The 144,179-nt window shown below is 40.3% G+C and overlaps 1 protein-coding gene across 1 annotated transcript; it reads right to left on the reverse strand.

Moving 5' to 3' along the window:
• Positions 1 to 17,245: 17,245 nt before the first annotated feature.
• tle3a (TLE family member 3, transcriptional corepressor a) lies at positions 17,246 to 57,995 on the reverse strand. Its single transcript, XM_052152238.1, has 21 exons — positions 57,598 to 57,995; positions 56,675 to 56,856; positions 55,886 to 55,986; positions 55,578 to 55,641; positions 54,370 to 54,414; positions 47,423 to 47,485; positions 47,111 to 47,215; positions 40,640 to 40,838; positions 40,164 to 40,171; positions 35,477 to 35,599; positions 35,334 to 35,384; positions 34,265 to 34,417; positions 33,506 to 33,635; positions 33,019 to 33,182; positions 30,921 to 30,994; positions 30,421 to 30,670; positions 28,671 to 28,918; positions 28,423 to 28,570; positions 28,179 to 28,329; positions 19,480 to 19,556; positions 17,246 to 18,785 (listed from the first exon to the last, which is right to left on the reverse strand). Exons 2-21 carry the CDS (start codon positions 56,696 to 56,698, stop codon positions 18,678 to 18,680), a joined length of 2,286 nt encoding a protein of 761 aa, XP_052008198.1. The 5' UTR covers positions 56,699 to 56,856; positions 57,598 to 57,995; the 3' UTR covers positions 17,246 to 18,677.
• Between the last annotated feature and the right edge of the window lie 86,184 nt (positions 57,996 to 144,179).

Raw genomic sequence — 144,179 nt, forward strand, 5'->3', positions numbered from 1 at the left:
AAGGAATTGTCTGTAAACCTCAGAGATAGGATTGTATCAAGGCACAGATCTGGGGAAGGGTACAGAAAAATTTCTGCAGCATTGAAGGTCCCAATGAGCACAGTGGCCTCCATCATCCATAAATGGAAGATTGGAACCACCAGGACTCTTACTAGAGCTGGCCGCCTGGCCAAACTGAGCAATCGGGGAGAAGGGCCTTAGTCAGGGAGGTGACCAAGAACCTGATGGTCACTCTGACAGACCTCCAGCGTTTCTCTGTGGAGGAATGAGAAACTTCCAGAAGAACAACCATCTCTGCAGCACTCCACCAATCAGTCCTCTATGGTAGAGTGGCCAGACGGAGGCCACTCCTCAGTAAAAGGCACATGACAGCCCACCTGCAGTTTGCCAAAAGGCACCTGAAGGACTCTCATGAGAAACAAAATTCTCTGGTCTGATGAAACAAAGATTGAACTCTGTCATGTCTGGAGAAAACCAGTCACCTCTCATCACCTGGCCATTACCATTCCTACAGTGAAGCATGGTGGTGGCAGCATCATGCTGTGGGGATGTTTTTCAGTGGCAGGAACTGGGAGACTAGTCAGGATCGAAGGAAAGATGAATGCAGCAATGTATAGAGACATCCTTGATGAAAACCTGCTCCAGAGCGCTCTGGACCTGAGACTGGGGTGAAGGTTCATCTTCCAACAGGACAATGACCACAGCTAAGATAACAAAGGAGTGGCTATGGGACAACTCTGTGAATGTCCATGAGTGGCCCAGCCAGAGCCCAGACTTGAACCCGATTGAACATCTCTGGAGAGATCTGAAAATGGCTGTGCACTGATGCTCCCCATCCAACCTGATGGATCTTGAGAGGTCCTGCAAAGAAGAATGGGAGAAACTGCCCAAAAATAGGTGTGACAAGCTTATAGCATCATACAAAAAAAAAAGACTTGAGGCTGTAATTGGTGCCAAAGGTGCTTCAACAAAGTATTGAGCAAAGGCTGTGAATACACATGTACATGCGATTTTACACATGGACATTCGTTTTTTTATTTTTAATAAATTTCCAAAGATTTCAAACAAACTTCTTTCACGTTGTCATTATGGGGTATTGTTTGTAGAATTTTGAGGAAAATAATGAATTTAATATATTTTGGAATAAGGCTGTAACAAAGTGTGGAAAAAGTGAAGCACTGCGAATACTTTCAGGATGCACTGTATGTAAATGTTGGGCAATTCCACTGAAATGTCACCACAATTAGGAAAAATACAAAGTATTAACAAAACCCGTTTAAATTCTGTATTATAGTGGTATAATAGATGACTGTTAGAGAGCACTGACTGAAGTGCTGAATGCAGACTATATTTTAAAATGCAGGCTTTGAGGGTTTAGTAATTGCGCTAGGCTATCTTGCGATTTCAATCTTTATTCAAATCAATCATGCATTATTAATAGGTATCATACTGATGTCTCAAAAGTCAAAGTTTTCTACATATTGTAGCCATTATATTATTTCTGGATTGTGCATGATTAAATCAAAATAAATCATCAGTTTTTCATATCTGCATTTTAATGCTTATTTTATGGTTTTAATTTCATCAATAATTGGGAGATAAATATCGGCAGCCCATCAGTGCATCCCTAATAATATGATAAATAATAAACGTTCAGAAACAAAACTATAATAAAGCAATAAGCCACAATAAGTTGTGCATTACAGTAATTTAACTAGTAATGATATAACCGTGGTGAAAATAATAATGAAAAAAATAATAAAATTAAATTTGTGGTTACGTTAAGGCACTGAACGAGGTCAGTCCATAAACATTAAAATGCACACTGCTTCTAAAGTTTATAGCCATAAAAATGATACAGTATGTATTAACATGAATTTACTAGATAAAATTTGAGATTTGCTGGCGTTATTGCATTTACCAGATCACAGGGTTTACTGACATAACATCCTCACTATAATGAAGTTGTAATATTTGATGTAACTGACACATACAGGATAAGCAATTTTGCCACACTAAAATCATGTTAACGCACATATTGTTTGTCTTTTGGTTATACTTTGAAACTGTGTATTTTAATGTTTATGGATGGGCCCTAGACAAGATTAGACAAAATTATATTTTGTGGTAATGAACATTATGCCACAAATGCTGTTGATTGAGGTTAACTTGTATTGAACCTGGATCATTCTTTTAAAAACATGTTTCTTGTGGTAAAATTACTGTAATACACAGACTCAAGTTGCTCAATGCTATAAACAGCAGCAACATCAATATGGTAAAAGGCTCCAATATTCAAAACGTTTAATTAATTATTAATAATAATCAGAATAAACAATTCATCCACCAAGTAATAAAGTACGTTAAACTACTGTAACTCTTAGATGTTCACAATTGTCATGCAACATAGCTACTTGGCGCATTAAAAAAAGAATGTGCGGTTACAGCACAGGAGTGTGTTTTTGACAACATCGAATTTTCATCCAATCGGAGTTGAAACAGTCTGTTTTATGATAAATAATAAACAAACAAGCACTTTCCTTGCACTTGCAAACTCTCCCAGTTTTCTGACAGTCTAAAACAATTTCATAACAGCTGAACACTATCATAAGTTGCCTAAGGCTGTGTCTAACCACAAATGTAACTTTAATGCATACTGAGCAGAGCAGATCAGCAGCATGTGGTGTTTTGGTTGGAGCCATGTTAATGGTCCACAGGGGTGCCTGTGGCCATAATCCACAGGTGCTCATTAACAGTGAGCCTGGATTGCAGAAACCCCAGATTACCACAGGCCTTGGTTACTGACACACTCTGCTGAATAACATCCTATGGAGCCTGCAGCTCTAATGCCAGCATGACCTTACACTGAGCCAATTGATGTGTGTAAACACTGACACTCAGTATGACAGGCCTCACATATCACATTCTCCTTCAACTAGATCACCCAAAATTACAGATGAAAACAACTATAAAACCATAATAAACTTGTTTCGTTACCTGAAAAAAAAGTAATTGCATTATAAAATAACTAGAAAAACTTAAATGATAGTTCATCTAAAAATGAAAATTCTCTCATAATTTACTTACACTCAATCCATACCAGATGTGTATAACTTTCTTCTGCTGAACACAAATGAAGATTTGTAGAAGAATATTTCAGCTCTGTTGGTCCATACAATGCAATTGAATAGTGGCCAGATCTTTGAAGGTCCAAAAAGCATATAATAGGCAGAATAAAAGTAATCCAGATTACTCCAGTGGTTAAATCTATATATTCAGTAGCAATATGATAGGTGTGGGTAACAAACGCAAGTAATTTTTTTACTATAAATTCTCCTCCCTGCCCAGTAGGTGGCAATATGGACAAATAATGTGAATAGCCAAAACCAAAAGAAGAATGTGAAAGTGAAAGTGGAGATTTGTAGTACAAAATGACTTAAATATGTATCTGTATCTCAACCACATCTATCATAGCGCTTCAGTGGATAGGGATTTAATCACTAGAGTCATTTGGATTACTTTTATGCTGCCTTTGTGCACTTTTTGGACCTTCAAATTTCTAGCCATCATTCACTTGCATTGTATGGACCTACAGTGCTGAGATATTCTTCTAAAAATGTTTGTGTTCTGCAGAACAAAGAAAATCATACACATCTGGGATGGCATGAGGGTGAGTAAATGATGAGAGCATTTTCATTTTTGGGTGAACTATAGCCACACTGACCAGTTTTTGTTTTAATTTTCTTAATATTGATTTCCTAAGTATTCTGTAGTGAAAATGTTTCAAAAACTCTGTTTACGGTGGAGGAAAACAGAGAAATTAATGCAATTTAAAATGAAAACATATTTAAATTATATCATATATAATTATATTTTTGGCAGCCCCAAAAACTACAACTAAAATTAAAATTAAAAACTTGTATACATAAAAATGAAAACTACACTGAAACTAGCAGTCATACAGTAAATACTAAGGAAAACTAAACCAAATTGAATGGATGAATTGAAATATATACATTTTAATAACACTGGTATGACCGATATCAACCTACGTTTGACTTTTCTACACCCTCAGACTTACGACTTGTAAAGTAATTGACTGGATGAAAAAGAGAGCATTCGAGAGAGAGAGAGAGAGAGAGAGTGTGAGTCAAAAGCCATCTAGCAACTATGCACTCACCATCAGTAGGGCTATGGAGCATGCAGAATGGGCTTCACAATGCAGTATAACGGCTCATAGAGCTGAAAATGGTGTTTCTGCTCCATTCAGTCCCAGGGCCAGATTCCAAGCTACTCTGCAGTGATGGAACTCAAGCCATTAGCAATCGATTAGGGAACCAGCAGGCAGGCACTGGCATCCTGGGAAGCTTTGGCATGTCTGTGAGAGTGAGGTTTTGGGAGGGCGGGACTGATGTTAAAGTCTTTGTTAAAATAATGGCAAGCACTTTAACTTGAGCTTGGAGTCTCTTTGAAACAGATTACATGAAATCAGTTGGTAGGAAAAGGAACTACAAGATTTCAAAATAGATACATTTCTTGAAAACTTGCTGCCTTGCTGTTGGAGTTATGTATACTGACCCTTGTTAAAAGACCCAACCCTAATGTCTCTATTTCATGCTGGCACTGAGATATAGTTGTGGTCTCGGGGACCCCAGTACATTACACAAAGTCAAAAGAGGCCAACCGCATATTTCTTCTATCATTTTAGATAAAAATATGGCTGTGGTAGTTTGTGGTTGTTAGGGCATTGCTTGGAGACTGCTAGGGTGTTCTTTGCGGTAGCTAGGGAATTCTTAGGCTGTTGAACCAAAATAAATGTATACGCCCCTGAGTGCAATATGAGTCAACGATACACTTGTTCCTTTCTCCTGGAAGAGAAATACTGCAAATTTTAAATGTGTCAACTTTTAGGAGTACACTAGCAAACAGATGGCCTCAAAGCGAACACATATTGACTAAAAAACTAAAAGTCAAATCTTTATTTCATGGAAGCTTTTAAGCACATGATCTAGTATGTCCTGAAGATGAAAACATGAGGCATCAATATGCCCAACATAATCTTAAACCCCATGCATTTCAAATCTTAGGCCAGCCCTTTGTGAACTGAATGCTAAATAACCTTTGACCTTTAAGAAACTGATTTTGAATTCAAATCAAGTGACAAGCTGTCAATTCATCAAACCAGCCAGAAAGAGAGAAAGGTTATGAAATTATAGAAAGGTTATGAAATGGAAAAAAGTTTCAATGAATATTTTTCCAATATAATTATATTACAATGAACACAAACTAAAAAAACATCTGAAATACATTATTTTTGGAACATTCACATGTGCTGCCTCATACCCTGTTCTAGAACAGATATATACACAGGCAGCAGGTAGTAGTACAGTTGGCCCACACTGCTGCTGTTGATCTTTATCTGTGCAGGTCTCATAACTGACATTTTCAATTACACTGCTAACAACTAATCGATATTCATGGATTTCCAGGTCAGCGCAGAGGCAAACAGAGTGGTTGGGTGTGTATGTGTGCTTGAGCGTGTTTGGGGGGAGACAGCACAGGCTGGCAGGGGAGAGAAATGGGGCAGACATGTCAAGGTCAGGATTCTGTTAATGAGGGACTGCCGTCTGCATAATTGAATGGGCTGCGCGGTATTGACTGCTCAAGCAGAAGCGTTTAAAGCGGTCTGGGATGATCGTTAAGGAAAATCTTCCCAGCACTTTATGTTCCATGGCAGTAATTTATGCACGGGCATCCAGGCGGGCACCCCATGGTCCACAGCACTGAATGCAAACGGCAATGAGTGGATTACCCTTTCCAAATGGCAGCCATGCGTGGCAGGCTCTCTGCAATTGAGGCTGATGTTCTCACTAGGCCCGCTCGTTTATGTGCGCAATTTTAAAAAAGTCATGTCACAGACGCACTTGCATTCTCTGCATGATTTGAAATAGCTATACTATATTCAAACACACACTCTCATTTGCATAGTGAAGGAGTGACATTTCTAGTATGTGTGTGTGTGTGTGTGTGTGTGTGTATCCGTCAGCAAATGCTCCTTGGGGGGAAGTTAACTCCCAGTTGACCCTGACTATAATGGGCTGACAGTTGGGAATTATGCAAAAGACACTTTGATGACTGTTTCTGTGCAGACAAAAGGTAAACCGAAGGGCAGGGCCTGTGCATATCTCTATATGCTAAAGCAGTCTGTTAAATAGTCCTGTGAGGATACGGACACAATAGTAAATCTGAAGGTGGAACCACAGTGTAATATACAATATAGTTAGATACACAATACATACATAGACATACATTAGCCATCTATGTCTGATTTTTTTGACTGACAAGTCCAAGTACATTTTGTATTATAAGACCAACATTTACTGACATGCAAGTGAACATTTTACCCGTTTATATAGCGCAAAAAAATTGTACATCACTGTTTTTATTGTCACATTGCACATGCAGCTTTAGACCAAAGCGAATTGATGCAATAATCAAATGCACTACCCGAAATCATCCTTTCCCGCATGTGTAGCATTGGAAAGTCCAATTTATTCAAGTGAATTGGTTCATGTAAACAAACAAATTCAGAATAAACTGTCATCGGTTATATATTTAAAAATAACTAATATTGTCCCCCCTAAGAAGCTTTCTAAGCAGAAACCGAAAAATACAATTGGAAATCCCTAAACTTGTTGTACAATTCAAGTTACTAAAAGAGACTGTCCCTTCTCTTAATTAGTTAATTCTTCCTAACCAGATAAATTAAAGGCTAATCAGCTATCAGTTTGCACTTAATTAAAACCTAATACTTGACCATCCAAAAAAAGCATCAGATGTTGTATTTTAGGCTAATCCTTGTTAGGCTATGGAGCAATCTCTTCCTAAGCAAGCAAAGGATTTACCTATTTTTATTATAGATCTGGATTCCCTAGACTTACACAGACTGCACTCTGACTGACAGAGAGACAGCATCATCTGACATGCTGAACTTCCCCTTGAGTGATGCCACCCCTACAGGGCATGAGGGTTTTTTAGAAGGGGGGGCAGCTGGACCCACTAATCCTACTATGTAATTACTACTCCCCTCTGAGGCTCAACCAATTCTCTGAGAATCAGATTAGATGACCTAAATCGTTCTCGTTCCTCCTTACCTCATCAAACATTTCCTTATCTAACAGAGGAAGAGCTAAACATGGCACAGACACCACAGCACTCATCCTGCGCTCCTCCCTCCCACCACACAGGCTGACTATTTATCACAACTCCCCTGTGACCTACAAACAAGCTGGCAAGGGAAAGCTGAGGCATGCTGGGAGGACAGTTTCAGGGATCGGGCCGCTGAGTCTGAGCTGTGCTGAAAGATAACACTCCAACAGAGTCAGAAATTAACTTTTTTATTAAGCGGCAATATTTGCATTTTTACAATGTTTCTAAACCATAAAAAACCACTACTGTCCATTTATGTCTAATATTTTGTTGAATTAATTCTCAATAATTATGGCTATTACCTATAAAATCAATCACAAAAAGTAGAGGTACCACAAGAAACACTCTCCTAGAAAACATTTTAATCAATTCACTAGACCCTATGCTAGCTCTGTCTACCTTTTCAGTAGATTTTGATGTAATTAATAAAATGTCAGAAAGCAGATAATGAAGAATCACTAAAGGGGCATTTTTGCCACCATATCCACTATTTCAGCACCTGCCACACACACACATGCATCACATGATAAAACACTCACTTCATTGCTGGTTTCATCTGTAGATACCTCATGTGTCACATTTGTACCCTTAAAGTGACAAAAATGTACACTTTGTTCCAAGAGGAATAAGATGTATAAATGTACCTTTAAAAGGTACTACAGGACCTTAGGGTACAAAAAAAAATGTAACACCCTTTTACAGTACACCCCCCCCCCCCCCGCACGAAATTGAATAATGATGTCTCAAATTATGCCTTCAAAGTTTTACAAAGTAACTAAAAAGTATGGAAGGCTGGAGCCCATGGTGGGGAAGGAGGCAGTTAGGGAATGGAGCTCCTCTGTGGATATAGAGACAGTGCAGAGTAAAGAGGGGGAACAAATGAGGCCTGTTATCCCAAACCCCCTTTCCCCATCCACAATCAGCCTGAGCTGGGGCTCTCAGCCCAACAGCCAAGCCTTTGATGCAGTCTGAATGGAGGTTAAATCTCCCTTGAAATCAGAGCTCTTTGTCTTTCTGGATGCATAGTCAGAGTCCCTGAACCTTTCACATGCAAATTTGAGTGCTTTTTATTTCCTTTGTCGAACTAGTTGGGCAGTGGTGTCATGCTGAAGGGCAATGAATAAAGCTGGTGAATTTGAGGCTTTTCTCTGCATATTTTTGGCCCCCCTCTCCAGCTTCCCTTTTCCCTATTTTTATCAGCATCTCTTCCAGCCAGGCCATAACCCTCCCCTCTCCTGCAGGGGTTTAAATAAGCACAGATGGTCTCCCCTGACCTGCTATTCATTGTCATGTCAAAAGCTCTGTCAGAGTAATGCTCCCTCAACAACAGCCCTGAAGGATATTGTTTGTTTCCATTGATGAGCCCTGTTAATTTCAAAGCTGTCTCATTACAGCTTAAACCACCAATTAATTTCTTTTGTTCTTGTCAAATGGCTAATTCTTAACATGAAGCAAATCAACAAAAAGGGCTGCTAGGAGCCAGACAACACGGTTGCTGCTGCTGCTGTCGGCAATGAGGCATGAAGCAGGTAGAGAGGGAGCAATCGAAAAACATGAGAGCACACGAGGGGAAGCGGGGAGTGGAAAAACGAGAGAGAGATATAAAGGGAGGGGGAATGTGCGTGAAAGAAAAATCACATCAAAAACCCATGTTAATTTGTAGCCACCCCCAATGCGATGCAGGCATGGCAACTCATTATCTGCTTGCAAGGATCAAGTGGTCCTTTGGGGAAAAGGTTGAAATCACCTGTTGGTGGCAGCTAGTTTTTGGACGACAGAGTGATAATGAATATTTAAAAAAGACAGACAGAAAATAGAGAGTCTCAGATACATGGGTAAATCAAAGCACAAATGGGAATACATACGAGAAAAAAAGTGTGCTCGCAGAAAAAAATAAAAATAAATTTTGCCTCCACTCCATTATGGTATTGCAAGCTGTAATTATGACTGGGATTGTACGGGTGCCTCATAATATCCAGAGATTGGTAGTTTGTTAGACAGGACTATACAATTTGCTGCAGCCTTGAAGGATCCTTGAGCCTCTCTTGACGACTTACCGCAGGGAATTGTCGAAGCGTTGGCTTTTGTCTGCTGGAGACACAGGGGCAATTATCCAGCCTCCTGTAACATTTCCCTGGCTTTAATCTCCCAACTGAGAGCAGAAAAGCAGAATGTCTAAGGTTTCAGAGTGCCTCTGGGTTCTATTAGCACACAACCACGTTTTTTCCCCCATCCCTCTCCCATTCGTTTTGTTCAGGGGAAGGTGAGTGAAGAGAAGGCCAGAGTCTGACAGACAGCCTTCCCTTGGGCTTGGAGAAGAAAACATGATTATGTCATAATATATTTTCGAAAAGAGATCCATTTAAATGATTGCTCCTCTGCCTTTTCAATCTAGTGTGGCTCTGCTTTTGTCTGGTTCAGCAGGAGAAGCAGGGAATGACAGATGTGTCAATAAATAAGACAGGGCACCTGGAGAGGTTTTACCACGGTCACAAATTCATCACTGTGGCGGTAGACACGTTTTCCACACAGCATGAACTACAGTCCCAGAGAGGTCAGTTAAAGTGACCTTAAAATGGTCTTACATAAGTCTTGAGGGAAATCAAAAAGAAAGTGGTAAGATTAGCTCACTTTTGACAAATGGATTCTTCATCTAAATACAGTATGTGACATTATACTGGTAATAACACTGTGAGGTTTGGAAGATCAGTGTGGTAATGTCATCTTCACTCTTATTTGACAGGCAAATTTTGGCCAACTGCACCAACTATAAAGATGAACAATAATTTAGTATCTGCCTAACACATTGTTCAACAGAACAATACTAATACATTTGGTCTGGCCAGACTCACTAAAAAGATCCACTTAAGAGAATATCCTTACAATTTTAAATGCTATTCTGAAAAAATTCAAAATACAATACTTTACACAGGCCTAAAATCAAGCAAAGATAAAGGATAATACCAATGTAACACCAATGTATCATGTTTAACTATATTTCATTTTTGCAAACATCTCAACTCGTTAATTCCAATCCCGCTTGTTGACCTGTAATACTGGAACATTTGTCTCTGTAAAATAAAATGTCCATTTAATTATATCCAGAGCAAACAGAGGACAATGCATCAACTAACTTAATGCGATGTTCCATCTTGTGGTGTACCTCCTGTAATACTAAACAGGGTACATATTCTTTTAAATATATAAGTTCTTTAGGAGCCCCAGTGGGCTTGTACAGGACAAAGTATTAAAGCATGCACTAGTACAAATTGTCAAATCCATTTCAAAGTTGCATTGCCATTTTATGAGTCAAATTTAGGTTGTGCAAGTGCGGAAAACGGAAAACGGAAAATGCTTAAGAGAACCTGTACACTATAAAAGTAATTTTCCGTACAGGGTTAGGTTAGGGTTAAGCTAGGCATCTGATCATCTATTAAACCAAAAAATACAAAAATGGGCCAGAAGTGAGGGGAGTAGTTATAAATCACAAACAGCAACCCATTTTACTGACCCATAAGCAAAGAAAATGCATGTTTATTACCAGAGACTATAACTGAAAAACTGGCAAGATACAAAACAAGCAATCGTATTGAGGTGTTGACTTTACAGTTTAAGTGCCAAGCTACTGAAATGTAATACTGAAAAGCACTAAGGCTCAATTAGATGAATAATGCATAGGTTACTCGGAAATATCCTCAGGACACAGCTACCATTAGTAAAGAAATGTTGCCAAGTACTGCAGAACTTAAAACAAATTCCAACATTTTGTCCAGTAAAATTCCAAAAAAATTTTCCTTGGCCAATTTTAACTCCACCCTTTTTTGAAATAGCTTTCATCATGAAAGTGTCTAATGCAGAAGAAATGTCTCCAGTTCTTGAGCAGGAGTGTCTATTTCATTAATGTGTTATATTAAGTGGCAATCCAGCATTGAATTTGTTATTTTGAGCACTCATTGTGGATGTTATCAGTGGAGTTGAATGACAGTTGGCGGCGATGTGCTTTCATGCAACCAGATGTGCAATCAACTTGATACACAGTGAAAATACAACACAAAGGCAACCAAAGTAAACACAAAATGCAGTTTTTAAATTATGCTATTATTGAAGCAAAAATGTTATAAAATTCCAACTGGGCCTGTGTGAAAAAGTATTTGCCCACTTAGTTACTAAATCCCCAAATCTATGAAACTACATTCATAATGGGGTTCAGCTGGACTAGACACACCCAGGCCTGATTACTGCCAGCTCTGTTCAATCAAATCAACACTTTAACAATCTAAATTTTTCAGCAGCATGAAGTTGGTTAAAAGGTCTCACCCTGTAGCACACTGTGCCAAGGTCGAAAGAAATTCCAGAAATAATTAAGAAAAAGTTGATAGAAGATGATCCTCAAAGCTTTTTGGAGGATGTTCTGTGGACTGATGAATCGAAAGTGGAACAGTTTGGAAGACAGGGATCCTGTTACATGTCTTGTAAAACAAACACAGAATTCTACAAAAAAAACATCCTACCTATGTTCAAGCATGGTGGCGGTAGTGTGATTGTGTGGGGATGCTTTGCTGCTTCAGGGCCAAGGATACTTGCAATAATTAAGGGGAATATTCTGCTATCTACTAAAAAAAAATCCTAAAAGGAAAATGTTCGTCATCAGTTTGTGAGTTGAAGCTCAAGTGCAACTGGATTATGTAGCAAGAAAATTATCCAAAGCATGACAAAGTCCTGACTTGAACCCATCTGAGATGCTGTGGCAGGACCTTAAACAGGCAGTTCATTGGAAAACCCTCCAATGTGGCTGAACTAAAGCAGTTCTGCAAAGAAGAGTTGGACAAAACTCCACCAAAACGTTGTGAAAGACTGATCTCCAGTTATCAGAAGTTTTTGGTTTGGTTGCATCACATGGGTGATATAGGTGTTGGATAACTTTTTTTAGCTTCAATAAAAAATATATATATATTTGAAAACTGTATTTTGTGTATACTCAGTTTGCCTTTGTTTTATGTTATATCCTGTTTGAAGATCTAAATTAATAAAAAAAACAGGAAGGAACAAATACTTTTTCACAACACTATTTGAAAAACCACATATGCTCTTTAATGTATTTGTGTGCATCTGGATGGTCCACTGACCATGGTTACCTTGGGGAAGGCAAATCAGGCTGTTTTGCCACTCTAAATTAGCATAACTCAGCATTTGAACCTCAAAGAATTTCCATGAATAATCAAATCTTCTTATGTAACAATGTTCAGGTGCAGAGGGTAATCAGAAAACACACACTGAAAGAATATTTGCCTGCCATAAAAGATGTACAGTGAATGGTGGCCGAAATTTGCCTGTTAAATCAGAGTGGTTATAGGACTGCCACCCTGATCTTTCAACTTCATTGCAACATGAAAAAGGTCTGATGTTCAACCACAAATAATGTAAATGGAGAAACACATGCACACACATTCATTATTATTTGAAATTAACCAGTGTCCTGCTTGGATCGAACCCTCTTTGAATCGAGATAATTATTACCTAAATTTAACATTCTGTGAACTACCCTAATCACTCAAATACCCTGATTTACATATTGACGGTAGTTCATGATCTATACAGTATGCTAAAAATGGAACAAGCTTAAACAATCTGGAATCTGGTTTAGAAGCATTTGCTTTAGATTAAATGACATAGTTGCTGGTGGCCCCTAGAATACACCATTGAAAGACAAGGGGAAACAAAACTCCTAAAGTGCAAACTAGGGAGAAAATGATGAGATTGAAAAGTCACTGAATAATTTTAAGGAGGGATCCTAAGACATACAAGATCCTAAGAAAAAATTAAATTTGTTAACATCATGTTAACTACAGTAATGTTGTTAAATAAACTAATGACCTTAATGTTCTAACATGAAATAACAATGAACAATTGTAATTTTATTAACTAACATAACAATTAATAAAAGGCTGTAAAAATATATTGTTTGTTCATGAAACCTAATGCATTAACTAAAATCCACGAGAGCATCACACACAGCAGAGATACGTATAAAATTAGAAACATATCCATTACAAGCTCCAAAACTGCTCCAGTGAGAAATCATTAAGATACTATTTGTTTACTGTCTTTGGCGTTGTGCTGTAACACAAATCACTAATTATTAAGCAAATGTGTGAAGATGTGGTGCCGTTATGGTTAAAATGTAATTGCTGTGATTAGTGGTAATGTGACCAACATTAATCTGATTTAAATTGGGGTCCTCACAGTATAGTGCTGAGATGAATGACTGATGACATATTGAGAGCACCAGGGTAGGGTTGCACCAGCTGTGTGCAAGGTCTCACTTAAGTTGAGGTGAAAAGTTCACACTAATGACTTAGTAACTACTAGTTAGTTTGTAACCAAGTCAGTGCTTAATTTGGTTGCACCTCCTGTTCTTAAGGCAAGACTTAACTTGTAGGTTGTAAGCTGTCCGTAAAGTAATACATAGTTAATACATAATACAAAATATGACGCGTACCTGTATTGATCCAATAAACATCCTTCAAATTTGTACACAGAAGTGTTGAAAAGCTGTGAATTTCAGTTTGATCTGGTTACGGTTGATGTTCAAACCTTGCTTGCTCACCTAACTGTCAGCTGTAATAAATTATATCCCAATCAAAATACAATACATGATAAAACAAGATTTCATTAATGATATAGGCTATTTAAGCTTATTTAAATAACAACATTCAATAACTGTATCTAAAATGAACAAGGGGTAATAAATAAATACTAATACAACAGGCTGGAAAAATAGACATTTATTAATTTTAATATTTTGTATGTTGAGCCTTGACCGGGCGGTGTACTCAGGAAAGTGCACCGTTAGAACGGTTGAATCATGCGGAACCATGTTTTTTTAAGATAATGTTTTCTCAGAAATGTAAACCAGTGTAAATGCCAACATCATATATGTTGAAAGGACTGAAGCCTGTCAACCAAAACATGTGCTCATTAAGGTCATTAAGTGAGTCTGCTTTTTTATTCCATCCATTACTTCTGGTCAGAGCCTTCCGTAAATATTTAGTTTATACGTAGGTTTACGTCTTACCCAAGTTTAATGGTGCAATGCTCACATATTAAGTAGTGCGTAAATTGTGACTTGGTGCCCATTTACGCCATAACTAGGCTAAGTTTTAACATAGGTATAGTCGATGCAACCAGCCCCTGGAGAGAGCCCGTTTGATTCACACCGCGAGTGAGTATATTGAAGGGAGTGAAGCTGAAAGTGCTCAAACAGTCTCTATCGCTAAACACGTCTTATTCTCACGACTCGAGTTACATCACGTGGGCAGCTTAATATTCTTACGTGAAATTCATACATTTATTTTTAAAACAAACCTGCAAATTCATCTGAATAACTGGAATTCGTGAATACTTAATTGGCAACAATTCACCCTCCAGAGGCCACGCTGTCATGCATTAAGGACTGAGAAAGAGCTCATTCATTAGAGTAGCAGTGTACATTCACTGCGTGCTGCAAAAAAGATTGGCCCCGATTCTAGCCATGATCGACCGATCACAGACTTAAGATGAAACTGTGGCCGATCTAAATAACCCCTAGATAAAGGTTAGCAATTATTTCACAAATCAAATCAGTCTATGTTTACATTAAAAAGCTTTAAACTAAAAACAGAGCATATGCTTCATATAGTAATCCGTTTCTCGCTTCAATAATTAAGCATGCTCATTTTTTAACCCCCAGCTGGGCCTAAAACCTCAACATTTGTGTGAGAATGTAATTACCATGTTGGCTTAATATGCACCATAAAAGTACCTTTGTGCATATCTTAATCTCAACATCAAAGTGAGTGCGTGCCGATATCTCAGACAAACGTATCACACAAATCTCATTACAGACAACCTCTAATTACTGCCTGGAATTCAATGCTTACTTGGAAGGAATACAAAGCCTAAGCCTGACAGCCCAGTTTAAAAATACCTAATCTTTTACAACCACGCTGTGTGACTCTGATCAAGGCATATTAGCCACATGTCAAGAGGACAGAAAAGGCTTATGACTGCGGTCACAGGCCAGCAGTTTAGGAGATAAACATTCAGGAATGTGGGCTATTCACACGAACATCAAGGTGGAATGTTGCCTTGCCAGACGACAGGATCAAGATCAGTAAAACAATGAAATTTTGTTCATCCTTCCAACCTAGAAAGTACCTAGACCAACAGCACTATGCTTTTGGAGATCAACATTCTGAACACAGGAGGAATAATCCAATCGAATCCACACTAATCCAAATGAACACAGCATGTGTAGCTGTGGTTATCCTGGTCAGAGTGAGAAAGAGGGGAAGGGAGATGACTGCAGCACAGCTTATCAACTGTCAGTGGTTTGCTGCTGTAACAGGCAGTGTTATCAGGGTCAGCCCTGCTCAGGGATTGGAGGGCCCTACTGTGTCAAGTAAACACAGAAACCTGTCCTCATGCTTATCAGTCCCAGGAGAGAGAGAGAGAGAGAGAGAGAGAGAGAGAAAGTGGTGGTGGAGGGGAGATTGGAAAGCAGAGAAATGGGATCCATCTCCATGGCAACCGCAGTCATCCCCCCTTTTCCCACTCCTCAGCAGAGAACTCTGGTGGTCTTTGTGCAACGCGATTCCACTAGAATGCACTGGGTGGATTAGTGCAGAGCAGTGCCCAATAGGGTTAGGCAGGGCCACAGTAAAGACATTATTACCCAGATCAAAAGCTGTAAATCACAGAGCACCAAGGTGGCTTTCGCATCCATGCCAGATAAAGCCACAGACTGGCAATGCTCAGGTGATTAGGCCATTATAACAGTCTTTCAGCCCCGTGCCAGGATCTTGCCATTGAAAACATCCTTCCCTATCCACTGGCTACAAAGGAAGGTACATTCATGCCAACAGAAGCCACTGATCCATAAACTCCAAATCTGTAAGCTCAGAAACATGGTATAAGTAACAATGGCTACAAAACCACAAATTGGACAGGGAAAATCCTGCTTAATACATCTGATGCCATGCACGTGGGATAATGTCTGCTTGTCACCAGTAAAGCTGAACCAGAAAAAAACTGGTCTCCTTACGTGCATGAATGATCAAGGAAAGAATGCCATGTGCAAGATGTTTTTCCAATTAGAAACCAATTGAAAGGGCATGACTAATGAAAATTGATTTTCTCTCCTACACCAATCTGATGAAAGGTGTTTGGATTAATTCTCTTCCAACAAATATCAAACCTTTCTTGAGATCTATGAAAACTGATCTAAAGGAATATTCTGGGTTTAATACAAGTTCAATTCATTTTTGACATTGCCTTATAGTTTGCAGCGTTACGTCTTCATGACAATGCTGTTGACAGCTTAGCTTGTGTTGAACTCAGAATATTCCTTTAACTGTCATTAAGAAATTCAAATTGTAAATGAAATGTTTTTCCATCTCCAACAGCTCTGTAGAAATCATGAAAAAAAAAAAAAAAAAAAAGAGATTTAAACGACTGACAGCCCCTCCACTTGTCCAGAGTTAGGCACTCATAGGGAGCAAACCCTTTAATTCCTGTATGGCCCCTAAACCCCTTGATTGAGAGGAATAGAGTTCCAGAAGCCCATGGGGGTGCTATATAGCTGAACTCAGGAAATGCACACTTTTGTCAATGTAGGGGGGCTTAAAGAGAGGGGACCGAGCAGAGAGACCATTTCAGAGCTGAAACCATCCGTCTATGCTTTTATAGTCTTACAAAAACATTACTAAACAGGCAAGGGGGAGGAGTTCACAAAGAGAGCCCCTCGCTATACAGAGGAACAGACATAAAAAAAAGGCTGGAGAGGACATTCATCTCAGCTGACCCCCTAATAAGAGTACTACACTTCCAACAGAACATTAAGAGAGGCCGAAGAGCAGGGTTTACGTCATGCTTCCCTCAAGTGGCTTGAAGTTTAGCTCTCCATTGATGCGCCATTACAATACTGTCACTGAAGTGGCCAATGTGAGACACTGTGAAACTAATTTACACAACAGACAGAGAGAGATAGAAGGCATTCTTAAATATTTCATATTTTATTTTTACAAAAACGGTTTATTGAATTATCAACAACTGTACACATCTTCAGTGACAACACAGTTTGCTACATACTTTGGTGTGTTTTGAGAAGTGTCCGTTTCTTCCAGCTCTTTGCTCTTACTTTGGAAGGGGGATGCTAACAGTGTGATGCAATGAACAAGCTAGGCATCAAGTAAATGTCTAGGCAAGAGTGTTATGGTCCGTTTGGCTTATATGCAGACATTTTACCTTTACTTTGTGCTTCCTGTATTTGAAACAATGCACACAAACCACAGTGTATGTCACTGGGACTCAGGAAGGGAAAACAACCACTTTTTCCAAATTCCAAATCTTCCACTACAAGACGTCATGTCCAGGTCATACAACAGCATAATTAAGTCACAGGTTTGAGAGTAGTCCTTTACTAATTGATCAATACAATCGCAATCAAAATCCAGATCATGTCCCCCAAAGAGAGTCTCTCCGTTTCCAGGAGGCAGGGTCTTGTTTCTTGTTGCGGCCAAGAGAGGGAAGGTGGAGCAGACAGTCATATACTGGTGCTCAGTGTTTGTTGGAGAAATGAACCTCCCCACCTGCAGAGGCTCATCTGCAGTCTCGGGTGCCTTGCGATGGGGTTTTTCAAGCAACTTAAAAAAAAAAAAAAGTTCTTCAATAGGATATTTTACAAAAACGCCTCTGTAATGTGATTTAGCTTAAAATTGTTTTTCAGGAGGGAGGGAAAAGAAGCAAATTAGATTTCCATAAAAGGTCAACCTAGAAAATGAACTTCTCAAAGGAGGGGGGAAAAACACGGAATAGAATATCTTGAGAAAAAACGTCCTAATCTAATTTCCAAACCTCGAAGGGGAAAACGAGACATCAATGAGAGAATGAGAAAGAGAGAGAGAAAGAGAATCATCACAAGTGTAACTGGACACCAAAATATAAATCTATAAAAGGCATTTTAATACTCCATTATGTACACTTTTCACAAAGCCTCCAAGCAGATGAAGTTTCAGAACGAAGCACTGCTTCACAATGCATTATAGAACATTCTCACCGCATAGCGAGAAAAGAATACAAACTCCATCAAAGAAAGATGATGAAAAAAAACACCAAGGAAAGAAACATTGAGACAATGTTCTCTAGTGCCATATAAACTGGGCCGAATGTGGTCACGGTGGAGGAGATGTTTTGGGGTCTGTAGGGCTGCACATTTATGTCCACGTCCAGGCAGCTCAAGTCCAGGTCAACTCAGCACCCAGACGTCCATGGCTGCGGTCAGGTCAGTCAGTAATATAGTCAGTGAGAATGAGACAGGCAGTCAGACAAAGGCTGTTCGTGTCTAATTGACTAGGAGTCACCGGAGTGAGAAGTCCTCTGTCCCTTCCTCCTCCAGATTCCAGAGCTGCTCCACCCTGTTACCTCTCAGTCTAGTAGATCACTTCATACACCGTGGCCTTCTTGTCTCCAGAGCCTGTAACAATGTACTTGTCATCGGCTGAGATGTCACAGCTCAGAACCGAGGATGATTCCTTTGACTGTGGAAAGATGAGAGAGAAGGGAAAAAAAGCCACATTATAAAACTGACAGTTCTGACTCTAAATTCTGATTGGATGAACTGCATTGAAATCAGCTTATTTAATTGTAAAATGAAAGTGAACACATTCTATATTAATGAGGCAAATTGGAATGCAAACACAGCCTACAGTAAGGATAATTAACAATTCAACATGGAAGAATTGAAATAATGCTGTTGCCTTGCCACCATTTAATAAAAGCAACAAGATACTCAAGTCTGTGTATTACAGCGATTCATACTGTTATGCTCAGAATGAAGTGCCTTTTTTGCTTCATCTGGTAAAATAAACCAGTTCAAATTTTAACTTTAATGTGCCACAAATGACTGCATAAATCTCTTCAGACATCCTCTATTACTCAGAGAAAATGCTGACAGGCATGTATGTAAGCCCCCCTCAAACAACGCATTAGTGTTTGAGCAAAGCTTCAGTCATAAACACTTGAAGGGTTATCATTATTTACTCTTAAGCTGGTAGATGCGAGCTACATGCATGGACCAACATCCGCACTAAGTGGTCAGGACCCAACGTTAATGATATACTCCAGCCCATTTCCGCTGACCAAGGCCCGGGCCTGTCAGCCAGCGGTCACTGTGCCCTTTCAATTGACTCAGCCTACAAACTTCCTGCAGACAGTCGGTATTGATCTCTGTACCTGGAATATGCTGGCGCCGTAGGGAGTCCTCCACGCATTCAACAGATTGTCCTTCCCAGTGCTCACGAACCATTTACCTTGTCAGGAGAAATCAAATGTAATTAGAGCTCTGTTCAGAGTACGGGCAAATTGGAGATATGTGCAGAAAGCCAAATAAAAGACAACCTAGTAGAAAATGTTAGCCAAGGTTCTGTTCAATCGAGGAATGAGCAGTAGGATGTTGTGCTGTATGAAAGTGCCACTGTATAACTGCTGTGGAACGCAAAGATCTCAAAGCAGCTGCAAGTGCAAAATCTGTAGTTGATGCACACTTCTCATTTGAGTGTCAACTTTAAAATATTTGCCTGTGCTCTATTAGACCTGTCGCGATTATTATATTAAACTGCCTGATCGTGGTTATTTGATATAACTGCAGTTATTTGAGACGACTGCGATTATTGTGCACTTCACATTCAAATCACATTTTAATGCCCAAATGAGGGAATTTTAAGCGAATATATAAATGCCATCAAAAGGCAGTTGAACTCGTAGCGTCACTGAGCCACACTGTGGACGTCAACCATAGCATCTCCTGTCCGGAAGAGCATGTGAAGCGATTCTCAAGCACTCTGATACATGTCGTCAGCAGAGGCTCGCACCTAACTCTCGCAAAAATATAAACTTTGATAGTGAAAGCAAAATGCTCCGGCTTCACTTTAAACGATAAAAAAAAAATAGCAAATGTTGCTGGTCATAGCGGGTTCATACAATGTTAATGACATGCAGTGAAACAGAAGAGATGCATGCTTTATTTCTGTGGAGTGATAAAATTATGAAACGAAATCTCAAAAAGGTTTTGCTTTGAGAAATAAGGGATTGTGGATTTAATTAAAGAGCATTAAAAAAAAAGTTAAGTGAAGAAATGAGGACAGAAATTGTACTATTGCATTATATAATATTATATAAATATAATACAGTTAAGAATGTATATTTTATAAAAAATAAATATAATATTAAATATTCTAAAAACAGGTGTACATTTTTAATTGACCAAAACTAAAGTTGACCAATAAGAGAGCCATATTTACAGTTGAAGCCAGAAGTTTACATACACCTTAGCCTAACACATTTAAACTGTTCATACTTTTTTCACAATTTCTGCCATTTAAATGAAGAAAACATTCCCTGTCTTAGGTCAGTTAGGATCACTACTTTATTTTAAGAATGTGAAACAGTACTTTCATCACATTCCCAGTGGCTAAGAAGTTTACATACACTTTTGGTAGCATAGCCTTTAAATTGTTTAACTTGGCTCAAGCATTTTGGGAAGCCTTCCAAAAGCTTCTCACAATAAGTTGCTGGAATTTTGTCCCATTCCTCCAGACATAACTGGTGTAACTGAGTCAGGTTTGTAGGCCTCCATGCTCACACAGGCTTTTTCAGTTCTGCCCAGAAATGTTCTATTGGATTGAGGTTAGAGCTTTGTGATGGCCACTCCAATGCCTTGACTTTGTTGACCTTACGCAATTTTGCTTCAACTTTCGAGGTACGATGGGGTCAATGTCCGTTTGGAAGACCCATTTGTGACCAAGCTTTAACTTCCAGACTGATGTCTTGAGATGTTGCTTCAATATATCCACATAATTTTCCTTCCTCGTGATGTCATCTATTTTGTGAATTGCACCAGTCCCTCCTGCAGCAAAGCACCCCCACAACATGATGCTGCCACCCCCATGCTTCACGGTTGGGATGGCGTTCTTCGGCTTGCAAGCCTCACCCTTTATCCTCCAAACACAACAATGGTCATTATGGCCAAAATTTTGTTTCATTAGACCAGACGACATTTCTCCAAAAAGTACAATCTTTGTCCCCATCTGCACTTTCAAACTGTAGTCTAGCTTTTTTTATGGCGGTTTTGGAGCATCTGCTTTTTCCTTGCTGAGCAGACTTTCAGTTTATGTTGATATAGGACTCTTTTATTGTGGATATCGATACTTGTCAACCGGTTTCCTCCAGCATCTTCACAAGGTCCTTTGCTGTTTTTCTGTGATTGATTTGCACCAAACTACATTCATCTCTAGGACACAGAATGTGTCTCCTTTCTGAGTGGTATGATGGCTGAGTGGTCCCAAGGTGTTTATACTTGCATACTATTGATTGTACAGATGAACGTGGTACCTTCAGGCTTTGGAAATTGCTCCCAAGGATAAACCAGACTTGTGGAGGTCAACAATTGTTTCTGAGGTCATGGCTGATTTTCCCATGCAAAGAGGCACTAAGTTTGTACAAGTACATGTACTTTCACAAGTACAGCTCTTATCAGAAGCTAATTGACTTATTGTCTTAAGTCTTAAGGCATTAGTATATGTAAACATCTGACCCACTGGAAAAGTAATACATAGTCGATTCAAAAGTAAAACAATCTTTCTGTAACCAATTGTTGGAAAAATTACTTGTGGTAGATGTCCTAAACGACTTGCGCTACTATTAAATCTGTGGAGTGGTTAAAAAATTTGTTTTAATGACTTCAACCTAACTGTATGTAAACTTCTGACTTCAACCAAGTATTTCGAAGTATTTTTCATCATTCATACTCTCCAAAAATGTTAATAATGTTAACACGGGTGATAATATATCCTTCAAATATATATATATATATATATATATATATATATATATATATATATATATATATATATATATATATATATATATATATATATATATATATATATATATATATATATATTTTTTTTTTTTATACTTTATTTTTTATAGTTTCGACACATATATACAAAAATTATAATTAACAAAACAAACAAACCAAAAAATAAATAAATAAATAAAAAAACAAATCTGGATTACCTTAACATTACAGTTTAGTGAAAGAGATACATCAACTTCAGACCTCTTCTTGTCGTTGAGATGTAAATACAGTCCATTTTCCCCAGTTATTTGCGCATTGATCCTCTTGAACTCTTATCTTATGAGTCAACCATTCCATTACACTTATTTCAGACACTAGTTTCAGCCATTCATCTCGTGTTGGTGGGTCCGGCTTATACCATCTTTTCAGTAATGGCCTTTTTACATGCAGCTAGCAAAATTTTAAACAGGTATCGGTCTTCTCTTGACACAATGTTTCCTTTCATATTACCAAAATACAGCACTGAACATGACTTAGGTATATCATAACCCAAGATTTCAACAATAACCAAGTGGACATCCTCCCAAAACTGTGTAATAACAGGGCAGAGCCAAAAGACATGCGAATGGTTTACATTTACCGCTCCACACTGTCTCCAACATGGTTGTGGTATTGACAAAAATGTGCTCTTAATTTTAGGAGTAATGAAAAATTGTATTACATTTTTCCAACAGAATTCCCTCCATATACATGACGAAGTGGTAGATTGTTGTGTATTCCATATATGTAACCAGTCTTCTTCAGATATATTCATACCTAGCTCTTTTTCCCACTTCTGCTTAACATATGACGTTGTATTTCCCTTCCTCTCCCTCAGTTGCTGGTATAATGTAGATATTATTCTGTACTTCCTTGAGTTGTATATTCCTATTATAGTTCTAATTATACCGTTTTCCCCCAGATTTATTTTTGGTTTTACTTCCTTCATATAAAAATCCCTTAATTGTAAGTACCTGAAATGATCCTGATTGTATAATGTAAAGTTTTGTTTCATCTCTTCAAAACTCATAAAATTCCCGTCCTTCGTTACTATACACAGTGCTGTTATTCCATTCAGTATCCATTGTTGAAATCTCTGGTCAAGAGTAGTCGGGGTGAAGTGTCTGTCATAAGCTATCCATCTAAGTAGAGGGAGATCTGCCTCTAATTTATATTTTCGTACTATGCTGAACCACAATTTTAATGAGAACTGGGTGATAGCATCTATCTGTTTAAATAAATCCTTAGCTTCCCCTTCATCCCCAATAAGACTTTGAATTTCCCTCCCTTGTACATACTGCTCTAGGTTTTTCCATTTAGCCTTGTAATCCTTAGCAAGGTCTAAAGGTCTAAGTTGTGCTGCATAAAAATATTCCTTAAGATTTGGGAGTGCCATACCTCCTTCATGTTTTCCAAGCTGTAAAGTTTCATATTGGATTCTTGGCCTTTGACCATTCCATATGAACCTAGAGATAACTTTATCCCACGTTCTAAATTGATTCTCCGGTATCTCAATAGGGAGTGGTTGGAAGAGGTAGAGGAGTCGAGGGAGGATGCTCATTTTTATAGTCTCTATCCGGGAACTAAAGTCCAGAGAAAGGACATTCCACCTCTCTACATCATTTGTAATGGATTTATCCACTTTAACATAGTTGGTCTCATATAGATCGTCCATTCCTCTAGTTAAGGTAACCCCAAGGTATTTCATTGTAGTTGCATTCCAATTGAGATTGTATTTTTGTTGTATATTTTTGGATGGTAGATAGTTCAATGTTAAGACCTGTGTTCTGGCAAAGTTTAACTTATAACCTGAATAGAAACCGAACGCCTCGAGTTGATTAATTAATATTGGAAGGCATGTGCCTGGGTCTCCTAAATAGCAGATCACATCATCAGCAAAAAGACCAATGATGTGGTCTTCATCCCCAACCCTTATCCCTCTCAGATCTGTATTCTGCCTAATTGCTTGTGCCAGGGGCTCTATAAAACATGCAAACAGTGTTGGTGATAGGCAGCAACCTTGTCTGGTAGATCTTTCTAACTGTATACTCTCAGTTAGACTCCCATTAATTTTTATCCTTGCAGTCGGCTTTTGATAAAGTGTCTCAATACATTGAACAGCCTTCTTATTTAATCCAATTTTTTTAAGTGTCTGATATAGAAATGCCCAATTAACACAGTCAAATGCCTTCTCTGCGTCAAGACTTATCAAGGCTGCACTGGTATTGTTTTGCTAAACGTGTTCAATAATATGTTGGGTTCTCCTTATATTGTCATGGGTTTGGCGCCCCATAATAAAACCTGTTTGATCCTTATCTATGATGTCGTTCATAAATTGCTCAAATCTTTTGTTCAAAATTGAGGTGTATAATTTATAATCTACATTAAGTATAGAAATCGGTCTGTAACCTGAGCAGGTATCCTTGTTAATCCCCTTAGGGATCACTGTTATTACTGCTTCCTTCCAGGATGGTGGTAGTTTGCCATGGTCAAGTGTATAATTAAATGATGACAAAAGTAATGGTATAAGTTGCTCCCTGAATGTTTTGTACCATTCACCTGGTAGGCCATCACTACCCGGAGATTTTTTCGCTTTTAATCTACTGACTGCTTGCTCTATTTCTGATACTGTAATGGGTGAGGTCAAAAGGTCATTTTGTTTCTTCCCAATTGCTGGTAAGTCAAGATTCTCTAGAAACGTTCTCATTTGGTCAGTGGTGGATGATGGAGGTTGGCTGTACAGATTTTTATAGTAGTTCCTAAAATTAGATTCACTCTCTTTGGGTTCATATGTCATCTGGTTTGTGTCTATATCTCGTATTTTGTGAATTGTTCTATCAGCCTGTTGCTTTTTTAATCTTTTTGCTAGCAATCTGGTAGCCCTTGGTCCCACTTCAGTAATATGATTGTTTTAAAAATCGAATCTTCTTTTCAGTTTCTATACTTAACATTTTATCAATATTATCCCTAGCTTTTTTAATTTGAGGTAATAATGAGGGATCACGTGTGTTCTTATGTAGCTGTTCAATTTCAGATAGTTTCTCCTTTTCTTTCTTAAATGCTTCTTCTCTAGCTTTTTTAATAGACACTGTCTTAGCTATAATTTTCCCTCTCAGGACTGCTTTAAGGGCATCCCATAGAATGACAGGGCTAACCTCTCCATTGTCATTTACAGATAGATATATTTTAATCTCCTCTTTAATCTCATCAGCTATATTTTTATAATTCAGAATTCCAACATTTAATCTCCACAATTTACTTTTCTCTTGTGATTTCAGCTGGAGTTTTAGGTAAACTGCACAGTGATCTGATATGTCTGCACCTTCAATTTCACACTCCTGTACTCGGTACAACTAATTTTTATTCATAAATAGATAGTCAATTCTGGAGTAGCTATCATTAGGGGCCGAGTAATGAGTGTAATCCTTTTTAAATGGGTGAAATTCCCTCCAAAGGTCCACTATACCAAATTCTTTAAATGTAGTTTTGATTATTTTAGTAATGTGGTTGCATTTTTTGTTTTTGTTTGTTGTATCTAGTTTATCATTCAACACAATATTAAAATCGCCCCCACATATCAATATGCCATCTGTTTCCAGAATAATGTTGTCGAGCAGAGTTTTGATTAAATGTTTTCCACTGTTGGGAGGGGCATAAACATTAACCAGTGTCACTTTTTCATTTCCTAGCTTTCCTTTTACAATAATAAATCTTCCTTCCTTATCGTTAATCACTTTAGAACATTCAAATTTTACTGAATCTGAAATTAGTATAGTCACCCCTCTTCTACACCCATGACGGAAATAACTATAAAACGTATTGTTATAACCAAACCTCTTAAGTTTCTCGCATTCCTGCCCAGACAAATGTGTTTCTTGTAGATATATAATTTGAGATGTGTAGTGTTTTAACCTGGTCATTACCTTCCGTCTTTTAAATGGGATTATTAAGACCATTAACATTCCACGACAGTATCTTTATGTTATTCTATATCATTCCCATGGCTGAAAAGTTGTAATCCAGAGTTCAACATAACAAAAGTAAAAAAAAAAACAAAAAAAAAAAAACATTGAACATCAATTGAACATAGAACTTCGCGCCTTCCGAAAACAAGGATGGATTCGTGGTCCCTGTTGGTGGGAGGAGGGAAAGGTGCCTCATTTTCGTAGGGGCCCTCACTAGTAATGAGGAAATACTCATTTTTACTAGAAATGTCCAACATAAAGCGCTTAAGATAGCTCCTCAGTCAGTTTCATAAACTATTTGGATTAAGTCATAAGACTTTTTTATTTTATTTTTTCCTTATTATTATTTATTTATTTATTTATTAATTTATTTTTTTTAATTATTATATATATATATTTTTTTTTATTATTATTATAGCGGACTGTCAAAATGGAAATAGAGTCGAAAATAAACAGAAGGGAGTATCCATAGGTAGGCCCATGCTAGCCTGCCTGAAAAACCTGTCGTGAATCAAAAAATTTAAATGCTTAGGCTATTTTGCTACTAATACTTGTAGCCTCATTTATTCTTGCTCTGGGCCATAGTTATCTCATTAACTATGTAGTGGCAGGTCTCTTCTAAACTCCGTAAGCCTCTCCCTTGCACGTTGAGCTGCTCTGTCCGAAGTGTTGATGCGTTTCCATGGCAACAGTTCATTCAGACGTTCCTCTACAGCTCTTGCAGCGTTCCTCTTCGACGTGGTAATCTTTATCTGAAATTCACGTTTAATCAAATTCTGAGCTGCTTCATCCGCACTTCCGTAGATCTGTAGCCCTGAGACCCCAGTGTACTCGCATCCTCGTGTAGGGTGTCTGGAATCGGATCCCCCTCTCCTTCAGGGCAGCTTTGATTGGCCCATATGCTTTGCGTTTTTCGACAATATCAGCTGCATAGTCGTTGTCAAAGTAAACTCGCTTGCCATCGATTTCAACCTTCTTCTGCCATGCTTTCTGAAGAACCATCTCTTTGACACAGAAGTGTAAAAAATTCACTATTATTGATCGCGGTGGTGCGGTTGTAGGCGGTTTCGAAACTAGCGCTCTATGTGCCCGTTGGACTTGGAGCTCCACTTCAGCTGGCAGTTCGAGGTGAGTTTTGAATAGTTCACTTACAAAGTCAGTGACCGATTTGCCTTCTTTTTCTTCCGGTACTCCATAAATTCGAATATTATTACTTCTAGAGCGACTCTCCAAATCCACTAGCTTGTCCTGCATCTCCGAGTTTCGTTTCACGACTGTTATCAGCGTATCTTTCATTTCTAAGCAGGCTAATTCCAGGTCCGCTATTCGTGTTTGAGCCTCTATGATATTGGCGTTTTGGCTCTGCAACTCTCGCAAAACTTCGGATTTGAATTCAACGAGGTCATCCTTCATAGTTTTCATGACATCATTTTTAAAATCACTCAGGTCCTGTCTCACAACTTGTTTGAAGTCCTTAAGCTCTTTAGATAGAAGCGCCAGACTTTCGAGCAGAGTGTTTTGGTTAACAGTAACTTTAGCTTCAGTAGCGTTACCTGAGGCTGTTCCTTCACCGCCATCTTCGTCAGGCCCGGTATCCACATCCACATCCGAGTTTACTTGATTTTTGCTCATCTTCTTGTCGATCTTATGAATTCTTTGCATTCTTCCTCCTCTCATACTCGAGTTTAGTTTATTTCACTGCTTTTTCTAGTGTTAGGGGGTATTTTCTAAAACGACTGTGGGGAGCAAACCACTACACATCCATCTCGCTCTCTTGCGCCACCGGAAGTTCTATATATATATATATATATATATATTTGAAGTTAATTATGTAAAAATGTCTTAAGGTGTGTGAAGGACACATGCACCTTAAAAATATGACAACTGATATGACATTTAATCATGAAAGCCTAAAAAAGTCAATTAATCATCTTGGCTCTAAAACAGGCAATTATTATTTCTTTTTTTACAATTAATCCTCATCCAAATTTCATAATCATGACAGCCCTATGCTTTATACATATGAAATCAATCAATGCAGCTTGTATCAGAAGACATCAGTGTCTTACCACAATAGGCAAATTTGAGAGAGAGAACACAACTCTCGTGAAGGTGCAGCTGGTACTTGTCAGGCTTGGTGTGGTGGAGAACTTCCACATTGCTGCTCTCCATACCAACTGCCAGCCATTCACCCGTGGGACAGTAGCCCAGGGAGAAGATCTGCATTTAGGGGAACAGACATGGCTGAGCAACATGGTTTTTAATTGCATAGCTTAAAGCAGCAAGACACAAGTCGGTGACTGGTGGCCTAACCTGAGAAGTGAAGTCATGCTGTTGGAGTTGTCGTCCCTCTCTGAGATCCCAGGATCGTACGGTGTTGTCAAGGCCGCCTGTCCACAATTTAGTGCCATCATGAGAGATGTCAATGCAACTGGCACCATCTGTGTGACCCTGGAACTGCCTGCAAATCATGCAAAGGAAAGGGTTTAGAGAAAACACTACTTTTAAAACCTAAAGTTACATAACAAAATGTTAATTCCCCCAAATTGAACCTTGCCCACCTGACGAGGGTTTGGTTATGAAGGTCCCAGACAGCAATGTTGCCATCACTGCAGCAGGAGAAGCACACTTTAGCATCAGGGCTGATGGCCAGTGCGTAGCAGGCCGGCGCGGAGGAGGTCAGCTCGGCTTTAATGCGGGGTGTTTGGGAAGCAAGATCCCAAATGGTAAGAGTGCTGGCCTCTCCTCCAACGATTAGAGTGCGGCCATCAGGTAACAGTTTACATGAGCGAATGTAGTTATCCCTGTTCTGTAGACAAAAGAAACATTGTGAGATAATACAGAAAACCCCAAATGTTTAGATCAAAGACATCTTGACTTGTGATAATAACTCTCAATACTATGTTTTCTAATGTTAAGAGAGAGATGAGCCAAATAATGTTTTTTTTTTACCAATTCAGGGCTCCAGACTGTGAATAATATGCACACTTGTAATATATTGATTGCCACAATAATTTAAAATCTAGTCGCCACTGGGGACAGTCGGGTTGTGTGCTTTCATATGTGGTTTTGTTAGATATCATCTTGTGTGTTTTCTAAAAATATATTCAATAACTCATAGCCAGGGTGTCTCGCGCCACTTTACACCCGTTCGGTTTCTGACGAGCTCGCTGCGCGAGAGAGTCATGAACAAATTACTGTTTTGAACCAGATCTTTCTCATGAATCACCCAAAAAGAACTGAGTGTTTAAACTCAGGATCTCAGGTTAGCAGTTTGAATCAGATTCACTTTCTCAGCAATCAGTGAGCTCACAACTAGGAGCGCAGACATTTCAAAATAAGAGTCTTGAGTGTATTTCGGGCTTCTTTATAATTAAAAGTCCCGTATTGTGTACCACTTTCTTTCTTCTGGTAATTATTGATTTGGATTGGAGTAGCACAATAAACTGCATCTGGGATTTCATAAAATTTGCACTCTTGTAGTCTCTGTGTCTGGGGCCATCCAGTAACAGTAAAGAATGACTAAGGCAATAAAAAAAACTGTAAATTCAGTATATATAATAATCAAGCTTTTGACACTTGTACACAACTTTTACACAATGTGCAAACATTTATTGACACTCAAGACGACAACACACTACTATATGCATACTACATGTAAATATCTGTCATGTAGATTCTGAAAAGCATTAATAATAATATTATATTTGTATAAATTATGAAATGGGTGTGAACACTTATGAGACAAAAGGGAATGCAAACTTATCTTCAACTATATGTACTGTCATTAAACCTATGATTAATGAGTTATCAGCTGACTTTCTTTGGCTTTCTATATTTCTAGCAATCTAAATCAGGAAAATCTGTGATTTGGCTACTAAAAACAGCCCTTTGGTTCCTTAATTTTTTGTAAAAATTTTTAAAGTAATTTTTTTAGTCTGGAGCCGTGCCATTTATTCAAATAAATGGAACTCAATACATGTATTTTGAAGTACAGCTAAGATGGAAAACTGTTGTCCAGGACAACGGTAAATTATACATTTAAACAATCATTATACAAAAATATTAGTCCGCAGAATGTAGTGATTAACCAATTAGAAACAAGTATTCCAGAGAGCCATGTAATAAGCTGTATTAACACACTAATAAAAGCTATAGAAGTAGTAGTAGTTGTTGATTTAAGAGTAGGAACAGTGGAGCAGTAGTAGATGCAAGTATTAGCTGTTGTAGCAAAAGAATTAGAAGTAACTTAAATGGTAATGGCAGTAGCCAGAGGTCAGCAATCATTCACAAGTTTAGATTGAACCTTACCAGGCAGTCTAGTTGAGAAACTGGGCTCTTGCTTCCAGGCTGACTAATGTCCCAGATCTTAACACAGCCTTTGCCACCGGTATAGACGTGGCGAGTGGGATTACTGATTGTAACGGCACACACAACCTCACCATGACTGAGGGTGTTAATCTGACGGGCGTGGCGTGGGATCCCTGGACCAATCAGTGCATCAGGTGGGAAGGGTACAGGCTGCATCTGTCCGTCAGCACTAACGTGGAAAGAGTACGCTCTGAGAGAGACAGACAGGGTGAAGGAGACCTCTTTAGTAGTTGTGTTTTCAACAGCACACTGATTGAAGTGGGTTAAATAAATCAATTTCTGCAATATGAGTAAGCAGTCTGAAATGAGTAATTATGATGTGGAGAAAGTTGTGCTCTTAAGCACACTAGTGGAACCATTAAATAAACAGTGTGGGAAAGAGAGAGGTCTAGTATAGCCACGTGTTCATCAAGATCATTTAATGTTTGTTGGACACTTACGGTTTTCCTCCAGAGATTGAGGTAAGGCTGGCAGGGAGTCCAGGAGCTCTCATATGAGGATGCTCGAAACCAGCCTGCAGAAGCAAAACAGCACATGAATTAGAATAGCAACCCACATCAAAATTAGAGATGTGCAGATATTCGATATCGGTTAAACATTCGATGTGCCACTATTCGAATACCAAAATCACTATTTGGTTATTCTACACATGCAATAGAGTTCTTCAACCCAATCCAAACTCAGCGAGTTCCGTCAGGTTTTCCGGCCGGGTATTTCAAGTATAGGGCGAGTTAGGGACTGTTCAAACATGCTTTTGTTTACATATGCGGTATTTTTCTATATACTTTTAACATGTGCTGGACGGATGTCTTTGACTGTTACGCTGAATCTCACTGTTTTTTCTTAGATCTTCTCTCACAGGATTGCCGCATTTTTAGACAATAAGTAAAATTAAAACTAACTTGAATTATTATAAATGCATCTTGAAACACCTGCATTGCGTTTCATTCATAGTTCTGTGTTCTGCAGACTTTGTGACTGTTTCACCATTAAATATGATTCCAGGTTGTTTTTCACAAAGCAAAGTTTCAGCGCTTGATAAACAGAGACTGTTTTTTCTCTTTTGCTCTAGTGTGCAGATTTACATACAATAAATAGATAAGTTTAATGCCATTAGATTTGAAACCATTTAAAAATCAAAAGCACCCTGAAGAGGCTATTTAATCACAGCAGTGTACCTCCATGCACATGACAATACTTGCATTCGCTGCCCCATGAAAATGTGAACATATCTGGGCAGAGCGTGTATTCAGACAGTGACAGTTTGATTATTTTTGTTTGACTTTAATGTGAGATTTTATCATTTGAAGATCTATGTATTGTGCCATTTAGGCTCATAGCTCACTATGCACTTTATTTGCTGCTATTTTGAGTAGTGAGGAAATTCCATTGCAGTAAATGTTGTTTATTCCTGCAAAACCAAGAAACAATGTGTGAAAATATGAGGTAAACAGATTTTAAAAAATGGTAACCGTGCACATACCTAATCAAAATGCATATTACAAACACCACAAGCAAAGCACAACTTTTGCATTCTGCACAGAGTCTACAACTCACACTTGCCAAGTGTCAAATGAGAGCAAAAAATGGATTTAAAAAGTAAATAAATGGAGTTTCTCGCCAGTTGGTTGGTCACTTTATTAGGACCTGAAACATAAGACCTAATTTAGGTCAAACAGCAAGAGGTCTGACCCTCACTTATGTTAGCGACATGCGATTTATTTTAAACATCATTAAAAACATCCATCATGTTATGGTCTTTGTCAATAATATGCAAGGATAAAGAGCTAAACATTAATACTGCCATATGAATTTTATTTTTAATTAATAATAATAATAATAATAATAATACAAACTGACGAGGGAGTCCAAAACTCCCTCGTCAGTTTTGGACCCTGATTTTTTCACCTGTGCAATCAATCAGTGCATATAACATTCATTGAACTTGACTAGATCATTGCGTAAAAACTAAAATCCAACCAATGAACAATTCTCACGCAACTTCTTCATTTAACCAAAAGGATGAAGCAATCAGAGTGCAGGCAGTCAGGCAGCCTGAGAGCCCAGTCAATGTAACGCTCATTTCACACCCAGTCACACACACTACATCACCCCCCAGATCTCCCCTCCACTCTCAAGGTGGGAGCTTTGGGGAAGAATGAGATAATTTATTTGAAAGAATATGAAAAGAAATGAGTGGAAGAAATGGTGGAGAAAGGTATGGTTGGAGCCAGAAAAACCTTTGGTGTAGGGGTGAGAATCTTTAGACTATTCATTAAGGTAGATAAAATTATGTGTAAAAATTCCACACACAAAAAAAACACAACGTTTGTAACAACCATGCATCTGAGCCACTCTGTATTTTTATTACATTTATTAAAATTAAACATTTAGATAATGAATTTATTTTGGCTTGATCCACAATCGTTTGAAAAAGAGTCACATTGCATCTGAAAAATAATTTTCAACCATCTATACTTTGAAGGTTCATACTCTAACCTTTACCAAAAGCATGTGCACACATACTCACTCACTTACCATGGGAGAGCGTCCGTAGGCAGCAGCTGCTGCTGCACTCATCTGTGGGGAGATGTGCAGGCCAGCGTAGACTCCAGGGCTGGTCAGAGAGCCATTCATCTCATGGTGGCCCATCATGGCAAAGGGAGACGGGTAGGAGAGGGGGGTGCGCAGAGCAGGGGCGGCTGCAGACAGAGAGAGATTCACAGTCAATCATAAATCAGCATCTCAGTCTACCGCAGGGAAAGGAGCAGAATTCGGGAGCAGGGAGATAAATCTCAATCAAAGACCTGCCTACGCTGAGCTGCATCAAAAGATGAAAGCTGCTTTAAGCTCTGGTAAAAAGGCAAGCCTTAAAATTTTCTGAAGCTTTGGATTATTTCCATTTGCAAAGAACTGCCATGTGCTTGTAGTATAGGCTGTGTTTGTATGATTCACTACGGGAGGTGACGTATAGTGTGAAACTACATCTTCTCTCAAAGGGTATAGGCGTTCATTATGAACTCACCCAGAGCTTCCATCGGAGGCTTGCCCAGAATGGGCCGCAGGCCAGGGGTGGTGCTGGTGCCCGGGGTGGGGGCATCATTACGAGGTGTGGGGGTGTTGGACTTGAGACCAGGCGTTGAGGATTTGTCATTCTGCAGATGTGAGACAGAAAAAAAAGCAAGAGATAGAGAAAACATAGTTAAAATCAGCATCCAGGCAGAAGATTCAAGTGCAGGCTGAACTTAATCCAATCCAATTCTGACAAACTCACTACTCCTATGAATCTATAAACCTCCTATTTATCCCCAAACCCACTACTGCTACAATGGAGATGACGCTAATTTTATCCTTTCCCTCGCTTCTGCCTCTAATCTTTATTTTTTTTTTTTATGCAGAAGCCCAGAATGGTTAAACGCATCGAGTTATTAGCAGGGAAGACGCGACTGATCCAGCTATGGAAATGCATTATCCCTGACATTTACAGATGTATTTAAAGCCAAGGCTGGGAAACAGACATTCACTCCTAAGCCATTAAAGAGAAACTGGAAGATCAGAGGGCAATCATGCTTTCCTAGCTGAGCTCCCTTCTCTCTCCCATCAAACCCTTTTCTCAAACATATCCTATAATTGTCCTTCAGTGGCACAGACCAAGCTTCTATAAAATCTTACAGTATATAGCGCACAACTGATTATTACATTTGCAAAATCCGGATAGAGCTAAAAGTCGTTAAAACAACATAGCCATTTGTGCAATTTGCATCCAAGCTTGAGAGATTCTTACATGACCATGCTCCTTGTTTTTGGAGGAGGGGGTGCTGCCAGATGAGGCCACAGAGGCTGGGCTGTTGGGCGTATCCTTTTTTGCAGGGCGAGGCTTATCTATACCATTCTCAGGAGGGGAGTGGGCTGGGCTGCCTCTGGGGGTGGCAGGGTCCTATTGCATAAACATATAAGAGGAAGAAGTTGAATTATTTAAAAAAATAATGCAAACACAAAGTGGTAAGGTGGCAGTTATACCTTGGGTGTGCATTCATTTTTGATTCAAAAGCCTGGAGTCAATTATTCCTTTTATTCCACAGATGCAACATTTCTCCATAATGGGTCTCTCTCAAGACATTTCTTAGGTTTTCATTTCCACAACACTTGTATGTAGAACTACTTTCTTACACCACTGACTCACTGTATTGCCTAAAAGCCCAGATCACCACTATGAGATCCGAAAGTACATGGCAAAGTGATATGGAACTGCTATGAGGACAACATCCGTGAAACTACTTAAAGGAATAGTTCACCAAAAAATGAAAATCCTCTCAGCATCTACTCGCCCTCTTGCCATCCCAGATGTGACATTCTTCTGTAGAACACAAAGATTTTTTGGAGAATGTCTCAGCTCTGTAGGTTCATATAATGCAAATCTATTGTGACTGCTGATGTCAAGATTTAAAGTGGAAAAAGGAGTTATACTTTGGTCTGTTCTCACCCAAAACCGATTGGATTGCTTCACAAGACATGGATTAAACCACCAGTTTTATGGATTACTTTTATGCTGACTGTGTGCTTTTTGGAGTTAAATTTTTTGTCACTATTCACTTACATTGTTTGGAGCCACAGAGCTGAGATATTCTTCTAAAAATCGTTGCGTTCTGCAGAAGTCATACACATTTGGGATGGTATGAGGGCGAGTAATGAGGGGGAGAATTTTAATTTTTGGGTAAAAAAAAACAAAAACAAAAAACTAACAGTTGAAAATAAATCATAACCATGCAAAGTCAGTGAACTAATCAGGATCAAGAACAACAATGCCATGGTATAAATATATACATCCTTCTCTACTTATACAATTTTCGTACCTCATTGGACACGTCAACCACAAGATCATCACTTTTGTCTCCATCACTGTCCTGAAAACACAATGATAATGCACTAGTTAGTCCTCAGCATTGAGTTACAGAGCAAAGGACACTCTTATACAAGTTCACATCAGAGCACTCACATATCGGCTCATGCTGTCTTTGTCCTCCACTTTGCGTTTCTTGGAGTCCAGACTGTAATCAGAGGAGCCGCGGTGCTTCTCGCTGGTTGTGCGAAGGCTGTCTGATGGTGAGATGGAGATGTTCTGAGGAAAGAAAAAGTGCCATCAGATTTCATCACAACCCAATTTATTTATTTTTATTCAGTGAATTTATTTACTTATTAAAGCATGAAAACCTTCCTCAGATCTAGAAGACTACAACCCTTTTCAGCTTAAGAAAGAATAATTTTTATCTAAACCAGATGAATTTATTTTTTTATTGCAATGTGACCAACGAATTGAGTTCAGATTAGGGATGGGCATGATTACTCAGGTAATTGGATGTGGCAGTAATGATTCATCATGAAAACGATGATCGATGGTTATCATGCATGATGTGACTTTTCACTTAATTCAAAATTTAGTTACAATTACCTGACAACTAAACACAAACGTGTCAGAGTGAGCTTATTTTAAATTTTGAGATGGATTACGTTGTGGTTTTGAGGGGTACATTGATTATTATGTCTCATAGCATCCAAACTGATACGATGCTGCAATGCTATTATTACGATAATCAAGACAGTGTAATTAACAGTGTTTTAAACACCTGTCTCTGCAAAATGTTTGCTAAACACGTTTTATTATCATTTCATAAAAGAACTTAGACTCCTTAATGGATATTATTTTATAAGAGTGAATGGTTGTCATTAACTGTAAACCTCCCTGCCCTGCGTGACATAACACACCTGCATCCCGACAAAATTAATGAAGATTTCCACACGAGTCAAGTTAGATGTCCGCTAAAGTGTCATTCAGTTGCACTTTCTCCTGTTGAAAGGGGGAAATTCAGACACTCCGAGTAGAATGTAATGCTTCATGAATCACATCAATACAGAGTATCACGGCTTTCCTCACAAGAGCGAACATTTCAGGACATACACACACACACACACACCAGGTGCGTGTGGCAGTGGACTCAGCACGCTGAAGTAGCTCATATACAGCAGGCGAGTGTTTCAAACAGCTAGACAGAACGCAGCTAAATGGATCAGAATGCAGCGTCTTCAAACAGAACTTCAACTTAACATCCATATTAAAAATGCTATGGTTATGGTGTCTCCTGTTATTTGAAAATAGACGGTTCAGACAGTCACTAAAAAAAACTGGTGCACACTTCCTTAGAATACTATGGTAACCTGAAGGAAGAACAGACAGACATGCATTAAGCACATTCTTTCAGATTTGGGCAGCAAATCTTCACATAATGACAAAATATGATGCATTATATTTTGATTATGCAATCTTTTGTACATTTAGTAACATATTTTTATAAGACATGTTATTATATATACACACACCGTTATGAACATGTAATTGCCCCTCAAGTAGTAAATGAGTGCTTGAGTAGACAAAATGACCAAAATGCCCTTCCCTAGTTCAGATTTCAAAACAATTGTTATTAGAATGACAGGCACTTTACAGCTGTTGGATTTGAAGATCCAAAATGGGAAAACCACAGCAAAAAAGAGACTATGCAGAGTAGCTCTTATCACTCCAAAATCACACACTTAAAAAGCCAAAAGTGTCCAATCCATTCGACTTCATCTGACCCAAAACAGGCTTCACAAAATACAGTGACTCGCCAAGCCATATCTAACAAACCGCAGTAGACTAAACACTCAAAAATGTGCTGGCCATACTTCAGAGTAGACAGTTAACCAGACCAAAGAGGGACTTGTTTTCACTGCCCCACCACTCTCCCTTACTTCCCGCTCTCACTCCCTCCATCTTCTAAAAGACAAAAAAACAGCTTCAGGAAGACATGAGCAGCAAGTTGGTGTTGAACAGTGGCCCTTTATCTGTATGAAGCCCGAATTAGGCTGTTTGTGTGGGAGCATGTAATAGCCTCAGATTGCTGTAGCGTGTTTTGACATTTCCCAGTGCCCTTCCCTCAGCATACTCTTAGCCTGCGGTCCTGATAGACAATGACTACAAGGCAGACAAATAGAAAAAAGGCCTGCCTCCACAGGGAATGGTGGGGGACTTTGCCTCTGACCACTGTCTAGTGCAATTTCACTCACACTGATGGTCTGTTTTGATAAGGTCTTAGATAGCAGTTAAAAAAAAAATACAAAATGTAAATAATTACATGCAACTACTCATGCACAATTAGGAATGCAAAATAAATAGGCTTAACTTTTAAAAGGGATAATAAATATCCAATATCTTATATTGTTGACATCAATGGACATACATTCAATCAAACTCAAAGGTATCTTGACGCAATTTTATATCACTTGGTATACGCTAGCCAAATTAGTCTAGCCAACATGAACATTTTGTGAGACATGCCCTCATACATACAAAACCAGAATCAAAAATAAAAGAAAATGTGACCCAAGCTACATTTAGGTGTGGGTAAAAATATTGATTTTCACAATATTGCATCACAATCTTCATTTGAACAATCTTGATACTGATTCCTAAATTCCGAGACCGATATTTAACTATGCACAGCCCTCTACTACTACGAGAGGAAATCACTCACTTGCAACCAAATTTCGCACTATACAACAACAAAAATTATATATATGGCAACTGGCTGTTAAATGTACAGATTTCACTTCCAGTGAATGAATTGTGTAGTATAGTGAAGGAGTATTCAGCAGCGAGATCCTTTCACTGCCTATTGAGACAAAGTAACAGGTGTCCAAAGACAAGATACACGCGACCCATTTGTCACTGAATAATGTCAGTTTTAATACCCTTTCTGTTCTTTACAGTCATTTGTTGATCATAAACAACAAAAAAGAAACACTTAATTCCAATCAGACATAGCACAGATGAGATTAAGCCATTCGAGTCTCTTAACGTGCGCTCATTTAAAGTCGCTGTTCACAGAAAAGCAGGATTCCCTTAAAGAGACAGTACCAGTTTCTAGCATGTGTTCAACAAATTAATGTAACTACCTGTAAATGGTACAAATTATGCAATTAAACAAAAAACATGTAACAAAATATAATATATGCAATATAAATGTTATATTTATTGATTAAATACAATGATTTGTTCATTTTTAAAAAGCTAAAATGTAACCAAATTGATGAAAATCTAATAAAATATCTTTAGTAAAATTAATATTTTCATATTGTACCTAGTTAGAAGGTATCTGTATAATTCACAGAATTAGCTGAGAGAATTTGTTTTTCATATTCAAGCAAAAGGGGCATTATAACTGAAATATACCCATATGAATCAATACTGAAATCTAATAGAAAGCTTGTGAATCAGAATCGAATTGGGAAATCTGTATCGATACCCAGCCCAGCTTCATTCAATATGGATTGTGTTCGGTATTGTGTTGGGTCGCCACTTGATGTCCAATGCAAAATCTGGGTTTTGAAGCAAAACCAGTTTAAAACCACTGATTTAGCATACACACTCCAGGTGGCAAGGAGTTTATAGTAAAGTAGACAAGACTTTGACTTTCTCAGTACAATCCAACTCGTAGAGCTTTATTCATTTCTTCCCAAGAGCCTTCACTCAACGTGAAGCAACAGCGGAGAAAGGCAGCCAGATCGCTGGAAGTGTAAGAGAAAACTAAGCCTAGAAGATGAAGTAGCAGACTGGGCCGAGCGCCCAATACTGTCTTTCTCAGTCTCTTTGCATGATGTCTGACCTTTTAAAGAGATGCTTAGCATGACTCATTAAAGAGAGTCAGTAGCGTGCTATCAGATGACCTTAGACAACGGCAGCAGCAAACACACAACAGTGCCTGGGACTGCTAACCGCTAGTGGAGCTCTCTTTCCTTCAGACATGACTGCGCCCATTCAGCCCTAGCTGGGCAGGAAGAAACCCAATCTCACGGCCACAATCAGCCATCAGAGAGATTTAAGCCCCGTCAAATAAATGCCTATTACAAGGGCACGGAGATGAGGAGGAGGAAAACAGTTCCCGCGCCTCAGTTCATACATATTTATCGCACTAGCAAAGAGAGCGGCAAGGGCCGGTAAACAACCAGAGATAGTGGTGGGGAGGAGAGAGAGGGATAAAATAAATCCCACAAAGGAGGGTGGGAGTCAACGTTGTCTTTAATTGTGATCAAATTATAGAGCAGTGCTAATCTGCGCACTGTAATACGAGTCATTTCTCATCGGTGGTGAGATGCGAGTGCTTATTTCATTAAAAGCTTGTTTCACTATTAGTCATTTTAATGAACACTGATTACCCCTTTGCACACACGCTGCGTGTGCTTCAGGATGAAGGATCTTACTTGACATTTATATTAATCGAAAAGTTCCATGTGCCTCCTAAAATACCTAATTTTAATCAAATAAATCCAAGATGGTGGATGTGGTGAGAGAAATGCAGATTATAAAAATAAAACAAAGGTTTTCACTAATGAAAAGCATTCATAAAAAATAGCAACATGATAACATCAGATGACTGAAATAATTTGCAAGTTGAGTTTCCCATGTAAAGTGCTTTTTGCGTTAATGCCTCTATATAGCTTTCCAAATCGGTCGCTATGAAGTTCAACGGTGATTAGAATTCTGCCTTACAAGACAGCTGCCTATGTAGGCAACTCATGAGGTTTTGGAACAGAGTTACTACAACAGAGAAGAGAAGGGAAAAAACAGGGGCAACAGGAAACTCAATACTCACCGTGCTCTCTATAGTCAGCAGACCCGGTCGGTGTTGAAAGACACGCAGAACGGCAAGACAAAACAGAGATAAACAAAAGTCAGTTACCCTGACTGACAATCAGAGTTAAGTGCGGATTTCATCAGAAGACAGAATATGTTTGTTATGTACACAATGCAACCTGCAAAATATTAGCATGTGTCCTTGACAAACTGAGTTACAAATACTTTTGTGTGTAAGTTCACTCGTTTTATACACACTCAGTTCTCCTCTGAAAATAGTCTACATCCTTAAATGGCAAGCTATGAAAGAGTAGCGTACTCTTCTAGAGCAAACCTAAGAAGGTCAATAATGTCAGCAGCCTATAAGAGCTGTAATAATAATGAGAGTGGGTAGAGTGTGAAGAAACAAGAGTTTGATTCACATAAGAGGTCTGTATGGCTGAACGACTAATGTTCCACTCTCTTGGCTTTAAATGAGAGCATTTTTCTCCTTACCTCGGTGCTCTAAATCGTGGTGATTTTTTTCGTCCTTCACAGGCAAGTGTGGCTGACTTCCCAGGGCTCCCAGAGCCAGCAGGCCTGAGCCAGAGCCGGTGACCGGTGGGATTCCTGGGGGCTGCAGGCCAGAAGGGTGGGGGGGTAAAGCCACAGGGCCGTGGGCAGCGTGAGAGAGGTGCTGGGCCTGGAGCTGCTGCTGCTGTTGAGAGACAGACGACGAGTGGGCCAGAGGGAAAAAAATAGAGAAATACATGCCACAAACTAAACACACTTCTGAGCTGCCTCATTCAGAAGCACAAACAGGGGTCGGGGAATATTTACATCCACACACACTTGCATATTTGAGGGCCCTACAAACAAAACGTTTTAATGTGGTTCAGAGCTTAGAAAAATCATACACTTTACTTTTAAAAGCTTGCATTGAGTGGCAAGTTTACATTTCTGGTGTGTTGCTCAACATAACGAAACCTCTGGACTCATATGTCAAAAGCATGCAATTTAGTATAATCACGCTAATAATTAGAGGTGGGCTATGTGACCAAAATCTTATAAATCAAATTTAAATCATGGAAAAAATTCTCACAATATAGCAATTTTGGAAGAAATTCCACCTCAAAATATTTGATGTATTACATAACCTAGTAATGTCTATTTTCCCAATAATCTAAGGACTTTAATACCAACAAATGTAAAGTACCTTCTCATTAGATTTTTTTTTTTTACTTGCATGCAATGCAAAAAGATTCAATACAACTTTATAAAAATTGCATAATTTCAAAAGCTTAATTTTATGTAACACTATAAAAACAATCCTTGAAACAATAATAGACTATTAAAATGACTGGATGAGCCATGCTTGAAGCTGTTGTAAAATAATTTACACTGGAAGCACTTCTGCTTGGTGTTGAATTCCGGTATGCAAGAATATCTAACGGTTTACATTTTTACTGTTGTACAGTGTATACACAGTTATACCACCAGGCCCTACTATTAAAGAAAAAAGAACATAAAAACACCCTCTTGCAGTCACACTCGCTCTGACACACTCTTCAAAAGAGAGCTGTCAAGCCCTATTTAATACACAGTTTAAAGACAGCAGGCGTTGGAATGCAGTCAGCTCATTGGCTTAACACCACCTGCTCCTTAGCCCCATCAAAACCCTGGATGGCTATATTTACTCCCCTCACATTTGGGTTTGGTTGTTACACAAAGTATGAGTCACTCGAGAAAACCAAACTTTAAACACCACTCCAAAAGCAGCTGAGCTGAGCCTTTATGTGTTTGCGCGTGTGTCGAATGACTGTGGCAGTGACGGCCAATAGCGAGGGGTCCTGTGCTGGCATGCGTTCAAGCCTCCAATACCTCCATCAATATTTGAAAAGCTCGGAGGAAACTGATGAGAGTTAAAAAACACTCAGCATGGGAAGTGAGCACTTTAAAGCAAGGTTAAACAATACTCCGTACCATCAGTAAAAAAAGGAGGAGAAAAACCCTCTGCAATTTATTAGCATCCTCAGGAAGAATAAATTATTCAAGTGGCTGTTATGGAATATACCTCACCACTTTTTACAGACCTCAAGTCAATCAATGACCATTTACATTCATTCTCAGAGAATCCTGCCATGTTTTTCAGCTCAACGCGAAAAGGGTAGATGTTGATTGGTGATGTACAGCAACCACAGAGGTACAACCTTTACGAATTATCAGCAGGTCATTAATGACTTGCCATAAGAAAATATCAATTCTAAAGGCTTATTTGTAAGTCTGGAGTTCTCCAAAAGCTTTCCCTTTCCAGTGGGTAAATCATTATTAAGATGTCCATCACACGCCCTTATTCAGGGTGAGTATAATTGCTAACAGATCTGCAGATTATTTGCACAGCTGGCTGTATATTGAGGGTCGGGCCTTTGAGATTGGCAGGAGAGCAAATGGTATATAGAAGAGCTCCGCTTGGGATTTGAACCTGCAACCTTACCCTCCCCGACACAACAGAGCCGTCAAGCCAATTATGAGCTGTGCCTGAGAGTGTGGATCTGTGAGGAGATGTGATAAGGGAGTGTGTGAGGTGGCTGTGTCAGAGAGCAGCACGGAGCGTAGGTGGTAGGCGCTTGTGCTTGAAGAGAGAGTGAAAAGAAGAGTGAGATAGTGAGACAAGAGTGGAAGTGAGTGATTGCAAGAGAGACATTGAGTTGTTGGTGGTAGGGTGTTCATATGGATGTGTCAGGAAGTGAAGAACAGCAAGTAAAAAAAATGTTTTGTAGTGAGTGAGTGTGTGGCTTTAGAGATGACGACTGACCACATGGGAAATTAAAGAAGCTGTTGATTCACAGGGGAGAATCCTTCCTGCTCATTCCAGCTAATGAGCCACTCATGTGTAATATGCATGGACAATAAGAGAACCCTCATTAGGGCCATGAAGACAAGAAAATAAAGATATAAAATGCCTGCATTAATTTAATATTTCTACATAAAGACCTTCTCGATGGGTGTTAAATCTCTCTCACTGAGAAACACCACATGTCAGCCTACTGTGAAAAATTAACATTGGACAATTAAAAAGATTAGTGGTGAAATCAGATAACCATTTACTTTTATTCTCAGGTGTGTAAGCTAAACAACTCCCTTCTGAGTTTGTCCTGTCACCATGCAGCGTGCAGGCCTGATGGTACTCAAAAATATGAAGCCCTATGATTTGCACTCTTGGACACATAGTTAATTGGGCCCACATCTAAATATAGATGCATCTATACATCAAGATCAGACAAATGAAATATGAAGCTACAAGATCACCATAAGCAGCCCATATGTACACCTACTGCAATCCGTAAACTTAACCACAACACACCATAGCACATAAACCCCTAATTACCAGACCTAAGGAAGTGAACTATTTGTGACCTTGAGGAGGACGTGGCCGGGTCGTGATTATGCATGTCCAGCACTGAATCAGCAGATCAGCGGGAGAGTGAGATAAAGGGGAGCCGGAGGTGCCAGTTAGAGAGAGATGCACGCGGTGTGTATGTTTGTTTACGTATGCTTTATGTTGAGTTTCTTATTAAACATTGTTTATTGTTCAGCCAGTTCCCGCCTCGTCTTTACCCGTCCTTTATCTGTTACAGTGGTGCCGAAACCTGGGAGAGTCCTCGCCACTGCCATCTGCCTGGGGACGGAGGGGTCTCTGCCGGCCACCGAGAGCCGGAGGAACCGCTGCTGTCCGGCAAAGGGGAGTAGTAGTTCCATCCGCCAGGGGCCGGAGGACACGCTGCCATCCGCCAGAGGGCAGAAGAGCAGTTGAGGACTGGGCGACAGTGTGTCCAGAAGACCAGGCGACAGCGTGTCTCTCCTCTCTTTCTGTGTGTCTCTGCTCACCCTTTCCCTCTCCCCATGCCTCCCCTCGTCTCTCCCCCAGGTTCACAGGAGGTGGGGTGGACCACCAGCAGACAGAATGGCCAGAAGGGCAGCGTCTTCCCTTCAGAGATTTGGTTGGTCAGACTGGTGGCACCCCGGCCTGAATCAGGTGGGGAAGGAGTGTGACGAGGAGGGGGGCTGTGATAATGCATGGCCGGCGCTGAATCAGCTGATCAGCAGGAGAGCGAGATAAAGGGGAGCCGGAGGCGCCAGCTCAAGAGAGAGAGGTAGAGACGCACATGGCCGCGTTGCATGCGTGTCTGTTTGTTTGTTTTATGTTGAGTTTCTAATTAAACTTTAGGTTTACTTTTCAGCCAGTTCCAGCCTCCTCCTTGCCCATCCTTTATCTGTTACACTTTTTAAGATTAGGGGAGACCAAATGTAAAACTTTAAGATTTGGTAATTGGAAAAAGCCCATATTGATGATTGGCAACACTTTACAAAAAAGTTGTTAACATTAGAAAATTCATTTGGTATCATAAACTAACAATGAACAATGTTTTTAAAGCATTAATTAATCTTGGCTAATGTAAATGTATAAAAATACTTTGATAGTTCATAATGCATTGAAAAATAACATAATGTTAACATATACAACTTTACATTTTAAGAACATAAGTAGGCCTATATGTTGAAATTAATATTAGCCAAGATGAATAAATATTGAAAATATTGTCAGTTCATGTTAACTAATGTAGTGAATGAATACAACCTTATTTTAAAGTGTTACCACAATTATTATACATATATTGACCATTAAATAAACAATAATGTAGTATTTGGTTAAGAGGTAAATGCACACAATGTAATCCAAGTGCAATCTAACATTCTTGTACTCACTCTATAGATTTTAGTCAACACACAGGATGCATGAATTGCATTTATTTAAAGTACATCTTAAAAGGGATTCATTGGAGTGGCAGACATTCACATGATTGCGAGGGATCAAAATATTTAAGAATTGGGGGAGGGGGGGGTGTCCTCCTCAATGCCTATGGTGGTTACAGCCCAGACCAGTCCTGTCCTAACAAAAAAGGGAGGAAATTGTGTTTAAGGGGAGAAACGGAGGCTAAAATAAATTGTGGATTGGAATGCTTATTCTTTTCTAAATCAAATAGGGCTAGTGTAGATAAACACACTTAAGGCTGGTGAGGGCAGAAATGGTGAGCTGCCAGGAGGCCATCTTTAGACCTCTGATCAAAGTCTTTGCACAGCAGAAAAGAAAAAAAAAAAAAATCAGCTGTCCTAGATGCATCCTATTACCAGCTATGGGGTTCATCAATAAGAGATGCTGGTGGTTTCTGCTCTGAAAGAGATTGTGCAGCTCTTGTCTCACCTCTGCTTTATACTATTTATGAGGACACTGGAACATGCACGAGCACACATGGCCTGCTATGCAAATTACAAATGCCCATCAACCAAAAATAACAAACATTAACGACTCTCTCAAGCAAGCATCTGCCAAGGTCTGAAAGCAATCACTCCAAAATACAGTGGTCCCAAAAAGTATTTGCACACCTAATTCATCCACAATGTATGGATTTCATTGCGTTACAAACAAAATATCAAATTAAGTGACCTTTTATTAAAACTAACTTCCTTTTTCTGAGTCCTTAATGCATTTATTTATTTACTCAACTGGTGACAAGGTGACTGTTAATAGATTTATAAAGATAGTTCCCCTCAGCACAGTTCCCCTCTGTCCAATAAGTTAAGCTCAGTAACTACAGACATGTTCCACTAATGTTTGACAACCAAAAGGTGTCCATTTACTTTGTCTTAATTTGGAACAATAGGCCTCTCTCTCTATTGTTTTACAACATGAAACATAACCTACTTCGTTGTGTAAAATATTTAGCTTGAGAAGTGAGCGTGCTGTATTTATTAATAAACAAAAATATATACGTTATGATATTTTGTTATTTAATGCAAATGCATTATGACATTAAGTGTGGCTTAAGTGTCCAAATAAAGATTGGGGCCACTGTATGAGATAAAGTTCATATTCAGGATTGTGAGTCGAATGGCCTGACATGAAGCAAAGTTAAACAAAATGTTATGGCTCCTAATAGAATTGCACTCCAAATTCAAACCATAGAGTCATTAACCAATAAAGTTGGCTCGCTGTAATACAAAATCAAAGCTATGAAAAAGTGATCCGTCCAGGAGATGACATGGGCAGCCACATGCCTGTCCCTGCCAGACCGGATTCCAGGAATAATTTCAAAATACATGTCAATGACAAGGATCTAATTGAATTCTGATATCAGACAACACAAACCCACCCTCAAACCCTCCCCTTTATCCGATTCTTCTGTAGAGCAATTCCTAAGGAAGCGAATCAAAGCAGGGACAACTCCTGTAATCAGATCAGTACTTGTACTGCTTTGGATGCACAAGAGTTAATATTTGTTTGTTCTCATTATTTTTTTCTGATAGGGATCCGGGTCACTTGCTGCTGATCAATAAGCAACTGTTAGAAGGCGGTTGTGGGTGCTTCTAGGAAAGTAAAATATGTAGTAGATTAGGGATGTGTGTGCATGATCCTATTTGTCTTTAATTCCCAGCGCAATCGAGGTCAGCAAAGAGGAATGAGCCACTCCTCTAAAACCTGATCTAATTAAAGGTATCCAGCCTCTAAACAGCTCCTGGATGCAGACTCAGGGGACAAAAGATGCTAAGGACACTGGAGCCACATATAGAGGGGACTAAATAAAGCTTGGTCAAAGCCAACAACACAAAGTGTCAAAGCTTATATAAAATAAAATACAGTGCAGTAATTGGCCAATATGTAACCATGCACAACACAAGTGATACCTAATACTTTCTCACTCAAGTCACAAATATACATTTTAGTAAACACACAGGATGAACGCACTTTATATCTTAACAATTTTTTTAAAAAGGCATATATAGGAGGGGCAAACCTGGACATGATTCAAATAAGATACTTTTTCAAATTAATCATTAAAATTGTTAACAGGGTTATTTTGCATCTATAACTGTGCAGGTTTGCCCCTTTCTTAGGGTCAAATTAAGTAATTAAAGGGGTATACACACGGTTAGAGGCAGATTGGGAAGTCCACGTACCCCGATGATAGCATTCAGTTCTGTCATTGTCACTTGCTTTGCACGTTCAACAGCTTGCGCAACTTGCTGTTGGTGCTGCAAAAGGGAGTGAAAATAATATTCAGTTCAAAGTAAAGCAAATTAAAAAAACCTGGAACTTCTTAATAGAAGTACACTGTCTGATATAATGAATGGATTAAACATCTGACTAATCTCAAAGCATCCAAAACGTAAATAGATATTGTGGGAATTTTACAAGCATTCATATATATATAACACAATGAAAACAGTCATAAAGCTCACCTCTTGTGACAGAAAAGGCATAATCTGGGCTAGAATCGCATTGAGCCTTTTTGCAATCTCGGTCTGGAAAAGGAAAAGAAGGGAGGAAAGTAAAAATTAAAGGGTTAATTTACTTCTGTTAAAGTGCACCACCAAGCCATTTTAGTGTTTCCCAACGATTAAGCCAATTACCACGGCAATCAGAACCTCTTGACTCGGCACACTCCAAACTGTGTGATATTGACATGTGAAATATTTAAAACATTATGAGAGCCCTGGGGAGAGAGAGAGCACAGCTGCGATGAGTGTACACTCCAAACTACACAGAGAACGAGCCAGACACAATGAGGTTGTGTTAAGAGTAGCAGTGCACATCATCTCCTATTAGCCTGTAGGTAAAGTCTACTACCACCCAAAACTTTCCACTCTCTACTTTACATTTACACCTCCATCATCATCTGATATATAATTTCATTAAAAGGAAACCCAGCAGAAGGCTGATCTGTTTAAGATGTCTCCACAACAAAATTGCCAACTCCTGTCATTTAGCAGATGTAGACAGTTAATGTAGACAGTTCCTCGAGGCCATGTTTGAAACTGACAAATTGTGATAAAAGTACTGACCACAAAAAAACCTGTTTTTTTAAATTACAGAACAATTATGAATTTCAAATATCCAAAAATTGTCCACAACTAGTTTAAATAGCAATCAGAGAAAAAATATTTACAGTATTTTTGCTGCTTCAGTGTTTAATCAAAACATGTATAAAATAGATCAAATAGCAACTGGTTTAAATGGCAAATGCCCATTTAATGACACAATACTGACTATTATTAATATATTCTAGAGGAGATACCAAACCTGCATGTTTGATGCTTAATCAACATATTTTTAAAACCTGGGTCAAAATATTAGACAAGTTGATGATGTTTGAGTTCTAAAACAAAATGAGCCTTTGCAATAGATCAGAAAATGGCCTCATCACAATAATGGGTTGGCTGTCACTTCTGTCTAATGAACAAAGGTGGACCTGTCAGGAGCTGAGGCCTATTACGGCTTCTCCAGACCCCACCTTTATAATTTTCTCAGCATCCCACCCCCCAGTCCCCCCTTCATCTAGCCCACTGCAGGGACCTGGCCTCCATTCTCTCTCCGCCGGCCGGAACGTTGCCATGGCAACTGTAGCCAAGCAGGCCCGTGTCCTATCGCGCTCTGATCATTATGCAAATGGTACCTCAGCTTGACCGTAACAGTCTGTAAAATCATATTACGTGCACACAGGCAGGTCTTTAAATTGAATTTTCGGCCTGTCGATTGGATGAGCAGACGAATGGTGGATAAAAAGGCAAGCAATAGCAGAGGATGATGTGGGGTCATTGTGAGAACACACGACAGTATTGAAGGGGTAGGAGGGGGCAAAGCAAGGGCTCTCCACCCAAAGGCTACATTCAACCTCAGTAGCAATGTACACCATCCCTCTTCCTTTCCATCATCAGAAGCCAGCAGGAACACAGCACCGCTGACATCACAGCCTCTTCCAGTGATGAAAAGGGCTCTCACATCACAGGTCTGGCACTGGCTTTGACTGAGACCAAAGGAGAGGGGGAGGAAAGCCTCTGAAAAATAACTCCGCTACAGATGCATCATCTATAGAATTTATGAGGCCAGATCAACCCAGGGCCAGAACGGAGCACAAACACATCACAGGGATTTCGGCTCTATTTTTCATTTCAATGGCAAACACACAGCGCTGGGCCGACCAGGACATTATTTACAACATATTGCTGAAAATGCCAAGCGGTTGCAGGACCCAGACACAATATTTCTTTACTAGATCATCAGTAACACCCAAGAAATTTTGCTCACTCCCATCAAAGGAATATAGACGTGCGTCAGGCCAAGTTATAGGCAATATATTGTTGTGCAAAGCATAGCAGGCCACTGAAAAAAGGAGAAAATATTTAACCTAATCTGATATGGATATTAGTCCATTTCAAAGGCATAGAGTTCAATCAATTTGACAAATCTATAAACAAGATAAAAACAATAAGCATATATTGATTCTGACCATATCGTATCGGCCAATATTGGCGTTTTTCTTTTTTGTATCTGCATCATTCCTATGAGACCAATATTATCAGAGCTTATGTTTGCTTTACTCTTTTTATACACCAATAATTTTTTTAAAATTTTTTTATGTTTAACTGCCTGATATATCAGTAGCTCCCTAAATTTCAAAAACATTTTCAAAGCTATACCCAAAAAACAGTTCTAAGATTTTGGTGAGAAAATGTAAAGAATTTATTGTATGACAGTGTGTTTGCTTTTCACCAATGCAATAGAATCGGGGAATACTCAAAGGTTTAGCTTTCAGACATCAAACTAGACTACCGAATACATACTAGAAGATTGCATCAACAAAAATGGTTGAAAAGCCAGTTCAGCATATAATCCTTATTTGCTGAGATAAACTGCATCAATAGCAGCCAAACATTTGACAGCATTTGCTGAGAGGCCTGGAGAGCATCGAACACATTCCTTAAGGGCTTAATTAGATGTTGACAGTTGGCCAAGGGAGGTCAAGAGTTGCCTTATCTGACGCTCACTGTAAAGCTTCATGTTTTATCTTGGAAAATATGTCAGACAGTGGCAGAGTATGTGAAAAACTAGCATGTGCTAGGCATAATGCATGCATCTATGAAGAAAACAGTGCTGTGCATTGAGCCGGACAAGCAGAGCTTTTAGCTACAACTGTAGATAAAAATAGGATGTCACTTTAAGCAGATGAAAGCATGTCTCTTAAGTGGCAAGCTTCACGCTCTGGTACACAATTACAGGTACTCGGACCTGTCTAGCACCATTTCAAGAGCACTCCAGGGCCAGGCTGTCAATGGCATGCTGAAAGCTATTTGTCTGTTGCCATCAGCGCCAGCGGAATGGAGTGAGATGCTGATGAGCATTGAATATAGAGGAAAACAACTGGCCCTTCTTGGCATGTGTCTCCATCACAAACAATACTTGACCTACCCAGGTTAATGGGCCCCTGTATTCTGCGGGGGTGAGAGGGTGGTAATGCTCTCTGACAGTCTGACACTCAATAGTAAAAGGTATAACAAGGTCTATATATGTGTATGGTGAGCGCACTGCTTAATAAGGCTGTTAACTAGAGGTGTAAAAAAAAAATATTGTATCATACGTTACGATGCTCACTATAAAATAGCATTAGTATTGTACGACATATAGTGAAATACATTATAGTGTAATTATAACCAAGCAGCGCAACAATAAGTGCTGTAATACAATTTCCTCTGCGGTTTCCTCCTGGGGGGGCGGGGGTGTAGGTTGCTGAGCGCTCACAGGAAAACAGAGCAACATGTCTACAGTCGAGAAGTTCGATGGAAAACACCAAGTAGATTGTAGCGTTACAGCTTGTTGAATTTGCCAAACAACGATGTCATGTCCAGGCCCTACAGTACACCAGACATGTCGTTTTATTTACACCGTCAACATCACCGTGCAAATCGGTGGATTTGTGATGCAGAAAGACAGCAGCAAAGTTACTTTTAACAGCCATTCTCTCTAGAGAACACGGAGCATGACAGTGATCAAGACGCTCGTAAGTAACAAAAATAAGCTTATTAAAAAATATGACAACCTAAGATGTAAATGGATATGAGCTCAACATTTGGGCACATGTTATAAGCCAGTAATAAGGCCCGTAAAATTTACACTTTACATGTGAAAGTGGGAATAGTCCAAATAAATTATGTGTACTGACCGATTTTTGCTCAAGCCGCTAAATAATATTGGATTATGTACATATATCGTAAAACCAGAGGTCAGGTTCACCAGTAAATAAAGTTTTTTCCTTGCTATAGTCACTTTAGCTTGATCACTGGGTGCTTTAAGACATTAAAGCATGATTTTCTAAAAAGCTGCTTTGAAACTATGTTTATTGTGAAAACATTATATGCAAATATAAATTACTTGTGTAGACAAACATTTTTCTCAAGAAAAGGATGAAAATTGTAAGTTCAAATTAGATTTCTCATTTAAATCAAACTGAATAAATGCAGTTTTACTATTGTTTAATTTACTTTATTATAGAGTGCTACATCTAGTTTCCATGTCAGACCCTGTTGTGTCATTTATGATTTGAGAGACATTTATGTTTAATCCCTGAATAAGTTTGAGTTAAACATTTGTGGGTGCATTTCTTATTTTATTGTATTGTATCATGAGGATTTTTATCATATCGTGAAATTTGTGTATTGTTACATGGCTACTGTTAACGTGCAGCTAAATTTAGAACTAGAATTTGCCTGCATTGATCGGCACAAGTAGACCTGTGCTGTGCATGGATGGCTAGCTCTAGTTTCCTTTTTTTGTTTTCTTAAAACTGAAATGCGCAATTTCATTGCAGCTTACGTCACAAAACAGAAATGCAAAAATAAATATTGTGTTCAAACAGATTTCCCAACTACTCCCTTTTGTCTGCCATTGACTGAACAAATAGATTGTCATGCCCCAAACTCAAGCCATTGATTGAGTCAATGCTGCTGTGTCTGGTAGGTCAGGATACTCAAACAAATGCAATGATCTGTTCACACCACTGAAAAAAAATTTCTATAAAGAGTATACTTATATTTGTTTCTGCATACTAAGCTGGGATAGTAAAAACTATTTAAACATTAAAAAAATGACACATTTAAACAACATATTCTCTGTATTACAGGCCTGCACCATTATGCGTGCGTTTATAGTGCGGGTACATTCCTCTTCACCTGGTTTTGTGACCTGCCCGCAGTAAACAGTGATGTAGCGCCTGTGTTTCCCCATCATCACTCAGCACCACGCTCTCTTTAACCGAGGCTCTGTGTACTCACCTCACTGAGCCAGTCAGTTTGCTTTGGCTCACATGGAGAAAGACAATCCAGCAGTTAGCAAACACTTCCTAGGGCACCCCTTTTAAATCATTTATCAGCGTCCCCATGTCAAGCTAGGGCTGACTGGCTCAATCTGGGTTTGACAGAGAGGGGGGTGGGGGGAGCTTCTCTCAGAATCTCACAACAGGTGAGAAAATCTCAGCTGATTAACCCAAATAAGCCACACTGTGAGCGTGCCTCTGTCATCACAGCAGTTCCTTGACATGGAGCAGCTGCCATTACAGCTGCATTTCTTTCCCTCTCTATGGCTGTCTGCAGGTATCAGCAGGTATCACATTACACTGCGACAATTTTAAATACAAAGAACCCAGATCCAGTGGAACGGAAGAGGTACGGATTGCCTGACGGTTTAAATAAATCCTCAGTGCTGAGAATAATATGTTACGGCTCCGGCAATCTAACCCAGTTGGCTAACCACTCCCTGCCTGGCATCTGCTCCTAGGTTCAGTTTAACCTGGATCAACAGAGTTAGATAAAGAGGTGGGATGGATGGATCTGCGTGTTTGCTTATGAACACCCTTTTACTCCCTCCTATTTGTCTGGATAGAGCGGCATGGGATGAATTATTCAATAGTGCATCTATGGGCTCTGTGGCAGTTCCTGATAAAAGTCAAGGCGCTAAAATGGATCAGTTGATTAACCCGTTTACACAAGGATAGCCCTCCCACCTTCTATCCTCCACGGCCAAACTTCCTCTTTTTCTCCCTTGTCCCTCTGCCTGGGAGATAAGTGGCTAACAGGTACCAACACATGGCCAAGAGGCCTGACAGATAGAAGAGTACAGAGAATCACACTGTAGACACTGATGGATAGCCATCAGCCTGTTCCTCCCTGATGCCATTAACCTTCATAAGATGGAGAAGGGGAGCAGGGTTGTCTCTGAGGTGGCCTAATCTGGAGCACAGCACAATTTCATTATCAAAAGAATGAGAATTGTGTGATGCATCAAAATGTATGTAAGACTACAGTACTGTGTAAAAGTTTTAGGCACTTGTGGAAAATGTTGCATTGTGAGGATGTCTTCAAAAATAATGACATAAATAGTTTTCATTTATCACTTAATGTCATACAAAGTCCAGTAAACATAAAAACATTCAGTGTAACCACCTTTGCATTTAAAAAAGGCACCAATTATCCTAGGTACACCTGTACACAGTTTTTCTTGGTTGTTGGCAGATAGGATGTTCAGAGCTTCTTGGAGAATTCACTACATCTTTCTATTTAGGCTATCTCAATTGCTTCTGTCTCTTCATGTAATCTCAGACTGACTCGATGTTCAGTGGGGGGCTTTGTGGGGGCAATGACATCTGTTGCATGGCTCCCTGTTCTTCTATTCTAATCTTTTCTATTTGCAAAAGTAATGTTTGCAAGTCTAATGTTTTTATTTCCTTTTGACACACTTAAGCTGAAGATATAAATAACCATCTTAAGACAAATGCTTTTGTGAAACATGTTATGTGCTCAAGACATTTGCAAAGTACTGTATATCAGATTAGTTCTGTAAATGCAATGGAAGAGAACACTAAATTTGAAAGACAATTTCAAAGCAGTTCTTTTAAGGTGTAGAAAATGAGCATTGAGGGTAAGAACTGATCGGAGGGCATGAATTTATAGCAGTCTATTTTTCCTTAGTTTTAATTTATAAGGCATGTCTTAAATGTGCTGACATAATAGGGACTCCACAGACTGTGCTCCCATTAGTCATGAAGTCACAAGGCCCCTCCTGCCAAAGTCCTGACTTTAATCTTATCAAAGCTGTCTGACCACACTCTGCTCAGCACAATCAGGAAAAGAGTATTGACTATGTGTGTTTTTGTAACGGTTTGACTTCTAGCCTGTTTCTAACTCCTGCTCACAACACAGTCCACAGTCTCTCTCTCATCATCTCTATAGAGAACACTTCACTTGTCTACAAACACACCAGTGTGACTGCACTGACTGACATCTATGTACACAGTGTGTTCTGAGGGATATGTTTGCAACTCAGAGATTGTGTGAACAGGGATCAAATGGCTACATACCTGTTTGTGCATTTCAATGTTCAGCCCATAGGACATCTCATAATACTGAAAAAAAAAAAAAGATAAAAAGTACTCAATTTTGTTATTTTTTTTACAATCTGAGCCACATCAAATATTTTTCTCACATCAGATGAAGGAGAAATAAAAAGTCAGATTCAAGTGAAACATGAGGGGGGTAAGAGGAGAACTGGCTTTTGATGCACACTTCAAAACCATGTTCCATAACAGTGTCTCATAACTGCACAGCTTCTCTTTCTCTGTATGATACCGATAATGGAATACAAAGAACCCTTGGTTTTTAGTGCAATCAAAATGTAAAACATTAAATCAGTGTTTCAAAGCTTGCAAAAGGAATATTCTGTTCTAGTACAACCTAAAGGCCATTTCTGATCTGAAATATAAAAAAACAGGGTTCCCTCTCCAAGTCTAAATGCTGACACTATCAGCTCAAACAGTCAGCGTGGGGATTCTAAACGTTGTTTACCTAACCTCTCCTCTCTTACTGACATGCTTTTTCCTGTAAAAGGAATGTTTAACTAGCGTCCCTGGGTATTGGTTAAAGTCATCGCTTGCTTGTTTACACAAGATAAGAGAATACACTTGTTTAGTTACAGCACATAAAGCTTTGTTTTTTTTCTCCACTGATCATAATTCTACCATGAGGTTGTTTTGATCTCTTAAACGTTTATGATTTAATTTAGGGCTTTAGTGTTGTGTAAATGATTAAGCCCATGATTAAGAGAAACAATGAATTTATGCAGCTGTTTGTTTGTGTGTAAAATTTGGTTTTCAAATCCAGAATGGTGTAGAGACTTTGGATTTCTGCTGCGATTTGAGTATTTTCCCACAGACGCCTCTGGCACTCCTCCATCACCCCTCACCCAATTTACAGCCATGCATTTGTCTGAAAGCAGCGTCTCCTTGGAGAATAATCAGATCCACACACAGAGGGAGGTAGAGAGAAGGGGGAGAAGAGGGACGGGGGGAGTAGAGGGGACAATGCTTTGGTCATTGACCCCTATGGCAAAGGGGTGGTGTTTGAAAGGGCCTGAGGCTAAGAGCAGTCAGTCAGGGCCCTTTAATAAAGCAGTAGGCAGAACTAAAGGCACCAGAGGGGGTTTCACAAACATATTCTAAAACACACACACACAGACTCACAACCTAACCTTAACCGCATTTAGAGCAGCTTACATATTGGCTAATCTTACCATGACATAATGACGTTGCATCTCCGTCTTCTCATTGGCCAGTTTGTCGTACTCCACTTTAAGACTAGGGTGCAAACAAAACAGTCACTTAAAAAAAATAATCCTCAATGGCAACAATAAACTCATGTATTACAGCAGTTCATTTCACAGCTAAATATTTTTTTTAACTTAAAATGGTACAAATATATTATTTCCTAAAGAATGGATTACATTTTTTCCCCCCTTCCTTCTGTGTTCAAATGTAACACAATTAGGCTGAGTGGTAATTGTACAAGCTACTTTACAGGCATATAACTCTAAATGATTACCTGTGATACTGGGCTTGCAGGAACTGAAATTCGTCTTTGATCCTGTCACAGGACTCCGCCACTGTGAATTTGAAGCCTGGCTGACCAGGCTGGTGGGGCGCCTGAAAGACAGGCATCACATCAATCAAACTCAATTACATCCTCTGAGAACCAAATTGGTTTTCCACCGACAGCAGAGCAAGACTCTAATGCATTCCGGGCCCTGGGAGAGCAGCTCTAATATTTCAGCCTGAATCAGGGTTGGGGTGACATCTATGCTACAGTGACATCTGGGAGATAGCTGGAGTACCAGTAGCATTCTGACAAAGGAAGTGAGGGAATCTGTACAGTTCTGAGTCTGCCTGAAGTGCCAGCTGTTTTAGTGCTTCACATAAACACCAGTGGTAGAAATGGGGTCGCCTCGCTTGGATGAGTCTGGGCGTGCCATACTGTGCCTGTAAAAATGCTGTTGTGTTCGCCCTCTCCCTAATGTAAAGTTTTAACCAGGTGCTTGCAGTAAACATAAAATACACTAGAAAAACAAAAACACCGATTTTTTTTTTCAACATTTGATACAATGGGCATTAGTGTGTTTTTTTTAACCCTTGATAAATTGTGCTTACAATTGCCCTGCTCTATCACTTCAAAGCATTATCACAGGCATGTAGGCTAAGCAAATCAAATGAAGGTGCACACTATGCACATCAGGATGTCATTTGTCATGGATGGGCGGATCTGCCCTTGCTCTCCAGCTAAACTGATGCAGATGTAGCAATTATGTTCCATATCACTTCAAGAGGCGCAACTTACCGGATGCCGGCCCTGTGGATACATCTTGAAATGTATCCTTTATTTATTGGAGGTCTCTTTGGTGGGGGTGTCCACTGGCACGCCACTGTACCAGACAAAAATCAGTCGGACACGAAGCCCACTGGAGGCTGGGGGGCAAAATCCTGTGCTTTCAGATTTCGGTTGCTTCAGCCCTTTTCCCTCTTCATGCAAACAATGAAAAATAAACAAACAGACGAGGAGGGAGAACGTTACATTCAAACACAGGGTTAAAAAGACGGTTTGAAATTCAGTAACTTGCGGTTATTCTAGATGGGCGTTTGTATTCTCACCTGCACATAAAACCAACAACACAATTCACACAAACCTACAGCACGCTCCTTAACGCTGTAATAGTGTTTACCAACGCTGGCTGGGGATTTCTACAAGCTCTTAAGCTAATGATCAGACTCGAACAATCAGCATTGCTAGACCGCGTGCTCGATAAACATGAGAAAAAAACATATATGTTGACCGCTCGACTAAAACGACACAATACTAGGAATATTTTTCCTTTGTTTGACGACTGATTTTCTGACAATAACTAATTTAGCTCTTCATACTAACTGTAACTAGTTACCAAATTAGGGGTCATCTCGAACGCGTTTTCCCATCCGTCTGCGCTGTTTTTCAATGTAAACATTCGCTTGACGGACGACTTTGACCGTTGCCCTGCGAACTTAAAACTTTTGAAAACGCATCTCGAGACGCCAGCGTTCTATTCGATGCGTCCAGATTTTTAGAACATGAACACGTTCGTTTCAAACGGCCCATTAGAAGGCTGTGTAAAAGTCGAAAAAAGTGATTAGGCTCAAGAGATGAGTTCGGTCGCAGTGTGAGTATCGTTTCAACACTCGGTTGGATAACAAGCTGTTGTCGCTAGCTAACCTGCTAGCCCATCGTACCTGCCTTTGTGTGTCCGAATAGCCGAACCACTTCCACCGTATCAGCAACTGCAATCAACTTCTGCAAATGTTAACCACCAATTCAATGTCTTACTCTTCGGCGCTGAGAGGAAGAAATGGTTCCTGGTGGACACAAACGGCGACAAACATCTCCCGACTCGAGGAGAGTGTGAATCTCCGCGCGCAGGTCCGAGGAAAAGCAATACAGAGACGCCAAACTCCAAGGCGCAGAATATTTTTTTTCGCGTAATCCACCAGAAAACACAGCCAAAAATGTACTTCCGATTTTGAAGAGATTTGGAACGTTTAAAAGTGTAACGTTGTACTTCTTCTCATTTCGCTCATTTCCCCCTTCTTCCAGCAATGCAACCCAGTGCCACACACAGACAGTCTACTGACACGAGGGCTGAGCCGCTGCGAGAGCACCTCTTTTTGGCCAATCAGTTCAGAGAACCGAGAATTTTGCCTTGGCGTCCAATCGCAAAGCCGTGTCCCCACGTGGGGACTGTGCCCCGACTCATGACATCATCCTCGCCATTTTAGATCAGAACAGGTAGCAAGCAATGCAGTCGCTGAAAATTTCTTGGTATTTCTGAACAAAGTGGACCGATGTCACAGTGAATGTATTTGATTGGAGATGCAATATAACAAGCGAACACAGAAAAATCTACGTTTTTTTTTAACCAAAAACCAAGTGTAGCCAATTACAGTAGCCTATAAAACGTCGGATCTTTACATAAAGATAGCAATCATTTTGTCTTCTATATTTTTTTTTAAGAGGACAACAGAATATGAAGTGACGATTATAAAAAAATTATATACTTTAATATCTTTGATCTATTATAATATAAAATTCAGGTAAGATGTTTTTTCTTGCGATGTAATTATTTCTATATCGTATGTAGCCTACAATTGGCTCAGGTAAATCACAGTTTTTAATTTGCCTACAGAATACGATTTAACACATACTTTAGTCTAGTTTGGATATAGTCTAGTCGTACATATTTGTATTTCTTATTCTTAAAAGGTAGCATCTCGGTGTTTAGAAATCAGGCTTTTTTTTTCTTTTCTTCAGATGTATCTTTCCAGTGTACAAATTGAGGTGTTAATAACGCCTCAATATGTGCATGTATATGAATATGACCTATCATTAAGATGGACAGATAGCTAGCGTTGGGAATAAGATGATTGTTCAGGTTTGATCCCCGTGAACAACGGCCATGTCTGAGCTCAGGCGAAGCACCCAATCCTGTGGAGTTTCTTCTGCTGCACCCACGTGGGTTCCCTTTGCGGCTTTACAGCTTCTCGCCCAATCACAAAGCAGCATTCATATTCTCTCGACTGCAATTGGACGGTAAAGGTTAAGGCTGTCATTCAAGAAGGTTCGTTGTCAATCAATACCACGCGGGGTCAAGCGCTGACAAATGCCTGTGCTTCTAGCTCTTCTGCCCGTGAATAGTGCCTGGAATGGCTGCTTAATTAGCTTCGAATGGCTTTTCTTTCCAGTTCAAACAATCTGTTACTACCACGTGGTAATAAGAGTCTTGCATAAAACAAAAGAGCAAAGGAGCATGCAAACAATTAATAACATATAAAAATCCTATCACTCATAATCACATGTTACCCACGTACCAATAAAGTCATATTAATGGAAACGTAAAAGAAGGGACCTTAATTGCTATTAAACGCTTATCTACTTACTGATGTTTTTAATACAGCAAAACATCAAGACAACAAAATGTAATTATAGCTGCATGATCTATAATTTTGTTTCTTAAAAAATAAATAAAAAGTTGTTAGATCATGTTTGTTTACAAATGCATTGTAACTCTGTATTTAGACAGCAATTACCACTTTGTGATTAGCGAGGTTAATATTGTGTTTTTGTAATTTGTATATTTATTTTATTTTGATTTATTTTTTCATTTGTGGTCAGGTACTTGTTCCAGGATAACCATATGACATGCTTTCTATATTATAATACACATACATAGATAATCTACAACCTATAAATACCAGGGTGGTCTAGTAGATTTTAAAAAATTTCAATGCACCATGAATTTGCATAATGGGGGGGGAGCATAGACACATGTCAGGTTCTGTGGTTGGACTGTGACTGATACCCTTGATTCTGGTCATCCTTTTGATAGAAAAAAAATCAGGAGGTGCTTATCAGGGTTGTTTCTTTGGCTTATAGAAAGAAGCAGAATGTACGTGTGTGTGTGTGGGTGTCAGAGCTGGCAGACTAATCTCTCCCAGGCAACCCCCATCCTCCTCAATAGAAAGTGCCTGGATTTAGAGCAACAAAAGACTAGGCCTAACCCCAGGGAGAAGGCCAAGGCCCCTCCACCCACACAGACCTCCTCACTGTTTATTTACACGGAAACCCCAGCCATTGTGAAACTCCCACCCCCAGAATTTACACATGCCACTATTTGCAGGGGTGCTTTTAATTCTTCACAGAACAAGTATAACCCACCCCGCTCTCAACCTGAGCTGCAGCCCCATTCCCACACACCCACCAGGCCCTGCACATACAACCAAAAACACATGACCACAAACAGGCTGTCTGTGCTTAGACATTTTAATAACAATGTGTGCACAGATTCCAGTTATTCAGGTAGTGTGTGTGTGTGTGTGTGTGTGTTTTGATGTTTCTCCCTCTCATGCATGTTGCCGTTTGAAAGACGCCATTATAAATGGCTCTACTCTGGTTTTGGCTCAGCCGTTGTTAAACATAGAGTATAATGGCAGTTCATAAGAAAGCCATACATCATGGGAACTCCATTAAAATTGGTACTCTGAAAACAAGGCACAGATAAATTGTAGAAACTGCAGCAGCATCCATCACTACCGGTCGGTGCCGTATGCAGATTGCTCAGTATGTGGTCATTAATGTGACACACATAAAAAGCCAGAGTGAAATGTAAACTCTCAGCCCATAAATGAGTAATGTGCCACACTCTCCACCATATTCAATCGGAGGTTCATGAGAGCAGAAAATGGGAGGGGGCTTATTTCCATGATGAGTGAGTATTGTTCTACAGCTCTGTTTCTAGGGCACTGACATGCTTGCACTTTGATACCTAAAAGCCAGGAGAACAGAGAGCGCAATCACACAATCGCACACACACACACATTCCAACTCCACAATGTGCCCAATGTGTGGTGAAGGGAACTGAATGGCCCACAGTGTATCAGGGTGACTCGTCAGGCTATAATCAATGCAAACAGGATGAAAGGCCTTATCAAAAGGGACAAATGCAGACATGAACAGTGTCGCCAAACAAAAAGGGACGGAGCCACTGGCAGAGGCTCCGGTCCAGGCTGAATGCAGCCAGCAGCAGGGAAACAGAGCCAATTACTACTCTGAAATTCTAATTCTCTGACATCAACAGCCACTCACTGATATCTTAAATCATCAAGTAGAGGCAATAGCACTGCATGCTGTAAACCAAATGGAAATGCATTACCGGCCTGTACTGCATAAGAGATAGATCATTCAAATGAGAATGATACAATTTTAGGGTGAGATGTATTTGTCACTTTAGTTGAGAATTACTTTTTTTCCCCTCTTTAACAGATTCTTATTATTATGATATTTTTTTCTGTGGATGTCACTAATAACATGCTTTTCAATAAACAGTCTTCCTTAGAATTTTGACGACTTTGAGAAGATCTTGCAATGTGTGAGTCTTTCAAAAGTACAGCTGCCTCTCCAATTTGCTGGAACTGCTGAGGATAAAGAGCTGGCAGAATGAACATTAAAGATCCCCCCAAAAGCCCACGACAATGACCTCACTGTGATAGCCCTGTCTACACTGGCTTTAGAAGGGGCCTAACGGCTACATAAATGCCTCACACGCTCCCTCTGGCCCGGTAAAATTTCACTATTAGTCAGATGGTCATTTTTTCCTCATTTGGAGGATCTGTTGAGAGTATATTCATATCCTCAGAGCAAGGGTTAATGCTATTCAGCCAGTGACAATAAAATGCTACAATGAATCCCATTTTGAGAACACAGCCGCATTAATGACTATTGTGTGCAGCGACTGACTCATCTGTCAAGAGGCTTGTATGCTCCCATTTACAAAGCCTCTCCTCCTCCATAATGGTAACGGCCATCATTTATTCCGCTCAGGCTGGCAGACTGTGTGATATCAAACCCTTGAAGTTTGACCTCCTGTCAGGCATTCTTAGCTACAAAAAGCTACTGAAAGCATCGCTTGTGCCATTGTTGATTAGCAAGCCATTGATACCGAGCACCAAAAATCATGTAGCTTTAGGTTAACCTGGAAAGAGGGAGAGGATGGCACTTGAGAATGTTCCCCCTCCTGCTGGGGGATTTTTGTTTTGTTGTAAACATCTCACTGTCTCCTCTGCTCTCTTGTTAGCATCAAACTGTGGCTGTACTAGAAAAAAGGGCCTCTGTTATCTACACTTGTCTTTTCTCTCCAAGTCACATCTCACTCAGTGTACGCCAGAGCAATGTCGTTAGATAATTGCTAGTGACACTTCTGCATTAACATCAATTTCACAATGAGCTGCTAAAGTTCCCAGAGCCTTTCCTTTGAACTCCTGGAGCACAAACCACTCTCTGTCTCTGCTTCATTCGTTCCCTCTCATTAAAGCAGAGAGGGATTAGTCACTGGGAGGGAGAATTTAATGGGGTATTGTGTCATTATTATTCCACACCGATCAACAAGTCCTTCTCACTTGCCAAACACCACTGTCCCCCTACTGAAGTCATGTGCACACACATAAACTACAAATTGTTCTTGTTTTTCTTTAGGGTCCTAGGAAAAGTCCAGCTCAAATTGTCCCCAAGGGATGAAGAACACAATGGGTCACAATAAAGGTGTAAAGTCACAACACCTTGAAAAAATAGTGTAATGGAGGAGGGGACTAGTAATGTCATTAGATCTTATTGTGGAGGCTGTATTATTTACCCCCAATGTTATTATAGTTTTGTATTTCTTATATAGTTTTAATTATATTTTCAATTTGTCCTTTCAGTTTAGTTTAGATTTTGTTCATTTTTACTCTATTACAGGGGTCTCCAACAGGGGCAGTAATGCAGGGGGGTCCACTAAAATGAATGCGAATAGCCAAAAGCAAAAGCAGAATGTGAAAGTGGAAATTTATAACAAAAAGTAACTTAAATATTGATCTGCGTTACACCCACACCTATTATATCACTTCAGAAGATATGGATTCAAACACTGGAGTTTTATGGATTACTTTTATGGTGCCTTTATGGGCTTTTGGAGCTTCAACAATTTGGTACCCATTCACTTGCATTGTGAGGACCTACAGAGCTGAAATATTCTTCAAAAAATCTTTGTTTGTTCAGCTGAAGAAAAATAGTCATACAGATCTGTGATGGCATGAAGGTGAGTAAATTATGAAATAATTTTTGTTTTTAGCTGAACTATCGGCTATAATGTCTTTGTCATGTAAGCATCATAATAAAGTATGGAAATACATTAATATGATACTCCATACATGTAATTAAAGAACAGGCTTAAATGCAACACAATTTTGTATGCATTATGTAACATGGGATCCTGCTGCATCAATCTATATTAGATTCAGCTTAGTTGTAGTTTTTCAATGTACTTAGTTTTATTTTTAACATTTTAGGGCTTAAGTTAGTGTTAACTAATGTAATTTAAATGTATCACAATGTTTATACTTAATAAGGGCGGCTTGTAAATGTTTAATATTTTATAACATGTTGTGTATCTTAACAGAATTCATGTATTTTAATTTCATTTCAGTTTTTTCCAATTATGTTAGTTTTGAGTTTTTCAGGTAAATCAAATTTTTTCATTTCTAATGACAAAAATACTGCCCTCCCCCATTCAATTTGAGACATCATTGTTAGTTTACACCCATGAAAGGGGGAAAAGATAAAAAAAAACACCCTCAAAGATTAATCGATTCTAATTAGATTCTCTCTCTCTCTTCTCTTGCACAAATCAACACTATTCGTTGTACATCTGTGAAGGTCTAATTTCTTGTGGTAGCAGTTAGATAAAATCAATGGAGTGTGATTGATGTAAGCTTTGTGCCTGACAGTTCCGTGATGAATCTAAGCAAAACTAATTGTCTGACAGATTTTCAGTGTGTGTGAGAGAGAGAGAGATCATGTATGTCTGCTGTGTGTCTGTGAGTTTCAAGCTGCTCAGAAGAGAGACAGGGAGACAGCAGAGCATATTAATGGAACGTTGATGTACATTATTTTGTAGATCACTTCAAGACTGCATGGAGATATGTTGCCATGGGAACTGAAAGCCCAGTGGATTATGGGTCATTCACAGGGAAACTTGTCTGAGCAGACAAGAGGGGGAGTCGTCTGTCTGCTACTGAGACGGCCACCCTCTGGGCAATCTGCAGGTGATTGACTTGGTCATCATGTCATTAATGTGCCAGAAGCCATTCCAGGGCTCCTTAATATGTAAGCACAAGTCTCACATGCCAGACAAAGGAGATACTCAGCAGGGTGGAACATACACTTAGAGGGCAGCGTGAGCTCTAGACCCCATGCCCATCCAGAAACTCTCTCTAATGTAGAATGAAAGATCCACCTCTCCCATAATGCAAAAACAGCTTTAACGTGCTGTCTACTCTCATAACTGCTCCGTCTGTGGATCCTTTTCCATGGAGCCCTGTCTACATGACAAGTTGTTATCTCCTACGTGCTTGTTACTCACTTACCAAAAGTCATATGTACTAAATCCCACTTTGCTTGTTTGCCAAACACGCACGCTAGCATGCTACTGTTCAATCTATTAAAATCTATTATAATTTTGTGTGACATCTGTCCACACAGACTTAATAAAAACAAATTATATTCATTTTCAAAGCGGGAATTAAGAATGCTTTAGTCAAAGCGTGATCCTTTTGGTAAAGGTGCAGTACATAGTTGCCATGGGAACAAGTATGAAAAGTGCAATCCACAGCAAAAGAAAATACAGATGTTCGCTCGTATGTTAAACGATGACTCAAATTGTATAGAATGCATATGCTCTTTCCAGATAAGCAGACTGGCAGTTCATTCTTCTAATTGAATAATAATGAAATGAAAGAATGGCTGACCGCTCAACCTGACCCTGAACTGTAGAAGTTGCCAACTACAGACAGAAAACCACAAATCAAACAGATTAATTTAAGTAATGCATTAAAGTGATGTTTAGGAATTCAGTCACTAGATGGAAAAAAGAAGGATTTCAGCGCAAGTGAATGCTTTGAGAAGGATAAGAAAGCAGATTTAGTTATCAGTTGTCTGGCTAAACATTGTGTTGTGTGATTTTAAAGATGTATTACAAGCACATTTATGACAATAATAGATAATGCACCACATGCTCCAAGAGCCAGACGACCTCTGACAACAGGATATGTCAAACCACATATGTGGAATGCTTTGACAGACTGTATTCATATTTGTAACATTTAATATTTGGGCCATTTTTTTTTCCTTTTTTAGATATTGTCAATGTTTGTGAGGAAAAAGTGAATTTGTATAAAATGGCCCTGACATTTCTACCTGTTCCACACATGATCTCCATCAGTGTGGCCATGCACTCAGTTTGATAGGAAGGAAAACGACGGTGCTTGGACAGGCTCAGCAACCAATGCGTGCTACTTTCACAGAACAAAGGCTGGTGCTTACTTCACATGGCCCCTATTCATTTTCTTCCAAGATACTGTAATTTCATGACTTCCACACCATGGAGAGTCTCTTTTCTTATTTCCTGCCACAAAAGCAATAAAGCCCTGCTCCTCCAGGCAAAATTGCCTGTGCACAAGCACTCCTATAGCTGCTGAGTGACACATGCTCCCTAAAAAAATTACTCCTCCATCTGCGGTGCCGCACCACCTCCAAGGGGGAGTCCATTCCATTATTAAGTTGAAACAGAGAGAGAAAGATATGAGGGAATGTAATAGAGTGATACGGTTAGAGAGGAGGAGAAAAATGAGAAGGACAAGTTAAAGAATAATAGAGAAGCGAGAGAGGTAGAAAATAGGGAGAGAGAGATGTCTTTTAGGTGGGACAACAGATCGATGGATAGAGTGGAATTTAGACAGGAGATGAGGCCTGGTGTTAAGAAACAGAGCCTGCAGCTGGAACTCTGGCCTTCAGCAAAGAGACCACTCACTGGGACGTGGAGATCCATGAAGCGGAGCCCTTCTGATCTCCCCGGTAGGTCTGCTAACTATCAACTGGAAAGGACATTGATCACTGATCTGAAACATCTATGTTCTCTGATCTGCCCCAGTTTTTAGGTTAACAAAGCCAATCAATAATTTAACTACTGAAAATAGCAATGCGATAAATACTGAATTCTCATTGCCCTGCATTGATATCGACGGAATGAGGTTATTATATTTGCTTATTTAAGATTTTTTGATAACGTACAGCACTACAAATCTTATATGAGCATAGAGAGAAACCATGGAAATTAATGTGGCGCTACAGTGTGAAACTAAGCCTCTTATTTTTCCTTCAAATGAGGATTTAAATTGACTTCATTTTTTAAATCTAATTATAAGCCTGTGCCCTCCAAAAGTCTCCCTGAATGCGCCTGCAGCATGCCACTTATTAACATACACACAACCGACAGAAAGCTTAAAACAAATTGTATATTTAGCGAGCACTAATGGGATAAAATTTAGCTGAATTCAGGAGTGTGTCTTGCGTTTCAACAGCCCCAATATCACAGCTTCATTATGGCAGCTCCTCCACTTCTCTCGGCTCTGTTTACACTCAATTTTACTCCTTCGCCTTCCCCGTTCACTTGCACCTCTCAGCTATTCAACAGATTGTGCTCAAATACTAATCCAGAAATCTAAGACAATCATAAATAATAAAAGATTACACCAATCTCAAAGCATACTGGTAGATTGCCAGCAGCAACGAGCACACAGAGAAATAATTGTTAGCCATCTGTGCACCAGATTGGTAAGAAAAGAGGGTAAACAAAGAGCACAGTGTACCTGCTACAGTGCGCTCGCCTAAGCCAGCCAATTTTAAAGGCTTTGATGACGTGTGGCCAGCAGGATTCAGAGCAGCGGTCCAAAACATTTTCACAAAGCTACAAAAACGTGGGCCGGCATTCCAGGCCTGTGATATTACCACCACTTTTGGCTAATGATTGCGCCACCATGCGGAAATTGGTGCAATGTATCACACTGCCAGAAGGAGATTGGTTAGAGAGTAATTAGAATGGCAAATGATTACATTTACATCTGACACGTTTCATGTTCCAGAGGGGAAAATGATGTCATAAACGGTCCCTCTTTGTAGCTGCATTAATCATTCATCCCAAAGCCATAACTGGTTTAACTAGAGCACTGCTATCACGCCTGACCACATACTGTATCCCATACGGCTTGTCATTGATATTTCTTTGCTAACCACATATCAGTTTACCTGCAAAATAGACCATGAAAAAAGTCTAGCTAATCAATGCAAACTTTTTTAAGCATTTCTCCTCTGCTACACATTTCAAAATTTGACAAAAAAAAAAATGTCTTTACTGTTTGAGAATAGAAAGTAAAATGTGAGGCTTAACAGCATGGGGTGTATGTCAGACTGATAAAGTGTTAAACATTGTGTGTGAGTGTGTTGAATGAGTAACAGAAATGGAAAGAGTACCCGCAAAAAACACAGTTGTTGTCTGCCCAAGCACTCTCTCTCACTCTCTAAATCTCTCTCTCTCTGTATGGCTGAGATGCGAAAATACATTTTCAGGTCCACTGAACAGTCCAGAGTGAGGAGAAAGGGGTGCAGGGCCAAGGCCTACTCATGCTGTTGCTGTATCTGGAGTGTGAAAGGCAGATTAATCCATATTATCTGACGTGCCACACGGTGACTCGCTGGGTGCTCTGCGCTCACTGGGTTCTCAAACTGCTCTGTGACATATTATAAGATAATTCAGCAAGAACAGCCAAGTTTCAATATCAAAGTGAATCTTGTCCCGGTCTCCAGTGGTGATTATACAGTCACGTGACCTCTATGGGGACAAATATTGACCTAGCCCAAAAGCTCCCTAAAATACTCCTTGCACAAACAAGAACATCACTTTCTCAGTGCTCTGCATCTTAATCTAAGCGAGGACTGACCTGGACTGTAACCTTTCATCCCACAGGAATGCCACTAAGGAGAATGAAAGAAGAGAGAGAGAGGGAGGGAAAATGTGTGAGAGAGAGAAAAATGAGGCGGGTTGAGCGGGAGGATAGGCAGCAGTAATGAGCTGTGTTTGTGTTCAGCACTCTCCTGTTGATGGCGGTTAATGACGCTGAGTACAGTTAGCGAAGGGATGGGGACATGCTATCAGTAATTAAAATCCCCCTCATTAGCAGAGCTTAGGAGGGGAGAGGAGACAAACACAGGCAGGTGCACCAGCTGCACTTCTTTCTCTGTTTCAGAGGCCGCTGAGGGAATGGTGTGTATAAGTGTGTGTGTGTGTGTGTGTGTGTGTGTGTGTAAAGTGTGTATATGTGTAAATGTAATCTCCTTTATTCAATATGTCTTGCTTTGTAATTTTTGTCTAGAATAAATTAAGATCTATCTATCTATCTATCTATCTATCTATCTATCTATCTATCTATCTATCTATCTATCTATCTATCTATCTATCTATCTATCTATCTATCTATCTATCTATCTATCTGCAGAAACCTCACAGACTCTTTAAAAAATTACACTTTAATGAAATCTGTACAAAGTACTTAAAACCCATCTGACTGTCATTAGTTTCAGCTTGTCAAGGGCTGCTAATTAAGTTTACGAGCTTCAAGAAAAACTATGAGAAAGAGAAACAGCAAGTGACACTTACAGTAATTGTACATTTTGTTTTTAAATCCCTCACCCCAAGTACGAGCAATAGTATTACTAATGCTTCCCCTAGCATGCAGAGCAAATAAACGAAAATTGAGAAAGTGAGGGAAAGAAGTAGGATGGGAGCGAAAAGTGAGAGACTGAGGGTCAGGGAGTAATGGAGAGGGAGAAAGAGCACTTTACAATGTGACAGACTGAACTGTATACCATCTCCACCACAGCCCAGGCTGCATCCTGTAATCACCCATACCGCTATAACCACTGCCGCTGCTGCTGGCAGCCAGTACAGATGCGGCCGAGCCCAGGCTTGCCTGTTTGTTTACGCAGCATGCCGACCTAGCCATTAACAACAGGAGCCCTGTCAGGGAATAAAAAGAGACACTTTTCATGTCTGAGGGCTGTAATTGTGGCTCTTGTGTGATGTTTTTCCCGCTTCTGACCCCTAGTGCTGAGGTCGGGAAGCCGCTTAACATGGGGTTTAGTGTGGAGCCGACTGCCCTGTATTTGGAACTGTGGTGGTGATGAGTGGTGCCTTGGCCCCTGTGGTTGTGTGCAATGTCTATGTCTAAGCAATTGATTCAGCTACAGTATATAACACACAGACTATATAATTGTTCCTAGGCACCAAGATAACAGGATCTATTTAGACGCACACACTGCTACTACTTAGACCATGATGTCTTATTTTCATTCTTGTTCAGAGTCTATTTTGATGTCACATTTCATATGGTAGCAAGCTGTAAAAAGTAGCACTGAAGCATTTCCTCTGAAACCCAAAGGCAGACTGCACAGACAATCCTACATGTGGTAAAGTGCAGTACAGTAATCATGTAGCAGCTGTTAATATTTACATTTCTTACTTACTTTCTTTCTTTCTTTCTTATAACTGATGTCAAACAGCATGCAACCACACTTCCAGGTTCTTTAGAGCACATATTTAATGATAGATATGAGCAATGCTGTGGTTTTAATTATCTGTTAAGCATAATTTAATAAAAATAAAGTAATTATAAAGAAATATATATGGTTAATAGTAAAGTAATTTATGTAGGTTATTTTTGATCTATTGACAAATCCAGTTGTAACTTGATTTAGAAGGCCTGTTTGATTTCGTCCAACATGTAACACTTCTAAAGCCTGAAAAATATTACATATATAAAAAAAAAAATGCTACCATCAGACATGCAATACACATATTTCCTGCTAAAAGTATTGGTCCATATACAGTAAAAAATAATTTATGACTTCAATATTCAAATGTAATTATAAATAGTTTTGAATGAACAATTTACTGCATTCAAAATAAATTCAAAGACTTACTTACTTAGAAGTAGTATGTTGTTGTTTTTTTGCATATCTTTTTACAAATATATCCTCTTTCATTCTCTTTCTCTTTAACTATAAATCTTTCTCTCTGACAAATTTATAGCTTTCTTTTTCTTTCTTTCTTTCGCTCATTGTTGTTACAATAAATATGCATACTTTCTTCTCCCTATTGTTGTGTCATACATATCTGCATTTACAGTCAGACAAAACAGCAGGCCTACAGGACACTGCGGGGACGGGTGGGGGAGTTGGCTCAACTCCTGCTTTTTCCCCTTTATAACTCTAGATAAATCTGACCCTCGGGGTATCTTATCACATCCTTAGATCCTGTGCAAATGTACAGTTTAGTCTGAGAGATTCTATCAACAGAATATGACAGGGAAAAAGGGCAGGACCCATGGGGAGAGGAAGGAATGAGTAGTGACTCGGGACTGGGTGGCACAGTTTGCTGCCCCCAGCGCCTTGAGATGGCTCAATGAGAGATCTGGAGAAGTGCTTTTCCACTCCATCACCCCCCAGCCAATGAGTTGTCGAGAGTGGGGTGTCCACTCCCATTATGCACAGAGCCTTCATCCCACAGCACTGTGCTGCTGTTACAGAGAGCACGGAGGCCTCGAAGGTGATGTAAATTAAAGTGGACAGAAAGCACCACATTTGGTGGAGCTCATTACCTTTGATGCACAGCCATGGACCAAGCCACTGCAGTGGTATTTGCCAGGTGCTGGGCAGATAATTAGGTTACTGGTGTTCAGGAGCTCTTGGGTGGGCAACGCCGGTATGTGGCATTGGTATAACAGGGTCACTGGTGAAACAACCACATCCCCTTTCGCTATGGACACACTTATACGCACATTGTGGTGTCTGAGCTCTCATCCCATTTTGGTAAAACTGTGGCCTGGCAGTGTCTGCCATCCCACCCAGCCTGGGAAAAACTGAGGTCAGGGCCGTTAGCCAATGCTGGATCACTCTGTTACCACAGATCTGTATGTGTGTGAGTTTGTGTGAAGGAGGGTGAGCCACAAGCTTTATTACAGACTGAGAATCACAGAGAACTGGACAAAATTGAGGTATCCATAAAAACAAACACACCAACTTTAAAGACAAGAAAGTTATTCCTTATGAATATATTGTACTAGTTTAACAAACCTCAAGTAAATTGTTGGCTTGTTAAAGAACACACAGGTTAAAAGAGAATACTAACATCACCAATGTAGTTTGTCCATTTATAGTATGCATTTGTATGTGTAGAATGTATTTAACAAACTTGTATACCAACAGAACATCCTTAATCAAGGGTGGAGAAGTTATTCATTTAATTCAGTAAATGCTAAGAAAAATTGATAATTTGGAAGCAGTCTATCTATACTCCAAATGCCTCCTCTATAGCTAAAGGTTTTCATCAAGTACCGTATGAACACACATACACATTTTTTCTTATTGGGTGTTTTTGTCTTTATTTCCAGTAAAATATCGAATAATTCTTAAAACAAGAAAAACAAAATTACCTGAGAATTAAAATAACATAAAATATGAATGGTTTATGCTTAAAACAAAAATAATACTATTTGCCAATTAGGAAATAAGGTAAGTTTGTTTCTTACCCTTTTGGCAAATAGTTAAAACAATTTATTTTTTCTATAGCCCATTGTCAAAAAGTTTTTTTTTTCTTGTTTTAACCTCCTGAGACCCGAGCGTGACTGCTGTGTGCATTTTCCATTTCCCTTTTTGATTTACAGCTAGCAGCACCTAATAAAAAAGCAATATATATATATATGTGTATATATACACTGTACATAGAGGGTTGAGAGAGTTACTTTTGAAATGTATTCCACTACAGATTACAGAATACATGCTGTAAAATGTCATTTTTAATGTATTCCATTAGATTACTCAAGGTCCGTAACATATTCTAAATACTTTGGATTACTTCTTCAGCACTGGTAGACTTTTTCACTTGTTTTGACTTTGCCAGTACAGTAAGACAAAATACACATGTTAAAAATACATTCTCTGAAAAACCTGAATATCTTATGCAGTGTTGTTTCTAAAACAAGATAATCTAATTGATATTGTTTTAAGGATTTTTTTGATATTTTTACAGGAAAACAATACAAAATTATTATCAAGAATACCATTTCTGCGCTAATATCAAAGGTCTTACTAGAAAAAAAGAAATTATTATCCATCGTGAATTTTCTTGATAAAAAACATTATCATGCCTGGTAACGTGCATGTAAAATGGCTAGAAATAGCATTTTAACTTAACGTAAAGCTGACAATTTACACAAGGTTTATTTCTATTTCTTCTGCTCCAAACTAACTTCAACTTCTCTGTCTGCTTGTATGAATGTAACACATCATAAGAAAGTGTTTCACCGCTGTTCAAATGCACTTTGGATCTCATTATTTATATGGATAAATGTTTACCATCTGAAAGGACTAAATATTAAATGAAACAAATGTAAATAAAATGAAAAGTAATCTCTTCAGGAATCAAAATACATTTTGAATGTAACTTTATTCTAATTACCAATTATTTAAATTGTAACTGTAGTGGAATACAGTTACTTATATTTTGTATTTTAAATACGTAATCCAGTTACATGTATTTCATTACTCCCCAACCTTGTATATATATATATATATATATATATATATATTAAACCGATGTCCACATATGTGGACAGTGGGACTAAATTGTGAAATTTTAAACAATACCAAGCTATAGGAAGATTTTGTTCATCAGATTGTTTATTATGTTTCCAGGAGTGTTGGTTATTCATGTTTTTGAGACGTTACAGACGTTACAGCGGATTTTCTGAAAAGCTGAATAAATAATTCTGATTCAAAGTAATGGCCAGCATCATCCAATCACTGCCAACACTGTTAAAATAAAATTTAGTATTATAAATTCTATGTACTGATTAGCATTGTCCCATTTCTGCCAACCATATTGAGTGGTCCAAACATTATCTGCAGCCTGAATCTGAACTTTAGATCGGATTTTAGGAGTGACTGCACTTACAGAATGCTGCATAGAAAGCTATAGGATTCTCCCTTGATCCCTTTTTGGTGAATGACTTAACCTCCAGCATGCTGTCTGTCTGCACTGTTATAAGAACAGTTTGAAATGCACCATATTTTCATCTTAACTCCATATAAAGACTCTGAAAGCAACATTTTTCAGCTTTTGGATGAACCCATTTATTCTCAGTGTGATAATGTACAGTAAATATAAGAATGCATTTACTAATGTTAATGAGTTGAACCATATTGTACAGTGATAACAAAATCAAATATAGCAAAATGTATATTAAAATCAATCAAAATGACCCACAGATGTGTTAATGTTGAAAGTCATTCAAAGTTTGAGGAAATAATTTCCCAAAAAACATTATCAGTATGCTGACGCACAAAAAAAATATATTACATCTTTTAAAGCAGCATATCAAATGAAACTAGTGATGTTACTCTTTACACCCAAACAGGTTGCAGTGAAAAAATGTAGCACTTTTGTTGGCTCTGCGCCCGTGGAACTCTTCACGGAAATCAATGTCATATTGTGTCACATGACTTGATGCGCCAGAAGTGTAACCCTTAAATGACAGTCTAGATTCTTGTGAACAGAGTAAAGTTGTTGAAATTATGCATTACATCCAGGGCTGGAATGGTAATCTGGCATACCGGGCATTTTCCCGGAGGGCCGATGCACTTTGGGGCCGATGAGGGGCAGACTAACCATCGGGAGAACCAAGCGGACAGGTGGGTTGGCCGTGAAACGGGCCGAATGGGCCGTGATATGCTAATTGAGCTGCTGCGTAATGCATCCTGGGCCGATTTCTCTTCCCAGTCCAGTCCTGAGTGAAGCTATAATACATTGTCGATTATGATTCAGTAATACCTGTTATCTTATTGTTATGCTTGAGTAACGAGGCAGACGAGGAAATGCGGATCCAAACGCAGCTTGAACTTTATTAGACGAACCAAAACAGGAAAACACAAAAGGAACAACCCACGATGGGGAAATTAAACATAAAATAGTAAACTACACACGACGTGAGCAAAACAGGGGACTCGAGGAGGAAACACACACCGGGTTGACATCAAACAACGATCGACAAAGACTGAACAAAGACACGGGGTATAAATACACAAACAAGGTAAAAAGGGAACGAACAGAACTCAAACAAGATAATAAGGTGATTAACAGAAGCAAACGGCAAACTAATGAGGGCAGGTGAAAACAATGACAGGGAACACGAACGCTAACAGAGGACTATGGAGTTACATAAGGGACTAAAGTGAAAACTAAGAAGTGCAAACGTGACAAGATGGAAAACAAGAGGGCAACAGTGAAACAAGACAGGGTAACCGTTACATAGCCCCCCCTCAAGGATCGGATACCAGACGATCCTTGACAACAAACGACAAAAAACCACAAGAACAACATGAGGGCACCAGGGGCAAACAGACAGTACAAGTGGGCACATGGGCAGACAGGCAGACCAGGGGGGCACACTGGGCAGGCAGGAAGTCCGGGGGGCACAGAGGGCAAGACAGGCAGGTCCGGGAGGTGCCAGGGGCAGATATGAAGTCCGGGGGGGAAATGAGACAGTCCACGAGGGCACGAATGAAGGTGAGACAGTCCACGGGGGCACAAGTGGAGATGAGGGTTAGGGGGCCAGGGAGGTATCGACCGGGCAGGGACAGGTTTTGATGGTCTGGGAGCTGGCCACCGGGCAAGGACAGGTTTGGGGAACCTGGGAGGAGGCCACTGGACAGGGACTGAGTCAGGAGGCCAGGAGGGAGGACTCAGGACGGGAACAGGGTCAGGAGGCCTGGGTGGAGGCCACAGGACAGGGACTGGATCAGGGGGCCTGGGGAGAGGCCACGGGACTGGGGCTGGGTCAGGAGGTCTGTGGAGAAGCCACAGGACAGGGACTGGGTCAGGGGGCCTGGGAAGAGGCCACAGGACGGGAACAGGGTCAGAAGCCCCGGGAGGAGGCCACAAGACAGGGACCGGGTCAGGAGGCCTGGGAGGAGGCCACAGGATAGAGGCCGGCTTTGGTGGCCTGGGAGGTGGTCGTGGGCCAAGGGCCGGTTCAGGGGACCTGGGAGATGACCACAGGACAGAGGCCGGTTTTGGTGGCCTAGGAGATGGAGTGGCCACAGGGGAGGCCGGTGGAGCCACGTGAGGCGGAGCCAAGGAGGACCTCTGAGGCGGAGCCGAGGGGGGTGATGGCTCAGAAGGCCCAGAAGGCGGAGCTGAGGGAGGCTCAGGAGGTGGAACCGAAGGAGGCTCAGGAGGCGGAGCCGGGGTAGGCGGCGCCGTGGGTGGCTCTAGGAGCGGAGACCAGGAAGACTCTGGAGTCTCTGGGGGCAGAGACGTAGGAGGCTCTGAGGGTGGAGCCGTCGAAGGCTTGAGTGGCTTGAGAGGCGGTGCCGGAGGAGGCTCAGGAGGCGGAGCCCTGGAAGGCTCGAGAGGTTCGAGAGGCGGAGCCCTGGAAGGCTCGAGAGGCGGAGCCCTGGCAGGCTCGAGAGGCTTGAGGGGCGGAGCCCTGGCAGGCTCGAGAGGCGGAGCCCTGGCAGGCTCGAGAGACTTGAGAGGCGGAGCCCTGGAAGGCTCGAGGGGCTTGAGGGGCGGAGCCCTGGTAGGCTCGAGGGGCTTGAGGGGCGGAGCCCTGGTAGGCTCGAGAGGCTTGAGAGGTGGAGCTCTGGGAAGCTCGGAGGCCGGAGCTCTGGAAAGCTCGGGAAATTCGGACGGCGGAGCTCTGGAAGGCTCGGGAAACTCGGATGGCGGAGCTCTGGAAAGCTCGGGAAACTCGGATGGCGGGGCTCTGGAAAGCTCGGGAAACTCGGATGGCGGAGCTCTGGAAAGCTCGGGAAACTCGGATGGCGGAGCTCTGGAAAGCTCGGGAAACTCGGATGGCGGAGCTCTGGAAAGCACGGGAGGAGGAGCCCTGGAAGACTCGAGAGACTTGGGAGGCGGAGCCCTGGTAGGCTCGAGAGGAGGAGCCCTGGAAGGCTCGGGAGGTGCTGGCTCTAGGATGGGCACGACCACTGGCGCTGGCTCTTGGACGGTCACGGTTACTGGCACTGGCTCTTTGACGGTCATGGCTACTGGCACTGGCTCTTGGACGGTCATGGCTTCAGGCTCTGGCTCAGGGACGGTCGAGGCCGCAGGCGCTGGCTCAGGGACGGTCGAGGCCGCAGGCGCTGGCTCAGGGACGGTCGAGGCCGCAGGCGCTGGCTCAGGGACGGTCGAGGCCGCAGGCGCTGGCTCACTGACGTCTGAGGCTACAGGCTCTGGCTGGGTTACCGTGGTATGTGCCGGCTTAGGTTCGCCGGGCGCTGAGGGCAGAGTCAAGGGGGGTTTAGGGCATGGGGCTGCGGCAGGCGGAGGCTGGTGCACAGAGACCACTCCCTTTCTCCTCTTCCTCCGGGCTGATGCGACTGGCGTGGCTGGGATGCTGTTCCTGGTCAGCGTGGGTTCAGGCTCGCTGGCCGTGGTTGACGACGACTCAGGCTTGCTGATGGTAGAGGCCGTAGGCGCTGGTTCGCTCACTGTGACATACGTGGCCGCTGGCTCGCTCACCGTGACATGCGCGGCCGCTGGCTCGCTCACCGTGACATGCGCGACCGCTGGCTCGCTCACCGTGACATGCGCGGCCGCTGGCTCGCTCACCGTGACATGCGCGGCCGCTGGCTCGCTCACTGTGACAGGCGTGGGCCCTGGCTTGCAGACCGGGGCAGGCGTGGGTTCTGGCTCGCAGACCGGGGCAGGCGTGGGCTCTGGCTTGCTGACCGGGGTAGGTGTGACAGGGGGGGCCCCGGACAGCTGAAGGGTCTCCACAGTGGGTGGAGGGGTAGGGTCCTCCTCCACGACGCCCACGGTGAGCTGTGAGCCGCAAACTAGTAGGGTCGCCTCCAGGAAGTCGCAGAGCGTCCAGCCGTGCGTTGCCTGTGGCAACCGCTCCCTCAGCGCCAGCGTTCAGATTGCCCCTAAAGAAGGCCACCAAGGCTGAGTCCGGGAAGTCTGAGACACTCGCCAGGTTCAGGAAATCGTGGATGTGGTCTTCAATGGGGCGGTCCTCTTGCTTTAAGCAGAGCAGATGGTAGTTCGCACGTTGGACTGCTGGATCCATGGGTGGGTCGATCGTTCTGTTATGCTTGAGTAACGAGGCAGACGAGGAAATGCGGATCCAAACGCAGCTTGAACTTTATTAGACGAACCAAAACAGGAAAACACAAAGGAACAACCCACGATGGGGAAATTAAACATAAAATAGTAAACTACACACGACGTGAGCAAAACAGGGGACTCAAGGAGGAAACACACACCGGGTTGACATCAAACAACGATCGACAAAGACTGAACAAAGACACGGGGTATAAATACACAAACAAGGGAAAAAGGGGCCAATGAACGAACAGAACTCAAACAAGATAATAAGGTGATTAACAGAAGCAAACGGCAAACTAATGAGGGCAGGTGAAAACAATGACAGGGAACACGAACGCTAACAGAGGACTATGGATTTACATAAGGGACTAAAGTGAAAACTAAGAAGTGCAAAAGTGACAAGATGGAAAACAAGAGGGCAACAGTGAAACAAGACAGGGTAACCGTTACACTTATATAATTTTACTTCTCAAGTAAACTTTTCTTGCATCTATTTTGTATTGTAAAACAAGACAAAACAACCAAAATAATATTTATTTGTTTGTTTTTTTGCAGTGTACAGTTTTGTTTTGGAGCAAATAGCATGCTAGCCTACATCATCTAAAACAGACAATACAAGGGCTGTGCAGTCAGCCAGGTTGTGTGGAGCAGTCGCCCGTCTCTAAATGATGATGTCATAGCCTCTTGTAGGTCCCCTGGGCTGTGATTTATGAGCTAATCCAGGTTTGTCTCATTGCCCTCCAGGTCTGTCCCTCTCCAGGGGTGTGATAATGGGACAGCACACTGCAGCTACAACACCAGAGCTATCCTCTCCACTCTCACAGGCTGCTATCCATCTTCTGTGCTAATAGAACAAAAATAAGATGCTGTCCTGCATGCTAGAGTGGCAACATACTCCCAAATAACCACACAAACATGCAAACAAACAGACTATGTATAAGCGTCTATGATTAGAGAGGATCTACACAGAAAAAACATTCAAAGTTTCCAGCCTGGCATAGCTTATTTTATAAGAGAAATTGCCTTTGGAATGATCATGAAGACACCTATTGACCTATTTTCTCTAATATGTACTCAGTAAAGCAATTTGTCCTCGCAAAACTCAAAATGATAGGTGGCAAGATGAATGGACTAAGGCAGGCAAGAGAGGGTGCACTATGCCACAAGGCACTAAATCACCAGATTATTAGTTTCACGGGCGAAGCCCGTGAGAAAATAATTGCTAATGTTCCCGGAGTAACCAAGGGAAATGAAGGTAATGGAGCAATTTATAAACTCCGATTGGTATACATGGAAAGCTCATCTCCTTGTTATTTTACTGCTCTCAATAAAAAGCACCCTGGGGCAGCTGCAAGTCTGCGGCTGGCCATTAAAATCAATACCATTGCTGTGTCACTGTTGTTGTTTTCCTTCTCTGTTATTTTTAGTGGCTGGGGCAATGAGCTTGCCCGGCTGCTGTAAATCAATGAAATACAAAAAGGATAAAAACAGCATAGACATCGAGCTCCCATAATTCATCTCTGTGCTGTATTCAGCCCACTTTGGCTTGAACTTTGCCCATTCAACCAATACAGTGAACACTGTGGTGTAACCACTCAAGAATAAGAATAGAAGAGGTCTCAACATGTCAACAAAGGATCTCTTAACCACTACAATCATGGCTGTGTATATTGATTGCCAGAAAAAAGCTAGCTGCTAGTGCCGACAGTGTTTGTCCTCATGAAAATGAGAAGCAAAAAGGAAAGTACTTTGGGAATAATCCTGCTTGAAACAGTTAAGCTAGTTGAAGTTAAAAGTGAAATGTGTAATTTTTTTCATGTGTAAATAAATTTTCCTTCCCAGATTAATGTTCAGGGACAACAATAAGGACACAGTGTCACTTTCATAATCTGTTACGTTTGCTAGAGCAACAAACCAGTCCAACTAGGTCTGATTTTGGGGTGGAACTATTTGTTTGTACAACCAATGGAAGACAGGGGAGTGTTCATTATTTTTGCTATTTTGTTTAGTGATGTAAGGGATGCAGCAATTGCATGCTTCACATTTAAATGCAAATGTTTCTTTTTCATACAATGGCACATACATAGGATTTTGATTAAGATTACTCTCTAAATTAAAAAATGCTGATCTGAATCTTGAACACACCCTGAAACACCATCCGTGTTTATCTGGGCATTAAAATAAATGGGCCCATTTTCCCTATTATTATCAATAAAATCATTAATTTCCAGCCCTGTGATGTCTAAATGGAGAGTTTTGTTGAGTTGTATGAAGGCGGAAATGTTCTGCAGATGTAGGTTCTTTTAATGTGGTCGATGAAAGCACAGACTTATCTGGTTAGAGGCTTCATTTCACCCAGACCACACTCTGCCCGATTTATACTTTCGTCTCAAAGTGGGTGGTCCGAGCTGCTTCTGCTGCCTTTTTCCAGCCACTACCTACTTTTTCATCCTTAGAAAAGCATATAAATAGAGACGTTTGGACTTCAGTGTAATGTTTTTGACCTACAGTAACATGCAAGTTCTCAAGTTTGAATATGCTACAGAGATACTTGGTGAAATCTCAAGCTTATGAATGTCACATTGTGCTTTCTGCAATTGAACTGCAAAATAAACAAAAATTTAAAAGCTGCAGAAAAGGACATATTTACTATCTCCTAACAACTGAAGTGTTCTTGAAAGTCTAAATCTTAACCTTACATTCAATGAGAGGTTAAGGTGAGGGTACACTCTTCTAAGTAATGGCTTCTACCTTTTATTGTGAAGTGGAAAAATGTATGTCTGAATCATATTACTGCAGGCCTGAAAGCACACTCATATTTTGACCTTATTTTGTAACACAACAAAGAGCACAAACACCTTAACCGAAATACCCCAAAAATACTTTGCATGCTACTTTAGTGTGGTGCGGTTAAACTACTGTTCTCGCTTTCTTTTTTCACACTCATTTCATACTGTGTGTCACAGGCATCTCAGATGGTGCGTATGAGTCGTTGTCCCACCAGCAAAGCCGCAACCCTGTTCAGACATGTGCGAGTAGTTATCGCATTAGGCCGTGCCGTCTGTTTAGTTGCTTTGAGCCTGGGTTTGGTTTTGTGTGAGTGCATTTGATAGCAAATGAGTGCAAGCCCTTACGTGCAATGGCATGATCGCAATTTCAATGTGTGTGTTTATGCTGTTTGTGTGCTCTTTACACTTGCATAGAGATGTTTGGATCCTGTTGGCTCTCTTCCTCTGACTTCCTGTTATCAGACTGGATAGAAACCTTGTGAGTGGAAGAGGTGTGGAGAGAGAAAGAAGAGAAATGAGAGTAAGCTTAAGGAACACACAGTCACAGATAAACGGAGATAAAGAGAGTGAGGTGTGGTAAACGGTACACTTTGGCAAGAAATGCTGGGAGGTCAGTTGTGAAAATTTGGGCTGTTTCCATGACAACAGACAGCTCTGCCAGTTAGCGTAAGTGGAATTTATTGTGGAGCCTATAGCACTCTGCCAAATGCTGTCACACAGAGTTCGCTGCACCCCATCCGAAGAGGGCTGACACATCCAGTCCCCCCTTTGGTATAATTTACTTTCTTGTCAGCATATTCAGAGAGAATTAGACACATCTGGAACCCTTTTATCTCGTCAGATCCCATGGTAAAGCATGTTATTTGTTTGTTTTTGTTATTTGCTTTTTTGCATTCAGAACTGCTCAAAATGAAACATTCGCCATTTCCAAGAGGATCAGCCTGCTGACTGCTAATATAGAGCAAACATAGTGATGCTGAAAAATTGAAGAGAAAAATTGAGAATCTGCATCAAGCTTCTGCAATCAGAACTCCACCAACAACACTCCCTCATCCCCCACTGTTTGTGCAATGTGGTCTGGAAGCCTTGTAATAAATCTGGCTTCTTTCAAATCAGCTTGCCACCACCGGCGAGGCCTACAGCAGAAGTCTCCCCAAGCAAAATGTTATTCCAACTTGTTAGTGTTTGAAGTCGAGGCACACTGCAGTACAGAGGCTGCTCGCATGTGGTTTATGGTCTGTGGGCTGTTTTCTCTCTCTCTCTCTCTCTCTCTCTCTCTCTCTCTCTCTCTCAAGATATGGTGTCTGACTTTCCCAGTCAGGATATATCGCCACCATTTAAGCCACAACTGTCACTCTGAGATAACAGTGGCACATTACAATAGAAGGGGAAAAAAGGGCCCTTTAAAACAGTTCTGCGGTTGCGACTCATTCAGCGACAACATGAGCTTGTGTATTGGCGGTGCATGTGCGAGCTAGCACTTTTTCCACCTCCTGTTCTGAGTTATAGTGCAAGGCTGCAAACGTTCGCTCTAGAGATTTAACTTCCTCCCACACTCTGCCCTCAAGAAAGGGAACTTGTTCTTTTAACCTTGTTATTTCTGCTAAACTCATGACTTTGAGACACCACAATGCAACCTGATACAAGTGCTGGCCTCTTTGACTCACATTTTTCCATCCGGCTCATGTAAACCAAGCTGTTGGGGAGAAGGCAGCTGTGCCACATATGACATCCTCTTTGAATAAGCATGCTAAAACATCATTAACTCTATTAAACAAGGCAGATAATTTTCCACAGTCACAACAAGGCAGCAAGTGCACTGTTCTGGCATATACCAGATACAAAAAATTAAAAGGATTTTTCACCCACAAATGGAAATTCTCTCATCATTTACTCCTATGCTATCCCAAATGTGCATGACTTTCTTCCTTCTGCTGAACCCAAATTAATATTCTTAGAAGAATATTTCAGCTCTGTAGGTCCATACAATAGAGGTAAAAGGGTCCCAAAATTTTCCCAAAAGGACATAAAGGCAGCCTAAAAGTAATCCATATTGACTAGTTTTATTCATGTCTTCAGAGGCTATATGATTAATGTGGGTGAGAAACAAATCAATATTTAAGTCCCTTTTTTTTATCAGTCTTCACTTTCACATTCTTATTTTGTTTTTGGTGATTTGCTTTCTTTGTGCATATTGCCACCTACAGGGCAGAGAGGAGAAAATATAGTGAAAAACAACTTAAATATTCATCCGTTTATCAACCACACTTATCATATCCCCTCTAAAGATATATATTTTACCACTGGAGTTATGGGTGGCTCAGTGGTTAAGGCTCTGGATTACTGACCAAAAGGTTGGGGGTTCAAGCCCCAGCACTGCCAAGATACCACTGTTGGGTCCTTGAGCAATGCCCTTGACCCTATCTGCTCCAGGGGTGCTATTTCATGGCTGACCCTGTGCTCTTACCCCAGCTTAGTTGGGATATGTGGAAACAACTGCATTTCATTGGCTCTGCACAATGACAATAAAGTTTAATCTTATGGATTACTTTTATGCTGCCTTTATATGCTTTTTGGAGCTTAAACATTTTGCATTGTGAGGACCTACAGAGCTGAAATATTCTTCCAAAAATCTTTGTTTGTGTTCAGCTGAAGAAAGAAAGTCATTGACATCTGGGATGGCATGTGGGTGAGTAAACAATGAGAGAATTTACATTTTTGGGTGAACTATCCCTTTAAGCGGTTAGGGACTAACAGCCTCAGTAATCTCTCACTATTATTTTAGGCAGCATTAATATAATTAAACATTTCAACTGAAGTTCCACATATAAAAAAATCATATAGGTTTAAAACGACATGAGGTTGAGTAAATGATGACAGAAATTTCATTTGTGGATGAATTAACACGTTTAATCTTGCCATGCACCAAATGTTGGTAAAAATGGGATTTGGCAAGTAAATAATATTCCCAGTTGGCCAATAATATTTTTAAGAAGTGCAGCATTAGATAGGTCAAATTTTAGCCATTTTAATAATCCCTTGCTAATGTGTTACAAAAGCAGTTCAAAAGTATCCACCTACTAAAGAATATACCTGTCGCAAATCAGTGGAAAATTCACCATACATTGTTTTATCTTGGATGCCTCAAGTTTTATTTCTGTATAACTTCACACGGCGACACATATGTGGAATATTCATCACATTCATTGTAATGTTTAATGTGTTTGTTCATGTGTTTCATGTCATGTAGTCCCCTGGTCATGTGATTTCATGTTTCACTCCATGTTCATGTGTCTTGCTTTAATTGGTTTATTGTCTTGTTACTTTGTTATCAGTTCTGTCTTGTCATTGGTTATCATTGTCAAGTTTCTACCTTGTCGATGTATTTAAGCCTCATGTATGACATTGTCCATTGTCAGGTATTGTAAGTGTAACATTGTTGGATTATTTATGTCAAGTCAAGTTATAGTCAAGCTCATGTTTTGTATTTTGTTCACGTTGTGAGTTATGGCTTTGGAATTTCATGTTTGATAATAAAACTGCACTTGGTTTCATCACACGTCATCGTCTTTGTCATTGCCACCAAAAGCGTTACAGAATACCTGACCATTGCAAGATTAACTCAGCAGTTAAACTCCTGTGTCTTTACCAGGGGAATCAATCCCTGGAAAATTATGTGGAGGAGTTCTGCGCCTGCCTGGACTTTAATAAAGTCACCCTCAAGGATATTTTCCAGGTGGGATTGAGTGAACCAGTTTCCTCCTTTATGCCTGGCGGTCGCAGTCCCCACTATCTGGCTCAGTATATCAACATTGCCCTGCAGATAAGTGGTTCTACATTCATGAGTCCCATGTCATGGCCGGCAAGCCCTAATCCCACGTCATAGCCGACAAGCCCACATCATGGCCGCCAAGCCCGAGTTTCTCGTCATGGTTGCTGAGCTAGCGCCCCTTTTGCCTCAGATCCTGAGTCTGCTCCATGCCATGTCACAGGCACACCTGACCCTGCGCCATGCCATGTCACAGCCACGCCTGAGCCTGGGCCATGCCATGTCACAGCCAATCAGTTTCTCTGGGGTCCATCCGGCTCCGCCTTGGTCAGTCGGTCACCTGGCTCTGCCTGGCTTCTCATATCCTCCAGCTTTGCTTCGTCAATCTCAGAGCCTGCGGCTTCACTAAGGACCTCTTCCCTATGGCTTCACCTTGGTCCTCAGTCTCACCAGCTCCGCCTTCCAATCCCCCAGATCCACTTCGGTCCTCCGAGCCTACGGCGCTACCTTGGTCCTCTGCACCTCCAGCTCCACCATATCCCTTCGAGCCGTCGGCTACTCTCTGTGGTGTCTCCCCTCAAGTCTCCACTGGCATTGTCCTTATCCCATGCTCCATGCCTCAAGACCCCCCCCCCGTTTCCTACAGAACTGTTTGACTATGTAATTTTTCATGTGTTTGTTCATGTTTTGGGGTGTCATGAGCCACCCCTAGTGTGGGGGGGATTTTGTCATTGCCAGCAAAATGAAAATATGAGGTACAAATTACAATGTGTATTTATGTTTTTGTAACAGGAGCAGTTTCATAGAGATGGAGACTGGCTAATCTTGAATGACCTTCACTTTTTGTCAAAATATTCAAGGAAAATACATCTAAATGAACCCATTGCCACAGGTATGAAAACATATTTTTTGAATAACAATAATGAAAAATACACTTCCATAACCAGTGAGAAATTTTCTCAATTCACCCAACATTGGCAGGTGTGGCAAATACCTAATTGTGGACACGATACATTAGTACATGATACATTTTTCTCTCCTTTACATCATACACCCACTGTCATGGACAAGTTATTTCAAAATGAGCATAAAATTGCAAATAAATAACCGGTTATGATGGATGTGCTACATGATGCACTGACATGGTCTGATTGTTTGTTTATATTGGCTGCAGTGACATTTGGCTGGGTGGGGTAGAGTACAACGGGCCAAAAGCTGCAGTGGAAATAAACTAAATGGATAGAGTGTCTAAGTGGCTGAGGATAACCATCAATAACTTGCACCATAGACCACAGCAACAACATGATTTGTTTTTATCTGTGCAGCCATGGCGACTCACTAATCACTAATCACTAATATTAATTATTAATTTAGTATTAGTTTGATTTACTGACATCCCTTTACCAATACATTTAAATATGAAAATAAGTCAAATGGTAACAATTGTCACAACTGTTAATTATACAGGGGACATTCTAACTTAGTACATTCATTTGTCACATTTTTTTTTAAATGACAAATTCCATGTATTCCATCATTATATATGTCACGTAAATATGATGATGTTGAAATTGCATATATTGCTTACATGTGATTTATTAAATGTTTGTTTACATCTATAATTTGTCCTGTTTACAAGTATTGACATGTAGAACCAGAGTTAAAATGGTACTGTCTCTTTAAGATTACTGGCAATCCAGCCAGTGCCCAATATTATGCATATAAGCTTTCTATAGTGCATGCATGCCATGTGTGATTAGAATTAAGGTTTCTTTTGTTCTGATTAACACTTTTTATTGATTCCAAAAAATGAAACAGAAAAGAAAAACATATATGCACAGAATCAACTTTTTTCCCTCCCAATTTGGAATGCCCAATCCCCACTACTTAGTAGGTCCTCATGATGGCACGGTTACTCACCTCAATCCGGGTGGTGGAGGACAATTCTCAGTTGTCCCTGCTTCTGAGACAGTCAATCTGCGTATCTTATCATGTGGCTCCTTGTGCATGACACCGCAGAGTCTCCACACGTGGAGGCTCTTGCTACTCTCCGCGATCCACACACAACTTACCACATGCCCCATTGAGAGCGAAAATCACTAACTGCGACCACGAGGTGGTTACCCTATGTGACTATCCTCCCTAGCAACCGGGACAAATTGGTTGCTCAGGAGACCTGGCTGGAGTCACTCAGCACTCTGGATTCGAACTCGCGACTCCAGGGGTGGTAGTCAGCATCAATACTCGCTGAGCTAACCAGGTCCCAGAATCAACTTTTAACCCCCATTATTCCCTTTCCCCCTCCCAAGCCCACACTCCCTCCTCCAATACCAAGTTTTAATCTTTCTCCCATAATCTCCTGAGAGAAGTTGAAGCACCATCCCCCAGACTCTGAATTAGTAGGGAGTAATACACTGATGCCTCATGGCCTTTTCCAAAAACAGTAATCACCACTCCCAGAGTATCTGCCACTTTAGGGCGGTGTATGCTACTCACAAAAATAATACAGTGCAGGAGGCGCAGTTGTAAATATCTAAAGAATTGAGACCTGGGAATCCCAAAATGTTGAACCATATTTTCAAAGGATCTCAACACTCCAGTCTCATGTCACCGAGAGTATTAAACTCTAACTTATCAACTTATTAATACATAATTTTGGGTTCAGACATATGCTCGAAGCAACATTAAAATAAATGTCTGAATTAAACACTCTGATGTTTATGCAAATGCAAGACAACAGGGTGTAGCCGGTTAGTTTGATAGAAAGGCTTTGCGATGGCGAAATAGGCACATGAAATTCCTGTTCAAAACAAAACCAGGGAGGGGCTCTCTCAGTTGTAAGTGACCAATGAGCCAAATGTCTGAGACCAAATGCATAATGATAAAACAGAATCTTGGGTAGGCCTAGCCCACTTTTGTCAATCACCCTATGTAATTTTCTGAAGTGTAACCTGGGATGTTTACCATTCCAAATGAAAGGCTTCGCTATGCTATCAAATAGCTTGAAATAAGAGAGGGGACATCTATAAGGAGAAATTGTAGCAGGTAGTTGAATTTTGGAATACAACTCATTTTATTAACATTAACCTTCCCATTCATAGATAAATGTTATGAAGCCCACCTGCCCACATCGCTCGAGAAACTTTTTATTAATGGGTCAAAATTAACTAAAATTTGTCATTAGAAGGCACCCAGCTGAAAAGCCATTACCAGGCAGTACGCTGTCAGAGACAAAGCTTTGGATTTAGACCAATTCACTCTGTATCCTGAGAATATAAAAAAGGAATAATTCTGTGGAGGCAAGGCATAGATATAATAGGGTTGGAGACATATAATAAAATATAATCTGCAAAAAGCAAAAGCCTATGCGCCACACCTCCCGCCACCACCCCTGGAAAATCATCCTCCTTTCTTATCACAGCTGCTAATGGACACCTGGAAAGGCGTGATTGGGAGGAACGGCCTCCCCGATCTGAACTCAAGTGGATGTTTGTTATTAGACTTCTGTGCTAGTCATGGATTATCTATAACAAACACCATGTTCGAACATAAGGATGCTCATAAGTGTACGTGGTACCAGAGCACCCTAGGCCGAAGGTCGATGATCAATTTTGTAATCGTGTCGTCGGATCTGAGGACATATGTTTTGGACACTCGGGTGAAGAGAGGGGCAGAGCTGTCAACCGATCACCATCTGGTGGTGAGTTGGGTCAGGGGGTGGGGAAAGACTCTGGACAGACCTGGGAAGCCCAAGCGAGTAGTGCGGGTGAACTGGGAACGTGGGCAATGTTCAAAGCTTCCATTGCCAAAGCCACGGTGGAGAGCTGCGGCCTCAAGGTTTTAGGTGCCACAAGGTGTGGTAACCCTCGAACACCGTGGTGGACACTGGTGGTCAGGGAAGCCGTCCGACTGAAGAAAGAGGCCTTCCGGGATTTGTTGTCCCGGAGGTCTCCGGAGGCAGTTGCAAGGTACCGACAGACCCGAAGGGCTGCGGCCTCGGCCGTGAGGGAGGTAAAGCAGTGGGTGTGGGAAAAGTTCGGAGAAGCCATGGAGAAGGACTTTTGGTCCGCACCAAATTGCTTCTGGAAAACCGTCCGCCACCTTAGGAGGGGGAAACGGGGAACCATCCAAGCTGTATACAGCAAAGATGGGACGCTGTTGACCTCAACCGAGGAGGTTATTGGGCGGTGGAAGGAACAATTTGAAGAACTCCTAAATCCCAACACGCCCTCTATGCTAGAGGCAGAGCTAGAGGCTGATGGGGGATCAGATTCTATTTCCCTGGGGGAGGTCACTGTGGTAGTCAAACAACTCTGCAGTGGCAAAGCCCCGGGAATTGATGAGATCCGACCAGAAATGCTGAAAGCTTTGGATGTGGAGGGGGTGTCATGGATGACACGCCTCTTCAACATTGCTTGGAAATCTGGGACAGTGCCTAAGGAGTGGCAGAACGGGGTGGTGGTTCCCCTCTTCAAAAAGGGGGATCAGAGAGTGTGTGCCAACTACAGGGGTATCACACTTCTCAGCCTCCCTGGTAAAGTTTACTCCAAGGTGCTGGAGAGGAGAGTTCGCCCGATTGTCGAACCTCGGATTGAAGAGGAACAATGCAGTTTTCGTCCTGGCCGTGGAACGAAGGACCAGATCTTTACTCTCGCAAGGATCCTGGAGGGGGCCTGGGAGTATGCCCATCTGGTCTACATGTGTTTTGTGGATCTGGAGAAGGCGTATGACCGGGTCCCCTGGAAGAGACTGTGGTAGGTGCTGCGGGAGTACGGGGTGGGGGGGGGTCCCTTCTTAGGGCGATCCAATCCCTCTATGTCCAAAGCGAGAGCTGTGTCCGGGTCCTCGGCACAAAGTCGAGTTCATTCCATGTGGGGGTTGGTCTCCGCCAAGGCTGCGCTTTGTCACCAATCCTGGTTGTGATATTCATGGACAGGATATCGAGGCGTAGTCGGGGTGGGGAAGGTGTGCGGTTCGGTGGGCTGGGGATCTCATCGCTGCTTTTTGCAGATGATGTTGTCTTCATGTCATCATCGGTCCGTGACCTTCAGCTCTCACTGGATCGCTTGGCAGTCGAGTGTGAAGCAGCTGGGATGAGGATTAGTACCTCTAAATCTGAGGCCATGGTTCTCAGCAGGAAACCAATGGAGTGCGTACTCCAGGTAGGGAAGGAGGTATTGCCTCAAGTGAAGGAGTTCAAGTACCTCGGGGTCTTGTTCACGAGTGAGGGGACAATGGAGTGGGAGGTTGGCCGGAGAATCGGGGCAGAGGGGGCGGTATTGCACTCGCTCTATCGCACCGTTGTCACAAAAAGAGAGCTGAGCCGAAAGGCAAAGCTCTCGATCTACCGGTCAATTTTTGTTCCTACCCTCACCTATGGTCATGAAGGCTGGGTCATGACCGAAAGAACTAGGTTACGAGTACAAGCGGCCGAAATGGGCTTCCTCAGAAAGGTGGCGGGCTTCTCCCTTAGAGATAGGGTGAGGAGCTCAGTCATCCGTGAGGAGCTCGGAGTAGAGCCGCTGCTCCTTTGCGTCAAAAGGAGTCAATTGAGGTGATTTTGGGCATCTGGTAAGGATGCCCCCTGGCCGCCTCCCTAGGGAGTTGTTTCAGGCACGTTCAACTGGGAGGAGGCCTCGGGGAAGACCCAGGATTATGTGGAGAGATTACATCTCCACACTGGCCTGGGAACGTCTCAGGGTCCCCCAGTCAGAGCTGGTTAATGTGGCTCGGGATAGGGAAGTTTGGGGCCCCCTGCTGGAGCAGCTGCCCCTGCGACCCAACTTCGGATAAGCGGTTGAAGATGGATGGATGGATGGTGATCAAGGACTGAGTCCATCAAAAGATTAAAGTCTCCACCCAATATTATATCATGAGGGATGCAAGCGGCTTCCAGCATCCCTTCAAGATCTATAAAAAGCCCTGATCATCAACGTTAGGTGAATAAATATTAGCCAAAATAAGACTTTGCCCCTGAATTTCATCTAAAACAATAATGACTCTTCCTAATTTATCTTTGATCTGCTTGAGACATTTGAACAGTAGATGTTTAATTATCAGTGTAATGACTCCCCTGCTCTTACTCGAACCAGCACGAAACACGCCTACCCCATATCCTCCCAAATTTTTCAGCTTCCTGCAGAGAAAGATTTCTTTCTTGAAGAAACATTATATCATATTTCTTAGGCTTAAGAAGAGAAATAACGTTCCATCTTTTTATGGGGTGCCCCAACCAATTCACATTCCATGTGGAGAGAGACAATCCACTCATATTAACATTTGACATTTTGACATACAAAAAAAATTATTGTTTGTCATAAAGAAGATTATAAAGACCTCATTCCAACATTAGTGGAACAATCAGAACCTGAACATCCCCCAGAACCAAACAAACAGAAAAAAAAATAAAAAATGTGCATCAACCCCACACACGACGACGCCAAATGGCGTCCATCCCTCCAAACTCAAACAGTCCATGCACACCTACGAGAACCCCCGCAACAACTCTGACATCAGATTGCTCAGGTCCGGTATTTCTATACAAATTTTGTGAGACAGAATTACACTGCAAAAGATATAAAACAAACTCCAGCCAATAGGCAGAATAAGCACAAAGAGTGTACAGATTCATCCTTAAAACTGTCCTGAAAGTGTGACACTCTACAAAATAAACTCCAGCCACTAGGCGGAACAAGCAAAAAAAAAAGCATGCAGATTCCTCAAACAGTCAAGCAAATGTTCAGTAAGCTGGTCCACTCAGCTGCAATGTGAGTACAACAAGATAACTTACTCCATTGACTTTGCAAGAAATACTCCACAAAACAAACTCCAGCTAACAGGAGGAATAAGCACAAAGAGCGTGTATATTCATCCATAAAACTGTCCTGAAGGTGTGTTACTCTACAAAATAAACTCCAGCTGACAAGCGGAACAGCACAAAAAAAAAGCACACAGAATCCTCGAACAATCAATCAAATGTTCAGTGAGCTGCAATGTTCACTCGGCTGCACTGTGAGTACAATAAGATGACTTACTCCATTGACTTTATCGCTTAGCATCTATTCTCAATTTGGCCAGGAACATCAGTGCAAAAGCGACCTTCCGTTGATGTAAAAGTTTCTTCAATTCCTTGAATCGATCACAGTTCACTCTTGTCAAATTCGCAAAGCATTGAAACAAGAAAATGCCGTGGTTCTTCCAAGAAAGCCTTCCTTCACTACTTGCCTCGAGTAACACAAGATCTTTATCTGATTATCTCAGAAATTTGGTCAGAATTGATCAGGGCCTGTCTCCTTCCATGGAATGGCGAGCAGGAACCCGATCTCTCTCTGATTTCCAGCCTATGGCCTGCTATGTCGAGTAGATTCGTAAAGAACACTTCCAGGAATTTCACTGTATCCTGTCCCTTTGCTCCCTCAGGGACTCCGACGATGCAAACGTTATTTCGCTGACTACGGTTCTCCATGTCCTCAAACTTCTCCCAGACGCGCTCCAAATCCACCTTGGTCGCTAGTCGATTAGCAGATAATTTCCTCTCTGATGACTCCAGGTAATCAATCCGTTTCTCAACATCCCCCACTCTTGTAAGTCACTTGTAAATCACTTATCAGTGATCTTCGCCTCCATTGCAGTGATCGATCGACACATCACAGCGAGATCCTCCAAGTCAGCAACGACCTTCGTCACTCGCCGCATTTCCCGCACCTCCCAGACTAAGTCAACTTTCAGGCTTATGGCCTGCTCGGGGGCATCAGATTGAGCACGTAAGTGTCTTTTAATGTCTCCAGAGCCTGAGGATTTTGAATTCTTTTACATATTGTCTTCCTAGAACAGTTATGGAACAGTGTATCAAATATTAAAACTAGCAAAGTGCGCAGAGCTCGCCATTCATATGTCCGATCCTTGATGGCATCATGTGACTCCCAGGTTTCTTTTGTTGTTATATTTAATCAACAAATGATTGTGAAGAACAGAAAAAAATATTAAAAGAGATTGCGTGAATCTCATCTTTGGACACACAGTGAAATGATCTCAGTGACTAACTTTGCACAGAGTAAAAGATCGATAATGGCTTTGTTCAAGTATAGATTATGATTGATAAGAAATTGCATCAGGAATAAGTGCAAAAAAAATTATATTTATTAAATAAGCAATACAAACAGAGAGAACAAAACACTTTCAAGAGAGAAAACAACTAAAGAGATAAAACAAAAGAACTTATAATTGAAAAACAAATTGCAAACCAGACTGAAGCAACAAAACACAGACTGAACATAAGAACAAAATGATCCGACCAACACAAGAGGAAAAGGAGCATAATATTTACAGGTAGAGCACATGAGGAACAGGTGAAGACAATTAATATAACAAGGACTAAACGATTTCGCTCTTGGTGGGGCGCAGGGTGAGTTGTGCATGATTGCCACGGAGAATAGCTAATTGAGACACTACACCACCACAAGGACTTAGAGCGCATTGAGCATTTCAAACTGGGGAGAAAAGTGGATAAAATAATTATAAAAAAAAAACAAGGACTAAACAAGGGAGAGTGATGAGGTTAATGAGGAGGCAGAGCCATGCGCTCACAAAAGACGAGACATGGAGCTTGAGTGAATGGATCCCGAACCAGAACAGAAACCGAACTAGGCTGAGTAAGGACCCCGACACCACGCTCTGAACATGAAAACACAAACATAGAACATTAGTGTTAGTGAATCTGTCACCACTAAAAACATGACTGACAAAGTGACAGGACCCTGACACTAAATCTATATTTTTACCCATCTTTAATTCTTAATTTTTAATTTAATTTAATTTTTAAGTCCTACATTTTGTTAGGTTCAACATATCAAAATCCAAATCTTTTCACGTACTCCCTAGAACCTGCTTACATAAGGTAGAGATTCACTGGTCTAGAAGAATCTCTATGATGTGATCAATAAGCTGAAAGGGGCAAAGCAATAATAACAATGATAGATGATATCATAGAGAGAGAACGGGATGAGATGTAAAGAGTCACTCAAATATTAAGATATTATTAAGAAGGGATAGTTCATCCAAAAAATTTAAATTCTGTCAACATTTACTCACCCTTATGTTTTTCCAAACCTGTATGACTTTATTTATTCTTCTGTGGAACATAAAGGGAGTGGTTTGGCAGAATTTTCACCCTTCACAAAGTGAATTTTGTCTAACATTCTGCTAGAAGAAAGAAAATCATATGGGATTGGAACAACATGAGCAGGACTAAATAATAACAACAATTGTCATACATAATAGGTAAACTGTCCCTTTAAGAAAATTTCACGAGGAAGCTCCTAATTGCCAGAGCTGATCTGTGATCAGTGCTGGGAAATGCTCTGATGAGAAACAGACCTGGAGCAATGTTTATGACTGGCTACACCCTCTCACCTCCACTCCTGAATCACCCAAGACCTCTGACCCTAGGGTCATCAGCCAGCCCTGCCCCTCTCCCATGGCTCCCCCAGGGAACAGAGAGGGAGGACAGGCTATTGATCAGACTATTATCAGGCCATCTGCTAGTGAGCTGTGAGAGTCTCCAGTCTCTAATAGAGCATGGCATTAGAACAACCCCCCCACCTCCCCCTATCCAACCTTGCCCCTGGTCCCATCCCTTAAGATGTGATAGAGGGTACAAACTCTCTTGTCCCACTAAGAATTGCCCCACTGATAACTTGCCTCTTTATGCTCTCCATAGAGAAAGATGTGGGCCTCCTGCTCATCAGGTGCTAGGCCCCCAAGGTAAACAGCCAGCAGAGTGCATGCGAGCAAAACCTCTATTAACAGTCATAGAAACCATCGCACAGAGGTTGTTAGCAACAGGAGACAATCTCACAATGTCTCACACATGACTTCACTTTGATCATTCCCTGCATGCATTATGCAATAGAAATGTGCCTCTCTAAAACTACTACCTCTTCTACTACTCGCAATATTCTACATTTGAATTACTCATTATTCAGATTAAACTCTCTAGACCTATAAATTGTAATGAAAATTTTAGCTATTATGCTGCAAGCAAGATTCATGTCATATGTCATGTTGTAAATGTAATTAGAAACTAGATTTTGCCTTTTCTGAAGAAAACGTAAGCTGCGCTTGCCAGAAAAAACAAAGATGATTGACGAATGACTACTTTCATACACAGCGAGATCCAAAACTCTGAGACCATATTAAAAATATGTGATTCAAATTCCAATTTTAACCAATTAAACCTATTAAATCCTATTTTAAAAAAAAATAAAATAATAAAATGCAAAATTGTGGCACATACAGTGCCTTTCAAATGAATTCAGACCCCTGACCAATTCTCTCATATTCCTGAATTACAAATGGTGCAATGAAATTTCATTCTGTGATTATTTTATTTTAAAACTCAAAACAATTATTGTTAGGTGACATTGGTTTTATGTTGGGAAATATAAAAAAACTAAACAATAAACAATACTGAACAATTTTAAAAGAAAACCCATTGTTTAAGGATCATTGGTCAGGCTGTGAATCTGAAGGAAAATGAAGACCAAAGAGCATTCCACAGAAGTTAGAGATAACATAATAAAAATGCATAGATTAGGGAAAGGGTACAAAATAATATCCAAATGTTTGGATATCCCAGTGAGCACAGTTGGATCAATAATCAGGAAGTGAAAGCTGCACCACACCACCCAGGCACTGCCAAGAAAAGGCAGTCCCTCAAATCTCAGCGCTCTAACAAAAAGGAGACTTGTGAGAGAAGCCACAGAGAGGCCAACAATCACTTTGAAGGAGCTACAGAGTTCAGTGGCTGGGAGTGGAGTAATGGTGCACCAGTCAACCATACCAAGAGCACTGCATAACGCTGGCCTGTATGGGAGGGTGGCAAGAAAGAACCCGTTACTCTAAAAGTACCATCTGAAAGCATGTCTGGAGTTTGCAAGAAAGAATGTGAGTGACCCAACTGCGATGTGGGAGAAGGTTTTGTGGTCAGATGAGACCAAGACTTTTTGGCCAAAACTCAAAGTGAAGTATGGTTGTGGCAGCATCATGCTGTGACACCCAATAACAATAAGTGATACCGTAATTGTTTTTTCAAACATCACTTGTCAAATATTTCATTTCAAGCATGCTATTTTTCTCAAACTTTTATCGACTTGGTTAACATACACTAACTTTTGCAAAAACTATTAGGAGCAATCATTTTGGTGGTGGAAATGACACCACAAATTGAAACTGTAAAATCTATTCATAAAATGCATTTGAAAGTACCAAAAATAAATTATGAAGGCAAGGTCAAAAGTTTCAAAGTCAGTTTTAATGTAACCTTTATGTAACAAAAAGAAAAAACGTTGCTAAATAAGCTAAAAAAATATTAATTCACTTTTGGTTAATAAACCCTATAATTCGAATTTCCCTTCTGTCACTCACTTCGACGTTGTGTCGAATAGTGACACTAGGGGTTGCTCTTGGGAGTCCGTTCCACCTTCAGATCTTTGAGAAAAGGCCAATGAGAAGTTGGCGAATTGGCAAGTTGAATTTGCAACTCCCCCCGACATACGGGTATAAAAGGGAGATCGGAATGCAGATTCAGTCAAGGCAAGGCAAGGCAAGTTTATTTATATAGCACATTTCATACACAATGGTAATTCAAAGTGCTTTACATAGAAGAGATTAAAATAAGAATAAAAAAATAAGAATAATTGAAACAGTTTAGAATAAAATAAAATACAGTACAAACAGTCGGACACACAGTGGCACAGTGCTCATTCAGTAAATGCACAGCTAAACAGATGTGTTTTGAGTCTGGATTTGAATGTGGCTACTGTAGGAGCACATCTGATCTCTTCTGGAAGCTGGTTCCAGCTGCGGCTGGCATAAAAGCTAAAAGCAGACTCTCCTTGCTTAGAGTGAACCCTTGGTATTTCTAGCTGATGTGATCCTAATGATCTGAGTGATCTGTTGGGTTTATATTCAGTGAGCATATCTGCAATATATTGAGGTCCTAGCCCATTGATTGATTTATATACCAGTAATAATACTTTAAAATCAATCCTAAATGTAACTGGGAGCCAGTGTAAAGACCTGAGGACTGGTGTGATATGTTCATATTTTCTGGTTCTGCACAGAATCCTGGCAGCAGCGTTCTGTATGAGCTGCAACTGTCTTATGGTCTTTTTGGGAAGGCCAGTGAGGAGTCCATTACAATAATCCACCCTGCTGGTGATGAAAGCATGCACAAGTTTCTCTAGGTCTTGACTGGAAACAAAGCATCTAATTCTTGCAATATTTTTCAGATGATAGTATGCTTATTTAGTTATTGCTTTGACATGACTACTGAAACTAAGGTCTGACTGTAGAGACACACCAAGATTCCTGACTTGATTTTTAGTTGTTTGACCCCTAGCGTCAAGGTATGCATTCACCTTGAGAACGTCATCTTTGTTTCCAAACACAATGACTTCAGTTTTGTCTTTGTTTAACTGAAGAAAGTTTTGGCACATCCAACTGTTAACTTCATCAATGCATTGGCACAGGGAGTCAATGGGGCTGTAATCGTTAGGTGATAGGGCTAAGTAGACCTGTGTGTCGTCTGCATAGCTGTGGTAAGCAATTTGGTTCTTTCTCATTATTTGGCTCATTGGGAGCATATACAGGTTGAACAGGAGTGGCGCAAGAATTGAGCCTTGAGGGACTCCGCATGTCATGGACGTCCACTCAGACTTATGGTCTCCTATACTCACATAATAACCTCTCCCTTCTAAGTATGACCTGAACCATTTTAGGACCATCCCAGAAAGCCCCACCCAGTTTTCCAGCCTGTCAAGAAGTATGTTGTGATCAACAGTGTCAAATGCAGCACTGAAGTCGAGTAGTACCAGTACTGATAATTTGCCTGTATCAGTATTTAAGCTGAATATCGTTTATTATCTTTATGAGCTGTCTCTGTGCTGTGATGCGATCAGAAACCAGATTGAAAATTGTCAAAGTATCCATTTGAGTTCAAGAATTTGTTCAGCTGATTGAAGACAACTTTTTCAATGATCTTGCCTATGAAAGGAAGATTTGAGATCGGTCTATAGTTGCTTAATATGGTCTTATCCAGATTGCTCTTTTTCAAGAGGGGCTTGACAACTGCAGTTTTCAGGGAGTTTGGAAAACTCCCAGAGAGAAGTGAGGAGTTTATCACATCTAGGAGATCTGCTTTTAAACAGTTGAACACACTTTTGAAAAAAGATGTGGGAAGTGCATCAAGGGCGCAGGTTGATGTTTTAAGGTGCTGTACGGTTTCTTCCATAATTTTGCCATCAATTTCTTTGAAATCAGACATAGTAACTACTTTCTCAGGTTGTGGTTTGATTTGTCTGACCCCAGCACAACTCAAGGATGTGCTGATCACCTTTCTGATATTATTGATTTTTTCAGAGAAGAAAGAAGCAAACTCATTGCACTTGCTGTCTGAGAGCAATTCACTGGGAATCTGGCTTGGGGGGTTTGTCAGTCTTTCTACAGTCGCAAAAAGAGTGCGTGTGTTGTTTAAGTTGCTGTTTATAATATTCGAGAAGAAAGTCTCTCTAGCTTTGCCTAGTTCCATATTAAAAGCATGGATGCTGTCTTTGTAGATGTTATAATGGACTACAAGTTTTGTCTTCCGCCACATGCGCTCTGCTTTTCTGCATTGTCTTTTCATATTTTGCACTGCTGTTGAGTTTCTCCAAGGTGCTTTTTGTCTGCCACTCTTCTTCCTGACTTTCACAGGAGCAATATCATCAATTACACTTTTAACTTTTGAGTTAAAAGAATCAAGGAGAAAATCAACAGAGTCAGCAGATATACTTGGTGTTAAAGATATATCCTTCATAAATAGTACACTAGTATTCTCATTTAAGCATCTCTTCTTGACAGACACAGATCTAGCTTCAATGGCAGGAGAGATCAGTATATCAAAGAAAACACAGAAATGATCAGACAGTGCTACATCCTTAATAACAATCAATGAAATGTTTAGACCCTTACTGATAAGTAAATCTAGAGTGTGTCCATGATTGTGTGTGGGTCCATGTACATGCTGAGTCAGATCAAAAGTTTTTAAAACAGTTATGATTTCTTTTGTCATATTGTTTTCTGCATTATCTATGTGAATGTTAAAGTCTCCAGCAATGGCATAACAGTCAAACTCTGAGGTAATTGTTGATAACAGTTCTGTAAAGTCCTCAGCGAAGGCTGGAGAGTATTTTGGAGGCCTGTAAATAATGATAAGTAAAATGCGTGGAGCACCTTTTAACACACTACCCAGATATTCGAAAGACGGGTAATTCCCAAATGATATTTGCTTACATTGATAGACATCTTTAAAAAGAGCAGCTAAACCCCCACCTCGTCTACCTTCTCTGCAGATACTCAAATAAGTAAAGTTAGGAGGGGATGTTTCATTAAGGACTGTTGCACTACAGCTGTCTTCTAGCCAAGTTTCATTTAGAAACATAAAATCCAGGTTGTATGTGATAATTAAGTCATTGACTAGAAGTGATTTATTTTTAAGTGAGCGGATGTTTAAAAGTGCTAACTTAACAGTTTTTGTACCCACAGCAATCTTAGTTTGGCGTGTAATAGGCACCAGATTAGATGGGTTTGCTGTACGGCTTTTGAAGGCCTTAGACTTTCTATGATGTAATCGAACCGCAATAGAGAAAGATACAGGCACACTGGGTTCCCGCTTGTTTTGTAAACATTTGAGAAAGTTACTGTTATCATAGCAGGGACCCAACACATATCACTGAGAGCTGGTATCAGTTGTTTTTGGTTCACCTCGAGCAGATGGAGGAGGGTGTGAGGCCTGGCGTTGTGGCAGAGGTCGAAGAGCTCTCACAGGAGGAGGGGGAGGGCGAGCAGGGCCCGCAGGTGCTTGAGGGGCCTGACGTTTTTTGCTTGACATCTGGGGGCTTGCAGCAAAAGAGTGGTATAGTTTGGTTCCAGCATACACCAGTTCTTCCATTTTCTCTGAGAAACATGGAGAGAGGGTGCTGGAGAGAGGGATAACATGTCTGGTGAGAGGGGCTGTAATATGCTGTCCTGGTTTCCCTGGATGTTTTCCAGAAAGTCGTCCTTGGGTGCTGAATCTTGGAGCAGTTCTAATATGTCACAGTCTGTCTGTGGTGAACTTTGTGGGCAGGGCTCAGATGAGATTGTGTCCATGAGCAGAAATTGTTGTGGCTGAGTGGTGTTATCATTGTCCTTGTGTGATTTGTCAACTGCATGTCCATTCAGGTGCTGAAGTGAAGTCCTGTGGTCATTCATACTGTGTCCAGGTGTGTGTGTGCCATTCAGATTGAGTGGATTGGCACACACTGCAGAAGGATGATTGAGGGAGAAGTAGATATTGTCCTTTAGCACTCTTGAACCAAGTTTGTTTGGGTGGTGGCCATCCTGTCGAAACAGTTGCCTCTGATTCCAGAAAAGATTGAAGTTGTCAATGAAGTTCACTCCTTTTATATTGCAGGTTTTTGCAGCCATGTATTAAGCCCAAGCAACCGTGAAAACCTGTTTGTTCCTCTTGCTGGAAGTGGTCCACTGATGAATGTTTGAACTTTCAGTCTTTTAAGTGTTTCAAAAAGTTCATTGAAATCCTTCTTAAGGAGTTCTGACTGCTCTTTATGAATATCATTCATCCCCACATGAATGATGAGTCGATTTGCAGTCTTATGTTTCATCAGAATGTTCTGAAGTTCCCTGTTTACATCCGAGGTTGTTGCTTGTGGAAGGCAGCATGTAGTTGTATCCCTGCTGCTAATGTTTCTGATTATGGAGTCACCCACTATCAGAGTCCTGGGCCCGGCTGCGCTCTGAGCTGAATGCCGCTGTCTGCTTCGACCTTGAGCCAGTTCACATCAGTGTTAGCTACTGGCTGATTCAGTCTGTGTTCGATCACATTCATCACATTTGGGGATTCCTCATTCATTAATACTTCAAATCTGTTCTCAAGATGTATAGGCGGTGGTAGGAAACCAGCGTTTGCATTCCTTGTCAGAGCCGTATCTGGGGTAGAGGATGCTACTGCGGCAATATGAGATGCTCGTGACAATCTGATGTCTCGAGTGCCTTTTGGTCTCACTCCCTGTTTTTGCCATCGATTTGTAAGTCGATCGGTTTGTTTCTCTACACTCAGTATGGCCTGTCGAGGAGCACTAGATTCATGGGACTCACCGGCTGTATGCTGAGGGCGTCCATGACGAAGCTCTGTTGTGTGTTCTGTCTGGTTTGGTGGTCCTGTAAATAACTTTGTTTCAAGAACTGCAATCCTTTGTAAAAGTCTGTGGCAGTTAGTGCAGCAAGTAGATTCCAGAAGAGGCATTTTCTCTTATCCTTTTGAATGTAGGCAGTTGTGTTTTCCCTTCCCTGGAATGAAAACTTTCAGTGGGAGGCTGGTCGGATAAAAGAATTCTGCTTTTTTTTTTTGTAGTAATCCAAGCTTTTGAGCACTGTGCTGATTTGTTTAAGTTAAAATTAGTTAAAATTAGTTGATAAAAGGAGATAAAATATGAAAATATAAAAGCGATAGAGCAAAAGCGCGGAGCAGTAAGCAAGAGCGTCCGAACAGAAGCTGAGCAGGAACACAATCACTTTTTCTTCGGAGCAGAGCAGTCGTATTACAGCCAGCTGAATACCACTGCCGTTTCCCATTCACCTGACACTTCAAGAGCATTCTACTGTTGGATATAAGACACATTCCAGCGGTTTTCTCTCCACTCTGCACTCCGCTGCAGATTACAGTCCTGGGCGCTTCGACAGTGCTTTTAAAGAGCAATTTCCTCTAAAAGAGTGCGTTTTCTCTATTAGAGCAAGGCACAGTGACGTTGAACGTCTTTTTAAAGACGCGTCTTTTTAAAGATGCCTTTCCATCTCTGTGCCGTTTCTGGATGCGGTCATTACTTCTCCGCCTCTGACGGTCACAATCACTGCCTCACGTGCCTGGGCAATAAGCACGTTGATACACTCATTTGCTTCCGTCCAGCACTGGGATGACGCAGGCTTGCCTCACCTCCAGCCTTGCTCTTCTGGTGCTCGTGAGCTGGATGAGATGTCGATCGCTGCATCGGAGGGCACCTTGGTAATGTCAGACACCGAGGACTCGACAGGGCTTCTGCCTTCAGGTGTGGCAGCCCAGTCTGAGGCCGACACGGAGCTGACCGTCATGCTTTCCCTGGCTGAGTGTTGGGCTGGATTGGAATATTCCAACAATCGCGGCTGGATGACTGGTTCCTGGGTACGGAGCGCCGTCCTGTCCCCCTAGTCCCATTCTTCCCAGAAGTGCATGACGAGCTAATGCGATCGTGGAGGGCACCATTTACTGCCCAAACACAATCCTTCGGCTCGACTTCCCTCACTACCCTCGATAGAGGGACGGCCGAGGGTTATGCCAAAATAAAGCGATCGCCGCACACCTGTGCCCTCTGAGCATTACCACCTGGCGGAGCCGCCTGGCACTACCCTCCCGAGCCTGTAGAGCAAACAAAAGCCTACAGCACTGCTGGGAAGACCGCGTCCACCCTTCACGCCATGGCCCTTCTACAGGTCCATCAGGCCAACGCTCTGAAAGAGCTAGACGAGGGTAGTTCTGATCCCGGGGTGCTACAAGAACTGCGCTCGGCCACCGACCTCACCATCCGTGCGACTGAGGTCACTGCATATCGGGCAGACGATGTCCATGCTTGTGGTCCAGGAGCATTATAAGAAACATCCTTCCACTGTTACCATGGCAGAAGAGTATACTTTAATAGAGGTGCCACTGGAATGCCCCCTGTGTCAGGCAGATTCAATCTGTGCAAAATGCAGCTTCATTTGAAGGTCACCAGAGGCAGTCAGTGGTGTGGGGAGGATAAAAACACAATGATGAGGATTTAATGATATCTATCTCAGTGGCTATTGATAGCCAGAGTCAATGGGCTGCACTGTCAGTGTGTTTCTCAGATACACGGCAGTTTAGCAGGGCCTGTGAGAATCAAAACATCAGCGATCAATAGGACACAGGGGAGAATCAATAACCCACCCAGTGCCCTGTGGCTTTCTATCTATCTCTCTCTCTCCCTCTCTCACACTTTCCCTCTTTTTTTTTTTGCGCTGTCAATGTACTATTATCTTTGCTCATAAAACATGCATCAGGCCTCGTCACAGGCATCGTATGCTAATGACTGACTGCTAATGAATATGAATGTTCCCCTCATAAAAAAGGCTCTGTTTCATTACAACTCTTCACACCTCACTGCTCTCAGAAAGGCTGCTTAGGATGCAATGTAAATCAGGGCTTTAGATGGGTAAAGTACACCACCGTTTACATTAAAATGTTCTATAGTTCGCATAGAATCCGCTTCCCCACAGTGCCCAATAGCCAACAATGCATAATGAGGATTTCACCAAAAATTTCAGCCTAATGGTCCTATTTTCTTAAAAGGGGAAGTGTGCGATTTTTATTTAGATGTTTAAATGGCTAGTTTAAAATCCCTTTACGGGGGGCCTGGGTAGCTCAGCAAGATGCTGACTACCACACTCGCAATTTTGAATCAAGGGCGTGCTGAGTGACTCCAGTCAGGTTTCCTAAGCAACCAATTGGTCTGGTTGCTAGGGTGGGTAGAGTAACATTGGGTTAACTTCCTTGTGGTCCCAATAATGTGGTTCTTGCTCTCGGTGGGGCGCATGGGCAGTTGTGCTTGGATGCTGCGGAGAATAGCGTGAGCCTCCACACACACTAGGTCTCCGTGGTAACGTGCTCAACAAGCCACGTGAAAAGATGCGTGGATTGACTGTCTCAGACAGATTGACTGTCCATGCGGATTGAGGAGAGTCACTATGCCACAACAAGGATTTAGAGCACATTGGGAATTGAGTATGCCAAATTGGGGAGAAAAGAGGAACCCCCCCCCCCCCCAAAAGAAATCTCAGCTTTACCACTCAAACGCATACCTTGGGTCTTTAGTGACCTGGGATCTCATTCTACCCCGTTATGTCCACACTTTAGTATTACTCAATCTTTCTCTTATAAATAGTGTAGCGTATATAGGGGTTTCAATGAAAATTCGCTAACTGGTTAGGTTAACGGTGCTGTGTTGAAAATATGGCGTCGGCAGTTTGCGCATGTGCAGTTAGTTGCCCCGAAAGAGTCTTTTTAGGACTTCCTGTGAACTTGTGTCACCAAAGCAACCAACACCAGTGATTTGTGATCTGGGTCAACACTAATGAAAACGGTTCCATCGATGCATATTAACATTAGCGCATTCCACAATGCACAAATAAACAGTAATCAGTTAAAGTGCCCGATTCTCACACCAATATATGTAGCGAATTTGGTATGATAAATGTACACTGCACAGGTTAAAGTGTCATGTATATTACCATTATTTGTAAGGGAAACAGTATGTGTATTTAGGAATTAAATTAAAAGGTTCTATGTCTACATTATTATGCAAGTAAATTTAATTTAATTGATCAATTGTCACACATTATACATACATTTCTGCATATACATGGTGAAATTATTTATTTTTCACATATCCCAGCTAAGCTGGGGTCAGAGTGCAGGGTCAGCCATGATACAGCACCCCTGGAGCAGATAGGTTCAAGGGCCTTGCTCAAGGGCCCAACAGTGGTGTCTTGGTGGTGTTGGGGCTTGAACCCATGACCTTCTGATCAGTAACCCAGAGCCTTAACCGCTGAGCCACCACTGCCCTAAATTTATAATGGTATTAGTCAAGTTTGATAACTGTTATCTAGATTCTTTGTCTGAATAAAATTCTCCACCATTAAAATCAATGTCTCGTTGTACCAGCTCACAATTTCTACAGTAGGGAATTAGCTTTAATAAGAGAATTATGATTAATTCTGTTTTTGGAGTAATATTATTCTCATTGCTTATTGACAATAATATTACACATATAGGCATAGCTTTGAAGCGAAATCTTTTAGAAACAGGGATGAGATTATTTATCAAAATATACTTTAAAATATCTTTAAAAGGGAAATATGAATAATTAATCGTAACACGTTATAATTAATTATGAACATTTGGATCGGTTAATAGAATTAACTTGATGTAGCTGTCAATCAATTTATCTGTTCATCCAGGAAACACTCGTCTTATAATCGTTTATCAATTCTTAGAAAGAATATTTTTCCTTGCCACAAAAAAAATACCTCTTTCTTAGCATGTAGCTGTGATCGAATCGTTACATTGACGTTGACTTACAAGCATACCAGAAACAATTCGCAACAATGTACACAAAAGTTTATTTAACTAAAATATGAACATATAACTGATCTAAACTAAAACATACATACAAAACACTCATACATGGGAAAGGGAAAAGTGAAAATAAAATTAAACTGGAACAGAATAGGGGAAATGCAGTTATGGAAAAAGTCATCTTGACCATCTGAGTTCTTCATTTAAAAGCACCTTTGTTACAAAGGGGTTTTCATCTTATACTAAAACTATATTCAGTTTGTTAATGGTACGATACTTGCAATGCCTTGGCTGTAGAGAGAGCGCCTGGATGCAGTCAGAGAAAGTCTTGATGGTTCCTTGAGTCGATGCTGTTGAAGTTGCAACCAATTTCTTCCGCGTTGAATGAAGAAATTATGATAAACTGTGGTGTTCATTGACTCTATAGGAGAAGAGGTTACACATGGCTTGAGGTGTTGAGGCTTGCCGGCCTGCAACCTCGTGGTTAGCACGACTGGGAGCAGAGGGAAGAGTCAGGGGAAAAAGCATGAGTAAGAGGCGGGACGTGTCTTTTAACTTCTGATGAAGGTCCCCCCTCTCGAGTCTGGCTTGACCAATGAGAAAGGTGCAATTTCCAAGTGGGAAATGTTTCTTTGTTTGGAAGTTGACTCATTTTAATGATTTGGGGTGGGGGGGAGTAAGCTGTTAATGTGTGCCCCGTTATGCTCGGATTAATATAGCAAGCATACAATGCATGCTATCAGAATTATATATATATATACCACTTTGCAGTGTGTCACACCAGGATTCATTTGATAGGAAACATGGCAGAGCTAATTATACATTATCTGGTAGTTCTGTCATAAGGCATTAATAAAACAGTATACCAGTACAAAAAGACACTTTACAAGACAGTAATAAATCATATACACAATGTCCTGGGGATATACATGTGAATTTATATAACAGTTTGTCTATAATTTAATGAAGAAGTGTCTGTTGTTCTGGGCTTTGAGTCCATTTCTTATGGGGGCAAGATTGCTCTGGCATGCAGCTAACCTACCCCCACTTGGAATGTCACTGATGTCCACTAGTTTCTGGGCCAGCTTGAGCAAAGACAGTGTAAAGGCTTGATATTGATCAGTGGGGGAGCAGACATAACAGAGTTGGCTTGGGCCTACTTAGACCTTTGCTTGATACAGTCTTGAGACATCTGTTGGCTTATTCATTAAATAATTAATAATTGTGTGTCTGATTTGTCCAGATGCTACAATAGTGAAAAAAAAAGCTATAAAATGCCAAAATTGCAACAATTTATTTTATGTTTTATAATGGCTTGGGTACCAAAAGTGAATAGGGTCATTAGAGACCTTATGTATACAATAGTGTCATCTTTTTTTTTTTTTACTTCCATAAATTATTTATTTATGATTATTTAATATTTATACAAGTTTACTATCACATGATATCAGGGATTGAGACTTGTGTCTGAGAAGCGACACTAGGGGTCTCTCTTGAGAACCTTGTGCATCTCTGAACTTGAGAAAAGGCCAATGATAAATTGGCAGACAATAAAAGGAGGGAATCAGGTGTCTGTCCATTCAGGTTTTGCACTGAGGAGCCGAGAATGAGTTTCGGCCATAACAGTGGCTCGGTTCAGCATCGAGGCCGGGGGGACACAACATCTCGTTCCCTCCATCAGGGAATGGAGGTTACAACAGTAACCTAGACATTCCCCGTCTGTCACTCACTTCGACGTTGTGTCGAAGAAGCAACACTAGGGGTCCCTATTCAATCACACCATATGCTGAACCATGTACGTGTGCTGCTGATGCAGGTGCAGGCAGGCAGTTGCATGCCAAAGCGACAGGCTGCATCAAACTGCATGTACCCTTCCCCAACGCCCCATAAAAATGTCATAAACTTTTTAGGTTCCCGTCAACCCGAAAGGGGGAACAAGCGACATGCCAAGCATGGGAGCAGGACGCGCCAGCCATGCCTTTTCTCTCTCTGTTTCTTGCATAGAGTCAAAGCGGCTGGGGCCATCACTATCACACGCATCAGGGAAGGCATTCTTTTCCAACTCCTAGTCTTTCAGGAGGAAAAGACCCCGCAGAGACCACCACCTGCCCAGGCTGGGGGGAGGTAAAGAGTGGCAGAATACGTCACATGGGTTTTCAGGTCACATGTGGGAATGGCGCAGTGGTAGATCCTACCTGCTGTGAGGGAGGAGTTGCTACAAACACGGCGAATGGGGGGGTAGCGGGGACTGCCCAAGGGAGACGCAGGTCCGCCCGTAGGGAGACTGTATCGGGGAAAATACACACAGGGGGATTAATCCACTCAGGGGCCTGTCCTGTGGAGCACCTTTTCCAGTACAGAGTAGTTTTAGTACCCGTAGTGGGTCTGGTCGGGGAATTCCTCCACTGAATTCACGGACCAGAGGGCTAGAGAGGAGTCATCCAGGGAGCCGAGTTAGTGGGATCTCCTGGAATAAGAGCGCACGTGATCACCTCAGTGGAGGCGAAAGACGCTAGGTGCAAGCAGTACACCCAGTCAGTTGTTACCGAGTTCTACCGGCTCAGACCTGAGAAAACACGGGACGAGACCGACTCAACCCTGAGATTGTAAAATCTCGTAAAGGTATTGGTGTTGCCCAGCCCGCTGCTCTGCATATGTCTGCCGTTGGCCAGTGCCCACAAGGATGCCACACTTCTTGTGGGTGTAATTCCACGGCCTGGGTGTAATAGGCCAATGCGATGGAATCAACAACCCAGTGGGAAAGCCTCTGGTAGACAGTGGAAAGGGAACGCTGTCTTCAAACAATGCAGACAAAGAGCTGCTCAGAACAACTAAAGCTCTGTGTGCGGTCCACATAGGTACGCAAAGCATGCACCGGACACAGCAATGAAAAGGCTGGGTCTGCCTCCTCCCGGAGCAGCACTTGCAGGTTCACTACTTGGTCCCTGAAGGGGGTTGTGCACGTAGCTTGGGCACGTAGCCCAGTCGTGGTCTTAGGACGACATGAGTGTCTGCCGGACCAAACTCCAGGCAGCTGTGGCTGACAGAGAATGATTGCAGGTCTCAAACCCTCTTGATGGAACCGAACGTGATCAGGCGGGCCATCTTCAAGGAGAGGGCTTTGAGCTCGACTGATTCTAGCGGCTCGATGTTGGGCCTCTGAAGGCCCGAGAGGACCACTGAGAGATCCCAGGAGGGGAACATGCTTGAGCATACGCTCAACAGCGATGAGTGGAACAGTAAGTGACTGCAGCTCGCCAATCACACAACCGCTCAGCTCCGAAGAAAAAATCTGAATGGATAAATGCATGATTCCCTTTTTTTGTTTTTAAGTTGTGTGTCCATTTAGACTCAATAAGTGCCTGAGAAAATGTGTCATGTGCAGATCATGTTATGTGTAGCTCAATATGTTTGATAGACAGTTTATGTCTAATGAAATTTCAGTGTGTAAGTAATTAATCCTTTTGTGAAAGATATATATGCCGGGTCTCTAAAGACTCAAATATAAGGGTGTTTTGTGAAATTTCCATGCATTTAGGGGTTCATATGCAGAGACTATAAGTAAGGAATGTGTGTTAATTTCCCTGAAAACGTAAACACTGTGGCACTTTCAAAACATTGCTCTGTTTGTTTGGGCATCCTGAACAGCCTGACACAGCAACACTGCCTCAACCAATGGTATGAATTCAGGATGGATCTATCTGTTAGTCCAAATAATGGAGGATGGAAGTAGTGTTTGGAAAACTATTTTCTCAATCCATTTGCTGTTGCTAGTGGTCTAGAAATTGCACACCTCCTTTAAAGCTATGGTGCTAGGGATGGTTTGGCATAAATCATTATGTTCCAACTGAAAATTCTTATCTTAGGCAGCAATGCTCAATGCGACAAGACATTGAGTCTGAAGGCGAAACTAAAAGGCGTGTAATTCAGCATTATTCCATACCTTTCTGGCAATTCAGTCTGAAGATGTACAAGATTAATTACTCTCATTGTTACATGTGAAGGAGAGAATTGGACCTTAATTATGTTAACCTCAAACCAGCACCCTGCCTTCTTTAAAAGAATAAATCTCATGGTAAGAGAAAGATTGCTATTAAGATGCTTTCACTGTATCCTTGCCAGTCTCTGCCAGGCAAACTGATCCAATTATCCATTTATAATTAATTCTATTAAACTAAATGCCTCTGTACAAACACTATTTTTGATCATAGAGAAAACAGAAGAACACAGTTGGCTGTGGCAAATCTGAAAAGACATGGCTCTTGCAAATACACACACACACATTCCTTGAAGTGCATAAAAGAAATCAACTGAATTATTTTAACCTTGAGTTGCCTATTTCCACAGAGACAAAAGGAAACCAGTTTAGATGCATGTTTGCACCAAGTACTTGTGTTGACAGAACACAAGTACAAGATAGAAGTCAATGGTCATATGGGGCATGTAGTTTCAGCCCTCGCCTGGGGAGCAAGAATTAGCTATATAGCATTAAAAAGCATCTACGTGGAGTAAAATGACCTGAGAATGGCACACATGCATTTAAGCAATAAATAAAAGGCTTGAGGTCTTTGATGGATTGTCGCTCATTGCAGGCATTTAGTTCAGCCTGTCTTCGATCCCACTGCTGCTGCCAGAGGAGCTGTTAGCCTGAAGAAACATTAATGATTCAACAGAAATGAATGCACAAATACCAAAGAGCACCAGCCATTTTGCAGACAGCCCCAGAGGCCACTCTGCTGTTATTAAAAAACCTAACATTATACATTCACATCACAGAGAAGTCGGATCGTTGTTTCTCTTATTAAGCCTGTTTGGTCCGTTGGGGATTAATCAGAGGACAGAACCATCTAACAAACTTCTCTTTTGTTGCGCCTTTGAAATATTCATAACATTTTTCATTATCTCTGCATTCGAATGCAACACCGTAATCGCCTTGTTAGGGAGGAATGAGATGCAAAATGAGAAATGTTACTCTTCAGTGGGAATGTCTTATGAATCAGGCCGTCCATCAGCGAGGACACACAAGTGCTGGAGAATGAGAGAAGAGCATTTCTATGGCTCAGTGGCAGAGACAAGCAGACAGGTACAAAATCAGTATTCAACAGTCATAGTACAAAAGGCCCCCCTCTCTCTCTCTCTCCAGTGATTGGTACCTAAACGTCTGCTGAGATCAGTCTGATTCCAAAAATGACATTTCTGTCATTATTTACCTTCCTTCATGTTGTTTCAACAACATGATCACACAGGAGCCAGCATGTTGCTACGAAATGTTCCAGTACCCTGTGATCTCCCATCAGATATTTTTACATTGGTTCCAGTGGGTTTATCTTCTCCTGTGGCACGACTAATAGTGTGCTGCATCAGCAGTGTGAAAGACCCAGGTTTCCGCACAGAAACCAGAATGTAATCGCATTCGCATAACTAGTGATGAGCGCAAGGTTCCATTTTCCTTCAAAGATGACATTTTACTGAAGGTTAAGTTTAGGGTTTGGGGGTCGAGTTAACTCTTCACTGTATTACATCATTTACAGCTAAAACAACTAGATTTACAACTTGTTTTTGGCGCCCCTCTGTTGGTATTTTACCCAGAAACTGGAGGTCCCTTTACATTCAAAAACACTGCACGCTTTGGCCACTGGGGGAAGTGCTTCAAAAATTCTGTAAGCACAGACCGAGATTATCTCAAGAAATGTCAACCTACTGTTTTCGAATTCACAATGAGATCAGTCAGGTTTCAAACCTGTATGATTTTTCTTTTTTCCATGGAAGACAAAAATGGCTTCCATTTCTTTCTTCCATGTTTTGTTGTACAGTGTGTGGATATTGAATTACATACTAAAGAGTACACATTATGTAGGTTATCCTGTACGTTAACTTTTATAAAGGCTAGGGGCCAAATATGAAGAGAAACCTCTATCTTAGGCTGGTATTAACCTGGTATTAAGATGCATTTCAGGTGATCCGATCACATGTGGTCAGGTCTAAACAGGGTCTAAACATTTGTGATCGGATCACAAAAACCACATACAAATGTTTACATTTTACATTTATAGTAAGTAATTTAGCAGACTCTTTTATCCAAATGACTTACAAATGAGACACATAGCAAGCAATTTGTCATACAAAGTTTAACATCTGCAGTATAGGACTGCTAAGTTCTCACAGTGTCTGTAGTAGTAAGGATGTTAGCACAGAGGAAAGAGACATAAGTGCAGTAGTATGTGCAATTAATGTAGGTTGGTTAAGTGCTCGTGGATGTGGTTTTTGAATGTGGTCAAAAACGCATATTACCAGATCACATTTGAGGTGTAAAAGCGAATTCGTCCTGCACGCACCTCAGCAGCAGTGAAGGGCCACCCCTCAACTGTCAATCATCCACTGTGCTAAAACAAGAGTTTAAACTTTGCCGTTTACGAGTGGCTTTAGATGAAATAACCATCTTATCTGAACATTTTAAAAAGCGGATACATAATCAATCACAAGAGCTTCACAGATCTTCTTTGGTGTGTCTGATATCAACACAGATGACAACCAAAAACACCTGAAGCTCCAATCCACTAAAATAATGGATAATTCTGCTTGAAATGTTGCATTTGTGCTTAGATTAAATTTCAAGCGCATCTGGGAGAAACATTGCACCATTTCTTTTTTGCGCCTTCTTTATCTTTTCTAACTTTAATGCACTTTTTCATCATGCAATAACACACTGACATAGTGATTTATGTCGTCATGAAACAGAGTCCCTCCCCTCCAAATCTGAACACAAGTGGTCACAGGAGATGTATTTAAGTGACCAGGGGTAAACAGCGATGGCTCTCACCTGACAACATGTGATTGGATCACCTGAGACACATCATAATACCAGTTGGAAATGTGGCCTTAGGCCTTAAACATACTGTATGCAAGTACATGAACACTGAACCTTCTAGCTACACAAGTTTAACTTCATCGACAGCATTCTCCGCTTTGCCACAAGGGCTGCTAACATGGGATTCATTGCAAACTGTCTGCTTATACAGCTAGTTTTCTCTTTTAGGTCTTTTCACCATTTACTGTCATAGTGAAGCAACAGTTTATAAGAGAATCTTGCTGAGAACATTAGAACTCATAAACATGCTTGTAGCTAGCTTCTTAAATAATAACATATCTGGTATAATGTCACAGACATTGTAAGGTAACTATAGCCCCCTTTAGTTCTGAGATTATTTACCTCAATAACGCAAGAATGCGCATTAAATGTGTATAGCAGTGCGTGCTTGCAATGTGTTGGCCAAGCAGGAGAGAGGAGAAAAGAGGAGAGAAGAGGAAACGGGAGGTGAGGAAAAAGATCAAGTTATGATTCACTATTTCAGAGTACTACTCATATGGCTCAAACTAGAGAGCTCTGCTTGAAAGCTCCCACAAGCCCTTTAAAACCAGAATGGGGGAAACTGTGTTTCCTCCAACAAAACAGTTCCTAATCACTGTTGACAAGCTGGGAAATCAGATCTTACAGAGCTGGACCCTCCCCTAAGGCAGAACATGCTCGAGCAATAACTAAAGCAGCACTTTCATTTTTGAGCACTTTTAGCATGGCTTAAACTCCAGGCAAGCGTAAAATGTGTAGCGATCGTATAGCCACAAAGTGAAGGTTAGGAGGACAATGTGTGAGTGGGCAACTCAAGTGTGCATGAATCTCCATAGAGCTGCCTCAGACGCACATTCTGAGTGATGCTAATTCACTTGTCCCAGACCCTCTCATCAACTTGCCCTTATTGTGAGGTCAATATCACATGAGTCACCACAAGAGCTCATCCCGGAAACCAGAGAGTTTATAATGTGTGATTCTGGATGCACCCTCTGACAGCTGTCATTCAAGTGCTCTCCACAAGCCAACATTACACTGAAATGATTGCTGATCTTCTGACCTGCAGCCCTATTCTGTCTGCGCTCTAGATATGAAGCAGGCTCCACTGAACAAGAGCTCGGCAGCACTACACTGCGCTTAAAGGAGCCTCACAAATACACTTAGATGCAAATAGCTTATTATGTAATCTTTTATATTATAGCAATTTTTCATTGCCACTTCAGACGAGAGGCTGTGCAAATGAGACTTGGCCAGGATGACAAGTGAAGGTAAGAGTCGCACCATACGTTATGTGATTTCTCCATAATTGCTATGCTTCGAGCCCCTTCTTGGTGCATACACGGGGAGCACTGGGCTCCATGCAGCCTGTAATCTGATGGCAGACACACTGAACACTGCTAAGGGCCCCTCAACCTGTTACCATCCATCTTTCTGGAGACAGCGACAGTGCAAAAAGAGAAGCTAGATAAATCTACATCACTCGGTTACTCTAGCCTCAATATCCAATTGTAGAATTCCATTTGCACCGTGGAAAAATCTGCATAGGGAAAAAAATAGATTTATTTGTGTTATGCAGAACATTTCTGTGATCTCCTTGAACTGTGGAATTGCCCATGGTCCTAGTATGTACAGTTGTGGCCAAAAATATTGCCACCTTTGGTAAATATGAGAAAAGAAGGCTGTGAAAAAAAATCTGCCTTGTTTATCCTTTTGATCTTTCATTCAAAAAATTCACAAAAATCTAACCTTTAATTGAAGAAAAACAATTGAAAGAGGGGAAATACCTCATTATTAAATCAATATTTTTCTCAAAAGCACGTTGGCCACAATTACTGGCACCCCTAGAAATTATTATGAGTAAAATATATCTGAAGTATTTTCCCCATTCATATTAAAAAAAAATTAGTGCAACTGGGTGACTAGGAATATGAAATTGTTCAGCCGTGACTTCCTGTTTCAAAGGGGTATAAATATGAGGTAACATACAGGCCAAATTCCCTTAATCATCAATCACAGTGGTTTAGACTAAAGATTATAGTTCTGATGAGGCAACAGGTTGTTGAGCTTCACAAAATGGTAATTGGCTAAAAGACAATAATTAACATGTTCAAATCAACTGGAGATGTTAAGAATTGGCCTGGAAAAGGACGTGTGTCTCTATTGTCTCCATGCACAGTGAGGAGGATGGTTTCAGTGCCCAAAAAATCTCCAAGGATCACAGCTGGAGAATTGCAGAAATTGGTTGGGTCTTGGGGTCAGAAAGTCTCATAAAAAAATATCAGACATCACCACAAGTTGTTTGGGAGGGTTTCAAGAAAAAAAGCCTCTGCTCTCATTCAACAACAAACTCAAGAGTCTTCAGTTTACCAGACACTACTGGAACTTCAAATGCGACCAGGTTCTATGGTCAGATGAAAAAAAAATGTTTTGGCAGCAAACACCAGAGATGGGTTTGGCGCACACAGAGATAATTAAGTATCCAATGCCAACGGTTAAATGTGGTGCTGGATCTTTAATGTCGTGGAGCTGTTTTTCCTTGGCATCTTGTTCCTGGGCATCTTGTTTGGATACATGGCATGACAGACTCTATCAAATACCAATGGATAAAAAATCTAATCCTGGCTGTTTCTGCCAGAAAGCTTACAATGGGCTGTGGTTGGATCTTCAAGCAGGACAATGATCCAAAACAAACATCAAAATCAACACAAAAATGGTTCACTGACCACAAAATCAAGGTTTTGCCATGGCCATCCCAGTTCCCTGACCTGAACCCCATAGAAAACCTGTTGGGTGAACTAAAGAGGAGAGTCCACCAACATGGTCCTCTGAATTTGAAGGATCTGGAGAGATTTTGTATGGAGGAATGGTCTCAGATCCCTTGCCAGGTGTTCTCCAACCTCATTAGGCATTATAGTAGAAGACTCAGAGCTGAAATCTTGGAGGCTGCAAAAAGTATTGAATAAAAGGGTGCCAATAATTATGGCCAATTAGGAAAATATGTATTTAATAATTAGATGTTTTCTCATTTTAATTGTTTCACTTCAATCAAAGGTTAGATTTTTGTGATTTCTTTTAATGAAAGATCAAAAGGATAAACAATGTAGATTTCTTTTCACAGACTTCTTTGCTCACATTTACCAAGGGTGCCAATATTTTTGGTCACAACTGTATGCAGGGCTAAAGATCAAATTTTTATGATATAATCTGTTTAATTTTAACATCACAAAAACAAATAGCCTATTTAGCAAGAACCCAAGAGCCAATCCTGAATATTATTGTTTTTGGCAGCAAGTATTGGACAGAGCTCAATCCATGCATACAAATCGAAAGTTTAAATATGGGCTCAGCTGTTATGTGTCATTAGGTGTTATTATTTGATAACTTTATATTTACACAGTGCTTCTTTTTAGAACACCATTTTTGGCAAGATATATATACGCAATACAAATGACAATAAATCAGAATTGTGCATTGTTTAAAACAAGAGGATTTATAATACCTGAAGAAAGCTATCCATTAGCATTCCCATTCATCTCAATGGCCATTTGGCTGACTCGGATCCCCCAGAAGTGTGGTTTGAAATCGGTCATCTTTGCTTTTGGCAGTCCGTTTTGCAGCCATGCTTTTTTTTTTTAGAGCCAATCACCTAAGCCATAAATGTCATGTGATTAATTACTCTTAACCCTTGAGGTTTGGAGTTAATTTGACTCATACACCTACCCCCATCCATCCACCCACAAACACAGAACAAACTGGAACAAATGTGTGTGTGCATATTTGCATGTATGCATGGATGCACACACACACACACACACACACACACACACACACACATAAATAAATAAATACATACATACATACATATTTTCTCATTTAAATTTAGAACATTTACTTTATATAAAATTAGTAAATTGTGATTGTTGAACTGCAATTTAACAAGCCAGGTCAATTTGACCCACTAAGTAATATGTTACTTGATTGTCAACTGCACGGAAGGGTTAATCATTAATCTTACAGTTCAATCAATATGATATAGTTTTAAACATTGCCCGCTTTGACAAGGTCTCTGACTTTCTTCTCAAGGAGGAAGCGAGGGCCAGGTAAACGTTCAACACAAGTCTTTTATTTGACACAATTTCTCGTCTTACATAACACAGTTTCCTTTTTTTTAGCACAACACAGAACACTTTGCTGCGTGTCTCTCTCTCTCTCTCTCTCTCCCCTCCGGACTGGACTTTTCTTTTATATCTCACTCAGCTATCACTGCAAACACAAAGAGCTGTTAGAGATAATTTCCAGCAGGTGTCAATCCTCACCACCTCGCTCTCCACAGACGTCGTTCGGCCACACCCCCATCACCACACTTGCCAATATATAAAAAATGTTCTTCATTAATACATGACTTATAATACACATAGATAACTGATATTAGCATTGTATTCATGCAGTATAGCCAGAGGGGAACTGGCTCCTCCAGCTGAGCCTGTTTTCTCCATTAACTAAAATCTTATGGAGTTTTGAGTTCCTTGCCACGGTCGCCTTTGGCTTGCTCTCTGGGGGCCTTAAGACAAATTTTAAGGCATAATTTTCAATAACGTTCTTTAATGAAACTGCTTAATGAGGACTCCAAGACATTTAAGACATTATAGACATTGCAGCATAGTTTTCTGTAAAGCTACTTTGAAAAGATGTGTATTGTGAAAAGTGCTATACAAATAAAAGTAACTTGACTACACGGCAGTGATCCAGACTGCAACTAAAATGGTTTCAAATGCAACAAAAAATAAGTAATTGTGAAAATTTAAAATAGAGGCTCTGAATCATACAGTGAATCAGACGTAGGGTGGCCAGATGTCCCGTTTTTCCCAGGACAGTCCCGTATTTAAGCATATTTTTTCTGGTGTCCCTACTTATTCTGAAAGATATCGTGGTTTGTCCCATATTTCCCCTCTCCTAAAATTTCTCTATCGTCTATGCGGCTTTCTCAGTCACGTGAATATTCTAATCAAAGGTAGCCAAGGATATGGCTTGTAAAACCAATAAAATCACACTGAGATATTTGAAGTACATGATTGGATTAAACTATCCAGTCACAATCCCCTATCAATAGACGTCTAGTTAGTGAACTGAGTGAAGAGTCAGTTTGAAAGAGCACACAGATGAAATTGTGGCTGGAAAAATGTCAAGGAAGCGTGCATGTACATTTAATGAGGATCTTCAAAAAGAGTTTAGATTTTTAAAAAAGGAGTCACAGACAGAACCTAGTAAAGTGAGGTGTGAGATTTGTGGAGCTCACTTTTCCATCGCCCATGGAGGCCACACTGACATAGCGCAGCATGTTCATACAAAAAAGTACAGCCATAGTTTTTGGTTGGCTGACTGCAATGCGAAATTGATCAATAAATTGTAAGATCTAAAATTTTCTTCTGCCCGCACTAAATCTGATGAATCTGTCATATGCAACGCACTTGCTTTTGTTCAGCTGGACAATCAAATTACTGCAGCATGGTAACACACTTTTCCTCTCTCTTGGTCCAGCTCTTGAAAGAATACTACACATTCTCAATGGTCTGTTTGCTTGCTTTCTTTCTCAAGAAAAATGCCCAAAGAGACATTTTCAGCAATCCTGAAATTCATTTAAAAAGTTATGATAAAAATGTTAAAAGCAGTTTAAAAATTATTATATGTTTATTGTTTTAGGTGAGAGATAATGTATTTCTGAAAACTGTCTAAACCAGCATTTATGGGGTTAATAGCGGAGAGTGAGGGCTCGGGTTGATTATTGGTGTTAGGATGGACGAAAAAGGAGAGTGAAGCAAAGAAGTGAGCGTGACAGAGATTTTCTGAGTTAATTTGGGAATTAGTAGTGCGCAAACCAGTGTGTAACTTGTGTCTTATGATTGTTTCCACGACAATCAGTGAGAAGAGCGACAAGCTGCATATTGAGAAACAGGAGGAATTTTTACACGAAGTTCAGAGACTGTTTACTTTTGTGTTACTGCTAACGCTTAGTCACCTTGAAGTATAGGCTGGAGTCCGTTCATTACAAGTGAACAACATTTTCTAGTTTAAAGTTTGACTCCCTCAGTTGAACAGTTCGAGGGGTTTATTCGCTGTTTACGACCTGAAGACAGAAAAGAGACTCAGACAGAGCTTGGAGCAACCAGGACTTCTCTCGTGAGTTTTACTGGAAATGTGGAGGAGCAAACGGAGTTAGTGTTGAAACGCTAATCGGATGCTGAGCCTGCTACTGTGACTATGGGGGTAAGGACTGGACAGAAACATTAACATTAACATTAACAGAGACAGTCATACCAGTGGGAACAGTTATCGGGCATATGTATCTGACAGATGCAGTCACTCCTCTCTCTCCATCCAAGAACGCTGACACCGAATTCGATGTGAACCTGATCAACTTCGGAGACTCACCTGTTTCGGAGGAGTGGAAAGAGAGACTCCGTCAAAAGCTATCCACAAGGTCCCCGGTGTTCTCTTTACAAGGATGGGATGTTGGATTGGCAAAGGGAGTAGAGCACACAATCCGGATGTCAGATCCACGGCCGTTTAGGGAGCGCTCTCGTCGCCTGGCTCCAGCTGACCTGGAAGACGTGAGAAAGCACCTCCAAGAACTGTTGCGTGCAGGGATCATCAAGGAGTCTCGTAGTCCCTATGCATCCCCAATCGTGATTGTTCGCAAAAAAAATGGAGCTGTGAGAATGTGTACTGACTACCGATTGTTAAACAGCCGAACAATCCCAGATCAGTACACAACACCTTGTATTGATGATGTGTTGGATTCAATGACCGGAAGTAAGTGGTTCTCCGTTCTTGATCTGCGGAGCAGTTATTACCAAATCGCCATGGCTGAGGAAGATAAGGAAAAGACGGCATTCATCTGCCCACTGGGGTTCTTCCAGTTCGAGAGGATGCCGCAGGGGATAACTGGAGCCCCAGCCACTTTCCAAAGATTAATGGAGAAGGCTGTGGGTGACATGAATCTGCTCGAAGTCCTTGTCTAGTGACTTGATTGTATTTGGTCGAACTTTAGAAGAGCACGAAGAGAGACTTCTTAAAGTCCTTGATCGTCTGGCAGAGGTTGGATTGAAAATCTCATTCGACAAATGTCAATTCTGTCTCCCAAAGGTAAAATACCTTGGACATATTGTGTCGGCCAATGGAGTATCACCTGACCCAGCCAAGATAGAGGCAGTTACAAGTTGGCCACAGCCTACGCACCTGAAGGCTCTTAAATCCTTCTTGGGATTTTGTGGCTATTACCGGCGTTTCATCACCAATTATGCAGCCATAGTCAGGCCATTGTCTGTTTACTTTTGTGTTACTGCTAACGCTTAGTCACCTTAACGTATAGGCTGGAGTCCGTTCATTACAAGTGAATGACATTTTCTAGTTTAAAGTTTGACTCCCTCAGTTGAACAGTTCGAGGGGTTTATTCGCTCTTTTCGACCTGAAGACAGAAAAGAGACTCAGACAGAGCTTGGAGCAACCAGGACTTCTCTCGTGAGTTTTACTGGAAACGTGGAAGAGAAAAGATAAACAAACGGAGTTCGTGTTGAAACGCTAATCGGATGCTGAGCCTGCTACTGTGACTATGGGGGTAAGGACTGGACAGAAACATTAACTCAAGATATCCTTCATTTTGTTTGCTCGCTGACGAGTGAAACGGCCATTAAGTTTTGGGCCACAACGAACACAAGCACCGCTTCAGGCCTGCTACGGTATTTTAGTTTTATAATATTTTTGGTTATTAAGGTGTGTGTGGGCCCACAAAGCATGTTGGTTTAAGTTACTTTTAAGTGGTACACTGAGGTTTTCTGAATTAATCCATTTGAAGGTTAATAGGTTTTAAATTGTTGTCTGTGCATTTATATATGGTACAGTATTGTTAATATTTTCTTTAAAAAAGAGGGACATTTTACATTGAAGCTTTAAAAAAGAACAATCATATTCTTATTTCATTTTCTTATTTTATTGGAGATAATAATTTCTTTGAGTAAATAATTGATATTTATTTTTCTAAAACCTTGTGTTGTGTTATTTGAGTACTTACTTTGAAAGAGGTTATCATTTTATTCTGAGAGAGACATATACAGACCCTTATGGTTAAAAATATTTATTAAAACTATAACTTAAGAAAGGTGAATTCATAGGTAGGTTAGAAAAATATTTCATGTGTGCACTTTAAAAGAGAGATCCAAGATAACATCTAAAACTGAGGTAATCAGGGTAAAACACATTTGATAAATACCTTAAAAGAACCCAGAAGCTCTGCCCTCATCAATATACATACTGAGGGGAGCGCTACACTTGCACTAAACGTTGGATTGGCTTCACACTCAAACAAACAGCCACTTTTAACCGTGCACTGGAGATAGTAGAGCAAGACCACATTTCAGCCACATTCATGACCTGAGAAAAGTCTTGCAGGCCAGGCTGGAAATCATTCATACCCTTGACATTAAAAAGCAGTTGGATGCCCTGGTTGATGCTTGTGACATGCGAGCGGATGATTTATTTTGTGTAGTGAGAAACTTTTATTCAGGTAATTGGTGAATTACCTCCAAAATTGGAGCTGCTCATTGGAGAACACAGAAAAACTTGTGTGGGCCCTACTGAGAGACATCCCAGAGTGGAAAGACATTCAGAGCAGCCTCAAACACTTCTACTCCAGAATCCCTGCACTCAGTTTGATTGACGAAACTCTTTGATGAGTGGGCTTGTGCGAATCACTGAGTGGAACACGAACAAGATGGCCATGTCTGAGAGATGGGCAGATGTTTTTCGTGAGCTGGAGAGCAAGACCATCAACTTTGGAGTCTTAGCCAAGGTTGTGGAGTTTGTTTTAGGCCTGCCAGGGACATCGGCATCTGTGGAGCATGTGTTCTCCTTAATGAACACAGCATGGGCACCGGATAAATCTTAACTCAGTGTTACAGTCATGAAGGCAATGCTTTTCCTACGTCTTAATTTTGAACTGGACTGCTCTGCATTTTACAATAAACTGTTGAAAGACAAGCGCACACTGAGAAAAATTGCTCCAAGCGAAAAGTTGCTGCCAGTGACAAGGTGACAACAGTTACAGATGCGGATGCACCCTCTAATTCGCATTGATCTTGGCCTAGGTAAGGATATGTCAATTTCATTTTTGCTGGGAGGGGGCAGTCCCATTTTCCACAAGTAGGAATCTTGTCACCCTAATCAGATGTCAGTGAGTTCACAACTGAATACCAGATTACCAGAATACCAGACATTTATTACAGGCGCTCACTGATGATGTACTATTGATACATTACTGCTTGTTTTTCTATGACATATGATTTGTTAAATGTTCACTTTGTAGTGTTTATATTGTAATACATTATAAATAATTGTAAAAGTGCATTTTGTTTTCCTCATCTGTTTGTGAGAGCACCCGAGAGCACACATATTTAAAAATAAAGTTCTCTTGTGTATTTCGGGCTTGTTCATAATTAAAAGTCAAGCGTTATGTACTAAATCTTGAAAATCAGAAATACTTACTGATTGTTAAAAACGTAGGTTAGAAACTCTTTGTATCTGAGTTCAGTGAGCAGCACACATCAGTGCCTCATATATCTTTATTTCCATAAAGTCTTTAAGGTTGTTACATCTATTTTCTGATGATGAAGCAGTGGGAGCAAAAGTCCCTGCGATTAAATGATCTGCAAAGACAGAGTGAAATAACTTTTTTTTTAGCTGAATTTAATATTTCATAAGAGACATTTTGTAGACTCCAGCCAAATCTGGAAACGAATGAGTTGAAACACAAATCTAAAAGACACCCTGCTCTCAGCAGCCAGTGAGGGGCCCATTAGTCCCGGCTGGTTTTAGCAGCACAGTTGAGCCTATGGGGTCCTGTTCAAGGCCCATGCCATGTAAACAGGCCTTTAATCAGGGAATGGTTTGGGGAGAGCTCACTTTAATCTGTGATTATAACAGCAGATCAATGCGATTCCCACTTCAAGTTGTGTCCAAGACAAAAAAGGAGGATTTGCATCAAATATTCATATGCAATGGTTTCAAATGGTTCTGCAGCCAGAGCCGATTTGTTTTTTTTTTATAATAGAATATTGTGCAAATTCAGTGGACTTATTGAATGCTTTTAATTACAGTACAGTGCAGCTCTGACTATTTAAATGGGCCTGTGCCGATTCATATACAGGACAGTGCACCTCTGACAATTTGAATGAGCCTTTTCTTAATCTGGCTACTTGTCTCTATACCCTATTTATATATAGGCTAGATTACATACATTACTATACAACATTCTACTCTATACAGAAAATTACTACAGATTTACAGCCGTATAATCACATTGATTTTGATAATATTTTTTATTACATCAGATATATTTAACCCAAAAGCATATGGGCCACTACTACAGTACCTGAATAATAAGAAAAAAGGCCACATCCACACGAATATGTTTTCGTTTGAAAACGCACTGATTTTGCTACATTTACGCCTCTTATCCAGACTAGAACAGTGATTTCTTCAGAGACTTTCTCCATAACCGCATACTTTGGAAAACTGAAAACTGAGTTTCAAACTTGAACAGATTAGTGTGGACATGGCCTGAGAGGTGTAAACTTAGCAAAAGTGTGTGTGTGGCCTAAAGATTAAAGTAATATTCAACAGAACTCTGTTAAGAAATTAAAAAAGAAACAACATTAATACTCTTCTGCACAAATAAATTCCCTGAAATTGCATTAGAAATGGAAACAGATGTTTTCATTGAATTATATGCCAGCTGGTCTCATTTGCCTAATTGAGCCTCAAACTGTCAGTCAAACTGAGTTGTGTGCTATGATTTGTCAATATTCTTTTGATTCAAATGTTGACAGCTTGAGCATGTCTATTTTTATTTGTGAAATCTACCTTGCAAAGAAAACATCACTTGTTTTTTCAAGTAATATAGTAAAAACAAAGATTGCCTTGCCGGGGTTGTTAAGTGCTACAGCTAATACTTGCTCTCACTTTACAATCCTCTTTAATCTTTTCAATGTTTGATTGTATTTGCTTGAAAGCAAATGCAACAAGTACATAATTATCAGACTAATTAAGCTGCCAAAACACAAACACACTGCAAGAGCACCTTCAGAACAGTGAGTGCATGATTCATTAGCATATGCTGTAAGCCTATTAATCATCTAACAGCCAATTAGTGCACTGTTACCATTTGCAGTGGATATGTAAATAAATTCCTGGGTTAATTTCTTCCTCTGATAATAAAGGGAACATTATGAAAATTAGCTGTGTGACTATGTAAATGATCTATGTCCTTAATTGAGTGGTGGCTGATAGATGTGTTTTTATTATTATTATTTTTTGCCACGGACCAGAGTACTGATGCAAAGAAACATTTTCTCAGGCAGTTAGAGAAATTAAACGGGCAGCCTTAAATTCCCAAGAGGCACTTGCAGCATGCAATAATGACATTTAGCCGCCCCTCTCCCTGACTGATGATCATAATAATGCTTCTGCCTGGCAGCGAGCAAGTGATGGGGGTGGTAGGTGCTGTTTGGTGGGGGCACACTACACTAATTCGTGAATTGCAGGTTGGACACACACATAAAGACACAAACAGAAGATTGTGCCCTTGCACAGCTAACTAAATTAACCATGCCACATGGAACTAGCAGTGATTAATAATAATTAGTGACTAGTCAAAAAAGGCCCTTCCATTAGCAAATTAGCTGATCCTACAAAGTACCATCATAGCATCACATGGCCAATTCTGGCTGAAAGAGGATTTAGCAATACCAACGGTAAGGTAATATACCTTACTCACTGTAGGTGGCATAATTAATTTTACAGAAATGAAAATTAGGCTTTATGAGGGAGAATGTAAGGGACTGACAGCCTCAGTCACCATTAGCTTTTCTTTATATAAACAGATGTAATGAAATTGAATGGAGACTCAGGTTAACATCTCCTTTGTGTTCCATTGAAGAAAGAAAGTCAACAAGTTTGGATCAACAAGATGGCGAATAAATGTTGACAGAGTAACAATTTTTGGGTGAACTATAACTTTAAGTGACAAAAATGCAGTTTGTTCAGTGCGTTGTACTGTTGTTTAACTAGGTGCTCTGCCAAGAAAACGTTGAAAATCTCTTTCCACATATGTCGGTGGACAAACAAATTTGGAAAACACGATTTGAGAAAGGAATGCATAGGAACTTAAAGGAATAGTTCACCCAAAAAGGATTATTCTATCATCATTTAATTATGCCTCTCAAACTCGTATAACCTTCTTTCTTCTGCAGAATAAAAACAAAGATATTTTTATGGAGATATGTGTTTATATTCATACAATACAAGTTTCCAAAAAGAACATGAAGTAATCAATACTCAATCGTGATTTGAAGCTTGGTTACACTTCCTCGCGCTTGAGGCATGTGCTCCTTTTTGGAGCTTGGAAGTGTTTACCCCAACTGACTTGTATTGTATGGTATATTCACATCATAACTCCATCAAAACATCTTTGTTTGTGTTCCGCAGAAGAAAGAAACTTATACGAGTTTGAGATGGCATAAGGGTGAATAAATGAAGAGAAAATTATCATTTTGGGGTGAATTATTCCTTTAAGATAGTACAACATGTTGAACTATATTGACTATACTTCTACCCCTCACAGCCACATTTTCATAAAATTAAACATGATATCTACTGTTTATGTCAGTAGTCTATGAAAATTATCCCTTATATACAAAGCACAGATTCTACCTCGCTTTAATCTCTATTCCTAAGGACCTATTATGTAGCTACTAATGTGGAGATCAAATGGGCTAAGATTATATTATTTTACCATGGCAGACATGGCAGACTTGGTGGCCTCCCAGTCTCATACCATCCTAGTCTCCTGCCCCAAATGATAAATGCTGCAGGCTGCTCCTAATCATCCATGGGACAAGAGAGGAAATGAGGCCTAAGACAGAGTAGGAAATAGGAAAGGAGGGAGGGAGAGAAAGAGAGACAGAGAGAACGATACAGGATGAATGGGGCATTTACCATGGGTGACTTGGGTGATTTTTTTGGCAAACTGCTTCCAGTGTATAGCCACAAAAACATTACTATTAAGAAGTACACCTGACGAACCTCTCAGATACACAGAAGAGTAATATCTGACTTTAGTAGTTCCCTTCACACACCCTAAAAACACACACAGTTTAGTGAAGCCAAATGGATTATGTTTGGGATTATGCAGTGACAGGCCAGATGTTTTTCTGCATTTAACCACCTAAACTGCAAACATTTCATCTGGCTGTTTTGGCTCATTGAGTGGTGATCTCAGGCCTGTCTATTGCCCTCCTGTGTCATTTCTCCCGTTTGCAAGGTGATGACAAATAAGGCGTGCCAGGAAAGTCCATACTCATTCTAAGTAGTCAATTATTCATCCAGAAAAGTAGTAAAACAACAGGCGGATCAATGTTTACCATACATAAATATCTCACAATAGAGGTCTTTGTATTTCCTGCATTGAATGTGTGTGTGAAAATGTCAGTGCAGATAGATTATACGTGTGAGAATCAAATGTGTTCAAATCTCCATTGCCATATTTGTCAAAATAAAACAATCATGTACAACTCACTCATGGTTACTGTCAGCCTCTGGGTGACACTTTGTTAGTTTCAGTATGGTTTGGAGGAAATTTGGCTTTATATGTGAACACTCCAAATGAACTCAGACCATCTCGATGTCCAGTTTCACTTTATAGACCCTTTTCAAAGATTGTGATGATGCATTTCCACCTTATTTTGCAGCATATACCTTACAAACTTTTTATGTTTTAAATGTATAAATAATTTAGTGTAATTTAATATCACTGTCCTTAAGAAATAAGGTCTAAGAGGTTGATTTGTGTCGTGCCTAACAATGCCCTTTAGCTGTGACTATATTCTACTATACTTTATAAAACTGTTAACACATAATAAAAAACATTAATGTCATACGTTTTAAGTAACATCAATAAATGTAAAATGAAAATATAGTCCCTTACAGTGAACAGTAAATAGAACATTGCAATGCAACAAAAATAACATTTCCATACCAGGTACATCAAGTCAAGTCAAGTCAAGTGGTTTTTATTGTCGATCAACCATATACAGTTAGTACAGTACACAGTGAAACGAGACAATGTTCCTCCAGGACCATGGTGCTACATAAAACAACATAGGACAAACACAGAACCACATGAGACTACACAGACTAAATAACATACCTACACATCTTCACTTTCGTCTAATTCCAAACACATTTTCCCATTGCAGTTTAGTACACAAAATGAACACACAGCTACACCACCAATATTGTGGATCAAAGAATTTTCCTCCCGCTGTATAAAACAAGGACAACTGAAATAATGTGATCTGAAACTAGCCAACACAGACCCAACATGTGGATTAATGGCAGAACTAATCGACTAGTCATCTAATAATTTTGTCGGTGCAACACCTGCCGTACAGAGATGTAGCTAAAATGTTACAGAGACCCAGTCTTGAATTAGTAGCGGGAGGCAGGGAGTTCATTATGATGCTTCAGTTATTCCGATCAGTTTAATCATCAAAGACATTTTCCCTCTACCTGTGCAGCTGATTGACCTCATTGTCACTAGGCCTGGTGACTTATTTCTCTGAAAACTCTGCTTTAGACTTCTGTGCTCAGCAGAGTCATTTTCACCTTGCTGCCGGCTTCCTCCTCCACCACCCAATCAATTTACATATGAGTAATACCAGAACCATTAGAAGGCAGCCAGGATCTAAGGAGTGCTGTCATCCACTGGTGGAACGATGGCTTAATTTAGCAGCAAAGCTCAAAGGAGCACTTACCCAGGGCACAATCCAGTGGAATCAATAACAACAGTCCCGGCTATATTGTTTCAAACAAGGAAACGGTGGGGAGACTATAAAAGCATTCAATAGGAATGGCAGGGGTCTGAGAAAGACAGTGAGAGAGTGAGTGAGAGAGAGAGAGAGAGAGAGAGAGAGATGCTGGCTCAGCTGAAAATAAATAGAGGCTTTAAAAGCTACAGGCTTCCTCTGATGGGGAGATAAGCAGTGTCTTCAACACACAGAGGACCCGGTGAGGGGCACTACACTATGAGACAAGTAAGTGGACATATGACTAGTATGTCATAACACTACTATGTCCTCTGCAGTATTGGTCAAAATTACTTCAGGAAAAGTCTACTCCCACTCCAAGGTGTCTGACTTTGGGGTAAAATTCTGCTTTAAAGAGAGCTTAAACCAGCCTAAGCTGGTTTGTTGGTCTTAGCTGGTCTTCCAGCTTTGTCAGACTGGTCTGGTTTTAGAGGGAATTTGGGCAGTTGTCAGCTGGTCGTGCTGGAAGACCAGTTAATCAACCTGCTGAACATCAACTCAGGCTAGCAGACCATCTTTAACAATTTGGCAAGATAGGGAGACCAGCTTAAACCAGCTAAGACCAGAACAAATGTAAAAGATTCAGAATCAGTCATTGAAAAACTCATATGAATTGACCACTTTTCTAAATATTGTCACCCTGGGTATGAGGATATGAAGGATATTAGAGAGACACCACACTAATGGGGACAAAAAAGAGGAAAATAGATACTGACAAACAGCAAGATTTCAAATCATTTTAAAGGCAGACATCATATAAGTAAGCACAACACCTGTGTTAAACTGCACTGCATTGTTAAAAGTATGTAGACATCCAAACACAACACTCATATGAGCTTGATGAACCTTCCTTTCACAACCACCATGGGCATCCTTTGTTGCTGTTACAGCTTCCACTGGTCTGTAAAGTGTTTAGATGTTGGAACATGGCTGTCGGTATTTGCTCCCTTTCAGAAACTGCAAAAAATTATTTTCAAGACAAGTATTTTTGTCTTGTTTTCCTGTAAAATTATCTAAACATTCATAAAATGTGATTTATTTACTTGTCAAGCTAAATGGGTTAAGATATTAAGTCTTTTTAAAGTATAAATCTCATGAAATTTGATTAGATTTCTCTCAAAACAAGACTTAAAATCTAATGCCAGTTTGCTTGCCAAGTAAATAAATCATGTTTTAAGAATGTTTAGATATTATTTCCTGAAAAAAAATACAACAGTTCTTGTCTTGAAAATCCTTTTTGCAGGGAACACAAGAGCACCAATGAGGTAAGGCACTGATGTTGGGTGATGTCAACCTTCCAATTCATCCCAAATGAGTTCAGTGGGGTTTAGGTCTAGGCTTTATACAGGCTAGTCAAGTTCTTCCACACCAGACTTAAGCCATATTACTGGTGGCATCCTATAACAGTGCCACACTGAAAGTCACTGAGTTTTTTGGTGCACCCCATTCATCTATTAAAATCGAAGAGTTAAATTATAATGGCTTTTGTCAGCTGTTTAATACAAGCTGTTCTTCATTGCCAGCATTTAACAATGACACAGCAGAGGAGGACAGCTGAGTTAATAGCAGGACCATTTCTCTGAGACCAATACACAGGCACCCCCTCCAGGGCCAGTCAATGTCACAGCTTCTCGTGTTGCATCATTTCCCGTGCCAGGAGTGGGAGAGAGGCCAAGTATTGATCAGCCTGTAATCAGACAAGCTGTTTGGAGCAGCAGGAAAAACGCCTTGCAGAAGTGACTCTTGGCTTCACCAAAGATGGAGTGCAGTTTTGTAGCCTTGTTAAAGGGATGAGTTGGGATGGGAGATGGCAGTGATCCCCTCTGCTGACACCATCCATTAACTCAGGCCATGTCTGACAGTGCATGTCTGGTCTAAAGGCTTCCATGGCAACAGAGATGAATGTGGACTTTTCTAAGGTCAAATCAAATCTCCATTAATCATCAATAGCAAAAACAACAATTTGGTGGTTTCATAATAAGGTGTCTTGTGTCACTTCATGTAAGTGTTCATGTAACACAAATATGGATTTGTGTTATGGAGTAATTTTTTCCAAAAGTCTCCTAAAGTCAGAATTGTCATTTTGGGGTGAATTATCCCTTTAACTAAATTTTTCAGTAGCGACAGTACCTCAGCCCCCCCCCCCCACCCCAACAGCATTGGGAAATCTAATTAATTTAAGTGATTTTCTTTTGTTCAGATGGTCATGTTAATAAACCCGATTAAGAAAGACTCACTAATTCAATTACATCACTGCACAAAAGTCTTGTGGCATTTAATTCCTTTTCATAGCAAAATTTTTAATTAAACGCTCCTGTTCATCATGGTTTTCGACTCAGTTATATAAATTAATATTTTTATAGTTTTATTAGTTGTACTTTTTGTGCGTTTCTTAGTTAATGTTGCCACCTTAATTGAAACCCTTCTTGTTTTTATACCAGATAAATACAGCTCTGATTGTAAAACCTTTAAAAATGGTTTCATCTAATGGAGATAAAAAAAAAAAAAAAAAAACAACCAAAAAAAAGCCCAAAGTACACGTTGGTTTTGCCGCGAACATTTTGCGTCTGTATAGAGTTAAAAGCGAGCCTGTCAAAGTATACTTAATTTGACTGTGCCAGCATACACAGGCAGTTGGCGCATACACGCAAATACTGCAATGAGATACTGGATTATTTCTTCTCAGAAGTTTAGACACATAAAGATGTCTTTATATTCCTTTAGACTTGAGATATCCGAACCTCCTCACACACGCTCTTGTTGTTTTCACATTCGTCTCCTGATGCTTAGCGAGGATTGTACATCTACTTCTAGTGCTACTTTGTGACTACAACGGCTCAGATGTGAGTGTTGCCACCTTGTGGACCCACTAATTAGTGCAAATAACTCCAGGTACATGCGCATTCTGCTCATTCAACGATGTGCAGCTAGAAAAAACGTGCTAAGTGCTTTCAGTGCTCAAGCTCTCTACTGATGACAAAATTGGCATCACACCTCTACTCAGCGTTTGTGTCTGACAGAAGCATACTTTGGGCTTTAATGTACTTCAATGTAGTTAGATACATTTTTTTAGTAACTTGTACTGCAGCTAATTACATTTTCAAATGGGTAGCTTGACTGTAGTTTAACTACTTAAATTATAAGTAGCTTCCTTTTCAAAGTAGCTTCCCCAACACTGTTGATTTGTTATTATCTGTGGTGAAATGCGTGGCATGGGAACTCAAAGTATGCTTTTGTATTTGTTCTTACTTAATGCTTAGTTAATCAGGCGAGCACCAGACTTGTGTACCCCCCTTGATGCGAAAAGGGCAGGGCCCTGACCTCAAGACAACAGCAGAGTTCAGGGGGCAACAACACTGGGGAGTCACACAATCTAGAGGGGCCTTCATATCCTTAGCATTCTAGGAAAAGTGCCCTTAAAACAGGTAGCAGCACCATCAGACTGAGCCAGATCAATAGACATGGAGAGGGATCCTGCATATGTGTTTTTCTGCATGAATGCACCAGTATATGTGTTTTAGTGATATATGATAGAGAAGCGTCCTATGCTCCATTTGAAGAAGCACAACAGTGTGATACATGTGTGTGTTCCTATTTAAGCACATCTGCTTTCTCAACCAGCGCTCGGCCATCTGGAACTGCCTTTCTGCTAGAGTGCCTCAGTTAAGCCTATCACGAGTTCCTTATTTTCAGTTAACGATCTGCTTGAGAAACAATCAAAAACAAAGTGTTCTGCTGTCACACCCCAAAACCAACACATTTCTGGGCTCTATGAGCAGGCAAATAAAGCAGTCTTTACCAAATTAAGTCAGAATAGCCTCAAATTTTCCATCTGAAAATGAGTTTCACAGCTGATTGACTTTGATAAGCTCGGTATTATTCAGAGCAAATAAACTCTCCACTGGGGAGAAAATGGAGAGAGCATCTATAGGGATTAAAACTGACAGCATGAATCATGGTAATAGTTGTAATTAACATCACTCACTGGCATCTATGATGTAGCTAAAGGTTCAAGATAAAGTTCCTGACAAAACATGGAAGGAAGGAGAAAGAGAGGATGAAAGAGAAAAGGAAGGGCCGATGGAGACAAGGGACTAGGAGCAAACTACCACATACAGCTCTGTCTCGCTTTCTCAAGGTTGTAATTAATTCTTCGTCTCATCTTGTGGATCTTTGATGTGACTACACTTCCATTTAAAGTATTAACGCACCCCCACACACTGGAGCCTAGGAAAGCCAGCACAAATCTTGCTAGCTAATGACTCTTTCTAATCTTATAATGAATCTGAGGAAATTCCCGAAGTGGTGTTTGTTTTACAACAATAAAATGTTTTGTCAAAAAATGAGCAATCCCCACTTTTCCAAATCTTCCAAAACAAAGGGCTGTGTTTGTGGCCTTGAGATTGAAAAACACAATTTAACCACATTAATGGTATTAGGGTTTTTTGGAAGTGACAGAATTATAGAGTTTATAAACGAGCCTGACACTTGAAAGGTGGGATGATGAAATCAGATTAGAAATGACAGGAGTGGAAAGGCAAACAGCCGCAGAGTGTTTTCACAGCAAATAGGAGGAGTGCTGTGTGGGAATATGCAAATGAGACAGACAAAGAGACAGGGAGTTATAAGAGAACATAAAAATCTGTAAACAAACCTCCTCGGGTCACTCCACAGTAGGAGTGAAGGAGGTGGGGATGGAAAGAGATTAAAAAAGGAGGGTGTGAATGTGTTTGTGTGTGATGGAGAGAGACAGAGAGAGAAAGTGAGGGATGAGGAGGTCTGTCTACATCACATATAGCTCCTCATGACTCCCCGCTAAAGCACAGAACCTGCACGGATGGTTGCTATGGAGATACAGTGTGGCGTAAGAACAGAGGGACCAACCACTGAACTGGCTCAGGCTCTTAACCCATAGAGGGAGAAAGCGAACACACCAACAAAGGGAATGATTTATTAAGTCCACTGTATTCTAAGCCCCATTATCCAACCGATATAAAACCTGCAAGCACTTCAACTGATCTGATTTATGTTGAAGGCAATCTCAGAGGACACAACACCCTTTCCAAGATGGTCTCTTATTATCTTTGCCTGGCTGGGCTGAGCAGAAAAATGATATGTCATAATAATCATAAGAGCCGCAATCGGTTGGAGCGGGAATTCACGCTACCCACCTTATTTACAGACAGAAATGTTTTTTGTTGGTGCAAAAAAAGCCAGACATAATTTCCTTATAAATAATTGACTTCTCCTATGTTAAAATCTCTTGAGAGGCTTTGGGCTTATTCACAAGAGGCCACTGCAGCATGTGCTGCAAATTAGCCTTTCACCAACGCCTCGTCTGCCTGCCTGTGAACAATGCACCAAGAGCCTCTCTCTCCTCCCTTTATGCCTGTCCCCAAGTAATAACCTTCAACTAACCTTTAAACCTGAGTGAATAATTTAAATCCTATTTTCATCTCAATGGGGGTATTTTATCCGTATACTTTGCTGTCAGAGGGAGGCATAATAACGTTTTCCCATGTGACTGGGAAATGGGGGGTGGGAAGTGGGGGGAGGGGGAGTGTGAGTGAAAAGCAAGCTGTGAAACAGAAAGAGAGAGCGAGGGGAAGTGATGGAGGTAGAGTGAGAGAGGAGGAGGGGAGCTAGAGATGCTATCTGAAGACAGTAATGCAAGCATGAATTATTCAGTAATGACTACAAAATCTGTCATAAAAATGCTGCTAACATCTGCAGCGTGTTGCGAGGGGGCTGTGGGGAGTGGGCAAGCCACTGAGGAAAGGCGCTGAAGATAAACATGACAAATTGGCAGATCATCTGTTCAATTAGGACAGCGGAGCAGGTGCACCTAGTGAGCAAAGCTGTAACACACGGTGACACACTTAACAGCCAAAATCCAAGGGCATGATGGGAAATACCTTGTTTGCATGACAGTGATTTAGAGGAGTGTGCCATTGGATATCCACAGAAAGAGAGAGAAAGAGAGGGTGAAAAAAAATTATATTCCCCTTGGTACTCATTAAAATTCGACTGCAGCCTCCACCCTCTCTTTTCCTTTCTCTTTTGCTCTCTCTCACACCATCTTTGCACTCTTGGCTCTCTCTCTTAGCTGCCTTCCCGGTCCTTCCAGGATCATCTCTTATTAATTCATAAAACATACTGCTCCAGTGATAGTGCCCTGGGAGCGGCAGAGCAGCAAAACATGAGATATGGGAAAATATCACACGTGTCTGCAGCCAGGCTGTGCGAGAGAGAGATAGAGAGAGCGGCAAGGAGTGTAAGTGGTGAACAGGGAACGAAGACTGTGTATGTGAGACAGCAAGGGGTTAGGAAACGAGGTAGGATGAGAAAAAGAGGGAGGGAGAAGGGAAGGAGGGAAACATGTTTTGAAATATTAATCCATGGCTCTGGCCGTGGGCTGGTACACAGAGATGAAAAAGACGAGAGAACCTTTGAAGCAGGAGGGGATGTTCTGTGCTGTCTCAAGGTAGAATACACAGTCGGCCATATTGGAGAGGAGAGTCTGAATGTTATATTCAAGTTATATGAAGACAAACTTAATGCACAAGAAAAAAAAAAATTTTCAGACACTTAATATTTCAATTAGGTCTAATTGGTTCACTTGTGTCTGGTCCTGATAAAAAGACTTTCGCAATCTGCCTGAATGTATGCCAGTTGCTTTAATCCCAATATTTCCTCGTAAATTTCCATTGCAAATGGATCCTCTTCAAAAACAAATTCACTAAATCACTTAAAAGAGCACATTGAGGAAAGTAATTATCATTAAGACACACTTTGGCTAAGCATCTTGATGAACATGCTTTTTCTATATCAAAAAGAATAACATTGAGCGGGCATCCTCTCTCTCTCTCTCTCTCTCTCATTTTCCACCAGCACCCTGCTGGGAAACTCTAAATTACCCACAGTCTGGCTATTCTGTACTCATAATAATGATAAAGTTTCTTTTTTATAATTATGCAAAGAACACTCAATTAGCATAACTCGTCCTCTGTGTCACTGCAAACAGCAGAACGCCCCGAGGGGCTGCCATAGTTTCATTGCACGGCTGTTGTTTTTTCCCATTGCTTTTTTTGTGTGGTAATGAAGATATTTGTTAATGAAGATATGAACAATCACCAACCCCAACTGTGCAGGTAGATGCCATGGGGAAACATACCACCACTTGGAATATCACCCCCATCAGGCCTGATGGAGTACTGCAGTGATTAAAAGACCTCCTTTTCACATTCATATGCCTGCAGGCAAAATGAAAGATGATCATATAAGAACAGATCCAATATAGGAAAATACATAACTCTCTGAAGTGGGGTAACACCTTGGGGAAGGGGAGGATTTTTAAAAAGCACCCAGCGCTGGATGTGATAACGTCCATCAAACAACACTCTGGCTTCTGAACATTGATACATTTACTCACACAAACACTTGCGCACACAAACAATTCTAATCAAATGTAAGCAAATTTGTGGCACTGACCATGCAAACTCCTTTGTACAGAAGATCAGATTTTCTTTCCAGCACACAAGATTCTCAAACATTCTCACAAAAGTCTAAACCAGTTCATGCTGTCATTAAATCAACTAGGGGACATACCAAAATACTAAGAAATGTGTTTATTCACCTTTTAACTTAAGTTGTTATGCAGACAATTACATTTCTAATAAAAAAAATGCAGAATTTTCACTAGTGATCTCAGACATTTGTACCCCATGTGTGTAATAGCCAGGAGTGTGGTTAGCTGAAGCATATGTCTCTGTACATTCTAAATCCATAGAGACGTTTGCTGTGGGCAAGAGACAGACTGGAAATAATGGTCAGGGAAGAAGTAAAGAAAGTAGAGAGAAAGCAGGTGAGCTTAAATAATTAGGGATGACATTGCTAATATGTACACAATGGACCCTGTGATTATTTGCTGTTTATCCATCTGTATAACACAAGAAGGCCTATAATACCTGGAGTAAGCTATCCGTTAGCATTCCCTTTCACCTAACTGGCTGTTGCTCGGCTGATGCACATTTCCAGGGGGTCATACAAAATTGGAAATTTTGCCAATTGCCTAAGTTGTAAATGGCATGTGACTTATTACTCTGTTGCTCTATTACTCTCTATTAGATCAATGTGGAAAAATATTTTTTTATAAATATTTCTTTTATATAAAAATCATATATTTAACCTTGTGCAACCCCGTATATACATGCAATGATATTGTATTTTGGCTTCACTATATGCAACGCATAATGTAATTTAATTTAAACAAACTAATCTCAGTTCAGGTCTCTCTGGGCTGTCAGGAAAACGTTAAACTTTTGACGTACAGAGTCATGTGACAAAACAACATGGGCCGACCACAGCAGAGTTTGTCTTTGGGAGAAACGCCAACAAAACTACATCTGGTAAGAAACCTAATTATGTTTTTACATAGAAACCTCTTTGAGTCAAAAGAATCTCTAGTTTCATCCGGTATGCCATTTTCTTTTTATTTGAGGGATTTATCACAAACACCACACTGCTAAACACAATGTACACTAATGTGTACTTTACTGCATTTTTCCATAGTACTCCTATATTTACTGTGCATTATCACATTGAGAAACAATGCGTTCATCCAAAAGCTGAAAATATTTACATGGAGTTGGAATTAAAATAAAGTAAATTTCAAACTGTTCTGAGACAAGCGCAGACAGACAGCACAAAGGAGGTTAAGCTATTCACTAAATAGGAAGCAAACTATAGCTCTCTATGCAACTAAGTGCATTGACTCCTAAAATCTGACCAAAAGTTCAGTTTCAGGCTGCAGATGATGTTTGGACTACTCAACATGTTTGGCAGACATGGGACAATGCTAATCAGTACATAGATTCAGAATGTATAATGTATCATTTTATTTTAACAGGGTTGGCAGTGATTGGATGATATATATATATATATATATATATATATATATATATGACTTTCTAGAGCTTGGTATTATTTAAAACATTTCACAACTAGACCCACTAAGTGCTACTAGTTACAAATCAAAAAGGAAATGGGAAATGCTACAGCAGTCATGCTCAGCTATCAGGAGATTAAATAATAGTGTGACAGTGACTACCTATGATTGAAAAGAAAATGTGCAAAAATAAAAGAAAATGTACTCTAAACAAAGTACAGATTGTAAGTACAGACTTGTTTAGATACATCTCTAAGAAAACAAAGCAGAATATAGTTCTTCTTGTGCATAACTAGTTTATTTTACAGATGTAAATGCCTCCAACATAACTCAAGATTTAATGCAACTAACCTGGCATTATTTCAACCTCAAATGTCTTGTTGTATCAATGAGCAGTACCTTGAAGGCACAACTTGGTTTCCAGGCAGACCATTAGAAAAACCCTGTTTATAAATAACAGTGGTGGTCCATGCATTTAAAGTCTAGGCCTTCAGTGCGATTCATGCCATTAAGAAAACACAGTTTCACAATGAACAAGACACCCTATGCCTTTGTGCATCATACATTATCTTGTAGCTAACTAGTAATATCAATTGACATTTTAAAAACACATCTGAGCATGAAAGCCAGAACTTGAAATGACACTTAATGCTCAAGCAAGCCTAATTTTAACTGCAGCACAACTATTTTGTCTCCCGAACAGACATTCAAAAATCATAATTAGTCATATGAATCTACCAAGGAGGTCTATAATACCTGGAAAAATAATTTTTTTTAAATAATATTTGCGATTTAAACGTTGCTTGCAACAACAACAAAAAAAAATGTCATCAGGATTATGCTGCGTTCCATTCAAGTTGGATGTGGGATATTCCTACTTGATATCTCCGACCATAAATGCATTCCATTACCTGATATTTGGAATGGCAATGCTCCCCTTAGTTTAGCAGGGGTTTGACTCTCATTAGAGATGTCTCCTAGCAACCCAGCTGATAAACAATGCTACAGCGCTAGCATTTGTGCTTCAGGTGAGAGATCAAAAGAGATTAGAATGTTTTATACACCTGTTTCTGCAGGCGTTTGTTAAACAAGCTTTAATATCATGTAATGTGGAAACAAACTCATTTATCTATATTGCTTAATAAAGTGATTGTTTATCACTTACTTTGTATATCTCCCTGAGTGTCGACATGTTTGTGTGACAAACCCCTGCATCTTGGCGAAAGTTGAGAATTTCTGCACGATCCTACAAGTTGTAATTCTTACTTAAAGATGCATTCCATTCCACTTTTTCTTACAGGAAGTTGTAAAATCCGACTTCCCGGGTTGAATAGAGCGCAGCACTATTTTTCAAAATGTTATCGCTTTCAAATTACGTACATCACTTAAAGCGTGATTGCGCCACACAAGACCAACTAGAAGGCCTCGACTGAGGCATAGATCACACCCACCAAGAACAAATAAATCAATCTGATTGGCTGATGAATCTGACAATCTGACTTTTGTTGCTCATTCGTTTGCACTGTTGAGGGATTCTGTGGAAATTCTGAAGGCCTGAGGGAGTGGAGCTCAGACTCACGTGCTGCTTCGCTTGTAATTATCGAGGAATAAATTCTGACTGGATACATTTTTAAGCAATTAAGTATTTCAAAATATGACAAAATGACAAAGTTACAAGACTGTGTACTTAAAGTCTTAAATGAGGGAATAAACGAACCTATAAAGCATTGCGAAAGTCGTAATCAAAATAAAAACAATAATAACAAAAATAATTTAAAAGTTTTTATTTAAAACAATAAAATTAATATATTTTAAGTGTATATATCTGAATATTTTATTAATATTCAGATATATACAATTATTTAAGTAATTTGAGAGTGTAAGGCGACCGACTCGAATGTGTCATTTACAGTGTGTCATAGAATTGGGCAGTCGCTGCTGGGAACTTTTGCTGTTTGTTTGATTCAACTCTCTGATTGGTGGATATTTTTTACCCTTAGCATCATGGATAGTGTTCTTCACCAGGAATACAGATATTAAACACTTTTGTTTTTTTTAAATAAGTTGAAACATCGTGGACTTCTTCCAAAATCTTTTCTTTTTAAAATCTTTTCTTTCTTTTTTTAAACACTGGACCTTAATGCATACATAATTTAAAAATTTTAAACTATGACTTGCACTGAACAGAAATAACTAATATTGGCATAATATTCATGTTGTTTAGCCAGAGGGGAACTGGCCCCCACAGTGAGTCTGGTTTCCCCCAAAGTTATTTTTCTCCATTAACCAACATCTTATATAGTTTTGTGTTCCTTGCCACAGTCGCCTTCGGCTTGCTCACTGGGGTTATAAATACAATTATTATTTATTTATTTTTCATACACAATTTACAATAATATTGAATTAAACTACTCAATGATCACTGTAAGACAATATAGATATTACAGTTTCATTTTATGAATTTTTTGGTTAATGCATGATTTCCTGTATAGCTGCTTTGAAACGATGCGTGTTGTGAAAAGTGCTATACAAATAAAAATGACTTGACTTGACTTTCCAGTCCCATCGATTCACAACCTCAGAGCTCATGGTAGGTCTGTCTTTAAAAGTTTCTAAATTAATGCTTAAAATCAAATCAACTTAGGATTTTTACTTTCGTAACCAGAATTTTGCACTGTATATGCATTAGACGGTAATTCAACTTACTATGGGGGGTTCATGAACAAGACTATCCAGTCCCCAACAACACTGTCCAGTTAAACTCAGCTTTTAGTTTTTTCTTTTAAAATCACAGAGACACATGAGAAGAGAGCTTTAGCCAAGGTGAATTGTGTAAGCTTTCAGAAATCCACTTTTCTACTTTCCACCAACAGTCCCCTCAGGCAGCATAAATATATAGACTCAGTGTGTGTGCGTGTGTGTGTGTCACAGTGAAGAGTGTGTGTGTGTGTGTGTGTGTGTGTGTGTGTGTGTGTGTGTGTGTGTGTGTGTGTGTGTGTGTGTGTGTGTTTGTCAGATGTAAGTCAGAATTTCACAAACCCCTTCATCGTTTAAACGTTGCAATGGAGCAGAGCATGAATTATTCAGCGAGATGTCTCCTTCTTCAAACAGACAAACAGAACAGGATAATGCCTCCACAAAGCAAATGATAAACATGACAATCAAAACAACATAATTAATTAGGTAATTAGGGAAACAAAATAAATGTGAAATAATGATAAACTCTTCAGAGACAACAGCTGCAGCTCCATCACTGTATGCATATCTGCAGATTTGGAAGTTACTAATGCATAATTAGATCCCACTGTCAAGTTTGGTGGATGGCATACAGTTTGTTCTTAAACTGTATGGATTTAGAGAGCTCTCCAGCACTTTGTGTTATGAAGTAGCTTGGGATCATAAACTGTAAAGAAACCTTCCTCAGATATGCAGATCTCCATGCAGTGACAGATTGACAAAGAACAGCACATCCAATGAAGTGGGTTATGTGAACGCCAGGTCAATCAGCACTTATTTGCAGACACTCTCTCACTGTCTCTCTTGTGGTGCATTTGCAGTTACAGTTATTCAAAAATGAAAATTAGATTAGGCTCTTCACTGTGATGCAACCGCAATCCACCAGCTCACAGGCTGATTCGAGCACAGCCAATAAGTAGCTTCTTCAGTGCTGCTCACTCCAAAGCTCAGGGAGATTTGAAGTCATAAGCACTGCATCAATTCAGTCAATAAACCAAAAGCACACGCAGAAGCAAAAAACAAGGAAGGGGGCATTAACCTTGGAGAGAATTGTTTTCTCCATGACTTTGAAAAGGTCAGGGTAAAGCCTTTCAGCTCGGGCAATTAAAAGGATTCAACTCATTGCAGTAAGTACAGCGGGCATGAAAAGAACACATCTTCCTCCCTCTTTGCGCTTGACAGCTCAGTCTTAGGGCTTAGGTGAATATGAAGTATCCATTTCAAGCAGTAGTTAAGTCCCATTTCCAATTTGCAGCCCTTGAAGAGCGATTCAGAGCAAGCGGGTGAGGCCGAAACCTAATGACGGTTTCTCCAAGGGCTTATTAAGAATGATGAACACTCAGAGGGGGGAGGATTGCTCCATGTAAATTCATGAATTTGAAACAGATTATTTAAACAAGGTTCAAATTAAATTCTTGCTCTTGCACCCAATGTGGACACATTAGTTCAAGGGCAAAGACTGCAGACCAAAAGTCTTTATAAAGAAGGTACTGAGAGAAAAAAGGGAAAACTTTTCAAATCACTGATATTCAAAGTTTTATCCAACCATGCACTTCTATGATTTGTGTTTCAGAGATTTAAGATGAACTCTTGGTCTGATGTCTTTATTGCAATTATTACAAGGCTCTCTGGGATACTTGATTCTGATTTGTCAGTAGCAGCATTATGCTGTCAAATATTTGTGTAAAATGACAGCTAAACTGTATAATTGACCGATGTCTGACGTTTCCTAAATACTGTAGCTGTGCTGTGTTCTTCTCAGATTTTCAACTAATCAATTCAATGTAAAAAAAAAATTAAATGGTAACACAACAATAAGGTTATATTTATTAACTTTAGTTCACAAAATAATTATCATTATTGAAGGTCCAAAAAGTATATAAAGGTAAAAGTAATCCATATTACTCCAGTGGTTAAATCCATGTCTTCAGAAGCAAAATGATAAGTGTGGGTGAGAAACAGAACAATATTTTAGTACTTTTTTATGACCAATTCCCACTTTAACAATCTTCTTCTTTTGTTTTTCGCAATTCACATGCTTCGTGCATATCGCTACCTATTGGACAGGAAGGAGAATTTGGATTATTTTTATGCTGTCTTTAAAGTATGTGCTTTTTGGAGCTTCAAAATTTTGGTAACCTTTCACTTGCAGTATATGGACCTACAGAGCTGAGATATTCTTCTAAAAATAGTTGCTAAAAACCATTATCGGTATCGGAACATCCCCAGAAAAAAAATATTAAAAGTTGAATATTTCATGTCCATTTTTTCTTCTTTATTTTATAAGTAGCCATGTACTATGCAGGATAATGTACAAAATAATTCCTTTGAGGTGGTGTCACGATTCTCTGTTGTCTGCCCTGTGTTTTGCCTCTGTCATCTGTTCCCCATGGACTACACTTCCCATAATTCCCTGCCCTCATCACTGCCAGCTGTCTTCTATTGTCCTCACCTGTGTTTCATTTACTCATTAGTCTTTTTGTATATAATTCCCTGTTGGTTGCTTGTTCTTTGTCAGTTGTTGAATGTACCTGAATGTGTTTTGACCTACCGTGGTTTTCCCGTGCCCTTCGTGGATGTTTTCTCCTGTTTATGTTTCCCATCGTGGATGTTTTATTTGTTCCTGCGTTTACCCGTTATTTTGTACTTGTTTATTTCTGTTCATTAAACTCTTTTGCCGCACCTAGATCCAGCTCCTGAACTTCCTTCCTATTCATTACAGGTGGCATAGCACCCCTCAGGGTCCTGCTTGTTTGTATTTTAATGACTGACTGACTTTGCATGATCCCTTTCATAATAAATTGAACTTTCATAGATGCTATAAACTGGACAACAGGCAAATTGTATCTGACTTCTGAGTTTGCAGTTTTCCAAAACTACTAAGTAAAACATGTGAATCATGAAATGAGAGGCAAGAACAGACACCTTATAAAGTGACTCACAGCTGTAAAGGAGAGAAGAGAATAATCTACATAACAAAATGGAAGCTTTGAAGCAGCCTGTTGCTTTGAAGAATACATTAAAGAGCCAGTGAAGATCACTTGGAGCCAATCATCAAGGGACCTTAATTTAGATTCTCACTGTGAGATATAAGCAAGCAAAACATATCACTAATAAATGAACATGCGATACAAAAAGAGGGAGATAACTGGGACGTTAAAATAATTCCCAGAGAACATGTGAACGTCTTCCTCAAATGGAATAGTAAATGAGGCAGAGCTGTCCTGCAGAAATGCCACTGTGAGGCTCAGTTCTCCATTAGAGCACATGCCAGTTGATTTGAAAAACTCATTAATGCCCTTACAGAGAAAAAGAGATTCAGAGAGAGAAAGAAGCACAGCAGGGATGAAACAATTTTACCCCCTCCCTTCTCCAACACCCACCCAAACCCTCCTGTTTCCCCACTCTCCATGTCTACTGGGCTCCTACACACTCCTCTCATCTGTGCCTCTCTCTAGCTGTGGTAATTGGGCTCAGCTCATTGTTATTCAAAACCCCATAAAACCAATTATCGGCAGACCTCATGACCTGTCAGTTGCAATGTAATGCCACTAGCTAAAAGACTCTAAAGTGAGGAAGCTGTGAGCAAAAGGTCCCGAAATTTATTTTAGTTTCCTGATTAATAATCTTGTCAGGGATATGAGAGACATTAAAGAGAAACGCTCGTTCCTGCTACAGCTTTTTTACTGCTCCTTTGCTCATTTTGCCCTCTTCGATTAAACCTTAATGATGGCTGGGGCACTGTAGCCCCAATGCCTTGTTTGATAAATGTACATTTAACAGGATAATGAGGATTCTTGATCTTCTGGAAATCTGTGACAGTGAGGACCTCTGACCCCCTCCACAAGACCCAGGAGAGAGATGGACAGATGACTGGAGGGGAGTAGGAGCAAATATGTGGCTTGGCCAGCTGGCCCCAAAACTCACAAACCCATTAAAATCTTATTAAATGTTTCATTCCAGCACTGCTGAACAAAACCAAATCAGAATAAATCAAATCATAAAAGCTAGTGGAAAAATGCCTATTTGGACCACCAGGAAAACAGAATTAAAAATCAAAGTATATTGAAATGTTACCCTTACCAAATGCAATACCAAATAAAGAATAGAATCAGTGACACATGCAGCATGAGATCTCTTTAAAACATTTACATTTTTCCAAGTGAAAACACACTAATAGTAATCTCAAATTATTTAAAAAATAATAGTTCAAACTCAATTTAAGCTTATTGTTTTACTATTCTTACTCATTTTAATTAAGTTACCATTACTCTCTAAACCCTAAAGTTGTCATTAATAAAACAATTTAAGTGGTCCTAATTAAATAGTACTTGAAATGTCACAATTTGTAATCATAATTCAAACAGATACATTCTATAAATTAGGCATCGAGTCCAACTAACTAAAAACTATTAAGTACAAAATTGCAGCCGTGTGGAATACCCATAAGCCCATGCGCTTCAATAAATTATGTATGTTTGGTCAAAACAAAGCATCTTCTGTAGAAAAATGATAAATGTTTTTTAAAAATATATATATATATATTAGTTTTAATTCTTATGACTGTGGTTGGTTGATAGTTGTGATTTGTCTGAAAGTCATGAGGGTAATTATTGTTTCCTCTGGTGAACTTGGAACCTGTTAAATTTAAGCCATTCTTTTTTACTCAGTTGTACTTTACAAAAGTGCAGATTTTTGTGCACCAAGAAGTACTGAGGAGAATCCAATGTGCCATATGACTAACTGAGATTTCAGTCATAATGTCCCTTACACTGTATACAACATGCTGTGACGCAATTTAAATTATCAAATAAAAACAATTATATGTTAAATCACAGATGAGTTAAGTTTGCTTGTAACTAGTTATTGTTTCTTTAAAAAATTCTGTTCAGTTTACTTGAGCCAAATAACTTTATAAAAAAAAAAAAAAAGATGCAAACCGATTGCCTAAAAATCTAAGTAGGTCAACAAATTATAATTTACAGTATGAGCAAATATTTATGAACAAGGCAATCAATGACAAGGCACTGATTTAATGGCATGGGCATTCATGCAATCATGCATTTAGATTCTTGTTTTTTTTTTTTACAGAATCAATAAGATGGCCTTGCACTTGTAAATAAAAACATAACTGAAACTGAATTTAACAGCTAACCGGAGGGTAAAAACATACTCATGTGAAATACTAGCGCCAAAAATCCAGAACCTTCTTGGAATGATCATTCAAAGCAGATGGATCTGAGGGCTGATTCCTCCTGCAATTAGAATGAAATTGTGATGCTCTAATCAACTGTATACCATATATTCACAAGAAAATAAGGAAAGGGAAAGATTGACAACTCTAGGATATATTGCAGGAACAGTCTGGGTCCAATGAAAACAGAGGTAGTACAGGTGGAATATTATGGCACGCTCCAGCTCTCTCACCAATAAGGGCCCTTCCAGGGGTCTTTGCTAACACAGGCCCTGTTTACAGCACCAGCATGCACATATTAAAATGATAAATCTCTTTCATTATATGATGTCTGCTGGAGATATGTTCCCTTGTAATCTTAAGCCTGATCTTCAGACAGCTCAATAATTCATATTTCCTGATATAAAAGACTTGCCCAAGTCTCTCTTTTATTATTCTGCTGTCTGACCGTTAACAAAAACACACACACACACACACACCCAAGGAATCATGAGTTACAGTGCCGGATATTGGAGTGGCAATTGTCTGAAGGGTTAGATTTATTTAAAGATGACTTTCATATTCTATCATCAAAGAGTGATACTGGTCAATGTGTACATTTTGGTGGGCCACCTGGAAATCAAACCAACATGGGCCCAAAGCCTACATTCACAAAATACATCATACTGTATCCCTTTAAGTTTTACATACAGCTGATTCATGGGGGCGATATTACCTGCAAAGTCCCTCAGAGGCATGTAAGTTCACTCTGCGGTCATCTAGGTAGCTCAGTAGCTAAAACATTTTCTTTGTAGGCAATAGTCAAGCAAGTACAACTCAGGTCATATCAATGGGAAAAACTGTGTCAAGATTATGTTTTAATAACAAATTTCAAATCAGCAATAAAATTTGACAACAACGGTATACGGTTTGAATTTTTAGCTAAAATCCCAATTGAAAAAAAATATCTTTCAAGCTGGTCCAGCTAATGTGCATGCACAATCTATAGTATAAAAACAGGATGACTCTTATCAAAGGTGATCAGCTCTTTTAACTGCATGACTGGACTTCCATTCCTGCAGATGCCATACTGAACATTGTGATTTCTACTCATTTTTCTGTGAGTGGTCCGTCTCTTGCTTGAAACTGTAACTTCTGTCATAGCAAATGTTACATTAGATGCAGTAAATCAACACCAAGCTCTGACCTCATATCAGAAGTAGCATATATTAGTAGCATAGTTGTTCACTTTTTCACAGAACTAGCTCTGGCAGACACTTAATAGTTTAAAAGATAATTATTTGGAAGAAAATATTTCAGTGGTATCAGAGCCAGGCTGACTCATTGGAATGAATCAATGTGGAAACTCATAAGATTTCAGAATGATTGTCTGAGGTATTCTTTTAATTGTTGCAACACAAAATAATTAGCAGTTTAGAAAGTAAGAGTTGACAAAAGGCAACTTCGATGCATTTAGAAACATTTAACTTGGAAAATAGCACAAACTTATCCCATATCTGAACCTGATGCCAAGCAAACCGTGAATCTGAATTATTTATGATAATTTCTTATGTAATGTCTGTAACATTTCTATAGCTTGGTATTATTTAAAATTCCACATAGTCTTGCTGTTCTCATATGTTGACATCGGTTTTTAGGGAAACTATTTGGTCTATTTTTTTTATTATAATTTATTTTTTTGCATGTTTATTAGGTGCTACTAGTTACAAATCAAAAAGAGAAATGTAAAAATGTACACAGCAGTCAGACTCGCGTCTCAGGAATTTAATATTTTTGGTATATCTTGCTTTTGCTTTAACGAAA

The sequence above is a fragment of the Xyrauchen texanus genome, chromosome 21 (genome assembly GCF_025860055.1).
Source record: "Xyrauchen texanus isolate HMW12.3.18 chromosome 21, RBS_HiC_50CHRs, whole genome shotgun sequence".
NCBI lineage: Eukaryota > Metazoa > Chordata > Actinopteri > Cypriniformes > Catostomidae > Xyrauchen > Xyrauchen texanus.

Bases quoted from the DNA above. Each gene is read 5' to 3' on its own strand.
- tle3a (XM_052152238.1), bottom strand. From the start codon at position 56,698: ATGTATCCACAGGGCCGGCATCCG. The intron at 55,987-56,674 runs GTAAGTTGCGCC...CCTGTCTTTCAG, and splicing joins ATCCACAGGGCCGGCATCCG to GCGCCCCACCAGCCTGGTCA. The intron at 30,995-33,018 runs GTAAGTGAGTGA...TTGCTTCTGCAG, and splicing joins CCTACGGACGCTCTCCCATG to GCTGGTTTCGAGCATCCTCA.